We start from the raw sequence: 141,275 nt of genomic DNA, 5'->3' as shown, positions 1-141,275 counted from the left end.
GGGATGAAGCCATCCAAGCATTCCAGCTTCACTTGCTCTGGCTAAACTCAAGCACCAGTGACTGAATCCTGCACAGCACACAAAGGCTCAGAGCTCATTCAGTGTTAGCAACAGCTGCTATATCTGGAAGACTGTTTCAAGGGAAGCTGGAGCTCTCCAAGGCAGAGAAAGAAAACAAATCCTTCACATACATTCTGCAGGTCAGCGCTGCCCTCCTAAACATCCTTGGCTCAGTCTAACAAACCCACGTTTAAAAGTCCCTGCTAAAAGCAACAAACTGCAGCTCACCAGTTCTGCACCCCGAATGCTGTCCACCTGCTGGAAAACCTCACGTCACATCCCAACACCAACACACAGCCTCAGATCTCTGAGAGCAAGAAAACTGCCTGTAAAGCACTGCACCCTGCTCACCAGGGAAAGGCAGCTTGGCAGCACGGGAGTGGAGTGGCCAGACCCAAACCACACTCGCTGCAGGCACCAACAAAGGAAGAAAAACATCACGGCAGCTCAGCACAGCCTTCTGCAGTGTTTTTAGTGCGAGCTGCAGGGCCTTCTGTAGTATTTTTAGGGCGGCTTGGCAGAGAGCAGGGCTCTCAGAGCCTTGCCCACAGAGGGCTGCTCATGCCTGACACGAGCCCACCCAGCTGCAGCCAGACTCAGCAGGGCCAGGACACGGTCCCATGGCCATCAGTCATCAGCCCCGTTTTACCAACGACACAAAGTCAGCAAAGAAGCTGCTAAGAGGAAGCCAGCAAAGCCTGAAATCGGGGAAGGATGCATTCTTGCCTTCAGGGAGCATAGCAAGATAATGAGACACAGACCTCGGGAAGGATTCGATGCAACAGCTCACAGCACTGACTCACCTCCCCGTCCTGCGCAGCCGTCCCTGTCCCCACGCTCTGGCTGGAGGGAACAAAGCAGGACACTGCTACAGCTGGAAGAAGACAAGAGGTAACCGATCACATCAGAAAAAATAAGGCCCTGGTGCTTGAACCTTCGACAAACGTGGTTCCGTCCCCAGCCAAAGCAAAGGGATTCGCACACAACCCTGCTGGAGCTGGGTAATGATGCAGGAGCTGCCCTGGTTCAGAGCACTGCCAGCACTCTGGTTTGTTTTTTTTTCCCCTCCTCAAGGTCCCAGCTGTTAAATACATGACTGCAGGATCTCTTGGTCTTTCTGAAAAAAGCACATCTACCATTTCATCCATCACTTGAACAGGAAAAAGCCCCAAAGCCTGCTCCACAAAGACTCCAGGCACACAAAACCTCTCCCTACTGACATTTTCAAGTCTTAATATATTGCCTTTGAACAGTTTCTAAATGGTTCGGGTTTGGCAGAACTGGCTTTCAGCCTCCCAAGAGTCATCTCTAAGTGCCCTGAAGTGAGAGAACTCTGCTTGGCCTCAGCCCAGCACCCCAAAGCCATTGGTGTTGCCACTCACATCCCTAGAGCCACCTGCCTCAAAACACACCAAGCCACCGTTCCCAACCAAACCCGAGCTCCCAGCATCAGACAGAGCCTGGGTTTTCATTATAACTTACAGCCCAATGAAGTGTGAACACAGAAACAAGGGCCAAAGCCGTGACACTCGTGCTTCAGCCACTGCAGACCCGAGTTCCTCAACTTTGCCAGTGACACACCACAAATCCACACCCGCAGCCTCCAGGATGCTGGACTTCATTGCTCTAAACATCTAGAAACAATGCTGCAGAGCTCCAAAACGCTTCTGTCAAGTCAGAGCAGCCCCAGACAGAACAGAGCACCACGCACAGACCCAAAACTGGGCACCATCCCCATCCCAGAGAGCTTCTTGCCAATGCAAGACACAGCCAAACAGTGTCATGAACTGCTGGAAAAGGCACCTCATGTGCACTTGCACTCCACCTCCTCCCTCCTGCCATGATGCCCAGGACAAGATTACACACCTGCACGGATTGGCCCTAACATTTCCACATGTCCTTACACAAACTACACATCAGAAAGGCCTGCTCTTGCCAGCTCTAACCCCATCACCTTCCCACATGCCCACGTCTTGAATGCTTTCAGCCTTGCTGCAAAAACTTTTGCTGCCATTTTCGCTCTCGCACTTCCTGCTCACATCAGGCAGCCAAGCAGGAAGGACTGAAATCCTCAAAGCACACCAGGAAGCACCAGAAATCTGCTGTGATGTTCTGAGCGAAATGCTCTGCAGACACCTGGGCAGAGGCTTCCCAAAGCAAACAGCTTTGTAAGGAGCTGAGACCATTCTCTAGGCTAAAAACAAGGCGAAAATCACAGCACAGCCCAAGTCCTCAGGGAATTTGCTCCCAGAAGTGACAACTCTTCCCTCCTGCATGCAGCCAAGCATCCCCCTACTATGTCTGCAGGAGCCTCCAAACCCGGATAATGCTTTTATCATGGAAAAAAGGTGTGGGAAGCTCTGCTTTTTTGGAGCATGGGAACCACCAGCAAAGACCAAGCACAGGATAACCTGCAGGTCTGCAGGCTGCAGCAGGCACAGACTGCACAGCTGGGATACTCCATGCATCAACACCGCTTTTCTAGAGCAGCTGTTCCCATCCTTTCTGAGCAACTCCGAGAGAAAACAAGGACGCAACTTCATTAAACGCGACACAAACCGACGGAGCCGCCGCTCCCATCCCTTACGGCCCAACCAGCAGCAGAGAAAAGGACCGGGACCGAACGAACCCCTCCACCAGAACCCAAACCCCGCACTAAACACAGAACAACCCATCTCACACCGCACAGAGCCGCGCTCGCACCCCTTAAACCCCCCCCGCCCCCCACCTCCGGCCACGAGCATCCTCAGTAGAGCAGAACCGGGGGGTTGTGGTGGGGAGGGAGGGAAAATACCCCAAAGCGGACCCCCAGGACGCTGCCAACCCCGGACCCCCCTCACCTCGGGCGGGGCCGTGCAGGGATAAATGCGAAGCCGGGAGGTCGGCGAGGCGTAGAGGCCGTTTTGAGGCTGTTGGCGACGGGGATCCATGGCTCGGAGCTCCCGGGCTCCACCTGCAACGCCGCAACGGAACGGGGAGGAGACGGGAAGCCCGGACCCGGTCCGGCCCACCGCGCTTTGTCTGCGGGCGGCACCGCCCCGAAGCCGCGCTGCAGCCAATGGAACCGCCCGCATCGCCGGGCCGGGCCGGGGGACTTCGGGGTGGGGATGGAGCTGAGCCGCCCCCGAGGGTTCGAAGGGCTCCTGGAAGCGGGGACCGAACGGGGCGTGGGGGGGGGGGTGAGGAAGGGGGAGGAGGGGTTCAAAAAGGAGATCCGGCTCTTTTGGCGTGGTTTCGTATTGAAATGAGGTTCGTGGCGCTGTGCGGTCTGGTGTGGGTGAAGCCCACCCTGTGCCACCCTATGGTATCCACTGCACCTCCTGCAGCACCTCCTGAATCTCCTGCAGCACCTCCTGCACCTCCTGCAGCACCTGCTGCTTATTCTGCAGCACTTATTGCACCTCCTGTAGCACATATTCCACCTCCTGCACCACCTATTGCATCTCCTGCAGCACCTATTGCTCCTCCTGAAGCACATATTGCATCTCCTGCAGCACAAACAGCTCACACACAAACACAGAGCTGGTGCCCAACAATCAGAAAAGCGTCGTCTTCTCAATGGTTGGACTTGCTGATCTTGATGGCTATTTCCATATGGGATGCAATGCAGGGCCCCAGCCATAGCAGGGAATATGAATCCCCAGAAGTGTTTGCAGCAGGCAGCTGGAGGGGCTGCTCTTTGGGAGCACAGTGCTGAGCTGAGTGTTGTTTGGCCACGTGTTTGGTCCCAGCAAGAGATCCCCTCCCATCAGCAATGTGACAGCAGAGAAATCCCAGAGAGAGAAAATAGAAGGGTCAGGTTGGTTAAATGCAGCAACTGGGGAAACTTGCCTCCTGCAGCACGAGCTCTCTGCTGTCACTGCAGCTTTTTACCTCTTTTCCCAAACCTGCAGGACCCTGCTTCGTGCTGGTACAACCCACAGGCCAATGTAAGGAGGAAAAACTAGGAACTGCACGTTGAAAATCTCTCGCAGCTGCACCCTGACTGACTCTGAAGCTCTGGAAAAGACCCTTTGCCATGGATTTACTTTGAAAATCTGAAATCCAGCAACGCCTTCAGCGAGCAGCAGCAGCACAGGGCTGGCTGCTGGTGATTGCTGCCATTTCCTGCCCTCTCCCTCAGGACTCGCTCCCCACCGCTGCCTCCACTGATTGGATGCAAAGCATCCGCCTGCTAAAAGCAAAGGTTGCTCCGGAGTGATACAGGATGTGCAAGCAGGAAAGAGCTGTGCAGCTCACAAGCCTTTTCTTTGCTATTTGTCTTGCTGCCTGAAGCATATTCACTTTGAAAATGGAATGGTACCAATCCAGAATATTATGCAGGTCCATGGTCTGCCATTAATTCAAGGAGCGTAGCAGCTCTATTATTACAAATTGAGTCAGATACTCTTTTCATAGCAGTATTCTCATCTTTAAGGTCCCTTCCAACCATTCGATGATTCTATGAGATATGTAAGTTGTCAAGCAGTCAGCATGGATCATCCTGGCCACCATGGTGACCACGAGCCATTAAGGGTGCTCTCATGGACAAGAAGACCAACGGTGTCCTGGTTGATCAATGGTTGACCAACAGTTGACCAAAGATTGACCATGAGCCAGCAGTGTGCTCTAGTAGCCAAGAAGACCAATGGGATGCTGGGCTGCAGTGTGCAGAGCGTGGCCACCAAGGCAGGGAAGTTCTCCTCCCTTCTGCTCTGCCCTGGGGTGGCCACAACTGGAGCACTGTGCAGAAGGCAGGGGAAGCATCCCCACATCTCAAAGCAAGAAAGAGGAAAAACAAAGAAAGAAAAAAGCCACATGTAGACCCAAGGAGGTGGTCCTCAGGGGCTTCAAATCACCCCCAAAGTTATCCCACAGATTTCCCTGCTGACAGCCAGGAGCATCCTGCAGGCGGGGGTCACTTGGCTCAGCTCTCCTGCCAGAGGACAGCAGCATTTCCAGGAAATCCGAAGCGGGGGGGATTCTCTGACCACCGAATCACACTTCTCTTTTCCAAAGAAGAAATCACTTCAGATGCAGAGCAGAGCCCTGCATCATCCCAGAGCAAGGAGACCTGCGCTGGGCTGCGGCTCAGCCATGGGGCTGCACACCTCCAGAGGTCAAGCAGTGCAGATGCAGTGAGATAAACACCGAAACACGAGTGGGCAGCAGCTGGGCTTTTGCTGAGCTATTTTGTTCGCTTTTACACGACCAGAACAGAATATGGGAAGTTACACATCGAGCATGCATGCGTGCACGCAGGCTGGCACCCGATGTGAGCTATTTTCGGTGCTCTCTGAAGCTGGCTCAAGCTGCAGCTGCTCACATTGAGTCCCACCTTTGGGGTTTTCCCTTTCCCTTTCATCGATGCTTTTTTCCTGGATCGGCTTTTCCTTCCCATTCATTTTCGAATCTCATTTATCTCCAGGTTCATCTGGAATGTTTGGCTTAAGCCCCTCTGAGACGATGCTCGAGCAGCACCTGATGGTGCCCTGAGCTTTGAGCCCACCCTGACCTCACCCCACGCAGAGCAGAGCACATCAAGGTGCCCCCCGAGCTCCAAACGATGCCAAAATTGCCACTGTTTTGATGACAGACAGCTCATTCTGAGAACGCCCAATAACTTGACAGTGAAAGTCCCAGCAGTGCCCACTCTGTATATTTGCATATCACTCAGTGACACCAATCCAAGATGCAATTCGTTGGGATCTTTCTCCACGCTTTAAGTCTGGCAGCAGCAGGAGAAAGGGATTTATTCTCCCTTTTTAGCCCTTTTTTCCTGCTCAGAGCCCTAAATTCCCCTCAATCCATCCTTCCAAAGGATGGGGAATGCAGCCAGGGGTTGGGCTTCCCGAGCTGGATCCATCCCTTCAGCCCTGCTCCTGGCTCCACGTGGAACCCAAGGGCAAGCTGCTGTTTTTCTCTTCCAAAACAAAAGCCCAGTCAGAAAGGAGAGGTTTGAGGCTGGCTGCCAAAGGAAGAATCGTAGTGATCTTTGAAATTTGTGATCATCCTTGCAAAACCTGCCTCCAACTGCAAAAGTGTCCCACTGAGACCTCCCTCCATCCAGGTGTGGGAGAAGGCCAAAGCTCAGATGGAGACATGAGAGCACTGAACCAGCTGGCAGCTCCGCACCGCAGGGTTGACGCCAATCATTCACCAGCGATTATTTTGGAAGCACAGGCAGTATTTTTAGCCAGGAAAGCAGGCACCACTTCCCTTTCTGCCATCTCTCCTCCCTCTGCCAATGAGCCAGGCCTCTTTGCTGTGGCCGGGTGGGGGGATGCACCCAGAACCCGCTGCTGGTTGTGAAAGAACTGTGCTGCTATTTTGATCAGAGGAGCTGAACACGCTTCACCCCCATGAGTTTTGCAATCCTCGTGCCGACAAAGGAGGAGCAGCCACCACAGGCTGCCTGGGTTCACCCCAATCCCTCCCTGATGCCCACAGCATCCTGCAGCCAGGAGAGGGTCCACGGGGAGGGTGGGCAGTGATGGCAGCACCTCATTCTGTGCTGCTCTGCATCCTCCTCCTTCTGCTTCTCATCCCCATCTTCTTCCACCCATCCCATCTCCTTCCTCCTTCCTGTCCTCCAGCCCCAAAACTCCACACTCATTGGGCCCATTCCAGGTCTGCACCCCCCACCTCATCTCTGGACCTCACAAACTATGAACAATCAGAAGTTTCTCCTGCTTTCCAGGAGAGAATGGAGCTGTTCTTGCTTTTCCAATGGAGCTGTGCTTGCTTTTCCATCTCCTTCTATTTTTCTCCCATAGATCCCCTGCTTCGGGTTGAATTTGGGATGCTGGAAGCTGATCTGCTGAGCCTGCCAGCCACGGCTGACCCAGCAGGCAGGCAGGAGGTGGGCGAGTTGCTGACTCGGGCACAAGAAAGCTTGATGCTTTTTATTTGCTGATGTATGAAAGATAGGGGAGCAGAAACTCACACCCTGAATTGGGCAACACTGTGCTGGGCACAGGAGGAGGCTGCGAGTGGAGCTTTAGGGAACTGCAGCGGTGGAGCGATCAGGATGCATCCTGGGTGCAGACCTTGGTGCTTTGTAGTTCGGGGTCTCCGTTTGTCAAAGAGAAGGCAGCAGAGGCTGAGCAGGGGATGAGGAGGTCACCCAACCCAGCATCAGCCTGCTGCTGGCGCAGCTCTGTCCCCAGCTGCCTCCTGAACACACAGGGCAGAACTGATGCAGCCCTGCAGAGAGCAGCTGATGATCACAGCGCTCTGCTGTGAGTTCTCTGCTTCCATTCAGCAAATGGAAAACTATTCACATTTCAAAGCAAAACACCGAGAGCAGCACACAGAGCTGGCTGCCTGCTTAATAGCCTCCCTCCCCCGCAAACCTTCGCCTTGCATCACCACTGCAGGATCTGACCCTCCTCTTTGGAGACCCTCAGAGGTTCCCCAGCACCCGAAGACCCCCAGCACGGCAGGGCAGTGCCCAGCCCGCATCCCACCACCCCCATCCTCCGCTGTTCTTATAACCAAACAACCGCGCTCACCCATCAGCCTGGAGGTCTGTTTTAAATAGACACTCCTTCAATAAGACCTACAAAAATACCTTTGGTCGTCCTTCTGCTCAGCATGAAACCACAGCGCGGCAAAGAGGAACCAGCGACTCAAAGCAGGGCACGCTGCAGCCCGGCCGTTCCACCCTCCCGTTGCTGTTTGCGCAAAGCAAAGGGCAATTATTGGAGATGGAAGATGCGTGCTTCACCCGCCCGCTTCCCCCCGCCGCTCTTGTGGGTCTTTCGGACGGCCCCAGGGGAGAGAAAAACATTTGTTTTAAAAACAGGAAAATGTGATTGTAAAACCACAACAATGGGCCGGGGAAGGAGCCGGAGCAGCTCTCAATTTAGCTTTCGAAACAGCCTTCCAGTTGACTAAATGTTTCTGTAACAAACAGCCGCCGCTCCGCGCGCCCTCTCCTGACTCCGGCAGTGCGTGCAGCGAGCGCTGCTTTGCTGCCTTGGCCACATCTGCACCGCCCACTGCAAAACCCCTTCCTTGTGCGAGCACTGGGACAACCCACTGCAAAACCCCTTCCTTGTGCGAGCACTGGGACAGCCCACTGCAAACCCCTTCCTTGTGCGAGCACCCGCTGCGCTCCCCGTTTCACGTCCCCTGCGCTTCCCAATTGATGCAGCATTTTCTGTACACCTTTGGCTTTTTCTTTCTAAAAGCAGCTCCGGCGTGGCAATCACGTGAAAACCCACTGCATGGATACGCAGACCTCTACCTGCTCGTCCTCATCCTTGCCTTTTTCCATCAGAGAAAAGCCAAACGTTTTCACATAAAGGGGCTGCGTGAGGTTGCGGCACAGTTTGCGCACATCACCGCCACCTGAGCGGCTGGAAATTGTTTATTTCCTTTCCAAATGCCCAGAGGGTTTGTATCCAGATAAAGAAATAATAGCTGGCAAAACTCTGTTTTCCAAAACACAAAGAGAATGCACTGCAGGCAGACCAGGCTCCTGGGGCTGCTCCTGGGACTGGGAAGCCAAAAGCCAAAGGAGCCATTTGGAGGTTTTCCCTTTTTTTCCCACCTTTCCAGCTTGTGCCATGTTCAGTTCTTGCTTCATAGCGTGACTGACCTGTACTGAGCACAGCCTTGAAGGGTGGGAAGCATCACAGCAGCTCAGCAAAGGTCCACTGACTGCCCATCCTGTTCAACGAGGGGCTGAATGGAGAGCCCAATGCACCCCATGGGGAGGCTGTGGGGTGAGATCTGCGACTGCGGGCGTCTGCATGGGACCACAGTTCTCTATGCAGAAAGGCCCAACAGCAGAGCAAGATCCAAAGTGAAATCATCCCATTTCAGTGAGAAATAAGGAAGATGTAAGGGGTGCTATGGCCCAGACATGGACACGGTACTTTCCACAGAGATGTCACAACTTGAATCCACTCCCGTTCTCCTATTAATAACAGTGCAGACCTTGCTCTAGCAGCCCAGTCTTGACACAAAGAGCACTGTGACGCCCTTTGGGTTGGGCTAGAGAGGAAGGACCTATCTTTTTAGCAGCTTTGTGATGGCACACAGTCTACCTGGATGGCCAGAGCCAGCTGCAGACAGAGCAAAGTGGTCGCACGAGCAGACGAGGCGGGTCTGCAGGGGAAGGTAGATTCTTTCCTCCCAAAAAGGCTCAGAAAATACATCAGGAATGGCAACGCTAGTAAGTCTTTCCACCCAGCAAGCCATGACCTCAGCTCCCAGCCCTCCTGCAAGAAGCTGGAGGCGATGCTCAGCTCCTCGGTGCCGGTGTGCAGTGAAGGAGTGACGTGGAATAGACTGTGAGAGACCAAAACCTCTCAGCTCTCTGATGCTCAGATTTTTAGCATCAATTCATTTTTATCTTGCAGCCTTCCTAAGCTGGGACAGCACTCGCTCGTGAGCATTGCTGCTGTGCTGAGCATTCAGAGCCACCACGTCGGGTGCGTGCAGATTACTTTGCTTTAAGGGCCTTGCTGCTTTACAGGTGTCGGCTCTCCCAGTCTGCACCTTTGTTTTTGAAACACCCTGAGCACATGCTCAGCCTTCTCTACAGCCCAGAGAAATGAAGCAAGATGGAAATTCCCATGCTGGGCCGTAGGAGCGTTGCACCACTCTCAGCACTTTTGAAGCAGGGCGAAACTCAAGAATCCTTCCATCGCAGCTTCCCTCCCCCTCCCCGTGGGCTCACAATGCACACCAGTCTATCTCAGTGCCATTTCCCAAGCTCTTCACCAAGAGAAAATGAAAGAACAGGGAAGTACCAAGGGTTGACCAGAGAAGAGGGGAGAGCTGCCCTACTTTGTGACAAACGGAACAGGGAGATGCTGCCCCGTCCCTTGGTCCAGGCAGGGCGAGGGCTGGCAGGCTGAGGAGCTGCTGCAATGTGAGCAGAGTGCAGCTGTGTATCCTTATGGTTTAGCAGCACAAAGGCACGGCCGGGTGAGCAGGAATCAGATAAAGCCACCCGTGCTGTGGGATGTACAGCAACGCTGTGCCTGCAGTGCTGTGCACGAAGACGGGTTTGTGGGGCAGCAAAGAGAACTTTGTGCTTTGAAGGTGAGAAGCTGAAGCTGAGCATCTGGGCCACAAACTGGTGAGAGCACAGGTGACCCAAGAGAGCCTTTTAGTGCTAAGTGAAAAAGGAAAAACTCAAACCCAGAGCGCTGCTGCTTGGAGGAGGGGAGCGGTGCCTACCTGTGGGGAGGTTTTCCTGCTCTGCGTGGCCCACATGCATGGAACGTGATCGAGAGCCGCTGCCCTGTGTGCCCTTCCCCTCCCAGCTGGTGGCTGCCAGGAGCAAGGAAACGAGCCCTGTGAGATGGCTCAGTCCAGAGCAGCCCCGCAGCGACGGAGGGGGATATATCAGAGCACAGTGCCAGCATGGATCAACCAGAGCAGAAATCCCAGGCAGAATGCACCAGGGTGAGGCCGGAGCAGAAATCCTGTGTACTCCTGGGAAGGCTGCAGCAGAGCAATGCCCGGGGCTGCAGTGCACACCAACATTTGCTGATGGTTCTCCCCACACTCCTGCATACACGAGAAGCTCCAAGAGCCACCTGCAGCCTCCTCTTTTTGCCACCCTCTGCCCTGCGCTTCCCGGGGCAGTGGACAGCCAAAACCCCACACATAGGAGGACAGAGGAACACCACGGAGATGTTCAGCAAAGAGCACAGTGTTAAGAAAGCCCAGAGGGAGACACGTTAAGCCCAGAAGATGGTTTGGAGGAGTACCTTTGTTGTCAGTGCTCATCTGCCCGGCCCGCGTGCGGAGCTGCCTGCTGCCCTTTAGCTTTGTCTCTCTTTCCCCCCAGTGCATTGTGACAGTCCCCAGGGCAGAGCAGCTCTTTAGTGTGGTCTGCACCGTGTGTGGTGAGGAGCCCTGCTCTCTAGCTTTTTTCTCAGTGCAGTTTCCATGCTTGGTTTCAGAATGACGACCTCTGATGTCGCGCTGCCGCGGGCAGCAGCTCTCTCTCGCGCACAAGTGGGTTTATCTTGCATCCTTTCATTTTACTCTCACACCCAGCTGGTGGGCTGACGGCTTTCAAAATAAAATCAAGCTGCCAGGAGGCTCCTGGGGCTCTACCAACCTTTTGCAAAGGCTTTGTTAAAAATGGCCCTTTTCCATCAGTACTCCCATTGGTATAATTGGTCACCTGGGGATTCCCGGACAATGGGTACCCCAGGAGCAGATGCAGCGTGGTGCCCAGCTTTATATCTGCTGGGTGGTGCAGAAAGACTAAAATTGGAGCTGCTTCGAAGCCACCCACGCTCACCCAGGAAGACAAAAGTCCCTCCCTTGGAGCACGAACAGCCCAAACCTCAGCTTTCCAAATGGCACCCAAGCGATCGAAGGGCTGATCCCAATTAATGGCACCAAAAGACAAAGGTGCCAACCCCCTCCTCATGCTGCAAGCGATGCCCGAGTAGCAGGGGCAATCAGGGGATCTGTAACATAGGCAGAAATTGCCCCAGCTCTGCACTCAGCATCTCAGAGCACTGGAATTGACCTCTCCATCCTCGGCAGCGCATCCCCCCTGTGCAACGTTTGCTCTGCGCTCGCTGCTCCCAGCACCATCCCTGCAGCAGATGGAGCAGCTCTGAGCAAACAGAGCTTTTTTGCATCTCGATGGGAAGGCCAGGAGGTTTCACTTGCTGCCGGAGCAGAGAGACTCCGAGGGGGCTGAGAACAAGAGAGCTCACAGAACACCATCATGCGAAATAGCCGTGGGCAGAGAACCTGGGCCGGTTGTTCTGCTGGAAGGACACCACAGCTCACACAATGCAGCACTGTCTTTTCCCCGCTACGCTGGGGGAAATTGGTTTTTCCTCCTTTTAATTGTCCTTCTGTTTGCAAATTGCTCGTGTGTGCTTTTAGTCTCAGTCGCTTCTATTTTAGGAGCGAGGCAAATGGCAAACAAGGAGAGAGAGCAAGTGAAGTTTCCATGAGACTTCTGCCTCCACTGCTGCGATGTGGGACAATCCCTCAGGGCCGACACGAAGCGACACAGCCCCAAATCACCCCCAGCAGCCCACACCCCATGCACAGAGCGTGCTCTGCTCGGATTTATTGCTTCAGAGCAAAAGCCAACAGTTGGAACTCAGTGCACGCCGGGAGCACGCGCAGCATCCGCAGCGCCCATTGCAGCGGGGAAATGCCAGCAGGGACCATTCCCTGCAGAGCCAAGGAAGGAAAACCCCAATGCTGGTCCTCCATGTGATAAAGGGCAGCAATTCCTGGCTGTAACCACTGTGATTTTGAGGGGACACAACTGACAGGACAAAGGCACACGGGTTCCTCTGAGCTGTTGCCATCCTCCTCTTCACCCCACCAAAATAATGGGTCCGCGAACGTCGGAGAAAAGATATCCCCCAACAGGAAAAAAAAAAAAAAGAAAGGGAAAAAAAAAAGCTCTTAAGAAATAGAAGGTCAAATTTTCTTCTTATGCAACTCCCTCGCAACTTGTAAAACCTAAAGCTGCAGGACATAAATCAACCACTAACTGCCTGGGGTTACAGAGACACTTCCTCTAATAGCACCCGATTGCGTAAGTGCCTTTTAACGGGAGTTTGGCTGTGCTGAAATCTCTGTTAGGGAGAGGCTGAGCAGCCCCTGCTGGGCTGAGGCTTTGTGCAACTTTTTTGCCCCGCTCCCCTTCTTGGGGATACCCAGGGATCCCCTCTCTCAGCCCCTTTCACACCTGGAGAAAGGTTGGAAGAATCTCTAAGCTCAAACACCGTTTTTCTCCACGGCTGCAATTGGGAGAGAGCAGTGCGATCCCACCCTTCTTCCCATTGCAATGCCAGCTACGGGGTCCTCTGCCCACAGCACATCAGTTCCAGCTGGAAACAGCTTTATTTATATGTTAGTGCCTCCTTTGTTCCCCCCCCCCTTCATCCCCCCCATCCCCCATCCAAAAACAAAGACAGAAACCGAGAGAAATCACTGCGCGCCGCTGCTGCTTCGGAGCATCGCGTTGTTATGGCCAAAAAACACAACAGGGGAAGGAAAGGCCATCGTGTGTCCCCCGTCCCCCCCCCACCCCCCAGTCCATGGGACAGAGCCCTGCACCCAACGCAGCCGTGCTGTTTGTTTGGTGACTGTTCTGCTACGGTTATTTTTAGCTGGTGACGCCTGGGGTATTTCGCTTCAGGATGTCCGGTCTGAGCCTCTTTCTGGGAATCCCATGTTCTCTAATTGTAAACAGCCCCACTCAGTTGCTGCAAGCACCGAGAGGCCCAGACTCATACAGCAGGGCTGTCAGGTGTGAGTCAAACAGGAAGCTGCCGCCGCTTCCACAAGCAAAGTGTCGGGTGTGAAAAAGTGCTCCATTCACACAGCCCCACAGCCCAGCCCAGATCCCACAGCATGGGATGACCCTGGAGCGGGACCAGCTCCGTCCCTCCTCCAAAATGTTGTCCCTAGGAGAAAAAGGGTTCCTGAGGGCCTCGTGTGTGGATGTTGCTGCAGTGGTGCAAAGGGAGAGGGGATGGGACGGGGATGAGGATGCTAAAGGAATGAGATGGGGATGAGGATGCTGAGGGAATGGGTTGGGGATCAGTGGGGACAAGGATGCTGGAGGAATGGGATGGGAATAAGGATACTGAGGGAATGGGATGGAATGGGGAGGGCACAAGGATGCTGAAGGAAAGAAGTCGGGGTACTGATGAGGATAGGATGGTGATGCCAATGCAGGAGGTGTGGAGGCACAAGAGGGGACAGGGAGAAGTTATAGCCCTATTTCCCACCCCATGGGGCTGAGCTGAAGCAGATGCCAACCCGAGCTCAGAAACTGCCAGGGAGCGGTTTGGTCCTCTGCTAACAGCAGCACACTGCTCCCCCTGTGCACAAAACCAGCTTGGGGTGACCCAAATGCACATGCCTTGTGCCACAGGAGATGGGCATCCAGGTCTGCATCACCCCAGGGTCCAATCACTGTGCAAAGGGATGGAATGTAAGGGCATGGGATGCTAAGACAGCACTGTCAGGACAGGACCTGCCACAGCGACCACAATTTCTGCAGCACACAGGATAGGAAGGCACCAAAACGCGTGTCCTAATTTCACTGTGGCCACAAAGAGCTGCAGCAGCACCAGCAGCCCTTTGCACCCCATCATTTGAGCCCTCAGTTTCCAGCAAGTAGCAGCGATGGCACCACTTGGGGACCCAGCAACAATGCTCACAGCTCAGATGCTCTAAAGGTCCCAAATGTTAGCAATGCAACAACAGAGACAGCAAAATCCTCCCTTGTGTTTCTCTGAAGTCGCAGCATCACGGAGACCTCTGCATTGGAAGCAGTTTGTTTTGCATAGGGTAGGAAGGTCAGAGCCAACATCTGCAGCACTGTTACAGGAGTCTGATGCTGCTCCAGCCTCCCCAGTGCCAGGAACCCGGTGCACCTTGCAGCCTTTTGGGACTCTTTTGGACATCACATTCTTCAGCCATCCCCCTGCCCATCCCTGCCCTGTGCATGGGCTAAAAGCCCAGCGAGGAACTGAGCCAGCTGAGCAGCCCAAGGGAGCTTTCATGGCTGAGGAAGGGCAGAGCACAATGCTTACAGAAGGGTAAGGATGGGCAGGATGCTAGAAAGCATCCTGTAGGAACCCATCCACACCAAACATCCCCACAGACCTCAGCACTGAGCTCCCCAGGAGGAGCCATGCATGGAGCGCAGTTGTACCCATCCTTTATCTGACTCATTTCAGCATCTCAGGGGAAACCCTGGCATCGATAAACAGCGCTCTGCTCTCTGCCTCCACATTCACCAACCGAAATCTGGAGTCTATTTTTAACTCTCTGCCACCCACAGCCAGGAGGGAGCCAGCAGCTCCCCGCACTCGTGCTGTTGTTTACCGGGTGGGTGAAGTGACTGCAGCGCTGGTGAGGTATCGAGCAAAGTGAGACCAAAACAAGAGTGCTGATGTGTCATGCTACCACTTTCCATGCTCGGCGCCTGCACTGTGCCCCCGGATGGGGTATGCAAAACCAGAAAGCTCCCATGTTTTATTTTCCAGCACATCCCCAGATGAGTGCGTTGCTCAGCTTGCTCGTGGGCCACTGCTTGCTGAGGGGCTGGGCTGCATGCATGGCCATGAATGAAGGGGGAAAAGAACACAACGAGGAGATGGATTCATTCTGCAGCACGGACATGGCACGAAGGCTGCCTGAATCCAGCAGGGCGGGCAGAGCTGCCACTGCTTGGAGCCTTCATGGAGCTTTTTGCACACTGCTTGTGCACGGGGGAGCGGATGCAGCCTTTGTGGTCAGGGCAGGACGCGGCGTGCTTCCTCCAGTGCTGGAGGATCCAAGAGCACAACTTCCAGCTTTCCCTTGGGGAAACACCTCCACTCTGACCACTGCGGGAGAGAGGTCTGCTTGTAATTCCTGCCCGAACAAAGGCTGCCTTGAACAGCAGTGTCCCAACCCCACCTCAGCACAACACCTGATGCTTCCTTCCCAAAGCCTCCACGCTCCCTGCAAGGCTTTTGGCGACCACTGATTCCAGGATGGTTTTAGGAAAATTGCTGGCTGGCTCCTGGCACCATGACTGGGAGCTCTTTTTGCTCTGCTCTCTGTCCATCGCATCACCCTGGGCTCCTTATCCAGCCAGCAGCCAAAGGGCAACACAACGTCACCCAGGAGACATTCTCTCTTTGGGTTTCATGATGGAAACCAACTGCTGTTGCGTTGCTCAAAGCTTCACTCAGACTTTTTGCCCTCTCTCTGGGCACCAACTTAAAAGCACCACGTTGCCTCCCCAGCAGCCCAGAAATAACTCAGAAGATGCAAATCCATTTGGTAGCCCCAGTTGGTCTCCATTTCCTCATTGGAGATGGGGGCAGAGCCATGTGCCTGTTCCCAAGCTGCTCGTCCCTCTCTGGTTTTTCCTGCTCCACTGCAGCGTTGTGCTGTAAAACCTTCATTTCCTGACACGCATGGGATGAGGCCAAGGGGTCGTGTTTTGGACAACTTGCCTTTTCCATGGCAACTGGCAATGATGTCAGCAACGTGCAATGATGGGAAGGGGCCAGGGGAATGGTGAGCTCTCCAGGAACCGGGCAGGAGGGGCTGCTGTGCTGGTGCCCTGGGTTGGGAGAGCCCTGAAGGCATCTGCCCTCCTCCCAGCCACATCCCTCCATCCATCCCTGTGATGCTCTGTTCACCACCACTGCACAAAACGAAGCATCCAATGCTCTCCCCTGCATGGGTGTCTGCAGGACGTGTCTGTGCTGTGGCTGTGGGTTCTCCATTCCCTCTGGTCCTCCAGCTGCTCTGCTCCCCATCACAAACCCTCTCCCTCCAGTAGAGCCCCTTTACAACAGCAAAGTAATTAAGAGCTCCAGCAGATGAGCGTGCGGGGCACTGATGGCCAGCACCAGCTTGAATGCTCCCACATCGCCGTGTCTGTCTGTCTGTCCACCTGTCCGGGATTCCTGTGGCTGGAGGCATCTGCCACCACAGCTCTGAGCACACTGCTACAGCAAAGTCCTGTCTGGGTCAGCTCTGAGATACCAACAAAAACTTCCTATGCATAGAGTTGCCAAGGGATCCCCATCCCAGCTGCCTTTGACACAACTGGAAATCCTATGGAACTCTTTTCCACCCCAGAAGCACCTTTCCAGGTGGGAAGTATCATCACTTCTGCCCCCATTCCTTATGTTTTACAGACTGACTGACCTGGGCATGCAGCTGCAGCCAGAAGGGAGCAAAGCCAGAGGAGCATTGCAGAGATGAGAAGCAAGCTGCTGGGAAGCACAAGCCATGCACCCACAGCAGAGCTCTCACACAAATTTAATGGGTCATCAGTAATAATATTTACCTGCTGCATTCCCACAGGGCAGTTATCTGCCTAAAGATCCCAGCAAGAAAAGAAGCAAACAGGGCAGGCTTGGTCCAGCTCCCTGCTTTAACTCTGTCCATGACGGCAAGTTGTTCAGGTGACCTGGTTCAAATGTACCTTCCAAATTGCATCTGGAACAACCCATAGACATAAACAGAACAGCAGGGAGAGACAAACTGGGTGACTGCAGGCATGGATCTGCACCAAATAGGTCTGTGAAAGCAGAGGGATGCGCTCGTGCTGTTGGTGGTAGCACAAAACTGATGGCAAACGCCATCCAAACAGTGGCAAACCTCATCCAAACAGTGGCAAACACCGTCACAACAGTGACAAACACCATCGAAGCAGTGATGCTGCCTTCCCTGCATTTTGGATCTCACTGGGAGATTTCAACCAAATGTGGGGAAATGGCCCCCCACCAGAGCTCAGCCCCTCTGGGAACCCAACAGCACCGTAATGGGGAAAGGGAAAACAAAACAACCCCACGAGAGGACTTCCAAAAACGCTGCACGAAAAGTGAACACTCAGCAGAGCGAGGTTTCCTGCGCAGTGAGAGTTGGCCGCCAAGCGAACAGGAAATCACTGCTTCCTGCATGCAGAGGAAGTGCCTATCTAATGCCTGTGATCAAAAACAAACAGCGCTTCGATTAAACAAACAAAGGGCCTAAAAACTTCAGCAGCTCGCAGCTGGGGTCAGCTCCAGCAGTGGGGGGAAAGTGGCCAAAAATAAGAAGCTTTTCACCTTCAGAAGGGCCCTCGTCCCCTTCCCTGTGTGGCACTGTGGTTGCACTGTGTGCAGGAGGCAGTGGGGGCTGGCGAGGCACATCTGTGTCCCCAAATCTGTTCTCACCCCACAGCATGGAGGGGACAGGGGTGGGCACCAGCAATGGCCTCAGTGCTCGGGTTTGGTAAAGCGTTGATCAGATGCCCCCTCAACCTTCTCCAAGCAAACAGCACTGGGGCTCTCAGCATTTGCCCATCAGGAGATTCCAGATCCCCACCAGCTCTGCACCCTCCATGAGGTTCTCTCCAACAGTTCCCAGTCTGCCTGGAAGTGGGGAGCACAGCACTGGGCTCCAATCAACCTTTGGTCAACCTTGGTCAATTGTTGGCCAAACAGGATACTGTCAGCCTTCTGGCCATAGGGCACACTGCTGGCTCGTGGTTTCTGTGCCTGCTCTTGGATTTGTTTTGAGATTTAATTTCATCTCTAGAAATATTTCCCTTCCAAAGCACTGCAGAGATTCTTTTTGTTCAAATGCAGAATCCCTTATTTCAGTATAATGAATTCAGGCTACAGGGATAGGAATACTTTCTTATTCCAGAGAAGGACTTACAGAACCCAGGCTATAAATCATCCCTGGAAGCAACACGATCGTGAGGCTCTGCTCATCTCAGGGCTGGAGGACACTGCAGGTTGTGCAGTGCCCAGGAACCTCATGCTGTTATTCCAGCTTGCTGCAAACCTTTTGTTTTTGGACAAATCCCAGCTGGGAGATTGATGCGAGGAGGCAGCAGGATCCAGGTGCTGCCCGGCCCCAAGCACAGCGCCAGCCATGCTGGGGGAATGGATCTGTGCAGCCTTCATCCCCTGAATTATGGGCTCTGGGTGTCACCGAATGCTGCACACGTGCTGTTCCCCAAATTTAAAGCACAGCTACAGAGAGCTGGAGGAGGTGGTTTTGCTTCAAGCCCAAAGCAAAGAGTGGGGGTTTTTCCAGCCCTGGCTGAGCCCGAAGCTCCAGCATCATTCATTCTGCACACGTCTGATGCTCCAAACTGTCCTGGCTGGAAAAACCCTGCTCTCCCAGCACGAAGCTGAGCACACTAAAAAGAAACAAAGAGGCCGGGGCTGACGCAGGATGGCGTGTTTGAAAGGCAGCACTCCTCTGCATGGCTCCCAGCAAGACGAGATGAGAAATATGGTTCAGGAACAAAGGAGGGCAGGCAGCAAACAGGGCTGACCCACGAGGACAGGGAAAGGACACGAGGACAGCGCTGTGCACGCCATCTCCTTGCATCCCCCACCACTTTGCATCTCCAACCACTTTGCATCCCCCACCACTTTGCATCCCCCACCACCTTGCTTGGCCCTCGCCTTGCTGTGGGTTTGCACCAGCACTGCAAAGCTCATGATGGGTTTTGCAGACCCACACACATCCGCCAGGCCGCGGCGCAGGGCAGGACGCAGCAGCTTTTCCCCTCTGTGCATTCTGCACTCAGAAGATGCCAATGCAGAGAGCAGTAGATCCAACCACAAGCTGATGGAAAAATGATTCCAGCACCACCGATAGCCCCGCAACGGACAGCAAGTATGAAGGGTAGGGGAATGTGCACTGGGGCCTTCCTGTGTGGCCACCACACAAAATCTATTACTGAGCAGTTTGTCCAGTGATATTAAAACCATCAGGTGCAGCCAGCACGAATTTGCTAAGTGCTCACAGCATTGAGGCTTTTTGCCTGGTGCACCTGGTTTGTTAAAAAAATAATTACAGTTTTCCCATTTCCTGCTGTGGAAAGAAAACTTCCTAACTAATCACAGCCAGTTAATATGCATTTAAAGTGCATTCTCCTATGCAACAACGTAACACAAGGTTGTTCCTGTGCAGGAGGATCAGCCTATGGATGCTCCTTTAAATGCTGTCTGCTCCTTCCTAATGCAGAGCTGCAGTCCCATGCTGGCGGATTGAAGGGTTGCTGAGGCTGTTCCATCCCTGGCTGGAAAATCCATGCAACATCCCTGGAAAGTTGATGGCTGCTGTGGAAGCGTTGGCCAATTTCCTCATTGTGCAAGTGCCAAGAACAGAGATGAACTCCTGGAGGCTGCGCTGGAGGGGGCTGTGGGCACTGAGCTGGGGAAGATGGCAGAAGGACTTTGAGCTTTGGGGGCAGGAGCAGCAGCGAAGTTCTCAGTTTCTCCTAATGATGCCTCAGAGCCTTCATCTCCATTTATATAAGCACATCAGCTCCTGCTGGCAGCACAGCTGTCCCAGGCAGCACAGTGGTTCGGGGGGGGGTCCTCCTGCTGCAGGACCTGGTCGGTGTCACAGCTGATGTTGCTCATTCCATCTCCATCTTTACTTTTGACTTGTGAAGCCCAATGTTATCCCTCAATGGGATTCAGCTGAGTGAGGCAGTTTTCTTTTAGCTGAAGGATTCTGATCCTCCCTGGAATGGAGCAGCCCTTCCACAATCACCCAACCCCAAACCCCTCCCCCTACAGCTCCCATCCCATATCCAGACACCCCATAGCATTGCCCAGAGCTGCTGCATCCAGCAGAGCTCCCTATGAGCAAATGCCACAAACACAGATGGGATGGGAGGAAAACATCCAGGGTTGCATTGGACCAAGAAATGTGATTTTAAGGAGGAAAAAAAAGCTCAGCACACATCCAGGCTGCTCTGACACAGCGCTCTGAATGAATTTTGCACAACAGGTGCTGCTCTTTCATACCTTGCATGATAATTCCCTGGCTGTAACACCCAGAATCACACTCAATACCAGGAGGTTTCTCCTTTCATAGCCTCCCATTGCCTGCTCAGGGCACAAAACCCATCTCCTCAGCCTTGCATCTACAGCTGATGGCACAGGTTTTTCTGTTTCTTCCTCCAAAGAATTCAGCTCCCATGAGATTAAAGCACATTGAAGGCTCAGCACTGCCCAGGCACCCCACTGGTGGCCAAAGCCTGCCCAGAGCTGCTTTCCTACAGCAGTCACACCACTCAGCATCTGACCTACTTTTCCTGTTCTCAGCTGCACTCTTCCAGTGCTTTTTAACATGAAATCCCATTGCTTGCACATGCCCAGGTTTACCCTGTTAACCTACATTTCTCTCTGTCAGTGCCTTTTCCCTGTTTTCCATCAGCTGCTCCTAAAGCCCCCACCAGGAGGATTCCATTCATCCAGATTAGAAGCACAATCAAATATTCCTATTGCTTGGGCTGAGTGGTTGCCAGAAGAGCCTCCTCCTCCTCCACATCTTCGTCCTCTTCCTCCAGCCACCACCAGGTTTGTCCCCTTCACCTGGATGGATTCCTGCTAACATGGAATCCATCCTTACTGTGGTTATCCCACACCTCCCCTCTATGTTCCAGAGCAGGAGGCAGCAATGTGAGAAGCTCACCTGTAATAAAACTTTGAGGCTTTCTTATCTGGTTTTGGCACAGAGGATTATGACAGGCTTTAGGGGCTGCTCTTTTCCATGCCCAGTCCCAAAGACCTCAGGCACCCCATGGCATTTCCCAGACTGAGATCCTATTTCCTACGAATCAGATTTCAGCACAGACAGCAGATCCTGGAGACAGAGGGAGACAAGGAGGAAAATCCCCACGTGAAAGCTGAGACATCGATTGCAGCGTCTGGGCTGGACTGGGCTGCTCAGTCCTTTGCAGGGTCTGTAACACATCTGGCACTGCTGTTCTCTCCCTCTGTACCACAGGGCTGCACAGCCCACGTGCATCACCTGTACTTATTCTGCATGTTGCATTTCTCCCCATTCCCCAAAGTAAGGTGAAGGTAAGGAATGCGAGTCATTCAGAGAACAGAGGAGCAGACACAAGCAGGACAGGGGCTGCTCTGACCTCAACATCCTTTGGAATTACAGCCCCTGCTCTTTTGTTCCCATTGTCACCTGGGCACTGAGAGCAAAACAGCAGATGAAAAGTGCACAGCAGCACAGGCAAAGAGGGAGTGCCTGGTGAGTGAGCACACGAAGTGCACGCAGAACCCAGAGAGAGCAAGCACCTTAAAGGAGATTGCTGTGAGACCAGAGTGATAGCTGATAGCCAGGGGGAGAAGGGGAAAGGCACCAGGAATGGGGAACAGAGCCCTTCTGGTGCACATCAAACACAGCACATGTCCTGGGCAGCTCAGGCCAGGGGAGCTGCTCTGGAGGAGCTGGCAGGTCTGCACTGTGCTTCCTTGCAGCGTGCAATCCCTTGTGTTGACCTGGATTAGGCCTGAGTGTCTGTCATGGTGAATTGCTTGGGCTTTCCTGGGAGGTGAGACTGGGATCTGTATTGCAGGCAAGCCAGCAACCCCAGTGCTTGCCCTGAACTCCCTTAACTAACAAAACCTGCATCCTTGGTTTTGCCTCCTGTTCTCTGTGCAGGAAACAGTGCTGCAGCCCCAGCCTGCGCTGCTCCCCGCGGCCCCACGTCACCAATCCCTGCACGGCGGAGCTCCCTGTTGCTCCAGCCCATCTCTTGCTTTGCTGCTTAAAACAGGAAAAGGCAGAAAGCAGAGGAGGGGTGCAGCCCCCACACTGTGCAGCCCCCACCTCCAAAACCACACACCTGGCATCACAGCACAGCCCTCCTGCAGCGCAGCTCCTGGGAAACACGGTTGCATCACGTTTGTTTTTGCTTTGCTTTGCTTTGGAGAGGAGGATTCCTCCCACCATGCTGAGCAGCCGGTGTCATACAGCTGGCCCAGGTGACACAGGTGACAATGCCACCCACAGATGGGACAGTGCAGTGGGGATGTGGGGAGAGCACAATGGGGACAGCACGACGGGGACGGCGCAATGGGGATGTTACAGTGGGGACATGGGGACAGTGCAGTGGGGATGGTACAGTGGGGACATAGGGGCGCAATGGGGATGGCACAATGGGGATATAGGGACGGTACGAAGGGGACAACATTGGCACCAGCTCAGCTTGGGTTGGGTTGGAGCAGTTGGGGCACTTTGCAGCATCACGCGCGTGGGACCCCCGGTACTCACCGTGGCTTTGTCCTTGCATCCAGAGGAGTTAAAGCCCTTGGAGATGCGGTCGCATTGTCCGAGATGTGCTGGGGGGGGGGGGAGGCAGCTGCTTTCTTTATATCTCAAGATTCACTGAAGTTCAGGAAGAGAGAGAGAGAAAAGAGAAGGGAAGGCGAAAGGGGAGGGACTGAGCAAAGGGCCCAGAGGCCGTATAGAATGACAATGGAAGGAAATGCTTTATCAAACCTAGAAAGCCAACCCTGTCCTGGGAACACAGAGGGAGAAAAAAAAAAAAAAACAACTTGCCGAAGAAAAGCGAGTTCAGCTGCCTCGGTTCCTCCCTTGGCAGCAGCCCTCCTCCCCCATCCCCTCACTGCAAACACAATGCGAGCCGAAAGCGTCCGGCTCCAACACTTTTTTTTTTCATTAAACAGAGAAAAGTTTCAGTTCTTTAAGAAAAAAAAAAAAAAAAGAAATCCAACAACCAAACCCTGCCCGGGAATGGGAATGTGACGCTCTTCCCCCTCCCCCGGCTGCAGCCTTCCAAGTTTCTATGAGTCAAACGTTTGCAATGTGTTACCGAAATGTTACCAAGCTGGAATGCGGCATCCGAGAGGGTTTGGCCAATAAAACTTTTGTTTGTTGGTTGGGAGAAAGCGTCACCAGCACAGAACGCCGCTCCTCTTCCTTTTGCTCTGCCCATCCGGGTGCTGTGTTAGAGGTGCTCGTCGAGGGGCCATCGATGCTCCCAATGGGAAATGGTGCTGCGAAGGGAGATGCTGAGGGGAATGGTGAATCTGATGCTGCAGGTGGGGAATCGGAGGGAGATGTGAAATGGTGGGGCTGTCCTGAGGCACGGTGAGGGCAGGCCCAAAGCTGAGCACCCAAAGCGCTGCAGGAAGATTTTGGATCAGCAGAATGCTATTCCTCACCCCACAGCTCCTGGGTACATCATAGCTTCATGGGATGGCTTGGGTTGGAAGGGACCTCCATCCCAAAATGTGGGACAACTGAGCACCATCTTCATAGCATTTTCCAGAAGCATCTGCTATTGGTTTGCATGCATCAGCATCTCAATTTCTTTCCTCCAGAACCCAGCAGCATAACAATGAATGCTTTCTTGTGATGTTAACCACCATAAGCAACACCCTCCTTTGGCTGTGCTTAGCTCCTGGAAATGGATCACTGCTATGCATTTTATGCCTTTCAAATCTAGGAAACCCAATACTTCCCAGTGTCCCTAAACACACAGCAGGTGGGAATTAGACGGTCTTTAAGGTCCCTTCCAACCCAACCATCCCATGGTTCTATGATGATGGGATGTGATAGCACTGGATTTTGATTTTTGGGTTGGAGAACCATCACTGACCTGTCCAGCCCATGCATGTTTTCTCCTTTGATGCCTCAAAATGGCAGGAGCAACAACATTGACATTCAACAGAATGGAACTGGGAAGATCTATCAGACTTCTGTGTCTTTCTCCCCACATATAGAGGTGCTCCAGGCAGCTCTGTCCTGAAGGAGCCCTACAGTTCCCAGGTCCAATCGTTCTGCACACAGAATTGTCCTGGAATTGTGTTTTTGGCACCGGGTGAGTTTTACCACACCTGCAACAGCTGCAAAACCTATTGAGACTAAATAAAAATATATATATCAGGCTAGAAACTGTTGTTGGGATTTTTTCTGACTGGCTCAGTTCTCAGGTGAAAGAATCCGATGTGGCTGAAGAGAAAAAAAATAGGGAGAAAATAAAGAGGATGGGGAAAGAGGAGATGGCGACGGTGAGGATGCACTGAGAGGCTGGGAAGGAGCCATGCAGACCATGTCCCCATACGAGGTCACTGCTGCTCTGCTTGGAGCCAATCCCGAGTTGCAAACTTTTCCCCAGTTGGATATTTGCTCTGTGTGCACATTGAGGTGCGTGGAGTCCTTTCACACAGCAAACTGCCAAAAGCAGAGCTGTCCAAATCCAGAGATAAGGGACAGGGCCTTACTTGAACAAAGAGACATTTCCATATCTGAGGAAGTGAGGCAATTCTGCCTCATTAAGAAGGCTGACAAAAGTCTCCTAGGAGGAAGAAAGACAGCAAAAGATTAAAATCTGTGCATTACAGAGGAGAGCAGCCAGGAACGCTCAGGTCCCATCAACTGCAGAGTCAGAAAGAGGCTGCATGGCACCTCCAGCGCTGGGGCTGACAGTGGTGGTGGAGCTCAGGGGGTGCCTGGAGGGAATGGAGAGACCCAGAGATGGAGCAGGCAGTGAGCAGAGCCCTCAGAACTGCACTGGGACCCATCCAGGGAGGGAAAGCCAACGCTTTGCTGCTTTGAACTCAGCCATCATTGTGCAAACGTTGAGCCCCAGTGCTCTAATCCGTGCTGGCATGTTCCAGGAGCACTTCTGCAAGGCTTTATCGTGAAAAAAGCAAACCACTACACATTCCAGCAGGCTCCTGGTATCCCTGGCTATGCACACAATGCTCTCCAAGGGAAATCTTCACGTGGCCTGCACGTGTTATTTGCCATTCGCACGGCTGCTCCGTGAGCACGCCCTGCTGCACTGAAGGGTGCACGTGGAGAGAAAGGATTCCAGAGTTTCTGCTAATTCAGAGGGAAGTGTAAGATAGCAAAGGGGAATGCAAAGCCATCCATGCAGAGTGCTCACACTGTGCAGATTGCTCTGCATCCAGCAACGAAACGGCTCCGGATGGGTTGCACTGGCCTCATTCTGGCTCTCTCTATTGAAGATGATGCCTTTCCAAGGTGCATTCCCAATGCTGACAGCCCCTTCCCAAGCTCAGCCCACCAGACCTGGTGGTCCAGCATGGACCAACCTGCGCAGTGCCTCTTCAAGGTAAGATTTCCCTTTCACCACCCCAAAATGCCTAGCAGAGAAGCCCCAGTATCACCATCAGTGGGAGATCTGGGGGCACAGCAGAAAACCCAAGCATCTCTAGGGGCAATTTGGCTGCAGATGCCACAAGCATTTCCAGCACAGCAGCACATAGGTACCCTCAAAGCACAGCACGTCAGCATCAGTAGTTCATTTGGGGACGGGAGAGCAGAGGCAGCATGGGGAAGAGGGGAAAGGCTCCATGCACAGGATTGATACGCCAGGTATGTTGGCCAGAGAGCTCTCAGAGGATGAATAACATTCCCTGCATACACTGAAAAATGTCAGGCTGCTCTATCTGTAATGGTATGGCCTGTAATGGTTGGAGATGGTGCTTAGGAGTAGAAAGGTGCAGATGATTTTGAAAAGTCTTCAGGCAACAAACCTGTAGAAGCTCTGCTGGAAATCCTGCTGGGTGCCCATATCTATTTCTACACACTGAGCACAACCTCAGGGTCCCTCCTGGCCCTACATGGAGCTCCCAGCACTGCTGCTTCTCCCAGGGGCTCCAGCTGGGTTGGATGAAGCCCACCTGCCCTGGAACACCGTAGAGCTCTGCTTCTGCCTTCAGGCAGCTCTCACAGTGTGGAAGGTGAGCAGAGCAGAGCACAGCCCCCAGGCACAGAGCAGTGCCTTCAGAGCTGCAGGAGCAGCAGCGTGGGCACAGGGGGAGGAGGAGGAGAGCTGCCTGCAGCTGCCATAGAAGGCAGAAGAGAAGCAGGTTTGTTTCTGCAGGGGGAGAAGAGTTATGTCTGCAATTCATAGCAGCTAAAAATACTCCCTGCATGGAGGACCGGTGTGTACGAGAGATGCTCAGCGTTCCCAATGGGCAGCACTGAGGTGCCCAAGACCCAAAAACTTGTGCATGCTTCCATGCACTTTGGCTCACTTCACACTGCAAAGCAGACACAGTAGCCTGGGCTGGCCTGCTTCTTACTAATTAGTGCACAAAGTAATCGAAGACCCAGCTCTGCTCCGCAGATTCTTTATGTCAACGGCGTGACTGCAAGGAGCGGAGATCAGAGCCCAGCAAACAGATCCCTGGGGGGACTGATGCCTCTGTAGTGTACAGAGCAACACAACTGCATTCTGCATGGGCTATGGCCAGCAGTGACTGCTCATGCACTGCAAACCCAGCACAGACTGGGGGCAGGACCAGTTCACCCCTTACCCAAGCTCCCATGGGTGCAGAGTTACGCACATAGCTCCCTTCTGCATCACACCAGCACCTCCCAGGGGACCCCATCCAACAGCAGGCCTGCCCGAATCATTTTGCATCTTCTCCAGTTTCAGCTGACAAAAAAAAAGAAACACAGAAAAAGGCATCTCCAATCATTTTTCCCCTTTTGAAGAGGCTCATCCCCTGCGGACGGCTCACAGCAAGGGCGTGAGGAGGAACTCAGCTGGCCCCAGTCCCAGTAAATCACGGCTCAGAGACAGACGAACTCCATTTTGTGATTATTAACCCCAGCCCTGCTCCATTTGTTTGGCCTGTCTGAGGCTAAATATAGTGAGGGGAGCAGGCATGGCTGGGGAGAATTGTGTGCAGCTGTTAAGTACAGCCCCCCACTCCACAACCTCTCCCTAATAACAATTAAAAAATAAAAATAATAAAGAGTTCCAGCAAAACAGAAAGACGACGGCTGGGAAATGAGAAGCAGCTGTGAAGAGGAGGGATGAGTTGTCCTGCAGGGAGGCCTGACTTCAAAACTTGCAGGAAATGTAAGAGAAATTCCACAGGCGCTTTTCCAATCCATCATCCCATCCATGTCCGGGGTGGCCGAGCAAAGAACATCTCCAGGGGAGCTCAGAGAGCCCCATGAAGAGCTGCTGGCTCTCCTGCTCCATCACCAATCCCCTGCTGTGCCTCTGGGACACGTCCTGGTCGCTGCAGATGGAGGGAACATCAGCAGCAAGCAGGGGAAATGAAGAAGACCCCCAGTACCATTTTCTGCACACCAGGCAGGATGTTGCTACACCAGCACTCTGCACACAGAAGCTTTCCTTTGCCTGAAAACCACACTACCCAATGTATTTAAACTGATTGCTTTCCCTTCTAGGCTTTCTCTGAGCAGACAGTTCCACAGCCAAGCTTATCTCACTGCATAACGGCATTTATCTGACTCAGATTTCCCTGGGCAGATACTCCTGTCCTCTTTCCCTCGTGGCAAAGCCAGACCCTGCCTGTTGTGCTGACAAATTGCAACGGGGAAGCCTTCACTTGAGCCTGAGCCCCTTCACTGGGGCAGTGTTGGGTTGACCTTCCCTCCCAGCTGTGCTCCTGGAGGTGAAAGGAGCAGCACCTTACCCAGACACCGGGCATCCTCCAGGACTTGATGAGCACAGGGAAGCTCACTGCTGACCCCTAACCACCAGTTTTGCTCCATCTACCAGCAGCTCTGGCAATGGCCGCTCACACCTAAGCTGCTTCTCAGGCAGCTGCAGCAGCAGTTTAAATTTTCTCCCCCAGGCAAAGCTCAGAAAAGGGAATGGAAGCACTCAGCCCGCCCTTAGGTTTGGATATGGGTGTCAGTGTACCAGCTGGCCAGGTAAAGCCAGGTGCATGCGTTTAGCTGCAATGCATTTATTTCACTTCACTGGAAGTGGTGTCTGGGGTGTGTTCCCATGTGTCCACATTTAGAGTATGGCTTTGGTTGGACAGGTCCTTAAAGATCATAGAGCCGTTGAATGATGGAATGGGTTGGGCTGGAGAACCGCAGAATGGTTTTGGTTGGAAGGGACCTTAAGATCACAGACTGATAGAATAATAGAAAGGGTTGGGCTGGAAGAGACTTTAAAGGTCACAGAGCCATAGGATGGTTGGCTTGGAAGTGTCTTCAATGCCCCCCAAGTCCCAACCCCTGCCCTGGGCTTCTCCCACCCCTCCATCAGCCCCCCAGGTCCCCATCCACATCCATGAGCACCACCAGGGATGGGGCACCCACACTTCTCCAGGCAGCAGTGCTGGGGCCTCACAGCCCCGCAATAAGTCACTCTCCCTCCTGATTACGAACTCTCCCACCCCTGCTCGTAGCTTCCTGTTTGCCAGGGCAGCTCAGGGTGAGCACAGCCTTGTTTTCGCGCAGCTCAGCCTTCCCGCAGGCTGCGGTTTTGGCAGCTGACAGCACAGGGCACCCCACAGCCAGGTGTGACCACACTGGGTCGGTTCGGAGCGAAGGAGAAGAGCGAGGAGCTGAGATCAAGGTGTGCATCTGCAAGAGAAGGAGCTCCCCAGCTCAGCCCCTCCTGGGGCTTCAAACCCCACCGAGCTCTCTGGTCCTACACCTGCAGGGCTGCTCACCCGGTCCAGGGGTTCTTTATTCAGTGAAGCCCATGCAGTGCTCTGGAACACACATGGGAAGTTCGTGTTTTCCTTTGGAATGTGTCTGATATATTTGATATTTGATATTTTTTTACTCTTCCAGAACAAGGAGAACAATTCCCTGCGGAAGGTGCTGTGGCTCCTGGCTGCACCCAGCCCAAGGTCCTGCAGCATCTCCACGTTTCTCTCCTACAGAGGAAGGGGTGAGCAGAGCACAAGCAATGCACACTTTGTTCTATTCCCTCCATCATCTCTTCATGCACTGCTCCAGCACAGCAGAGTGGTCCATTCAAAACCAACCCACAGAGAAAACAATTCAGGCCTAAAATCTACCAGAAATTCCCCCAAATCACCCCCTTCGTACTCACTTTTGCCCCTGGCTTTGCTGTGCCCATTTAAGACAAGTGCTGGGTCCCATCAGAGCTGCTCAGAACGATGCTCTCCCTGCTGCCTTTCAACCAATGGCCCCAGCTCCCTCCAAACAGCCACTCCAACCCCACCATAAACTGCTCCAAAAATGATAAATTCCTCCCATGAAAACAGGAGGATGGAGATGCCTCCAAGCAGCTCCATCCTGAGTGCAGGCAGGGGAGGGAGAACACAGAGCGAGCATCTCATGGTGCAAATCCCTCACCAGGAGAAGCTTGATTTATTTACTGGGGCCAGGGGTACTAAAAAGCTTGGACAGGAATTTGCACTAAACCTTTGACACACAAGACATTTCCCTTTCTGGCCAAGACAAACAAAGGAAGGAAGTGTCTGGGACATTTAAAGCGACCTGGTGGAGACAGGTAAGGGCAGATAAGGGCTGAAGGAAGAGCGGGCTGGGCAAGGGAAGCATCTCGTTCTAAAGATTTGTTGGATTCCTTCAACTCTGCAGATAGGGTTGGGGGAGGCAAAACTGCCTGGGGGGAACTGCTTGCAATGGGAGAAACAGTGCTGCAGTGCTCAGCAGCAGATTTCTCCTTGCCCATCCTTTTTCTGCATGCCCAGCGCTTATCCTAATAGCCCACGGGACTTTGATGCCCATGAGCTGACCACCATCCATCTCCTGAAAAATTATGCTGTGCGGGTGCCTGGGTGATGCTTGCTCTTCCCATGCCAGCAGCATCCCATGAGTTCCCAGCTTTATGGCTTGGTACAAAAGACTCCTTGCCTCTTTCCAGCACTTGTTCCCATCTTCTAATAAAGACAGCAGAGAAAATCCTTCTGGAGCGCACTTATGACGTGCATATTTTCAGCTGAACACTGCAAGAGTATTTGCCTTCAATTAGAAAAGTGTTTTATTGCTTTCAGGGGTACAAATGCTGTGTTAGGGTGCGTTACTGGCTCTGCCAGCTTCTCCTCTCCCAGCTCAAGACTTTGCATTTGCCATGGCTGCACGTGGCTGCTTCATTGCAGCTTTTAGCGTTCCCCTGCCTGCAGGACAGAGCGCATTTCCCATCCTTGGGGCACAATGCTGTGGCTCCAAGCTGCCATCAGCTCACAATGGATTTCAATGGCAGCCTCCAGAGCTAGAGGCCAGCGAGACAAGCCAAGCTCCAGCTCCAATGCTTCCTAAAAGGGTTAACCTTGTCTGCACGGGTTGATTTTCCTCTCTGGGTTTGTTTCTCGTTGAAGCCAACCCCATGCTTCCCACACATATCCCTCCCTTACCACCTTGCTCTTTGACCTCAACCCTTCCCCTTCTCCACAAAATTCCCCTCATTTCTTTTTAATGTTTTCCTCACCCACGATGTGACACAGCAGCAGCACGGAGCTCACGGGGAGGCAGCTGAAAGCACGTCCACTCGGAGATCACGAAAACAAGGCTGCTGCCTTCTGGGTTATTTATAAATCAAGCTGGACAAATAAACGTTTCCTACCCAGAATGGTCAAGGTTAAGAACCCATAGTTCTCCTTCCCTACGGGGATGTCGCTGGTGACTCATTCCTGGCAGCACTCGGGGGCTTCCAGCACAGGGTGGGCAGAGGCAGCCAAGGGCTCCCTGCAAGGGGCCATACTCATTTGTTGCTATTTAGCACCAAAAAAGCTGTCTGTAATACATGTAAATCCTTATAAAATAAAAATTAAAACTGGCCGGAGCACCATCTTGAGGCAGATGCTGGAAGTGGTGGAAGAGCATCTTGTAGCATCTTCCAGAGGAGGGAATCACTCTTGGACAAAGTCTCTGGTGCTGAGTATTCATCATAGAATCGTTGCCATGGAATGGTGGGGCTGTAAGGGTCCTTAAGTCATGGGACCATAAGATGATTAGTTTGGAAGGGTCCTTAAAGATCATAGAATCATAGGATGGTTGGGTTGGAAGGGTCCTCAAGGGTCCCTTTGGATGGCATCCCTTCCTCCTGTCATATCAGCTGCAGCACTCAGACCTCAAACTTGCTTTGTGCACTTCCAGCCTCACGGTCTCAGTCTGGTATTTCTCCTACAGTAGGATGGATTTTGCTCCTTCAACCCCTGCCTAGAGGTTCAGGGATATGAAAGACACGGGAAGCTCAACTGCCAGCAAACCCCCAGGTCCTTCCCCTATTCTGTACCCAAAACTCTTCCATGCAGAAAGACCAGGCAGTGGGTGAATGCTTGGCTGCTGGGCCCCACCAACACCAAACCAACTCTCAGCACTCCCAGCCTCACCACACAGAGAACCCTCCGGGCTTATCACAGCATCAGAGCAGTTAGGAGACAGTTGAGTGTCTCTCAAGGGGCTGATAGGAGGGAAAGCTTTGCTCCTGCAGATAAGAAGTCCTCCCTGAGGAGCCAGGGGAGTCCGTTGGTATCTGAGCGTCTTCCAGAGCCTGGCAGATGAACCCTCTGAGCACACGAGATGCTCATGGAGGCTGCAGATGCTGTATTTTTGAGGTCAGCTAACCGAATCCCTCGCTATCATCTATTTTCTTTTCTCTCCAATTATTTTGCTCTTGTTGATGAAGCCTCTGTGGTGACCTCATGGGCTCATCAAGCTGTAAACAGATGTCTGGATCCTTGCGTTTTTAGAGATTAACAGAGGGAAGATGAGCACTTCGGGGCAGCAGTTCAGGCTAACATTTTGAAATACTTAACAGCTCCCTTCACCTGAATGCTTGGGAAGCTGCCCAGCCCTTGCTGCAGGTTATAAGAAACTAAAAGACGGGAGATTCGAGTTAGGAGGAAACTTTTTACTTGGATGAGGACAGGCTGCCCTGAGCTGTGGATGCTCCAGCCCTAGAGGTGCCCAAGGCCATAGAGGGGTGAGAACAGCCCAGAGCATGGGGGGCTTGAAGGACCCTTCCAACCTAACCAGCACTTGGTTCTTTGATCTTTAAGATCCCACCCAACCCAAGCCAGGCTGTGATTCTACAGCTCTATGAAGATGCAGGTTTGTAAGCATCTCTTGCCTGGTTTGGGTGGATCAGCTGTATCTGGAATACAACCATTCACTGCCACATCCACTGCTCCCCCCACAAGCCCACAGCAGCAAATCCAGCTTCTGCTGCTCGTGTGCCATCTGCTGCTCACACACCAAGAAAGGAAAAAACCCAGGACTCCTTTATCCAGAATTCAACAGGCCTACATCTCCAGTATCAGGTAAAACTGGAGGAACGAGGGCAGGCAAAGAGTTGTTCTGTTGTAAAGTCAACATATATGTGAAAACAAATATTTCTGCATATACAACATTGCTCTCACAACTTTTGTACACTTTATATTTAAAAAAAAAAATACATCTTTCTTCCCTTTTCATTTTAAACCTGCTGCCCCACTGTGTTCCTTTGGCCCTTCTTACCTCCTGCTTCTGCTTTTCTTTTTTCCCTCTCCACAACCAAGGGAAGCCTCCACATTTCCAAATATGTTTTTTTACCTCCAAACAGAGGAGAAAGATGGAACAGTGTTCAAAACAACATGATTTTGCTGTGAAGTAGAAATTTAAAAGCAGTGGCCACGGGGGCACCCCAGCCTATAGCCCCAGCTCAGTGATGGGAGCCCTGTGCCATCTGCTGGCCCAACCCCTGCTGCAAGGTCTGCAGGGAGAAGGGAATCCCCATCACGCAGCCTAGCAGAAAATAGGCTTTTTAACTTTAAGTCTATCAGCCATTTTTCAGCTGAAAGGTTGCACTGACCCCACAGCAGCTGTGCAGAACGCTCCATGCCTCCTCAACTGCTGAGCAGGTGGGGAATGCAGGCACTGAATAAGCACAGTTCTTGGCCAGGGCTGTGCAATGACCAGCACAACCATATGCACCAAACAGCACATAGCAGATGCCGAGGCACTCGCAGAACTCTGCCATTGCCCCCCTCCTTTCCCTGGAGGAGAGTTCAGACCAATGCAGTAGCAGCAAGCAGCACAGCAGCATAGCACAGAGGAGTAGATTCCATAGGATCCATAAAAGCACAGCAAAAACTGAAAGTGCCCTATTGCTATGCACCTCACAGAAGCTTCACCTGCACTCCCACACCAACAAGAAAAGTAATTGCAATTAACAGGAGAAAGGTTTCGAGCATCCAGCCAGGACTCAGATATGGTTCAGTTCACGCATGTTCAGTTTTCACCTTAGCTACTCAGGTTCAGCCCTTGAAATGTCCCCACCCTCAGGCACTGCTTGCAGCATTTCCAAGCTCTGCGTTTCCTGGTGGTGCTGCTCAGCACTTCGGGGGTTCAGAGTCCCCTTTGTAGCCTGAGTCTCCTTGGACACAAGTCCAGACCTTTGTACTGCCTTTCCACGTGTGATGAAGGACCCAGAGCCTGCTGCCTGCCTGCTTTTTTGAGACAGTACCTCTGGTCATACAGAGGTTATTTCTTCCTGCAGACCATGCTGTACCTCCCATAGGTTACTGCAATGACAAAAACTAGCAAAAATGAAGATGAAGGCCAGGGCTCAGAAGCAGAGGATTGCCAATAGCAGCAGCAGACTGCTGAGTGCAAAGGAAGAGAGGCAGAAAAAGCAGCTCCCTGGGGTAGGGGCACTGTGTGTGCCCTGCTGCAAGCCCCTCCCAGCCCTGCACGGGCACTTGAAGGCTTTAAAGTGTTTTTTCAAACTCGGGAAACGTCTGGGCCAATAAACCAGGATTTCCTTTCCATCAGCTCCGAGCATTTGATCACCATTCTTCCATTGAACACCACCATTGCCAGCCAAGGACCGTTTCCAAGCGCTCTCCAAAGCTCTGTGCGTTTTTCATCTCTGCATCTCACTGCAGCTCTTTTGCTTTTCCTTCCCACTGTTTATCTCTCGCAGCACTGAGCCTTGCTTGGACTTCCTGTTTGGTTCTGTGGCTCGTAGCTTTCTCGTTTGCTGTTATTTTTGACTTCCATCCAAGCTTTGTATGATATTAATAGCCACTTCACAGAGTCATTGCCATCCTCAAACCAGCCCTAATATTAGCAAAAGAGCCAAGAAGCAGAGTCCCTGAGGGATTCCAGCTCCCATTTTCTCCTCCATGGCATCACTGCTGCCCACAGCTCAGCCCCCAGCCCAGGGAGCCAAAAGCAATAAACGAATCCATCACCCAACCCCCAGAGCCACACAGTGGGGCTGTGGGAGCAGCGGTGTGGAGTTGGCCACACAAGAGGTGGAGGATGAGCTGCGGCTCAGGTTTATCCAGGCTGAGAAGTGATGCAGTCCTGAATGCAGCAAGAGACGGAGAAACGCCTTGTGAGAGAGAAATGATTCTATGGAAGTGCTTGGAAAGAACGTGCTCACATGATGATTCAGGAATTAGAACTTACTGAGTGTCCACCTGGTGCCTCAACAGCCTCGTCAAGATCATCACTTACCACCAGTCTGGTTACAGCAGTGATAACAGTATCCAAACTTCTCCTTTTCTATTAAGGGCTGCAAAGAACAGGAAAAACAATCTGCCCCTTTCCTCTGATGAATTCTCCTCCCTTCCTTTGCATTGCTACAGTGACTCATCAGCATCCTGAGGTCTTTTGAGGGAGAAAATAAGAAGCTGATGATGGTTTTTGGCTCCTTTGTGCCAAGAGGAACACGATGCCAAGGTTCATGATTTCTCCCTTCTCATTTTAGGGTTTAACTGGGGCTCTATTTACGTACTTTTAATGCCTTCCATACTCGATTCCTTCTGCACACAGCTGCAATCCCACATTACGTTCACTATACATCACGTTTTTCCTTTTCTGTTTGTTTTGACCACTAAGACCAATTTTTGTCACTTGCCCAAGCTGTTATTTAATGAGTGGTAACAAATCATCAGCAAGCTGCAAGCAGCCCTGGGCCATCCTCTGCACACTGCCCACAGACCACAGTACCTGCTCCTTCAGGGAACACACCACATTTATCACAGGCACAGTCACCATACCCCACAGTTAAATAAAACCACACAAATTCAGCTGCTGAAATGCATTAGGTAACAGCCACCCAGCTGCTAAGCAGTTGTGGTTTGAGACAAACAAGCTAAACAAACTAGAGCAAAGTTTCAGGCAGGTCTGAACAGCCCCAGCCACAAACCAGCCTGATCAGCCCAGCACCAAGGGCTCAGAGTCTGTGGCCCCTTTTAATGATAACAGCAGTGTCACTCATGGCAGGATACAGGACTGCAGGATGTATTCCTCTTCTGTCACCTCAGCCCTGTTGCTTTCTAAAAGCTGTAATGCTAACAAAGTCACCTCCTGGGAGGAATCCAGGGTGAGTCCCAATCCTGCTGCTCTGAGCACAGGGTTTTCTTCAGCGTTTATTCAGACCCCAGACCTACTTTGAGAAGGGAAGGCAGCAGAGTCAAGGCGAGCAGAGCAGGATGCTTTATTCTGGTTTAAGCTGCACCTCAGCATTGCCAGAGCAACGCAGCACAAGAACCTTCTGTAACACTGCCCAGGCAATAGCTAAAATGCCACAGTACAGCTGAAGTGTTCAACAGAGTACAGAATCACAGCTCACAAGGAATATTGCAATTTACTCCGCTGCTGTGTGGGTTAAGATAGTTTTCCAGAGCTCTGTAAAATCACATTTCATTAACTTCTGTACATTCACCCTAAGTTGCTTCCTGCGCAGTACTGTGCAAGTTCATTGCTCTCTGTTTGGAGAAACAGGTACTCCTAAAATCAAGGGTGTTTTAAAATCATCCTTTAACGTTATCTAGAGAAAGTCCTCTGCAAAAGTCTCCCCTGGTGAATCCAAGACAAATGCAGCACTGCCACCCTGAGGATGAGAGGCTGCACCACCACAATGCTTCAGGCATCAGGCAGAGAACAACGTGCTGCTGAGAAGCAGCGGGGAGTTCAATAATCTATATTAATACTTGGAATAGGACTTGTATTTATTTTCTTCACCAATGCTAAAAGCAGGTAGTAAAAATCCAGCACTGTGCAATATATTAATAACAATCCCATTGAAAGTCTTACTTAGGCTGAAAGAGAAAAGGAAAATGAGATTATTTCACAAGCTGCCGAGGAGAGGAGCTGCTGCACTCGTGTATATTGGTGTGCAAATCCTAGGAGGACATCTACTCCCAGGTCCATTTCATTTCAGCACGGGAGAGGCAAAGAATCTGCCTTGACGCCTCAGCTGGGTTGCTGACTTGCTTTTGTTCACAGATCTGGTTCAAGAGAAGTTGAGAAGGTGAGGTTTGAGTTTCGGATACAGACATCCAACAGCCTCCCTTTCCCAGGAAACTTCACTCAAGTTCTACCCACCTCCCAGGGAAAAAAAAAGAACAACCAAAAAGCCCACTTCCACACCTTCACCCTTCCATAAGACAATGCTCATTAACCATTATGCAGCTTGCACTGTTACTACACCACTGATTAAGGCAAATAGATCCAGTAGTAAATCCAAGCTGCTCCCAGAATTGTGTCCAAAAGTCTATTTTACTTCCTCTTGAACACCCAAACCACCTGCAGCCATCAAAACATTTCCATATGGCACCCAGAGGAACTTACCTGGGGGTCATGCTGAAGGTGGAGAGGACCTTTTGGCACAGGGAGCTGGAGGACAGCCTCCTGTACATCTGCCTCTCTGGAGTAGTGAGGGGTTCAAATATGCACTCTATAATAAAAAAAAAAAAAAAAAGAGGCAGTGAAGTGAGCAGCATGAGGACAGCTGAGTTTTCATTGCTATGCAAGCAACATCTGACATTTCCCAGCGTCTGTCAGAGATACCAGATTTGTCTAGTATTTTCTGGCATGCATTCTTTCCCTCTCCCTCCCTGCAGCATGCAGGAATGGCTAATTCCAACACTCTCACAAGCAGCTTTGATTGAGGATCATTGTTTTCCATACAGAAGCCGCACAGCCAGTAGAGCAGCATCCAGCTATTACCTTTAACATCTGGTGTCTGTGGAGTGGAGTAGGCATTGGTGTTCTCAATTACATGTGCTGGGTCCACGTTTTCTTGCTCCACCATCATCAGCTGGCTCCAGTATTCCATAGGCAGCAGCAGAAGCCGCTCCATTACCTACAGAAACACCAGAAACACCGTGAGCATCCAACATCAGGAACTGCACGCAGCCCTGACATGCAGACACTGGGCAGGCATCGCCTCAGCTCCCAAGGCAGGATTCTTTAATGCAGTCCATTTACCCACAGCAGCTCTTCCTGCTCACCTACCTTGGGCTGCCGCTTTGTGTCCTGCAGGAGCGTCATCGGGTCAGGATCAGGCACTGCATGAGCAACTATCGTGGGGCCAAAGACTTTGGCCAGGTTGGTGATGTCCATTTTGGTGTCAGGGCTCTGAGCCACTCTGTTTTTAAAACAAAGAAAAGGAGTTTCTCCCTTTATCTCTTACTTAATGCTCCTGGCCCAAGACTTTTCACTCACAGGCAGCAACAGGAGACTATCAGAGAACACACCAGTGGCAATAAGCTCCTTCCTGAACTATCACTCCTTCTGAACATACCTCTGCAGATGAACCATGAGAAAAGCCAGGGTGTCCCTATTGGCCCGAGGAAGCTCCCCAACTGCTTGGTACATAGCAGCCACACTGTTGTCCTCATCTGAGATTTCTGAGGGGAAAAAAAATTAAAGAACAAAAGTTTACATCTCAGAAAGCAGTTCTAGAGACACAGCTGTAGTATTCCCCTCACAGTAAGAGCTAGCCTGAGAAAAACCAGGAACCCTAAGCATTCCAGTAGTTCTATATCCTGGTCAAGCACTAGAATGTAACAGAATCATCATAGAATGCCTTAGATTGCCACCCCCTAAATCAGCCCCACCCAGCCTGGCGCTGAGCACCTCCAGGGATGCAGCACTCACACTTCTCCAGGCAGCACCTTCTGAATTAAGAATTCTCTCCTCACATCTCACCTAAACCTCCCTTCTTAGTTTAAAACCACCCCCCTCTTGTCTTACCGCTATCTGACCGTAAAAAGTTGCTCTCCCTCCTAGTTAAAAGGTCCCCTCCTGTTTTGGAAAGAACTTGAATTTCTTTCCTCTTTTGCTGTGCTATTTTGGAATTTCTCCCCAGCAGCCTGAGTATCCGCAGCAGAGCTGCAGTAGGAGCAGCAAGGTCTGCCAGCTCACGTGTGAGATAAACCTGTCATTAAGCCTTTGAAAAATGTGGGTGTCACTTTCTGTCTCCTTACCTGCAGCTTCCATAAAAGTCTTGTTTAATCTAAAAGTGAGAAGGGGTTCTTTCAGGTTGCGCAGAAAGTCTTTCAGGAGGCCGCAGATGGCGTGGATATCATCCACATGACTGAGCAAGGGGATATTTTTTGATCTGAGAAACTTCTCTTTCAGTTCTCTCACTGTCTTGTCACAGCCAGATATCCGGTAAAGGCCCTTCTGTCAGCAGAAAGCATTGCATAGAGGCAGAATATCAGTGCACAAAGCCTGCCTTCTTCTGTTCCCACTTCTTCCCCACACCTGAGCACTCAGCACAGCCACGGCTGCTCAGTCTCCCACTGAGCAGTGCTGCACACACCATTAACAAGAGACATTTGGGGTGACTGTCTGCTTCCCCAGCATCCCAAACCCATTTCACCAGCACTCTCTCACCCCTCATTTTTACCTCATGGAGGCCTCTCTGCTCGATCTCGTTAACACAGTGCACTATGATGGAAGGGATCATTGGAGGAGCAGAAGGGACAAAGTCCATTAACGTACCCTAAAGGACAGAAGAGCAGCAACAGAAAAAAGTACTCAAGTCTTCATGACACAGAAAATATTTTCCCAAGGAATTCACAGCAAGATTTAGGCTCAAGAACAAGCCTTGTTTCTTGTTCACCAGCCCTGAGCAGCACTACACCCATCAGCACACTGCTGCAAGATCGCCCACGCTGAGCTGCTACACACACACACACACAACATAACACCACTGCAACAAGACATCCCCACCAACCAGCCCTGGTTACTGAACAGAACTTCAGCAAGTTGGTTTGTTTTTTTTATGATGCAGCTCTGAGCAATGGGAGCTCTTCTGCAGCAAGGCAGACTTGTTGGAGCTTAAGCACATCCCAGCTCCAGCCAAGCATTTACCCGTTTGGGTCAGCAGCCATGCATTGCCCCAGACTTACCTCCCCAATTTTGACAGGAGGTCCTGTCAAGGTGGGGATGCAGGGAAGAGGACAGCGATCCCGACACTCTGGATGACTGACCACATGGCAGTCTCTGCACTTCAGAGAGATTTTTCCAAATTTCACTCTTTTTCCACAAGGAACACATGACTCTGGCTTGATAACCTAATGATTCAGAGCATACAGACAGGAAGAAATTAGTGCCTTGTAGTAACTCAGCTTAAACTGGATAACCAGGCAGATAACAGGCACGGTGAATACTGACTTGGGATGCAATGGCTGGTTGTTTCTTATCAATTAGCTTGCTATTAGACACATTTAATGAAAGTAGATACTTTCCAAGTTCCTGCCTGCAAACCTACCGTCTTTGAGACAAAGTCATGCAGCCTCACTCCCCCGCTGCTCTGTGGGGTGCCAGAACCATTACTCTCTGGTTTGAATTCCACCTGCTTAGAGCCTAAGCTTGTTTCACTGCTCCAAGGCTGCAAAGGACCTAGAAAACAGAAGAGGAGTGTCGACTAGATGGGAACTGTTCCCTTGTGCATCCCTTGCTAGAGAAAACATGCTACAAATCAGAGGCAGCAGCTTAAGTTGTGGAGTGTAGGAAACTGCAATGACAGGACATCCTCCAGCTAAGCAGTGATTTAGGACAACAGGCTGACACCTACCACTCTTCCTCTGGCTTCTCAGGCCGTAAGGCACAGTCTGGATGGTAGAGATGGCTTCGATAGGACCACCATCACCAGGAACCATGAGAGTCGTCTTTGCCACTATGGATTCATTTCCCTGTAGCAAGAAGGATGTTGTTAGTGACAGCAGTGCTGACGGGACAAGGATTTAAGTCTGCTGGCCTTGGAAACAGGTATGCACTGTGGCCAACTGCTATAAGCACACACGAAGCCAGCTGGGACCACCATACCTGGTCTGCTGTGGAGCCAATCGATCGGATTTTCTTCTCAGGAGCTGGTGGGCCTTCAGCAAACTGCCTGGAAGAGCGCTGAAAAGACACAGTAATTTAGTCTAAAAGGCAGGTAACACTATTAACTTAGTGATATAGAAGTTCAGCACAACTAGAGAAGCAGAACAGCCGACTGCACACACTGCAGCAGCATTAAGTTCTCCATGGTATCAGCTGCCCATCAGAAAGTAGAAGAGTATCAGGAGGCCTCAACATACAGCTCCTTCAAATAGTTCCCCTGGCCAGCTCTATACTCCACCATTATCAATCTAGAGTGGAAATTTTCTCCTGTGTAGAACGGAAAGATTAACTTCCAACAGGAAGCTTCCCTGCACTGTTAGCTGCTCATAATTCCTAAATACTCTCTTACAAACTCAAGTTCATAACAAGATAGCTGAAACTCCACTCATTGTGCCCTGTGGAAAAACAGCATCAGAAATAACTTTCACACCAATTCTACACAGTAAGTCTGAGTTATATTAGAATCACACCCATCAGGATTTGTGACTAGCAGCTACCCGTCACAGGTGGCTGTGAGATGACAGGTGGTGCCAGTTAATGCTAACAATGGGACCTGCCTGAAGGGAAAAAATTGAACATACCCTCTTCTCTCTCCTCTTCAGTCTGACAGCTTTCACCGCAGAGGAATCCCAGTCCTGTGGAAAACAGTCAGCACTGGTCAGCTCGGTGTAAACACCGCGCCTCCTCTGGTCCCCACTTTCATTAAGTTTTACCCAATAGCACACCAGAGAAATGCAGATCAGCTCTACCAGTTTAATACCGTAGTAATCTAAACACAAGAGGTCTCTGGAGATCACCCCACAGGTTTAAGATTTCATAGTTTAGAACTTGGAATTACATTACCAGTGAATCATCAGTCTTGTCAAAGCTGATGTCTGACAGAATTGAGCCAGATTCATCTATTGTAGACAGTCTAAAAACCAAGAATTAGAAGAAGCATGCATCAGTTCAGCTTGCAGGCAGCTGTGGTTGCTCCCAAAGCAGCCTTACACAAAAGAGCTCAATTTCAAACTGGAATAAAAGTGAAACTGTTGATATGGATGCAGCATGTATTAAAGACACACACAGCTAGACCAATACCTGTCACGCCGTTCAGACAAAACCATTTTGCCTACCTCTTGTTGCCTGAACCTCCGACAGAAACCTGTGGTCTGTTAAGAAAGGCAAGGGCAGACTTCTGTTCTTCACTTAGCTGAATGCTCCCAGATGCATCACACATGAGCAGCTCTCGAATCAGTTGTATTTGCCTCTCCTGAAAAGAGAGAGAATATCAGAAGCCATTTAACTACATGAACCAATCTCAGCTATTTGAGACACCACAGATAGGCTCTCAGAAGTTGCTAAGAGCAAGTCCAGCACTTAGGCTGTTGATGCCTGCAAAGCCCAGACTCTGCCAGGCAATAGCAGCTCAACTCCAAACAGCAGCCCTTTGCCTTCCAGGCCAAAGCAGAAAGCCATCACAAGGAAACAAACCTCCTTCTCAGCAATTTTTTATTCCCCCTCATTTTGTTTGTTTTTTTTTTCCCCCTCCAGTCCTTATTTCCCATGGATAATTGCAGCTTAACCACCTTCTCTCCACATTAACTGGAGCTAACCAGTAACAAAAGAAACACTCACCAGCTTCTCACAGTCTGCTTCAGCTTTTTGCCTGCGTTTGATCTCTACATCCACTTGATTGCGAGCGTGTTTCAGCTTCACATCCAAAGCACTACGCTCAGCTTCACTTTTCATCACAAGGTCTTTGTACCTACCAAGCTCCTGCTCAGTTTTCTGCCACTTTCTTCGAAAGTCTTCAAAGTTCTTTGCCAACTGAATGAATTCTGGAGAAAAGGCACATACATCACTCAGACTAAGAGAGGAGATGCAGCAGCTCTCCTATCACTGAGAGCAGGTTTCTGTTAATTAAATAAAATCTCTATTAACTGAAGCGTGGAGAGGCTGGCCTTGCAGCAAACCCTGCTATACTCCAGATGTTCCCAAGATCTCACACCCTTTTCAGACCAAATCCCAGTATCAGCATCAAGCAGAAGATAGCTCATGTGAGACCATGGCAAAGCCAGCTTGCTTTCATCCTGCAACTTTCTATTTCTCAACAATAGGAAAAGAAATAACCCTCAAATCTGATTGCCTGTAAGAGTGTTGTTACCCAAAGCCTCATCAAAGGATCCTTCAATAACAGCTAATGATGTTTGCAGCAAGAATATAAACACACAGATGCTGCTCGCTGACACCAAACTTACGGTATTCGTTTCCTTCACTTAAAACTTCAGCCTGGCGTATGAGCTGGTCACACAAATTCCACAGATTCCTCATCGTGGTATCCATCCTCCTGCCAAGAAAACAGAACTAAATGAACACCTCCAGGTGAAAAATGCATTAGCAGCCCAAAGAAGAGAGAATCCCATACAGATTTCTCTTTTCTTTTGGCAAGATGTAAAAGCTGCCCCAAAAAAAGGCTTATGCTTTATGAAAAGACCTGCATCTAAACTCTTAAGAAGCAAAGACACTCAGCCTTCCAGAACTCAGCATTAGAGCAGCACAGCTCTTCAAACAGCCTGCAGGGCATTACAGAGGAGGCAAAAGAAGGAATCACAAACCATTTCCTTTCTGCAAGGCTGCAGGACGTGGCTCGGGCCCACTTTGGTGCTATGTAGGCCACCAGAATTCTGTAAGCATTCAGAGCTTCACGAGGTAAAAATAGAAGCAGCGTTCTGAGGAATTTCAATACCGTGTTAAATTTAGCCGCATTTTAAGTTACAGCTCCTGCTGCAAACGGCCTTGGAAACGCAGGCAGTCAGGAAAATTCCTTCAAACAGCAAAAACAACGGCATAAACAGGAGCAGTGAAGAGGAAAGTCTCGAACTCAGCAGCACAGAACGCAGTTCCTTAATAGAGAAAGGGCACTCGGGACAGCCTTGGTTAATGAATGAGCAGGGTGGCTGGGAGAAGAGCCAACAGGGGCAGAAGGCCCAGTTACAGACCCACAGCCAGGGGTTTTCAGCTCGGAAAAGTGAAGCTTCTACAGTGCAAAGGGCGCTTCCATAACCCAGCAGCACCGCAACGTGCCCGCAGCTCCACACGGAGCCTCACAGCCGCCTCCCGGGGCACAGAGAGCCGGAAAGCCCTGAGGTAAAGGGCGGGAAAGCCCTGAGGTAACGCTGCACGTACCGGGAAGCGACCCGACTTTCCCTCCGCCCGGCACTAAGGCCCCACCGAGCCTCCTCCGTCAGAAAACGGAGCCCCGCGGACCCCCCCCCTCAGCCCAAGACCCTGCCGATCCCCCCAGTCCGACACCAGAACCCCGCGGACCCCAACCCCGGCCCGGTTTCCCCCATTCACTCACGGCGCTCGAGCTCCCACTCCAACAGCCGGCCTCAACCGCCCCGCGATTCGGTTTGAATCCCCGCCGCCAGCCAATCCCAGGAAGCTCTCCACCCTCCCGGTTTCTGATTGGTTCTTCTCGTTGTGAGTCTGAAGTCAAGCCGGCGCCATGTTTGTTAAGGGCAAGGCTGTTCCGCGCGGCTGATTGCGGGGCTGCCGGGTGATGAAGCCGACCAGGCGCCATCGTTACTATTGGCAGCTGCTTCTAGCCTGCGCTGCTTAGCAACAGAGCAGGCGGGGGATGGCGGCGGGGACTGAACCCCCAACCCTTGGGCTGCTCCTTCTGCAGCGACCCCGAGCGCAGCCATTGGCAGCAGAGGGGTATTTTGGAGGAAAAAAAAAATCTGTTCTCAGGCCAAACCCCGTGACTGTGACTTTATGCTACACCAATGGCACAAAGCATGGCAGGGCTCCGAGCCCACGGTGCATTTGTTTTGCAGAGTGACATCAGACGCTCAATGAGCCCCAGAGCTGTTTCTGAGAACTGAAGCTTTCCAGGAGGCCGTTTGCCCCTTGAGAAGAATGATGGCCTTTTGTCTTCCATCTGAGCCAACCGCCCCACGGGCCAAAAGGCAAAGCCCCATTTCGTGCCTCCTCCATTTACAGAACTTTAACGCAAATAAAACGCAAACCAAAACCCAACAATTACAAGAAATGGAATCACATCATTGTAAAATAACAGTGCACTTTAATCTTTGAAACCTGAAACAAAACAGCGGGTAATTGAAGAATGGATATTAGCAATTAGAAAGCGGAACTAAATGCTTGAAATTGCTAAGTGGGAAAGCAAGTTCATAAAGCAGATTGCTCTCAAAGATCCAGATGCTTCGTCAGGACTGTGTTATTTGGGCTATATAGTCTGCTTTAACTTAATAATTAATTCATAATAGGTTTCAAAAAGCTTTAAGGTTCCCTGAAGAGTAAACAGCAAGGAGGTATCGAGAGGAACAGTGGTCAGAATTATCCACATTTACGGAAGAACTGAGGCCTGGAGGAGAAATGCCTCATCCTCTGCGCCAATGGCAAAGCAAAACGAAGATGCCAGCCTTGATATTTCATCTTGTGGCACAAAGCAAATCATCCAGAACCCCAATTTGCCCCAGTCTAGAAAACAAATCCAGGGTTGGTTGTTAGGGCTGGACCTGCTGAGAGCCTCTGGTACACCCACAAAGCATTTTGTACCCCCATTTCTGGGGAGATTTAGTGATTTCAGCTGCAGCCCTGGGCCTCCTGCAGCTCCTGCCCATAATTAAATCTTCTAAGCTAAGACATCTCTGTTGGCTGAATGTATTTATAGGTAGGTGAGTTGTTTTAGTGTCATTCTGAAGAGCTGAAGTGGCTTTTGCTCATAAGCAAATTCTCCCTCTTCTCAGTAGTCACCTGCAGTCTGATACAGGCTGGTTTGTTTAGCAATAGGGACCAGTGCATTCGTTTAAGGAGCAATATATTGGTTTAGCAAAAGGAATCAATGAGTGCTAAATCCAAAATTTTCCATTTCCAATTTGCTTGGTGTGTGAACAGCTTTGTTTTCTCTTAATTCTGCCTCTCAGAGCACTAGAGTCATAATAAACTGCTGATCTTTGTACTTCACCAGGGGTAAGGACATTTTCCTTGGATTTCACACGTTATTGTTTTGGAAGTTGCTCATCATGGCCTAACGAGCGTGAGAAATTGGCCAAATTGGGGAAAAACAGCTCAAGGTCAGCCAAAAAGGCTCAGTGATGAAACTGATGGTGGAAAAATGGGGAGAAAGCAAGTGGGTGTATGACCACCCTAGGTAGTAGAATACGTATGCCAATGGCATACATAGGTATGTCCTAACTGTTAAAATGTAGAACCTGAGCTCTGAGAGATTTGGTTGTCAGGTCATCCGGTCCATATGGTGAGGAATAAAGGAATGTCGCTTTCTAACACCGTATCGCATCTGGAGTTTTCTTCCCAGATTTTGGATGACAAGCCTTTTGCCAATAAAAAGGCGTATCATTTTATGTAATGGCCCACATGGCACTTGTAGTGAGCTGCCACATTAGGCAGTGTGTTTTTCAGCCTGATGCACATTCCATTTCCTCCATGCAATTTCAGACATCGTGTCTCCAACTCTTCCTCTAAAACCAGTGAGGGTCTGAAGGACATTGGGAACTGAATCCCCCATAGGAGCTCCTCCAGGAATCTCTTTGTGAACAACGATGCTCTGCTGTGGCCAACAGGACAGACAAGCAGGTTGTGGGGAGCTCAGTAAGATTTCCCTTTCCTCTTCCATGGCAAATCTATGGTGAGAGCAGGCAGGCCAGATGCACCCTTCCCATCTCACTTTATTTCAAAGCAGAAGACAAGGCACGAGGATTGAGGGCCTTTATTGCAAAGCAATTATACTCTCTTTTGTTTGTGTCAAGTATGGGGGGAGAAGCCTTGAAACGTCTCATCTGGGAAACCGTTAATAGAATTTATGCTAATTTGATGATTCCGGCGATTACTGGCGGAAGCACTCCACATTTTCAGGCAGCTGAAATTCTCCTCGAGCTCCTCCTGCAATCTCACTCGGTTTGGTTGCTCGCCCGTTCTCATCCAGATACTGGATTCTTGCTTGCTGGGAGATGCCTGGGATGTTTGGGCACAGAAGTGCCTCCATCCTTCGGGTGCAGGATGCAGAGGGAGTTGCCCCAGCACAGCACCATGTTAGCAAGCAGCCCTGCAGCAACAAACCTTCCCCACCAGCCTCGACTTCTGGTGGAGCTTCGCACAAATCTCTCTGCCTGGCTCCTGCCTAATTAACTCCGGAATTGCAAACCCATTTGTGCAGCTTTGTGCTTAGGGGAAGCCTTTATTAAGTTCTTCTTAATCCAAAACCAGTTAGAGCGCGCTGGTCTTCATGAGCAGTCATCCAAAGAAAGAAAAACCACCCCAAAAAAAGCAGAGCTTGAAACTTTCAGCCAGCAATCTTTCTCTAGGGGAAAACAAAAAGCGGAACAAATTATCTTAGGTGCATTTCTCTTGATTCAGCACTGATGTCAGAATTCGGGCATTCAGTGGCATTCGGAGAACACCCGGCAGGCTGAGCAGGGAGGGCAGCCTGGGTTCAGCTGGAGGCAGCCGGACATTTTTGGGTATGGATTCCTAATTTTTCACAGCTTGCCCGAGCCGCAGGCCGGCAGATGGCATCACGCTCATGTTGTTGGGTGATAGCAGGCTTTGCCACCACTCAGCTGTGCAAAATATTGCTCGGCGCTTTGCCCGTGCAGCCTGCAAGGAGCGTGCCAAAGGAGCAGAGCTTGCACCATGAAGCCAAAGCAGCCAGGCTTGCTTGTGGTCGTCCGCCTGTGCAATTCCTCCAGCAGTGACCAGCAATGGGGTAAAGAGCACTTGGATGAGATCAGAACAATCTGGTGCCTGCAGCAGCACGCAGCCCATCCCTTCTGCAATGGTGCATCGATGGCGGTGGAGGAGGCACGGCCTAATCTTGAACTCGTTAAAAAACAATGGGAGTCTTTTTATTGCCTTCATCTGGCTTTTAATGAATGACCTCTTGTCGCCAGGAGCTACGTGTGATGACAAAGGGTCTTTGTGGGCCGATATTTATGATTTCATTTAAGCCGGGGAGTAAGCTAAAGGGAGAGGGCTGGGAAATAAGAGCTGAGCTGATGCTTCCTGCTTTAAACTCAAGGGATCTTTATCTGGAGTTTTTGTATTAATCCAGTTGTCATCTCTTAAATATTTGAGCAACTCACAGCCACGAATTGGCAGAACACAAAGGTCACGGCTCGGTGACACAGCAGGGAAGGACTCTCCCAGTCCCCACACATTTCTTCAGTCCTTAGGTTAAGATGGGAGGAAGGATTTGCGTTTTCCTAGCCTCCCCCGCCCCCGAATTGCATACACATGGAGCACGCCAAGCCCTGCTGTGAGTGTGCAACCCACTGGTGTGCAGCCCCAGGCTCAGCACAGCCACCGGGTCCCAACCTCCTCGCACCGCTACTCTCCAGCGCTGATAAACGTGCGCCTTTTCCCTGGACGGGGTTCAGCGATGGATTAAGCAGCTGGGAGTCTGGAGGAGAGCGCGGCCCCTCTCTTTTGCCATGCAAACAGAGAAAATTAATCTTCCAGCTTCCTCTGATATTTGGGCTAAATTACAAGCTGGGAGCGGAGATAAAGGACGGGCGAAAGGAAGGCACAGGTACAGCGGAGAGCCAGGCTGCTTGGCACAGGCCCTTGTCCGTGCAGATAACAGCTCTCCTCCCTGTGTCATGCATAATTCACCAGCACTGCCTCCCTCTGTCCTGGTCATCCCTTTCTGTTTTCTCTCCTCCAGAAACCGGCAGCTTCCCTGTCCACGTAAACGCGTGCATCTCATCCAGGCTACGTGTGGATGCAGGAAGGAGAGTAAGCACAGGTGTGTGCCCAGAAACACAGCAGCGACGTGCAGACCTCAGCTGTAGCAGCACAATGCTCTGCTGGTTTGGGAGACACCGACACCAACACAGCCAAACCATCACAGCACATCAGCTTCTGCAGGAGGCTAAAGGGGGATTTCATCTGCCCATCACGTTTCAGCTCTGGTAACCGAGCTATTTCCCTAAATCGCTCTGATGTTATAGTTGAGTAGAGGTTACTTCCTTTGGGATACCACCCCCAGCATTAACAGGCACCAACTGCATTCATTTGGTCGATCATCCGGCGGCTGCTCTGTACCTTTTTTTTTTTGTTTGACAGAATTGTGCCACACAGAGCAGGAAAGCCATGGAGATTTTCCATTGCCTCCGATAGCTTCTTTCCCAGAACAAAGCAGAAATAACCCTGGTCACTCCCAGCCAAACAGCCAGCATAGACACCTGCTTAATTATTTTTGCTTTGTAAATGAAAGCAGTGCCATGAGTTTAATAACTACTGCTTAGGAATAATTGGGGCGATTATTGTATGGCCCAGGGGGAAAATTGCAGCTTGTTATCTCCGGGGAGTAGCATTAGGATCCAGAAGATAATCAGAGGGTTATTTGTTGCACTTTAGATGGTATTTCTTATGGAGTTAGGAGTGACAAAGCTCACATTATTAGAGCACCTCCGAAGTAGGGAACCCAGACACCTGTAAGCTCACCAGCATCCAAAGCTGTCCCTGCAGCAGGACAGCAGGCACTCACATCAGGGAAGCCACACTGGAGCTCAAACACCTCCAGATCTGTGTCACTCACCTCTTTTATTCTGTAATTTATTTTCTTAAAGCAGACAACACTTGGAATAGCAGCACGTCAGGCTGCTGAAGAGGATGCAGAAAGGGGAAGATGCTACCAAGTAGATCTGTGCGCAGCCACAAGCTTCCTTGGGACTTTCCCCACCCACCCCAGTTGATGGCATTTGCCTGTCCTCTCACCTACAGCAATAAATCTGGGTTCAGCAGCAATGCTCACACAGCACCACAGCACCAGGACTGGTGCTTGCATAGCTCCAGCACTGTGGATCCTTCCTTATGAACACCAGGATTGCTCCCCACTGCACAACCCAGCACCTCTCATTGGTGTCAGACATTTTGTGCATCGCCAGGGAGCAGCTTTTAGCTCTGAAATCACCTGGAGGGTTACAGGAATGGGGGGAGAGTTCCAGCAAACCCATATGCAGCAGGAGGGCAAAACGCAGCTCCTGGTGATGCCTCCCAACATCAGTCCTTCTCTTGGCATCCAAACTGCATTCATCCAGGCTGGCTGCAGCTGTGCAAAGAGGATTTTTAGCAAGGCTGAGCCCAGCCAAAGCGCTCAGAGCTCTATTCTCTAGGTTTGCTGCACAGGAGCATCCCCACATTCTGCATGACACTGGTGAACAGGATCCTGCCAGCCTCAGGAGAGCAGTGAGCCACAGCTCTGCTATCGATCCCCCGATCAATGACAATTCAAGGCCTGGAAATGACAGTCCTCAATTCCCACCCAAGGCTGTGCAAGGAGAGGAGGGAGCTCCATCGGAGTCTGAGCGCTAACCTGAAGCTGGAGTGGAGATGGGAAGAGGCTCTCTTGCGGCAGGTGGGTTGTTTAACAAATTGGACACATAACAAGACAAAAGGCACCGAGGAAGGAGATCTGTCGGGACCGGACCTTTATCTCCGGCACGCTGGCAGCCAAATCTTTGTGCAATATTTATCAAGGGTAAGCGGGCAGGAGAGCTGGCAGCTGATACAGAAGTGAGGAATTAAAGCCTCTCATTGCCATCCTTATCTGTGGGGCAGACATGCCAAGGGAGGGGTATGTGGGAGCTGCGAGGCAGCCCAGGGCAATCAAGCTGGAAACCATTTGTGGACTTAACCTTATTTGCTCAGCTGATGGGAGCAGAGTGGAAGCACTGAGGGCAAATCAACATGGCTGTATCCCCGGGAGGCACTCGTGGCATTGCACAGCTGGAGGGGGACGTGGCAAATCTGCCCCAAACGCATCTGTGCGATTCCGATTAAAATTCACTTTTAAACCAGGGAGTTTGGGAGCTGCTCTTCTTTCTCTCCCAGCTTTGTTCAGCAGTAAGACAAAAGCAAAAGATGCTGTGCCCTCGGGTGTGCTCGCATCTCCAAAGTCAGAGGCAGGAGTGCCTTGTGAGTGGCAGACACTGCATGGCACTCTGCAGCTGCCCCATGAATGCACCAGGAAAGCTGCAGGGGAAGTGACAGATCCCTCAATCCCTGCAGAGCTCTAAGACTGAGTTTCTGCACACCCGGTTCCCCCAGCTCCTGTGGCCACGGATGGCAAGCAGAGGGCTGCTTCATCTCCTGGGAATCCCCAGCTCTCACATAACACGGTGGTAATTAACTCACTTATTGGCTTTGCTTCTGCTGAGCTTGCATGTTCAAGATGGGCTCCATCTGCTCCATGCACAGGCTTGGTGGTCAGGGGCTGGGTAGCAAACAGCCCCCCCCTCCATTTAAAACAAGAGAAGAAAACAGTGTCATCTCCAGAAGCAGGGGACAATGACAGGCCATGGCAGGGACCAGCAGCTGCCCTCCAGGTGCCATGAACCAACCTTGTGCCAAGCAGTGTCCTCACTGGAGCCACCACCACCATTGCATCATTTTAGGGGATTTGCATCTCTCCATTTAGTTTGTCTTCAAGGCAAATATGAGCACAAGAAGCCAAATGGGAGCTCATTTCTGAAGATGCTGAACAGCTGCTTGGAAGCCAACGAGCTGATCCATAAACCTGGGGGATACAGACCCACACCCCCTCCCTGCACAACCCATTTCCTCCCAGAGCAATGGTTTTGGGGCACTGTGCTGAGCAGCAGCAGCAGCAGCAGCAGCAGCAGCAGAAAGCTGTCAGCCGCAGCCCTTCCCTGCAGGCTCCCACAAACCCTCCCCAGGTCGCTCCGGAGCTGTAAGCAGCAAATCTCAGCTCCGCCGCCGGCAAAGCGGCTCACGGGCACGTGGTGCTCCCTGGTCCCCCTGCACCCATTGCACCGCCTTTGTGTCCTCAGCCTTTGAGCAGTGCAAAGAAAAACGCTCGTAGCAACATCACTTTCATTTGTTTGCCAGCATTCGGGGAGCGGAGGAGCTCTGCTCCCATCGGTGCTGTTTGGAGGATGCTGGCGTGCCGGCAGCGTTAACTCTTCAGTTCCTGTGCAATCTATTGGAGCGTGGTGCTTGCCTTCTCCATCACAGCTCTGTGCTGCTGGCGTGCAGCAGTTGGGGGGTCCATCTCCCCTCCCATCTACCCTCAGCATTTCCTTAACGAGATGAGTTTTGTTGTGGCTGCAACCGGTGTCAGGGAGAATAAGGGAAGATGTGATCTGCACGGGCACTGTGGCAGTCACAAGGGCATGGGGACAAAGAGCCACTAGCAAAGCTGTGGACAAGTGGTATTGGAAAAGCAGGGCAGCACTGGAGGAAGCAGGCTGGGTCTGCACCCAGGGAGGAGCTGGGGGGTCCCACTATCCTGCACACACCCCATGTTTCACCTCTGTGCACACACACAGCTACTGCTGGTACCCACTTGTGGTCTGGGGCTGCAGTGATGTCCTGAGCACATCCACAGGAGTTATGGCATGGCTGCTGACAGTATGGGGTGTTCCTACTTGTGTTGCTCCAGAACAGCTTTTGATGGGGAAATCATAGCAACAAAGAGGGTGAGGAGCCGGGAGGGACAGCCTCAAGCAGTGCTGCAGGACTGCAGGCAACCACACATCCCCTGTTCAACACGGAACCATACAAAATGAGATCAATGGGCCTCAGTCTCATGTTTCCAGATGCGGATCCATTCTGAGCATGTTCAGAGCCTCTGGTCCAGGGGAACAGCCCCCATACTGTACATATCCCAGAGGAAGAGGCCTCTCTGGACATAGAATAAAACAAGTGAGGATGATAGGAGGTAGCCAAGGTGGAGATGGTGCACAGGGAAAGCGTTCCAGGACGGTCCTTGCACAGTGGTTTTGCATCACCTCACACTAATTGTTCAGGTGAATGAGGCTGCACGTTCAGCTCAGCAACTTTGCACAGCGTTTCCATCCTCTTCCAGCCTGCAACGTGTCGGCCACAGCTCTGGAAAGCTGCAGCTGATCGATCACAAGATATCCAGAATGGCAGAAAAGCAGTGAGAGCCTTGAAGGGATCAGAAGAAAAACACAGCAAAGCCAGAGCAGGCAAAGGGCACCCGGATCTGAGGGCAATGAGCAGCAAAATGAGGGGGGAATCCCAAATGTGATTTTTTACATACCCCAGGTATGTGATGCAGGTGCAATACAGATGCAGGTGCATGGCTCGTCCCGAGGTTGCCAGCAAAGGCTTCACGTGCAGAAGATGGCCCTGGGGAGTTATACTCTACCCTTTGGGGTCAGATCCCACAGTCCCAGGCACAGCCCCAAGCACCTCCAGGTCCCTGTGCTGGTTGTTAAGCGACTCAGCCTCCTTATCCCAAGGGCGGTGCTGAAGGTTTAAATAGGAAGATATCAAAATATAAGATAATTGTTGAGAAAGATGAATAGGGGGGAGGGGAAGAAAAAAAAAACCATCAGCATGGAGGAACTCTTGTCTAATTTCTCACCCACGCAGAGCACAGCGATATTAGTGCCTTCAACTCTGGTACGTAAAAGCTTTCATGGCTTTATTACCGGCTCCCCGAACAGCTTGTCCTTTTAATAAGCCAAGGCCTCCAGATAGCAGCTCTGCCTATGGGAGATCCCATCAGGACGTAGTTAATCCAGGCAGAAATAGCACAGAGCATCGCTGCGCTCGCCGGGCTGAGGAAGTCCTCACCTGGGGGGAGGACAGGGTTAAAATCCACCCTTAAATCCAAGCAGGAGAGAGGAGGGAGCGCAGGGGAGCTGCCACCATTCACCAACACTGCTGGGTGTCCTCGCTTTCCCCTCCAGCCCTGCTGCCAGCTTTGGCCACGGAGGCCTTTAATTATCCAAACTGCTGCCCCTCACCGAATTAAATGCCGCTGAGGATGACTCAGTGTTTAATGGACTGGCTGCTCCTCGCGCCGAGAGAGCCAAGCGGGTGCGAGCAGGAGCACGGCATGGCATAAATCAACACTGCACAGGGGTGAATGACCCCAGCTGGGAGCTGCCTGCGGGGATTGCATCTTCCTCAGGGTAACCCCAGCACAGCTCTGCAAGCAGCAGCTCCAGGTGTGCACCCCGACCCTTTTCAGCTGTGCTGCTCAGGCAATGGGGACGCGCTGAATTCGGGCATCCCTCAGCATCACCGAACAGTGCATGCTTGGGCCTCATTTCTGAGGATTTAGATGTGGGTATTTCCGATGGAAAGGTCTCTGAAATGGGCAGATGTGGTTGAAATAACAGGAGCAATTGAGTGCCAAGAGAAGAAATGTGAGGTTTATCCCTGCTGCCATCTGCCCAAGCCATGATGGCAACACCAGAGGTCGACAAGGAGCAGCTCTGCTCACATCCTTGTTAGTCCCTCTGAAGCTTTGCCTTTCAGTAGATAATTAACAGTGTGCTCAGCAATTAGGAAGCCCTGGAGCTCCACCAAGACCTCTGTGCAGGCACAGATGCTGCTAGTGGTTCAAAGGTGGAACAAAGCAATGCCAACCAATCCCAATGAGGATGGGGAGAAGTGGTGCCCATCCCCATGCAGATGGAACAGCCCCAAGGCTTGGAGCAGTGGCAGAGCATGGAGCAAGCAATGGCATCATCTCACTGCAGAGCAGTCAACGCCACAGCGCTGCTTCCAATGCCTTGGAGCAAGGTCTCCATGGCAAGCCATATTTTAAATCAAACTCCCACTTTAAATACATGGAGATTGAAGGGCTGGTCACCCCAAGGGTGTTTCCACCCCAGGAAAGCAAGCAGCAGCATCCAGCTTCTCCAGCTCACGTGGTGTTTAATAGACTGCTAGGAATTAAATTGCCTCCCATGGCACAGCTGGGTGGCAGGTGTAGATAAAGAAGCAATTTGCCTGATCCAAGGGAGCAATAGAAGGGAGCAGCCCGGTCCTATGGGGAGGGAGAGCATCGCTTACCCAGCTTTGCCCTGGGAGAGATTTTGCCCTGGGGATGCTCTTCCAAGAAACAGAATGGAAGTTTTTTTCCGTAACAAAGATCTGCATGGTGGAATGGAGACAAGCATTGCTTGGAAGTGGAAAAAAACCTACGAGGTTGGAGCCAGCCCTCAGCCCCAGTTCACAAGGTGTACTCCAGACACCCCCGCTGGAAGCTGCGCTGGGAGGCTCAGCAGTGCAGCACCTTCCCTTGATTACATTTTTCCTGCTAATTAGATCAGTGAGCACAGCTGACGCACAGCCAGCCGAGGGGAGCTCAGCATCCACAAGAGCTGAGCAGCCCCTACAAAAGGATGCAGCCACAGCAGCTTTCCCCCTTCACGCCCACTGTGCTCAGCTCCCAGCCCCGACCTCCTTCAAGCCTTCGTGTCTGCTGTCTTGCTGCTATCAATTAACGCCTGGGGCTAATCGTTAACTCCTCACCAGTCCCACAGCCCTGGGTCGGCCTCCCTGCCTCTCTCAGCAGGAAACCAACTCAGTCGTCACGTGGCTCTCCCAAAAAATAACACGGAAATGCTCGTGCTCCCCACGCTCCACTCCTCTCCAAGGATGCAGCTGCATCCTTCCTGGCTGGGGGCCAGCGGTGAGGAAGTTTCCTCCCGCTGTTCACCTCCTCCCCAGCTCCTGCAGGAGGTGGCCCTGGAACATTTGGGGGCCCCGTCAGCCCCCCCAGGAAATGCAATTTCCATTTGGAGGTGCAGAGCAGCTTTGCTGGGGTTTCTGACATGGTGGAAAGCAAAGGTTTGCAAGAGCATCTACGTGTGGTGCGCCTGCTCCAACCTGAAACCCCATCGCTGCCACTGCCGGTGCATTTACTGTCAATAAAACCACTGCAGAGAATGAGCTGTCATCTGGAAAAAAAAAAAAAAACAGGGTGTGGGAGAAACAACCCCTTTGTAAAGGTTCTGATCCCTTAGACAAGGGGCTCATCCTTCACCGGGTTTCCACTGGCAGCCCCAGTGGAGAGGAGGCTGTCAGGAGGAGGTGTTGGCCTCATAGCTCACTAACAGGGCAAGTAAGGGGGGCACAGACTCAACCCAACCCATTTCTGTCCCTGTAGGGGTGATGTCCCTATAGGGACCCACAGCAAAGCAGCAGATTTCTGCTCCAGCAAGGGAAGGGTGAGGTCCAAGACTGGGACAATGTGTTCCAGAGTAGGATCAAACCAAGCATGTCCAAGACATGAGATCTGGGGACAGGGTGCATGTGCCTGACCTCGCTGTACCCTGAATTCCCCGCATTCCCATGAGGCGCAGGGCAAACAGTGAGGACGTGCTGGGGGGGCACCTTTGGTCCAGGTGACACTTTTGGCCCAGGCTGTCCTCCCAACATCACACTGGAACGTTGAAGTGCTCTCTTCCATCTGACTGCAGCCACCTTCCTGGGCACGGCAGACAGGTGCTTGCTGCATGCCTGGGGCTGAATGGGGGTCCCCCAGCTTCATGGTGGGGAGAAAGAGGGGAAGGGGCTCAGGGATGCTGCAGTGCTGGGAGAATCCTGAGCCCTACTGCACTGATCTGGGGAGGAGGAGAACACCCAGCACCCTGCAGGGAAGCACCCAGGGGACAACAACACCATTCTGACAGCTTCAGAAACAGCCAAAGGTGCACAGACACGAGAGGGGAAGGGACAGCAGGCTGCAGGGTCAGGTCCCCACTGCAGCGAGCATCATGCCGGGGTCGTGTCCAAAAGTGAGTGCCACACTGCTGCTCCAAAGCAGACGGAGCCATCAGGTGGGATCGGGCTGCCCGCGGGTGAAACCCAGAGGGCAGCAGAGGCCGAGGCCCGAGCAGAGCAGGGTCAGGGCGGTGTGGGGGGCGCAGGGGGAACCGGGGGGGTGCGGGGAGCTGCAGCCCTGCTGCGAGGCGCTGGGGGATGGGAGCGGCACACGCATGCACGCGCACACACACATCCCCACACGCACACGGCAGCAGCACCAACAGCCCCTGCCAGCAGCCTGCAATCACTGGAGCTCCCGGCTCCTCCGCCTCTCCCTCCTCCTCCTTCTCCTCCTCCTCCTCCTCCTTCTCCTCCTCGCTGCCCACCGGCCTGCGGCACCCCTCGGCGGCCTCCGGCCCCACCAGCGCACAGACAATGACTTCATGCGGATTATGCATCTGAAGAAATCACCAGCTCCCAGATAGCCACAGGGGGAGGCATCCATCCATCCATCCATCCATCCATTCCTCCATCCCTCCATCCATCGCTCCATGTGGTTGGCAGGGCAGCAGCCTCCCGCTCGCCTCCCGCTCCTCTCCTGGCACCCATCAGTCGCCTTCTCTCCGGCAATGGTCGCCTCCGGTCCCCCTGAGCGGCGCTGAGCGAGGCCCCGACGCATCCCCGCTCCCACGCTTGCACCAAAGGTACCGCCGAGGCTATTTTTATTCCCCCCCCCCTCCTTTTCTTTTCCGGTTCGCCCGCCGCTGCCGGGCTCGGTGCCGCTCGCACCCTCCATCCCCGCTCCCGGCTTCATCTTCCCACCCCGGCGGAGGGAGGTCGGCCCCATCCCCGGCACCCGCGTCGCAGCGGCCCTGACTCCAGGTTTGCATCCTCCCCTCCTTCGTCTCTTTGTCGATGCGTTGGTGCCATTGGGGGGAGGCGGAGGGGACGTGTGCTGCGGGGGTGCTGGGGGGACACAACACCTCAGTCGTGCTGTGGGATGGGGAGGGCAGTGAGGAGGTGGAAGAGGGGGAGATGCAAGATGCTGCACTCCAATAAATGCAGAGATAGAATAGAGAGGGTGCGGGGGGAGAGAGGGGCACAGCAAAGCGCTGCCCCATGCCAGAGTGCACCCCCAGCAGTGGGGATGGCAGTGCTCAGAGGTGCACCCCAGCATTCCCTCACCGGAACGCATCAGGCAGCGGTGACCCCCAGGAGGTGGCACTGGGCACCCAGGGGTCCCTTTCCCCACAGAGTGGCCCCCTCGGGCTGCCGGCGCGGACCATGATGGACCTGAAGGTGGATGAGGAGGAGGTGGACAGCGGGCAGCCGGTGAGCATCCAGGCCTTCGCCAGCAGCTCCACCCTGCACGGGATCTCACACATCTTTTCCTACGAGCGGCTGTCGCTGAAGCGCGTGGTCTGGGCGCTCTGCTTCATGGGTTCACTGGCGCTGCTCGCCCTCGTCTGCACCAACCGCATCCAGTACTACTTCCTCTACCCTCATGTCACCAAGCTGGATGAGGTGGCTGCCACCAGGCTCACCTTCCCCGCTGTCACCTTCTGTAACCTCAACGAATTCCGCTTCAGCCGGGTGACCAAGAACGACCTGTACCACGCCGGTGAGCTTCTCGCCCTGCTCAATAACAGGTGGGTGTCCTGAAGTGGCCCCTGCTGACACCTCTGTCCCCAGCTCAGCGTGTCACCATGTGCCCTGCTGCACTGCTGTGCGATGCCTTCATCTCTGCAAGGAAGTGCATCCTGAGGCAGCTTGGCTTTGCACCTGGGTGCAAGCATGCACAGCCCTACATGGAGGGCGTCCTCCAGATCCTGCACCTGCTCCTGGGCATGGAGTTGTCCCTGGGGGTCCAGAACACCCTGTTCCAGCCCCAGTGCATGTATCTCAGCACACCCTGTTCTAGCCCCAGTGCATGGATCCCAGCACACGTGGTTCCAGTCCCTGTGCTTGGACCCAACACATGTGATTCCAGCCTCAGAACATGGCTCCATGCTGTAAGGCCAGCAGGTGAAGCTCCTGCATGCTACCATTACACTGCAGCCATCCCTTGGGGTGCAGGACCCCATGGTGCTGTATCCAGAGTGACACCCCTCACCCACCCTACCCAGCTCATCTCCATGCCTGTAGCAGCTCTTTAGTGCTGCCGAGCCACCCTCATGTTCCTGTCCAAGCAGCAGTCTCTGCCTGTGTGTATTTCGGTACATAGGGCATGTGCCAGGCTGCCCTGAGCTGGGACATCTGCAGGTCTGATTGTGGAGCGGTTGGTCTGGGTTTGGTGCTGTCTAAGGGGCTGTGGTGACCCTTTAGGAAGATGCTGATGGCTGAATGCATGGGACACCTCTTTGCCCATCCAAGCTGTGTTGCTGAGAGCCCTAAAGATGCCATGTGCTTTTGCCCCTTGGGTTGGGATAAGAGCAGCTCATGTGAAGCCACCACAGCCAGGCCTAAGCCTCTGCCTTCTCTTTCCCCTAAGGTACGAGATCCCGGACACGCAGACAGCTGATGAGAAGCAGCTGGAAATCCTGCAGGATAAGGCAAACTTCCGAAACTTCAAGCCCAAACCTTTCAATATGTTGGAATTTTATGACCGTGCCGGCCACGACATCCGGGAGATGCTGCTCTCCTGCTTCTTCCGCGGGGAGCAGTGCAGCCCCGAAGACTTCAAAGTGGTGAGTGCTCCCAGGCTGTGAATTCCATGCAAGGAGGGCGTTGGTCTGCCTACCACCATTCCTCCCTCCTTTTGGATCCCAAAGAAGGGGCAGCAGCATTGCTGAGGGGGTTCCAGGGGCTGCTGCTGGGGCTTAGCACTCCGGGTTATGCAGGGTTGTGCGTGCTGGGCTGGATATTTGAGCTGGAAACCAATGCACACGGAGTGATGGATGGAGGGATGGATGGAGGGATGGATGGATGCCTCTCACAGTGGCTATCTGGAAGCTGGTGATTTCTTCACATGTGTTGGTAGCACAGCAGGGAGAGGCCTGGCGATGGCCAGCAGGGAGCAGGGGAAGCCCTGTGAGCCCTTGGGGACAGCGGGTCCCAGCAGTGCAGCACAGAGGCTGCATTTCACACTGACGCGTGGCTCCAGTGCACAATAACGCCTTTGTGCCCCATGGCTGCCTCTCCCCATCAGCTGCCTTGTCTGTTTGGCTCTGGTGTAGAGCACACAGCTCTGGGGTCCCCATCCTTGTCCCCATTGTGGCCTTGGGGACATCCTGCTCACCTCCCACGACAAAGCTGCAGCACGTGCCCAGGCACCGGCTGGGTGTCCCCAGGGCTGCTGCACACATCCCAGTGCTATATGAGGGATTTTAATCTCCAGCACAAAATTCCCTTGGCAGGCTCTTGGGATAGAGAGCTCCTCTGTTGTTTGGTTGTTAAATGGAGGCGAGGGGGCTGGATCCTGCTCAGCAGGGTCAGGTCCCAGCCCACGTGTGCCACCACCAGCTTTGATGCTTGATGCTCCCCAGTGTTTTCTGCACCGGAGCATCCTCAGGGACCCTCCTGCTGTGTCCTTACATCCGCCGTTAGGATCTAAGCACCCTCCTTCCCCCTCTGCTCGAAGCGGGAGAAGCAAAATAGATGTGCAGCTGGTTTATTATTACTGCCTGGATTATTCTTTGCAAGCAGGTTTGGATGATTTAATGGATTTGATTAGAAAAAGCTGGCTCAGTGCTGTATTTATGTTGCTCGCTGGATTCCCCTTGCAGTCGTGCGCCGGTGGAGCTGTGTGTGCTGGGGATGGGGATGGTGTTGTTTGGGAAACCTTGGCCCTGTCCCCTTGTGAGTTTGGCAGCAGCTTTTGGTTTGACCCAAAGGTTCATTCCTTCCTCTTCACCACTCCCTCCTGCGTCTGTCCATGCTGAGCTCCTCTGTGCTGCTCTGGGTCCAGAGGCACTAACTGCAACCAATGGGTGCCAGGGCAGCAGTGGGACCATCCCTGAGCAATGCTCTGCATCCCCACATCATGTTCTACATCCCCATGTGATGTCCCATTGTCCCCATGTAATGTTCCATTACCCGTGTGATGCTCCATGTCCTTATGCAATGCTCCACATCTCTATGTGTTGCTCCATCACCCCTATGCAATGTTCTATGTCCCTGTGTGATGCTCCATGTGCCCGTATAATGTTCTATCACCTCTGTGCAATGCTCTGTGTCCCCAGGCAATGATCCATGTCCCTTTGTGATGCTCCACGTTTCAATGTGATGCTCCATGTCCCTCCTTGATGCTCCACATCCCTACATGATGCACCACATCCCCCAGCCTGCATTGCCTCACTACTGGTCCCACTGCCCTGTGCTCCCCTCTGCGTTCTGGGGCCCCTAACACAGTTCAGGCAGGAGGGATGCCTTGGCAGACACTATCACAGACAGCACTGCCCCCTCCTCTGACTGATACAGAGGAGATGCTGTATCCAGGAGCACTGTCAGGGGGATTTTAGGGCTGCCCAGGCTCCATGTGCTGGAAGGAAGCTGCCTGTGTACAGGTGGGGACGGAGATTGGTCCCTTCTGCCTCCATCACTTTTGCAACAATCTAACTTTGGTCCTGTTTAGAGCACCAAAGCCTTTAAAGAGATCTGGGGATGTAGCATGGGGGCACCAATCCCTCCCCTGGCTCTTCACAGCCTCTCCAGCACCAGGTGGGTGCCTGTGGTCCATGAAGCTCCAACCCCCCACAGCATTCTGGGCTGGGGATGTGTAGGGAGCTGCAACCACCTCCTCCCCCAGCCCCAAAATCCCAGCATAGCCTTTGGGCAGCCATAAAGTGTGGAACAAATCCTGTTCTCTCGTGGACCCTAGTCCTGTGGAACATGGGGTGAGGGCATCCTCATCACCAGGGCTGTGCCCATAGCCAACACATTGTTCCTTATGTGATGCTTCATGTGCCCATGTGATGCTTTATCATCCCTATTTGGTGCTCCAAGGGCTCCTTTATGGGAACAGGGGATTCTCCCTCCCCACTGCCTCTATTCTGGGGCTGTACTCACTAGCAGCAGAAATCAGTTTCTTGCCTGCTGCCTCATAACGTGTAAGTTGGAACTCCCCTGTGTGGCCCCATTGGATCCTTGCTTGCGTTTCCACTCTCTTCCCACACCACAGCCCCAGGAACCTCACTCACACCCCATGGATCCGCTCCTCACCCAGCAAGAGAAAGGCCCAGGAGTCCCATCTCTAAGCAGGGCTCCAGAGCCCATTAATTTTCTTTGCATCCCAAGGAAAAGGAGGAGAAACATCCTTTGCACCCTGGGATTTGGGATGGGAAGTGGGGCTGTGCCATGCAAACCGCTCTTAAAGCTGGGGGCAATGCTGTGTGCTTGGCTCTGCAAAGTCCCTTTTGGGCACAGTGCTGCTGAGATGATGCTGCCATGTCCATTATGATACGTTTGCAGTTTTCCTTCTTGCATCTCTGCAGCCCGTCCTGAGGGAGAGCCATGTCCACATGTCCCCATCCCCGCTGTGCTTTGGGGCTCAGCAGCCTCTGGGCAGCACATGGGGGCACCGTGGATCACTGCAGAGGGTTGAGACCTCTGGAACACTCCCATCAGGCTCCAGGGCTGAGCTGGCACTGGAGAGAATTGAGTCTGATGCAGGGATCATGGCACTGCCTCGTGTGTCTTCTGCCCTGGAAGCAAAGAGCTCAGGGAGGATGAGAAGGGAGGGAGCAGGAAGGCTCTGGTGTGAACCCACACCACGCTCCTCCTTTTCTTCCTCCCATCTCTGGAGCTGCTGTAACGGAGAACGGATCAGGAACGCTTTGCTGTCCCTCCAGCCCCTCTGAGCCCCCCAGCACCCACTGATGGACACCGGCATCGTGAGCCCAGAGCCCTGCAGTGAGCTCAGTGTGCCCACAGCAAAGTGCCCACGGATAACCACAGAGTGTGGAGCATCTCCGACACAGCCGAGAGTGCCTGGAGTTCCTAAACAAAAACCACACGGCTCCATTCACACTCTGCAAAACCAACCTGGGGACCTGACGGATGAGCCCTGCAGAGCACCACGTTTACAAATGGTGTAAAACACGCGAGCGACGCACATAAATGGCTCCTAAAAGCAGGCTCCTAAATAACTCATCAGCGCTTGAAACCGTTTGCGTGTCGCTATGATCTCCATGCTGTGTTGCACCTCCGGCGGTTGTCCCCCCCCCCCAGCAGCACTGCCAGGCCTGGCTGCCCCCACAGTTATTCTGTTGAGCTGTGGTTCCATTGACCCCGGAGCTTGCAGCATTTTCCAAGCGAATCGCATGGGATCCGACTGCGCTGCGTGGAGTAATTGGAGGTGATGGAGCAGAGGAGCGGCCGCAGGTGGGTTGGGAACAACCCGACTCTGCCCGCTTAGAGGATTTCTGCATGTTGGTGTTTTGCTCAAAGCAAAGAAGCCGTTGAGCCATGCAGCCCTTGGGCACAGAGCAGAGGCACCGGGAGCTCTGCTCCGTGTCTCCTTGGCTTTGCTGGGGCTTTTCCAGTGGGTGCCCTCAGGGCACGGAGTTTGGGATCCCTCAGCCATGCACAGCTCTGCTCATCCTGTGCCGTTTGCTCGAAGCCTGTTGCATTTCACCTGTTTTCACCATTCCTATTCCTGCATGGGAGCAATGCCACTGAACCCAGAGGGATTTTGGCAGAGCCAAAAGCAACAGAGGAGCATCAGGAGCACCAGCACTGGGCACAGCACAGTGGGGGTTCATATGTGTTTGCACCCTGCAGCTGCTTCACCAGCAGCTCTGTCATGGAGAAGCGGCATCACTTAGCACCTGGAAGCTGCGGGCATGGAGCAGCACCATCCCACCAGGAGGGAGGAGGCAGAGAGGAGGACAAGCAGCAGCAGCAGGAGCAGCACAGGGCACTGAGTCCCCATCCTGGTGATGCAGCCCACCCCAACAGCACGCCTGGAGCTGCTGCACACGTGTGTGCACTGTGCAAGTGTGGCAACAATGCACACCCAGAGGTGTCGTGCTCAACCAAAGCATTTTGCTCACCCCAATGCATTGTGAACTCTAAGTACTTTTGCTCACCCGGAGATGTCAAATCCACCCAAAGCACTTTGTGTATTCCAGTGCATTTTGTACACACAAAATTCGTTACACACCCGGAGGTGTTGGTGCACACTCCAAGCACTTTGCACACACAGAGGTGTTTGTACACCTAAAGCACTTTGCACGCCCAGAGATGTCTTGCATAGCCACTGAGGCATGCACAACTGTGCACACTCAGAGGTGTTGTGCTCACCTCATGCACTCTGCACACCCCAACTCACCATGCACACCTGCAGGTACCGTGCACACCCAAAATACATGCTTTGCACACCCCAAAAAGCCTTGTAGGACTAATGCACTTTGCACACTCCAATGCATTGTGCACACCTGCAGGTGCTGTGCACATCCAACACACTGCACACCTTCATGCATCTCGTACACCTAACGCACTTTGCATACTCAGTGCACACCCGTGGGTGTTGTACACATCCAAAGCTCTTTGCACACCCCAATCCACCGTGCACACCCAGAGGTGGCAGGCATGCCCCAAAAGCTTTGCACACCCAAAAGCACATTGCACACCCAGAGGTGTTGTGCCAAGAGCTCAGAGCACCTCAGATGCACGCTGGGGCCCTGCAGGGCTGTTACTGTTCCTCTTGAGATGCTTTTGCACACAAAACCATTAACAAATGAATTATTAATTATTATTAATAAGGTTAAGTGGTATCTTCAGCTGCTGAAAGAGATGAGGAGGGTGTGCAGATGGAGGTGAGGAGTCCACAACCACAGAGCTTTGGGCACCGGCTCCAGGGGAAGCTGCAGGCTAGGAATGCAGCACCGAAACACCACCAGGAAATGGGAATTCGTGCAAAGGAATTCCCCTTCATCTCCTTTCCATGTTGATCAGAGACCCCATTGGAGCAGCAGCACCGGCACATGGCGTGATGGGCAACAGCAGCAATTTGGAAGAAATGCACAATTGGTGCAATTCCCCCTTCGGTCCCCCAGCACTGAGCCAGGAGCCGGGGCAGAGGGGCCCACTGAGCATGCAGAGGGAGAGAAAAGAACCACCCCACAGCCCTTCACCTCAGGTTTAATTTCTCTGCCTTTTTGTAGCTGCCACTGTTTTATCATCTGCAGAGAGTTTGGTCAGAGCCCTCCGAGCTGCACTGCAACTCCTGAAACAGCCGTGACTCGAGATGCTCCTCACCATCTCAGGCTCAGGCTTTCTGTACATATACTGGCCTTCACAAACGGATGTTACAATTCTTGGTTTTAAATTACCATTATTATTCCCAATCATTTGTTTTTCTTCCCCGCTGCATCCAGGCAGTCTCCCTAAGGACCGAGCCAGGGCAGAGCCCCCCATCCCTTTGCTTTGTGGGGGTTGCAGCACCTGGAGCAGCTGCAGAGCGAGGCCATGCAAGCAATCCACCTTGCTTGGATTAGATTAGATGTGAAAACCACCCAGCACACAGCAAGGGAGCCGGATGGGAATACAATTTCCGCCCCATTCCCCCACCAATAAAACCGTCAGTTTGGATTGGTTTGCACCAAGCATCGAAGCAATTGTGAAGGATGTCAGAAAGAAATCACAACTCAGCTTACAGGCAACTTGCAAGCAGCAGGAGCTATAGAAAGGCTTTTGGACAAGCATCTGCATGGATTAAGGCTGGAATTCACAGCACCCCCTGCACCTCAGCACTGACCCCCACAATGCAAAACCAGTGCTGCACATGGAGAAAAAGTCACACAAATATCTCAGTATTACAGATGCTTTTGGGCACAGGAGGAGAAATCGGTGCTCAGATCTTTGGGTACGGCAGTGGGTGCATGAAGGAGCACAGCTATGGGGGCTTGCTCACAGACCCTCCTCAGCAGTGGGGCTGCAGAGCCCTGCAGTGCTGCCAGCGCCTGCACCAGGCTGGGAAGCACCGAGACGAGGAGGTTTTGAAAGATTAATGGAGTTTAAATGGGAACGTTTGGAGAGAAGATAAGGCTCGTCTGATAGGAAATCACACGGAACAGCCAGGGAGGCCCCAGGTCTGTAATGAAGTCCACTTAGTGCGTTACTCACTATAATGTGTTTCTTATTAAAGTCCTGTGCTGTGGACGTGGGTCTGCAGCCAACAGCCCCGGGGGGGGGTGGCATGGGGCCATTGGGACAGACTGCCATCCCCACAGCAGCCTTTTGTCCCCATCCTTTGTCCCCTGAGTCTGGAGCAGCGATCCCACATCACCCACCAGCTCCATTCCCCACAGCCGCACCCACGGGGACAAAAGACAGCAGTGGGGAACCATACAGATGGACAAAAACTTTTTTTTTTTTTTTTTTAAATTTCATTTAAATAACCGTTTTTTTCTGCATTAGAATGTGACATGCTAATCCACTGTGAAGCGTCTAATCTGGGGGATAAAGGGGCGGATAACACCAGTACACCCAGCTTGGCCGGTGGAGCGAGCAGAGGCAAGGTGGTAGCATCTGATAAAGGCGGTGGGATTAGTGCCGCAGGATCCCCGCATCCCACCCCACTCCTCCACCTCTGAGAAACGGAGATTTCCCCCATCTCCGCCTCGTGGTGGGGCAGAGCCACCCCGGGCAACGGGGCGCGTCGCAAAGCTGCTTTTCTCCCCCTTGCTGCGTAATGCAGGTGCAGGGCAGCCCTTCTGCCCCACCAAATATCCCCTCCCTCCCCTGCTCCCGGCAGCTACGGGGTTGCAATGCGTCCCATCGAACCCCAGCGCCTGGATACGGAACCAGGCGAACCCGCGGCACCTCCTGGGGCCAGGCTGCGGTTTGCATGCCTGGGATAACAGAGCTCACAATGTTGTTTTCTCCTCGCCTCCTCGGGGATTGGTTTATCTCTATGAATAACTCCATCCCGGCTTTGATCTCCTCTGCCATTAAAGCGTGACAGGCTGTGAAATGCGCTGCTGCCGCTGCTGTCAAATCCCCCATCCGCCTCCCTTCTTCCCCGCCGCCTCCGTGCTCCCTTGCTCCGGGGAACCTCGGTGCTCCCGGCCCGTGCCGGCGCTGCGGGATCGGACAGAGGGCAGAAACCGCGATGGAGCCAGGAAACACCGCTCTGCTGCCACGGTCCCACTGCTGTGGGGGACACAATGGCACCGAGCATCCCCGTTCCCCAGGTTGGGGGCACAGTGGTGGCATCCCGGCGCATGCTGCCTCGGGGGCTGATGTCACAGTTAATTATAGCATCCCTCATCCTCCTCCCCCGCAAAAGCGTTACCTGGAAGAGGGTAAAAAATATCTCCTGCTGAAGGAGGAGCTGGAGAGAACCCAAGGGCTCCTCCAACATCTCCAAAATCCACAGAAATTGGGACGGTGACCCCATGTCCCCAACTTGGGGACACAGCCATAAACTGTCCCCAGCCACAGGGTCAGGATGGGTTCCTCTGAGTTCTGCTATGCTTCTGGCTCTGACCACCCCTGGTCACCTTCATCCCTTTGAGCATTCACCCCCAGGCATCATTTGTCCTTCCCAGGAACAGCCCCAGAGTTCCGCCCCAGGTTTCAGCCAAGTGAGACAATGATGGAGTGCTTTCATTACAGCACCTCCCTCACCCTACTGCAATTGCTCCTGAAAAGCACAATGAAAGTCCCCTCCCACCACCCCCCGTACCATTAGACTGCATTAACAGCTTGCTCACACCAGAACCAGGGAGCAGAAGAAAACCCACCCTGACCTCAGCCAGCTCACACCTGCTCATCCACCAGGGCTGGCTCCTGTACCACATCCCAAACCCCCACCTCCCAAAACTGAACAGCCCAACATCCCCAAGCCTTCTCCCAGCTGATGCCTTTTAAAGCCTGGCCCTGCCCATGGTGCAGCTGTAGCTCATCTCCATCCAAATACCAAAGGGCTGTGACTGGTCCCTGTGACTGGCCCCTGTGGCTTGCTGGTTTCCAGCTCCTCGGTCCCAGCTGTATTCTCAGGATTTTTCCAGCTGAGACTCTCCAGGTTGCTCCCCAAAGACACAACCTTGCTCTCAGCCCTATGAAATTTCATCCTGTGGCTCTGGCACTTGTCCCCAAGGTCACCCCACGCTTGCTTGCTTTCCCTGGCTTTGTGTCTGGTTCTTCTGCTTTGTCCCCTTTATACAAAGGGCCCTTTGGGGGAATATTGAGTGTGGGGACACCTAGGGTGGACCCTCAGGTAACACGGTGCTGTCCCATCATTGTCCCAATGGCATTTGTCTTCCTGGCTGAGCCTTGGTGGCAGTCCCCTGTGCACGCCCCACACATTTCATCTCTTGCTCTGGCAGAGCTGATAACTTCACACAGGGATCAGAGCCGTTCTTCAGTGGTTTTCTGATTTCATTTGTTCACCTGCTTTGGGAATACCTGTGACCATGAGCTCAGAGGTGCACAGGGACCAGCAGCCATATGGGGAAGGATGCACAGCTGATGCAGGGGCTGGGGTGTGTGCTTGTTGCACCCATGCATCAGCGAAACCCCCAAGCCCGGCTCCTGTGCATGGAAGTGGTGCCACATGCAGAAGCTCCCCTCCCCTCAGGCTGCCGATGGCGGCTGCGGTGCTGGGATGGGGTTGGAGATTGCTCTGTGGTCACACTGGATGCTTTTACAAAGTGCTGAGCACAGGAAAAAAGCAAACCGCAAGAAGGGGCTGTGCTGCCGCAGGGCTGCAGGGAGTGGGGGGTGATGCTTTTGCTCCTGGATTCACCCAGCTCCAGCCCCACGCCTTCCCAAGGCTGCCTCCCAAATCTCATTCTGCACACCTGAACGCCGACCCTGGGGGTTCCCTGTGCCCCACATGGAACAGAACATGGGGCGATGCACTGCGTGGCTCTCCAGGAGGAGGCATCGCCCAAAACATGACAATGCCCAAATCCTGCAAAAAGCAGCGTGGGCTTGGAAGACACCCAACCTCAGGCATCACCTACGCTCACATCGCTGTCCCACTGTGCGGGGAGATGAGCCCATGGGGATGAGTGAGACCAGGATGAGCAACACAGAGCACTTGGGGACACCACAGCATCCTTACTGGCACCACCCAGATGGGCATGACGGCAGGACAGTGACACGGAGCTTTGGGCAATCTCTGGCTGCCACGTGAAGAGCTTGGAGACCCCGGTGAGCCGAGCAGATGGAGGCTGCGGAAACAGCCTGGCACGCGGCAGGACAGCATGGATGGAACCTCTGATCAGGCTGCCGGGGATGGAGGATGCAGCATACCAGGTGCCTGCACGCACAACATCCACGTAAACCCATCCATGCACCCCCTATCTGTGCACACCCGTCCATGCACAGCTGTGCACCCTGGATCTAGCAGCCCTTCAACTCCCAGCACAGCAGCGCATCCCAGAGCCAGCAACGTCTTCACTCCGTCCTACCAGCCGCAGCCGGGCTGCTCCCGTGGGAGCAGGAAGCCCGCAGAACCGCCCCTCGCTCCTCCCCAGCTCCTCATATCCCCTCCTCTCCAACCACCCCCCCCCCCCCAACCCGAGCAGCCCTCTGCTCTTCTTCTGCTCCTCTCCCCTTGCTCTGCGCATCACTGCACACCTCTCACTCCTTTTCCCTTCTCTTTCTCTGCTCCCAACTTTTCCCTTTCCTCCAACCCAGCCCCTCTCACCCACTCTATGAGGCACTGATTCACCACTGGAGACCCCCAACCTGCAGCAGGATCAGGACCCCCACCCCACACCTGGGACCCCCATTCTGCATAATGCCCCTCCAGATATTCTGCACCATCTCCTTCTCCAGCGAGGAAGCACCAAGAGATGCCACAGCAGCTGGGAGAGGAGAGAACGGAGCCGATGAGTTCCTGTACGGGCAGGAGGAGGAAGAAGAGGAGGAAGAGGAGGACACAGGGGCAGCCACAGACTTCGTGGCCTTTGCCAGCAGCTGCACACTGCACGGGCTGAGCCACATCTTCGTGGAGGGCAGCCTGGGTGCCCGGCAGGTGCTCTGGGCGCTGGCTTTCCTCCTGTCCCTCTCCGTCTTCCTCTATCAGGTGGCTGACCGCATTGTGTACTACCTGGAGTACCATCACGTCACACTGCTCAGTGAGGAGGACAGCCCCGAGATGACTTTCCCCGCCGTCACCTTCTGCAACATCAACCGGGTGCGGGTCTCACAGCTCAGCCACGAGGACCTGCTCTACCTCGCGCCCCTGGTTGATTACGAGCCCGGGATGGAGCTGGGCTTTGTCCCAGCCCCGTTCAGCTCTTGGGATGAGGATGAACCCCTAAATTTGCATGGGTTTTTTAACCGCACTTGCCACCAGCTGGAGGACATGCTGCTGAGCTGCAGCTACCGGGGCGAGCAGTGTGGCCCCGGAGACTTCGTGGCGGTGAGTATCCCTGTCCCACTGCTCTGGGGACCAGATGGTGGCACAGTTCTTTTGCCTGGCACTGTCATCTCCTGGCTCCTGTTGCCCCTTACCTGTCCTACAATCGCACCTTCTCCTCTCCCCTTTCCATTACCTGGGACTGCTCAGTATGACGAGCGCCGCGTTCGCAGCTTGGGATGGGGAAAAGCAAAGCCCTGGGCATGGAACAGGCTCCTGGAGGATTCCTGCTGCCTGTCTCCTGGCCCCATAAGGAGAGGAAAGGAACCAGGGAGCAGCTCCCACCAGCATCGTGTCAGATCAGCCACAACGGGTGATGCTGTCCATGCTTGGGGACAGGCACCCAGGCATCCTGGTGGTGTTGGTGTTGATGAGACACCTCCATCCTCATATCCCCACCACACCTTGGGATCTGGGCTTGGCACTGTGCAGCCTGCAGCCTGCTGGCCCCAAATGATCCCTTTGCCAGCGGCAGCTCAGCAGCATGGAGCTGTGCTGGCAGCTAGAGGTGAGAGCTGGAATGGGTAAGAGGAGAGGTGGGGGGGGTGTTGAGGATCTTATCCAGCCCCCATCTGTGGGACTGGAGGTGATGGGGCAGATACTGGTGAGGGCACAGGGCTGAGTGCTGCAGTCCTGGTGCTGCGGGATCAGAGTGCTGCAAATCTGCAAAGCATCTTCACTGACCTGCACCCACCGCCTTGGTGGGGATCTTGTCCTTCTATCAGGGCAAAGGCAGCTCCGATGCTAAGAGACCCCATGGGGCAGGGGTCTGGGTCTGGCTGTTCCCCAGGCTGAGCATGGCCGCATTCTGGGGTGGGTTCTGGCTCCATATCGTAGTGCCAGTGGCAGTCTGGGGCCAGCAGAGGGGCCCCAGCCTCAGCCTTGTATCCCCTCCCACAGGTGTTCACACGCTATGGGAAGTGCTACACCTTCAATGCAGGGCAGGACGGCAAACCCCGGCTCATCACCATGAAAGGGGGCACTGGCAACGGCCTGGAGATCATGCTGGACATCCAGCAGGACGAGTACCTCCCAGTGTGGGGGGAAACAGGTAACCCAGCAGCTTCTGGGCTGCTTTCCAGCAGCCTCCCAGTTCCACACCCCACAGGACCACATCCCCAAGGCTCCTTCCTTCTGTTTCTCACCACTTCAGGTCTTTGGCTTTCTTTTTTCCTCCTTGTCTATGCTATTTGCCATGGCAACTCCCTGTCGCTTTAGACAAGCAGCCATCACTTGTTTATAAATAGAGCCAGGCACTTTCCACACTGTTCTTTCCAAGCTCTGGACCACAGGGCTGGAGGGGACAAGGACACAGAGTGGATGGATGGATGGATGCATGGACATGTGAAGGAGTGAATTCACCAAAGGGAAGGGTGGGAGACAGGAAGAGTTTTCTACCTTCTTGCACCAGGGCTCAGCTCCTCTCTGCTCCTCTCTGCTACAGATGAGACCTCATTTGAAGCCGGGATCAAGGTGCAGATCCACAGCCAGGATGAGCCTCCACTCATCGACCAGCTGGGCTTCGGTGTGGCACCCGGCTTCCAGACCTTTGTGTCCTGCCAGGAGCAGCGGGTAGGGGCTGTGGGCCCTGCTCAATCCCTCCCACCCCCCCGAGGGCTGAGCCTCTGCACTCCCTGTCTCCTGCCCCAGCCTGGGATGGAAATGGGGTGCGGTGCACAAGGCTCCATCCCCTCACCATGCTGTGGGCAGCAGGGACATGTGCTTCTCTCCTTATCCCTGGCTTCCCTCTCAGCTCATCTACTTGCCACCTCCCTGGGGCGACTGTAAGGCCACAACGGGTGACTCGGAGTTCTACGACACTTACAGCATCACGGCCTGCCGCATCGACTGCGAGACCCGCTACCTGGTGGAGAACTGCAACTGCCGCATGGTGCACATGCCAGGTGAGCTATGCATCACTATGTCCCATCCCAAATCCAGTGGATGTGGTCCTATAGGAAACCTGTTCTGTCGCCCGCAGGTGATGCCCCTTATTGCACCCCAGAGCAGTACAAGGAGTGCGCAGATCCAGCCTTAGGTGAGGCTGCCCGGTCCCACGGGACTGAACGGATGGCATCAGGGTTTCCCACATCCGCATCTAAATCTCTCTTCCTGTCCAGATTTCCTGGTGGAGAAGGACAATGAGTACTGTGTCTGTGAGATGCCCTGCAACGTCACCCGCTATGGCAAAGAGCTCTCCATGGTGAAGATCCCCAGCAAAGCCTCCGCCAAGTACCTGGCCAAGAAGTACAACAAGTCGGAGCAGTACATCGGGTAACGCACCACAGGTATGGGGCGGCAGTGCATCTCTCCAGCACCACGACCTGACGCCGCTTTCTGCCCACGCAGGGAGAACATCCTGGTGCTGGACATCTTCTTTGAAGCCCTGAACTATGAGACGATCGAGCAGAAGAAGGCGTATGAGGTGGCTGGATTGCTGGGTGAGCACTGTGGGCTGGTGGCTGTGCTGAGGGCTCAGGTTGGCACCCTTCAGTGCGGCCCCATGTGCTGTCACCCCAGTCCTGGGGCACCATGGTGTGCACACAGCGTGGGTGCAGAGCAGAGCAGAGCAACCCCCAGGGTCACAGCAGCGATGAGTTCTGCCCTTTCTCTGCTCCATCCGCCACCAGTGCCCTGCTGACAGCTTTCCTCTCCCCCCCCAGGTGACATCGGAGGACAGATGGGGCTGTTTATCGGGGCCAGCATCCTCACCGTGCTGGAGCTGTTTGACTACGCCTATGAGGTGAGCCCCAAAACACTGTGCCTAATTCCTGTGGGGTCGACACAGCCCCCTCGGCACCACATCCCCCTGTCGGCTGGGGCAGCCCCCCATGGTGGGGTCCATCTTGGAGCTGAGAGCCATCTCCTGCAGGTGATCAAGCACCGGCTGTGCCGGCGGGGCAAGTGCCGCAAGAACCACAAGAGGAACAACACGGACAAGGGCGTTGCGCTGAGCATGGATGACGTGAAACGCCACGTGAGTGCCGGGCCGAGGGTCTCGTTGGGGGCACTGTCAGCATCTGGGGGAGAAGTGGCAGCAGGCACTGGTGCTCTAAGCAGATAGGGCTCGGTTCTGGGTGAAACCTGTGACCACAGCATCCCACCTCTGCCCCTGCAGAATCCCTGTGAGAGCCTACGGGGTCACCCGGCCGGCATGACGTACGCAGCGAACATCCTACCTCACCACCCGGCCCGGGGCACCTTTGAGGACTTCACCTGCTAACCGACGTCTGGATGTACAACAACCCGAGCTACCAAAGCCCTCCGGAGAGCTGCCCTTCTCCCAGAGGAGAGACACAGCCAGGGGACCTCGCTCAAAGCCACGGCGGGATGCGGACAAGAGCGGTGGCCTCAGATTTTGGGGCAGGCGGCCGGGCCGGGCCGCGCTGGCTCAGAGACTCGAGGAGGCTGCAGCCCAGCCGTGGAGCCACGCACAGCGGGCCGGGGCGCGGGCCTGCCCCGTCTCCTCCCCCTCGGCTCCCCTCGGCCTTTTTAACTAGAAACCCAGAAGCCAAGAAGAAGCAGCCTTCGGGCCGCAGAGTCTCCATCCACAGCCCTGTTCGTCTGTCCGTCCGTCCGTCCGTCCGTCGTCTCCATGCTCATTCTGCTCCCCAGGCTTCAGCCTGCGCCTGTCCCCGTGCCTGGCATCATCTCAGAGCCCCAGCAGAGCCCCCTGGGCCGTCTCTCACCACGACAGCCCTGCCTGGGCGCCCGCAGCCGCTCCATGTGCACAAAACGGAGCGGCTCCACCTCTCCAAAATGTCTTCCTCGGCCTCCGCCCCGGGGTTGGCAACGTTGGGCCACTGGGTGGAGGGCTGTGCCTTGGGGAACCGCAGAGGGCCTGCAGCCTGGTTATGGTGTAGGGCTCCGTTATGGCTTGGGGCCCCATCGTGGTGTATGGCCTTGTCACGGTGTGAGGCCCCGTTATGGTGTGAAGCTCCATCATGGTGTGGGGCCCTGTCACAGTGTGGGGCCTCATTGCCCTGTCACAGCGTGGCCTCTCTACCCCGCAGTCCCCAGGAAATCTGGGGTTCCCCCATGCAGCCCTCAAAACAACTGTCCTCGGGGAGAAAAGCCTAAGGAAATCTCCAGCTCCCCTTGGTACTGAGTTGGCTGGGCAGCCATAGGAGCCCCAGCATCAACAAGGGGACAGATTTAAGGGACACCCTCTGGCACACTGGCCACAGGGCTGCAGGCTCCCACCCCACTCCCAACCCCCAACAACGGCCACCCCTGGGGGCCATGAGCCCTGGGCACCATCGAAGCTCACGGCCCGGGCCCCCCAGTTCTCCCCATCGCTGCCCCCTCCCAGCAGTGGGGCCATTGGCCACCCTCAGCCCCCACACCAAGCAAGAGCCTTCCTGGGGCTGAAGTGCTTCTTCTCTTTAAGAGCTTTTGCAATAAGTCTTTTTAGTAGTTATTATTTCTAGACTTTTTTTCCCCCTTTCTTTTTTTTTTCCCCATTATTATCCTCATTATTATTATTTGCTTCCTGACCAAAATTAGGAACTGGGGGTCAGTCCTTTGTTATCCAGCAATCACCCAAAGACAAAAGGTTGGCCGCATCCATAAATTTTCTTATGGATTCTTCCTAATGTTTCACTGCATTTCATGTATTTATTTTCTTCCTTTTTCGCCCGTTAAAGCTTTTAAAGATGGGGCTGGGATGTGACCTTGAGGCTCGCCTGTTGGAACATACAACTTTTGGTTTGTTTCTATTATGCCATCTGCATTTTATATTTCTTATATATAATATATATGACTATATATATATGTGTACATATATATATATATATCTATACATGCATCATATCAGTGTAGATATCCATTCCGTAGCATCTAGGCCTTGTTCTTGTGCCATTTTTTTTTCTGTTACTGATCTCTGAATGCCTTCAAGTGTATAAAGTGTTGAATTCTCTCTGGTATCTGTACTATGTACACACATTTTCATAGGAAGCACAATAAGATGACAGATGCATTGTACATCAATACCTGCTACTCTTAACGACGATATAAAGAATGATAAAATTGATGAGCACCGAGCCTGTCTGTGCTGTGGGAAATGCTCCTCACTGAGCCCTGGTGCTCAGGTGGGCTCCAGCCCCACATCCCTGGTCCTGTTCCACCATGAGCACACCCAGTAGATGCTTTGGGGCTGGAGGATGGGAATCGACTTCTGCTCCCAAGCAGAGGGAGGAGGATTCACATCTGTGCAGATGCTGATCTTCAGCAGCTCCAACGCTTCCGTTTTGGGACAGATCCCTGAGGTCAGCAGAAATGCGTCACCAGCTCAAATATTACCTGGTTTTATTTTAACCAAGTTAGTAGCAGCTGTAGTACAAGCCATTTGTAAACAGTTTCTGTCCTTCAGATTTCTAGCTGCAAAGAACAAAAGTAGCATGCCAAATCCAGCACTGGGCATCCAAAAAAGCCCTAGGGACCCCATGGAGATTGAATAATAGCAAACGGGCAGTGGGCAGGGTATGCTGAAATGCCAAACTTGCTCCTGGAAATAGCAGATGGGTGGTGTGCATTCAAACTAGAAGAGACTTGCTGCTATTCCAGTCCTCCTCTGCCAGAGCTGGTGCTGCAAAGGCCACAGGGTGGGCTTTGAATAGGAACAGGATGATATAGCTAAGCCCAGAAGGGAGTTAATGAACCTAAATTAATTGCAGGCAGACACTGTGAAGCCAGAGCAGCTCACTATGCTCACTACCTCTGCAGTGGCACTCAGCAGCTCCTGCTGCAGGGGCAGGCAGCAGCTCAGCTCCACAGTCTCTTCCCCAGCTGCCCAAGAACGTGCTGGGTTCCATCCACTGCAACCTCACATCGCATCCTCAGCCTCAGCCTGAGGTCTTTGCTGCGGATGGAAGCAGCGTGCAAGTCACAGCCTGGAACAGCCTCGTAGAGGGGTGCAGGGACCCCAAAAGCAGCACAGACAGAGCAATTCCCAGCCCTGGAGCCTGAAATAGGTGAGGGATGGGTGCATGGACAAAAGCCAGACAGGACCCAACGAGAGCAGTGGACAAGTTGTACATTTTCTGACTCCAGGCTCCGATGTGCACACCATCCATACACCAGCAGAGCAAGGAACAAGGATCATTGCATTGCTCAGGATTACAGGGATGGGCTGCAAACAGCTGGCGTGCTGCAAGATGTGTGATGCGTGTAGAGTGTGCATCCAAGGCTGTTGGTGCACACTGCGCACGAGACAAGGAGTTAATTACACTCCCCAGGAAGCACCACTGACAATGCACGCGAGGACAAGGTGCTGCACGCCTCAGCCTGAGGTTGCTGGGAAGCACCTGCTTGCACACCGTTGATTGTGTGGCTGCTGAAACCCTACAGAGCAAGGATTAATCACGCACCATGCAGATAGTGGCAGCACAGATAGCATCACCTCCTCTCCTCCACAGCAATAACTCCTGGTTACCACTTGCTCTCTGCTAACGTTGCCAGCAGAAACAGGCGCTGGGCTATAATTACACAGCCCTGGATGCTGCTCGGCTGCCTGGAGCCAGAGCCACGCGGGCTGGGGAAGGTTTCAGCAGAGCTGCCTCATGCCAGCAGGTGCAGGAAACGAAGGTGCACGGGTAGCATTTCACTGAGCAGTGAACCAAGCAAACCCTCAGGCAGAGAGAAGGAGAAAGGACAAGTGTAAGGAGACACTGGGTTATTTTCCCCCCCGTTTCTTATGAAACACAGCTAATGACAGGGGACAAGGAGAACTGGCAACAGAACATCCCTGGAGAGAGGGAGCTGGGGCAACGCTACGCTCAGCTCAGGGATCTCTTAGGATCCTGCATTTTGTAAGTGTGGGTTACAGGAGTGGACAAGGGCTGAGCTTCTAGAAAGGAGCTCTGCAGAAAAGGACATGGGTCTTCTGGTGGCCAACAGGGTAACCATGAGCCAGGAGTGTGTCCTGCTGGCCAAGAAGGCCAATGATTCCATGGGGTGCACTGCACAGCAGGCTGAGAGAGAGAGGTGCATCTCCCCCCTACTCTGCCCTGGAGAGGCCACAACTGGAGCACTGGGTGCAGTGCTGGGCTCCCAAATTCCAGGCAGACAGAGAACTGCTACTGGAGAGAGTTCATCTCTCAGCTCAGCCCTTCCTTTCTCTCCCTCCCTTTGTCCCTCCCAGGCACTTCCCAGCCTGCCCAAAGGCTCCTGCCGGGTTTTAAGCCTCACTTGAAGTTGCTGCATCTGAACAATACGGAGCAGATAAGTTCCACCGCTTCTCCTCCCCATGAATATTTCATCAGGCAGCCAGGCGCCAAGGCTGTCGGAGGTGGCATTACATTAACTGCATGGACACACGGATGCTGAGACAACAGCTAATGGCTGTGCTCACAGCATCATCCTGTTTTCCATCGAGGTCAGGAAACACTGAATTTGGTGGAAAAGGTGCCAGCATCTCCCCACTTCTCTCCTCAGTCAACAATGCCACGCACTGTACAGGACAGCCTCCTAAATGGCCCATGATCGTCATTAATTGCTTAATTAATACTTGCGGTGTGACTGCTCTCTTAGTTTTTATTCATGTATTAATGCAGGCTGGATGCAGGTCCCTCTGGTCTATGAACAACCACATGGATGAGTGCCCTGGGGACAGGGAAAGTAATGCTAATACTTGCAAAAAGCGGCCTTTAATTCAGCGCTGTGCCTTGTGCAGCAGCTGCTGAGGGAGGAATCCCCCTCCGAGCATCCCCCAACCCTGAGCGAAGCAGTCCCAGACAGAGGAACCTGTGAGAATGGGGGACCCAGGGCACCCACACCCCCACTCAGTCACAGCATCGAGGCTCGATGCCATGAACACTGTCTCCCAGGACCCTGCACCCTCATATGCACCTCCCCATGGTCAGTGCACCCCCCTCCCAGGACACTGCCCCTTCCCACACCTTCTGCATCCCCCCCACAAATACCCCGTGGTCTCTGAAACCCCCAAACCCAACACCCTCCCATAGCCCTCTCCAAGTCCTCCGCCCCTCCCCCCCACGGCCCCTCCCCCTCCCACTGCCCTCCCCACTGCCTGTGCACCCCCCCAGCACCCTGCCATACCCCCAAGCACTCTCCTCTAGGACTCTATTCCCCCACAGTAGTGATCTTTGAAGCCCCCTAGGATCCCTGCAGCCCCCAGGACCCTTCACGCTCCCATACTCCCCCCCAGGATCCCCCGCACCCCCCAGGACCCCGTCCCTTCCCCCTCTCCAGGCCCAACTTCTCCTACCCCCCACCCCCCGCTCCCCATCACCAGCAGCTCCTCCCGCCGGCAGGGGGCGCTCTCTGCAGGAGGTGCCGCTCTAGGGCGGTGTCCGCGCGCACTCTATGTCAGAGCTCCGGTTCCGGTCCGCTCCCCTTTGTGCTGGAGAAGATGGCGGCGCGGGCGGGCTTCCAGTCGGTGACTCCCAGCGGTGGCGGCGGCGGGGCCGCTGCCGGGGCCGGAGCGCTGGGCCCGGGCACGCCGGGCGGGCCGGTGCGCATGGGCCCGGCCCCGGGACAGGGCCTGTACCGCTCGCCGCTGCCGGGGGCCGCCTACCCGGTGAGGCAGGGGAGGGGCCGGTGGGGGCGTGCGGGCCGCTGCGGGGCGGGGCGGGGCGGGAGGGAGCGGGGGCGGCGGGGACGAGGACGGGGCCGGCCCCCCCCCGGTGGGCACTGGAGCGGTTTTCTTTTTCCCCCCGCAGCGCCCCGGAATGTTACCGGGCAGCCGCCTGGCGCCGCAGGGCCCCTCCATGGGGCCGCCCGGGTACGGCGGGAGCCCGGCGGTGCGGCCCGGCATGGCGCAGGCCGGCCTGGACCAGGCCCGCAAGAGGCCCGCGCCGCAGCAGCTGCAGCAGGTGCAGCCCCAGGCGGTGCCCAACCGCAACCACAAGTAAGGACCGGGGGCAGCGGAGGGCTCCGGGAGTCGCTGGGGCAGCGGCGGGGGGTGGGAGCTCCGGACATGCCTGGGACAATCCTGGGGCAGCCAGGCTCGTGGGGCATCCTCGGGTGCCCCTTTGGCAGCGGGGGTTCTTGGGGCAATGGGTGTCCACTGGATGCTGCCAGGTGTCCCCAGGGCAGTGAGGGGTGTAGGATATCCTTGGGCATTCCTGAAATAGGAAGGGTCCCTGGAGCCATGGGAGCTCTCAGGTCTTCCCTGTGCTCCTCCAGGGCGGTGGAGGTCTCAGAACATCCTTGGGCATCCTCAGAGCAGCAGGGATCCTGAGGACATCCCTGGAACAGCAGAGGAGTCTTGGGTGCATTCTTGGCCATTCCTATGGTAGCAGGGTTCCTTAGGACAATCCCAAGGGCAAGGAGGAATCTCAGGGCATCCTAGGTCCAGGGGGTCTTCAGAGCATTCTCTGTGCATCCCCAGGGCAGTGAGGGTGCTCACGGCATCCCCAGGTGGGCGCAGACATGTTACTTCTCTCCCCACAAAGCCGTATGGGACAAGATCTGTGTTTCAGGGTGTGGGCAGGCACTGACATCAGAGCGAGTTGAGAGTCCTCTCTGAAGGGGCAGGCGCTGACTTGGTGTCATCTGCTGGCTGCTTATAGCAGCACAAAGCTTTTCTGTGTGCAGGGCCAGGCCTGGGGCTCTCATTGCTGCTTTTTGTTGGGTGGCTGAAAGAGACTTTGATGTTCTTGTGCAGCTTCTTCTCTGGGAGAAGGGAGATTCCAGCAGATAAAAGAGTAATGTGCAGCTGCTGGACAAGAGCAAGTTTACATTCGGTTTCTGGCAGTACAGTGTGATGCCTTGGTAATACTGGTAATGCTGAGTCTCCTAGAAAAGTCTGTCTAAAGCAAATTGAGCCATAAGCCCCTTTGGTTGCTCTGTCAGTGCTTCCTTTTCAGTGATGCAGCCCTGCTTTCAGTGCTTTCCTTGGGGATGTATTGTGATCAGCTGCTGTAGGGCTGAGAGCATTGCTGGTGCCATGGTCCTAAACCAGACAAACCTCATCTCCTTTTTTGAGGGTCCACTCTTAATTAGTACAGTGGTTGTCATTTTAATGTGTTCCTTACTTCACAGTGCTAAAAAGAAGAAGATGGCAGACAAAATTCTACCTCAGAGGGTGAGTGGCATGTGCATTTGACAGCCTCTGTTATGAGATGTGGGGGAATTGATGGAGATTAGCATTTTTGATTGGCTTGTGCTCTGCTGTAGATTCGTGAACTTGTGCCTGAGTCTCAAGCTTATATGGACCTGCTGGCCTTCGAAAGGAAATTGGACCAGACGATCATGAGGAAACGCTTGGATATCCAGGAGGCTTTGAAACGGCCCATTAAGGTAGGCAGGGGATGTTTAGAGATTCTTACTGTAATCAGGAGAGTAGGAGGGCTCTGAAGGTTGTGTCATATCCCTGTAAGCATATAAAGAACCGTAATGCTCGAGACTTAAGTGGGGGGTGGAACCAAGACCGCCTCTCTCTATGCTGTTTGTCCTGAGAGAGTGGATATATGAGGAAAAGAAGAAAATTAAGCTTTGTTTTAACAAAACATAAGCGAGATTCTCATCCCTTTCCTTCAGAATGAATACTGAGCTGATGCTTTTTCCTGCAGCAAAAGCGAAAGCTACGTATTTTTATCTCCAATACCTTCAATCCTGCCAAGTCGGATGCTGAGGATGGTGAAGGAACAGTGGCTTCCTGGGAGCTTCGAGTGGAAGGACGGCTGCTAGAAGATGTGAGTGAGACACCCAACCACAGAGTTGATTTTATGGATCTGGAATTGGCAATTGAACCAGTTTCCTAGTGTCTGGGAGTGTAGCTAAGGGCTTGATATCCTCCTTCATCTCTGTTTTCCAAGGAGTCTGATGGTGACGAGACCGAGAGCCCAACTCGGAGACCGATGGGTATCCCCATGGCAGAACATGAGTTATACAAAGTTCTTATAGCTATAAGAATTAATGGTGAGAGCCTATCAGTGGCACTTGTGTACCCTGGCTCTTAGAAGCAGGGCACTCGCATTTTATGTAATTGCTGAGTAAGTTAATTCCTCCAAGCTCGTCTTTATCTCCAGTCTTTCACCATTTTTGACTTGGAACTTGATTTTCGAGCATGTATTGATGAATGTAAGTGTTCACAACTTAAAGGAACACTGTCGTACGCCTTGCCTGTGCTTGAGTCCTGGAACGTGCTCTCCTGACTCTCTTCCTTCCTGTGTTGCTTGCAGTCTGCTTTGTCCAAATATGATGCCACCAAACAGAAAAGAAAGTTCTCATCCTTCTTTAAATCTCTGGTTATTGAACTTGATAAAGACCTCTATGGCCCTGACAATCACCTGGTAGAGGTGAGCTTGCTTCTTTTTGCTGTATTATCTCTACAGATGGGTTGCTGTTCCAGCAGACTGAATTTGTATGTAATTAGTAACTTGTGAAGTGGGGTATTTAAGGCTTTAACAAGTGGCTGGGAGCCAGGGCTGAATTCTCTTGAATTCTTAGCTTTTCCACTGACTTGCCTGGGCTCTGAATAAATGCATTAACTCTTGTTTCCAACTATAAATGGGAATAAGATGAATCTTCTGTTGTGGGTGAGGTTGGGTGGCAAGCAGCAGGAGCAAAAGGAGTCGAGCGTGTGGGTGCAGCTAAATCCCCCTCCTGTTGCCCATATTCCAGTGGCACAGAACTGCTACAACTCAGGAGACAGATGGCTTCCAGGTGAAGAGGCCAGGAGACGTCAACGTGCGCTGCACTGTCCTTCTGATGCTCGATTACCAGGTGAGATGTTGGATAGCAGCGCTGGGCATACATAGCATTTGCTTTGCTGTCTCTGTGGCCATAAGTCCCATCTCACCTCTCCTTGCTTTTTCTTTCAGCCTCCCCAGTTCAAACTGGATCCCCGCTTGGCTCGTCTCCTGGGGATCCACACTCAGACTCGCCCAGTGATCATCCAGGCTTTGTGGCAATATATCAAGACCCACAAGCTGCAGGACCCTCACGAGCGGGAGTACGTCATTTGTGACAAATACCTCCAGCAGGTAACGGGATTTGTGGTGGGAATGAGCAACTGCTTCAGCTTTCTCTGGTCGGCTGGCAGCGGTCTCTGGCACAGCTTGCGCTCCTTGCCTTAGCCCTGTGTTTCTGTCACAGATATTTGAATCCCAGCGGATGAAGTTCTCTGAAATTCCACAAAGGCTTCATGCGCTGCTTATGCCTCCAGAACCGATCATCATTAATCATGTGATCAGGTGAGGCTTCTTGTTTCTAGAAAGAGGAGAGGAAAGGATGGATGAGTCTGGCACAGGAAGATGATGGGATGTGCTCTGACTTTTCCGTAGTAGTTTCCCTGCATTGCCTGCTGTTATTTCTTTACACAGAACTTTGACACTGTGTCCCTCTTTCACATTCACATTTCACTCATACTGCCTTTCATTACACGTGTGTGGGTAGAAATTTGCTTGGAGCAATCACTTAGTCCATATGCAGCAAAGACATCAATAAAGCCTTGCTGTTTGCTGTTAGAGCTGAAGCTGACACTGGCTTGACTTACCCCTTCTGGCAGTCCTTGTGCTGCATCAGAACAGTCACAATTTGATGTGATGGCTTCTTGAACTACTCACTCTTTCTGGTTCCTTTCTTGTGGATGCCCCCAGTGTTGATCCTAATGACCAGAAGAAAACAGCCTGCTATGACATCGATGTGGAGGTGGATGACACCTTGAAGACTCAGATGAATTCATTCCTGCTGTCAACTGCCAGTCAACAGGAAATTGCTGCTCTGGATAACAAGGTAAGAGCAGCTCCTTCAGATCTGCCATCCTCATTACCAGATTACCAGATAGGAGTGTATCTGTGGAGCAAGATGAGCTCTGAATGTGACAGTTCAGCTTTGCTCTGTTGGGCATTTGGAAGCTGGAGTAGGGCAACAGTGTTCAGATAGGTGGATTTACCCGAAGCAGAGTTTTAAAGCAAATGGTCAGTGGAAAAACCCTTGCAGCAGGAACCTGGGAGCTGTGAATCCTATCTGACAAACCAACCAGAGTATAAGAATTCACTTTCTCATCTTGGATCTCTTTATGTTTCTCTGACACTTTTCCCTATTCAGCAGTCCCAATGCTGTGCTTATCTCCTTCAGATCCATGAAACAATAGAGACAATTAACCAGCTGAAGACCCAGCGTGAGTTCATGCTGAGCTTTGCCCGAGATCCTCAGGGCTTCATCAATGACTGGCTCCAGTCCCAGTGCCGGGACTTGAAGGTAAAAGCTTTTCTTGTGTGGAAGGTGGATCCAGTCACATGCTTCCCTCATTATAACTAGCTCCCACAGAGAGAGAAAGGCAATTTCCTGCTCAGAAAGCAAGACTTGAACTGAAATCAAACATAAGGACTTGACCTGACTGAACTGAAGTGTCTTTGAGGCAAAGGGGGTGTAGTTTTGTTCAGCACAGAGCTTTCGTACTCCCTGAACTGCTTTGTCCTTTGTGCTTTCAGACGATGACTGATGTTGTTGGGAATCCTGAAGAGGAGCGTAGAGCCGAGTTCTACTTCCAGCCATGGGCTCAGGAAGCTGTGTGCAGATACTTCTATTCCAAGGTGAGTGTCCCCAGGCAGGGGTCCCTTCCAGACCCAGTGGCTTGGTGTAACTGCCACTTCTTGGGGCTCATGCCCTGGTGAAAAGGGGCAGTGTTAAGCCTCGCTTTCAGACACTGCTAGTGCATTATGATCCCCAGTTTGCTTTCAGCCCCATCCAGATGGGCCCTGTGGTACTTGAACACTGCGCTGCTGTCTGTGTTAATGCTGCAACTCTTCTCTTCCAGGTTCAGCAAAGACGGCAGGAGCTGGAGCAGGCCCTGGGAATCCGCAACACATAGGTCCTCATCTCCTCCCCATCCAGAAGGCATCAGAGCTGCTTGTGGAGACAGGGTGCTGCAGAGCACGCAGTTAAGGCTCACGTAACCACGCTGTGGTGCCAAGGCCTGCACCGTCATCCATCCTGGCATTGTCTGCTGGGGCAGCTCTACGACACCTGGGGTCTTCTGGGGTGTGGCAAGCAGACAGGCTCCAACAAGTACACACTTCTACCTGGTTTTCTTCCTGACTGTTGCCTTGTCAGTCCCAAGGCTTCCAAGAGCCTCCCCTAGACTCCGTGCTGCCTGTAGTGTCCCCAGTAGCCAGTTTGAATGCTGACTTTGAGCTCCTCTCAAGTTCAGAAACTCTTCCTCTTCCCGTTCCTCTTCAACTAGCATCTAGTTGTGGCACACATGAGACCTGACTGGGAAGTCAGGATCTGCTCAAAGGGCAGAGTTCTGTGGCTAGTCTGGTCTCTGCCTCAGTTAGTAGCAAGGTACCAGGAGATGGAGTGGGCAGGATGCTGACATACCTCCAGCCCTCCCCTCCCTCACTCGGAGGGGGCTGCTGCACTGGGCTGCCTCACAGGTCACTCTCCTCCTTGAGGAAGTTACTGGACTGCATAGAGAATTGTTTCTTCCCTTGTCCCTTTTTCCTTGTCCTGCTCCCTTCACGTTCATGAAAGACTGCCTTGAGCTGGGAATCACAGGGGAGATGAAGCATCGTCTCACTGCACAGATGTGGAAGTGCTGGAGAGCTGAGAAAAAGCCTCGGCTTATGGTTCCAGCAAGCCAGCTGGCTGCTTGCTTTCCCTGTAGAGGGAGGGAATGCAGCAGCTGCCCAGTGCAATTGTGCAGGGGCAGAGTACTGTATGCTCATTCCTTTGGGACTGTTATCACATGTCATTTGCTGTGGGGACCAGAGGCTCCTTCCTGTGGGTCTGGGAGTACGGATCCATCCCTTGGGAGTGGAGGAAGCCCCAAGCATGTATTGAGTTAGCAGATGTTTCCATGCTGAAACTCCTGTGTTTTTGAGTCAAGTTATGGATCAGGAATGTACAAGTAGACTTTTTTTTTTACCATGGGGAGTAGCAGCTCTTATGCCTCTTCATGGAATTATTTACTAGTGAACCAGGGGTCAGGTGTAAGAGAAGGACCTCTCTCAGCCTAGATCTCAGTACTTCTGCTTGGAACTGTAATGCAAATGGACTGTAAAGCAAAGTTGGTCGCGTTCTCTTGGAACAGCTGCGAAACCATGTTACTGACAGCCCTCCCCATCCCTGCACCCTGCTGTGGTGTGGTTGGGAAGGTTGCTGTGATTTTGGGAGCCCTACCCGTGTCTGTGTTCCCACATGTCTGTGAGTAATAGACCCTCCCCTTCTCCTTTGCCCCCTTTTGAAACTGCTCCTCTGTGGTACTGGGGTGAAGGTCTTGGTGCTGATGAAGCAGCCCAGTGACTCCTCAGGGTAGTTGCACATGAAGGATGCTGAACACTGCGTAGGCAAACATAGCTGTTGCAGAATAACTGCTTTTCTTAACTATTACGTTGGTTGGGTTTTTTTTTTTCCCATGGACCAAAACTTTTTTTTTTTTTTTTTGTACTGTATCCTTGTAGATGTCACCCAATTTTAATAAAAGCCTGTGAAAGAAGCTGTCCTCCTTCAGTGCTGACAGTACGCTTTCTCTCAGCAGCTGCCTTGGTGGATGACAACTCGTGTATTTGCCTGGGAAGGAAGAGGATTAATTTCACTTTTTAAACAAAGCCAGCTGGTTTAAGGAACTGCAGAGAAAATGTTCTTCCCACTTCAGCCTTTTGCACAGTGCCTTTCTTGAAAGGATCTCTGGCTGATGGAGTCCACTGAGCCTTGCCAGGGTGCTTTTGTGGTAAAAGAGCAAAGGATTTTGAGCAAAAAGGGAAATCCAGTGGCCAAGCTGCTGCTGAATGCTAGCCAGCCTAGTGCCCACACCGCAAAATTTGGAGAAAAAGGTTACCTGGATGTGTTAAGAGCTGTGCAGAAGGGACTTTGCCCTTAGGTAACGCTTTGCACAAAGCTTGAGGACGCTCATGAGATCCTGAGCACAGAAGCAAGGGCAGCTCCTAAGGTCAAGTAGTCAGGGCTGCTGCTTGCCGCTGAGGTTAAGGCTGGGTTGCGTTCTGGGTCTGCAGTCAGACGGTTCAAATTTCCTACTGGGGGGGGGAGGTGGAGGCAGGGGGGAAAGGCACTTATCGGGAGGAAAGAAAAGGCTTTGTACCGGCGGCTGCGAGCGACCTGAGCCGCTCCTCCTCTGCTCCGGGGTAGCGAGCACCGCGGCCGAGCCGGTGCCCGGTTCGGCGGGGCGGATCGGGGCGGGCGGGGGGCGGGCCGGGCCGGCCCCACCAGGCACAACCTTCAAATAGCGCCCTTGGGCTCCGTGCTGCGCAGCGCCCTGCGTCTCTGAGCCATGGGTGGCAAGAAGGTTTGCATCGTGGGCTCCGGCAATTGGTGAGCGCCCGCCTGGTCCCCAAATCCCAGCTGCCCTCCCGGGGCACTGCATCATTCCCGGTGCCTTGGGATCCCCCCGGTGCCGGCAACCCCGGTGCCCCCCGCCCATGGCTCCTTTCCTTCCCCCCCACCCCCTCCCCTACCACACAGGGGCTCGGCCATCGCCAAGATCGTGGGCAGCAATGCGGCACGGCTGGGTACCTTCGAGAACACGGTGAACATGTGGGTGCTGGAGGAGGAGGTGGGCGGCCGGCGGCTCACCGAGATCATAAACACCGAACACGAGAACGTCAAGTACCTGCCGGGGCACAAACTGCCCCACAACGTGGTGAGTGCCTGCTGGTGGCCTTTTGTGCACGAGGGTCGTGTTTTATCACCTTGATGACAGGTAATAAAAGCTGCTGTGCTGTCACAGCCCCATGTGCCAGCAGCGTGAAAGAAGGGGTGCGACGGGGCTCCTGCATTCCCGGTGATCTCGTGGCACACTTTGGGATGAGCTGCTGTCCTGGTTGTTCTCCCTGCCCACCTTTGCCCCTGCTCTGCCATCTCGCTGCTCTCAAGGCCAAGTGTTGCTGCCTCCAAGCTGGTGCGCAGGGAGCCAGGCTGAGCCTTTCGCTCTGCGGTTCTCCAGTCCCTCTAGAAGGGGAGCGTGGGGCAGTTTGTCCCCAAAACCCCCTGCTCCTCTTGCTGTGGGTTAGGGCAGGCCCCCCTCTACAAAGCCTTGGGGACAAGTTCCTGATGGCAGCTGTGTTGTGCAGGTGGCAGAGCCCGACCTGGTGAAAGCTTGCTCCGGGGCTGACATCCTCCTGTTCGTGGTGCCCCATCAGTTCATCGGCAAAGTCTGCGACCAGATCAAGGCCCACGTGAAGAAAGGTGCTATTGGGATGTCACTCATCAAGGTGTGAGCAGAAGCATGGCCAGGAGGGTGATGAGCTTTTCGAGGAGAAATTGGAGTCTTAGAATCTTAACATCATAGGATTTTTTGAGTTGGGAGGGGGGACCTTTAATGGTCATCTACTCCCCTGCAATTAACAGGTTTTGGGTTTAGAGCGGTGTACGTGGGGAATAGGGCACTGCCTTGCAGGGATTTGGAGGTATTATGGGGTAGGAATGGGTGAGGGCCCATGGGTGAAGAGTGGGGTGCAGCTGAGCATGGGGGGCTGCTGGGATGGCAGCATTGGGGTGAATGGGGCCAGGACTCCCAGGCCACAAGCTCATCTCTGTCCCTGGTTGTCTCCCAGGGGGTGGATGAAGGACCAGATGGGCTGAGGTTGATCTCAGACATCATCCACGAGAAACTGGGAATTGAGATGAGTGTCCTCATGGGGGCCAACATTGCCAGTGAAGTGGCAGATGAGAAGTTCTGCGAAACAACCATCGGTAAGGAGCCAACATCTGGATGCTCCTGACAGCGCTGACTTTGAACATCTGGCAGTCAGCCTGGCTCAAATGAATGGGGTGGCCACAGGGGAGACCCTTTAGGAAATAGTTCACTTACTTTCATTTCATTGGACTTCAAAGGACACTCACCTGGGCTTGTGTTGCTGCTAGCCAGGGCTGCTTCAAAGTTCACCTGGTGGCAGTTCCTGACATCCTCCACACTGTTTGTGAATCGCACACAGCAGCCAAAACCAACAGAACTGTTCTCTGGGTTAGAAGTTACAAGATTCAAAGTGCCTGTATTTAAAACAAAGCAAACAAGCCATGCAGGAGGCTGGAGAGGAGTAAGCAGAGCATGCTGTCACTGTGAACACGCAGGGACGCTCTGGTGCAGGGCACTGCAGGGAGAACAGCAGCCTCCAAACCTAAATTTTGCAATCTCTGAAGATGCCTTTAAAAGCGGACGTGCCAATTCTGTGGTAGGGATCATCCCTGTCTTCTGGGAATTCCAAGTTTGAACCTTGGTTATCTGCCAGGCAATGTGTGCTTGGCACTCTGTGGGCCTGCAAATGTTTAGCCATGTCCATCATTTGGGCAACGGATTCCTCTCGCTGCACTGAATGCAGCAAGACCACGTGGGTGGGTTGGAATGCAGTTCTCCTTTAGGGTCTGCTCCATTATCTTGTCCCTTCTCTCTCATTAGGCTGTAAGAATGTACAGTATGGGCAGATCCTGAAGGAGCTGATGCAGACACCGAACTTTCGGGTCACAGTGGTGCAGGAAGCTGACACTGTAGAGATCTGTGGTGCTCTGAAGGTGGGTGAGCTGCTCACTGTGGTTTGCAGGGCTTGAGCTCTGCAGGGAGCACGGAGTGATCTCTGGATATCACACTCCAGCTTGCAGAGACAGCTGTGCAGAAGGCCTGGCTTTGGAGGGAGCTCTGTGCATGTCCTGCTCAGCTGCTTGGAGAGTGGTGGTGACCAGACAGGCAGGGGCAGGCAGCAGTCTGTTGATGGCATCACCACTGGCACCTGTGGATACAGCAGTGCCCTGGGCTTTGCTGGGAACACATTGCTCTGTGCTGTTGTTTTCTAGAACGTTGTGGCTGTAGGGGCTGGTTTCTGCGATGGTCTTGGCTTTGGAGACAATACAAAGGCTGCTGTTATCCGTCTGGGGCTGATGGAGATGATTAACTTCGCCAAGATCTTCTGCAAGGGCCCCGTCACCCCTTCCACCTTCCTGGAGAGCTGTGGGGTCGCTGATCTCATCACCACCTGCTACGGTGGTCGCAACCGAAAAGTGGCCGAGGCTTTTGCCAAGACTGGGAAGGTGAGCAGAGCAGGGAGCAGCAGCAAGGGGAGCCTGAAACCTGCAACAACGCAGGGCCAGATAGCACCAGGGTATTGGCCTTCACTTGCCCAGTGCTATAACCCAGCTCCAGAGAGTGAACATGGGGTACTGGATGACATGGCAGTGTCCAACTCCCTCTCTGTTGGGTTGTTGTAGTCTATTGAGCAGCTGGAGAAGGAGATGTTGAATGGGCAGAAGCTGCAAGGTCCCCAGACGTCTGCTGAGCTGAATCGCATCCTTAAAACCAAGAACATGGTGGATAAGTGAGTGATCTCATCTCCCTTGTTTGCTTTTTTGAGGCTAGGTTGGGGGTGGAATTCCCCCCCATCTCCCTCACTGTCTGCACTGCTCTGGTGAGCACTGCACTGCCTGCACCCAATGAGCTGCTGCTGCCCAGTGCACGAGGTGCTGTGACTCTGCTCTGAGAGATTGCATTGGTCTGCCCGTAGGTTCCCCCTCTTCACAGCTGTCTATCAGATCTGCTATGAGGGCAAACCTGTTTCTGACATCATCAAGTGTCTCCAGAACCACCCTGAGCACATGTAAATGGGCTCTGCCTGCACAACCACGAATCCTGTTGAGAGGAGGGATGAGCTCCCACCTACACCACCTTGCTGCTGCTACAGCTTTGCGAGGAGTCCAGACTTCTGGGAGCCTTTGCAGATCACTGCAAAGGCAGAGGTTCCCCTGTCTGAGCCTGGCATCTGCACGGAGGTACCTGCTGATCTCCTTTTTTCTCTGAAGGGCTCGTTTAGCTTCTGTTGCTGCCTAGCTCCTGCCTTGAGTGGGGCTGAGCGTCTTCCTCCTTTCCCTTTCTTTTGCTTTGGTGGATTCAGTTCTCAGAGAGACTGTTAGGTCGTCGTGATCGATCCAGGCTATGCAGGAGGCACTGCCTGGCAGGTCAAGCTTTGCTATTAGCCCCGTGGGGCCTCTTGGCATGACACTAGCTCTTCCCTGCTTGCTGCTGTTGCTTTTGTCTTAACTGTCTCACAGAGGGGCTGCGTCAGTTCCTTCCAGGATCCACAAGAGACTGAAGCTCCCGAGGACTTTCAAAGGAGCTGATCATCACTCTTCTAAGAACCAGCATATAAAATAGCTCTTTGCCCCCTGCCATGTGCAGCTTCCTCAGTCACCACCAGCTGCTTTTGCTGCACAGCACAGCCGGCATTTTGCCTGTGTGAGGGCAGCTCCAGAGAGAGCCCTTGGAGTTCAATGATTTCACTTTTTGTTCTCACAGCTGACCCTGGCCTCTGACTCCTTTTGTCACTGATCTGCCTGTGCTAATTCTGTGCCTGCTGGCTGTCCCTGGCCAGCTCTCCTCCCTCGTATCAACTTGTTCTCTGGCTGGCTTTGGCAATGCAGGGACCAACTGCCCCGAAGTCTTTCTGAGCAGCTGGCAGGCTGCGTAGCCCTTGGCAGTGTACCTGATAAAGCAGTTGGGCTGTTGCTCTTAGAGGAATGATCCACAGCAGCTTTTTGCCTTCTCTCTGGCTTGTTCCACTATCTGCCTTAGGCTGGCCTCTGCTTCTCTGTGTGCGTTTACAAGAGCTGAGAAAGCAGGTTCCACGCTTTCCCTGCTCTTCTGAGACTGCCCACGGGCAGGACAAGGGGCAGCAAAGGACGTGATCCACAACAGGTACAGAGAGCCCTCCCGCAGCACAGCAGGGGACAGAGGTCTCATGCCTTGTGCTGTGCTTTTGAAACTTGCCCCTTGTCCAGCTGGCTGCTAGATGCCCCTCAGACACTGACTCTGGCTTGCTGCTGCTGTCGCTCAGGGCACCGTGTCCAGTGGCTGGCTGTTCCCATCCGGGGCAGGCTAGAGCTGCTGCAGGTCTTGCTGAATGCCCTCAGGCCAGGTCCGAGTGCTGCAGGTTCTCTGATTGGCAATGAACTTCATGAATGTGTAAAATTATAATAAATTTGGAGAGGGAAGGGGAGGCCGTTCACTCTGTGGTTCTGGTGCATCATTATCTTTGGGTTGGTGCCTGCTGCTCTTGCTAACGGTGCAGATGAGGGCAGTGTCAGTTCGTTCCTGGGGATGCAGCTTTGTGTGCTGTTCCAGAAGTGAGTAATAACACACGGCAGGACAGTACTGGGTGAGAACACAGTGCAGCATCCCACTTGATTTTTTTCAGCAGCAGTTCCAGCACTAAGTCTTAGCTGAGGGCTGCAGAGTGTTGAGATTGCACTGCTGAGCAGGGTACAGAATCCCAATCCCACCTGGGGCCTGCAGGAACCAGGTCAGGATTCCGCTGTGCTACCCCAGCCCTCCCCTTCTCTGCTGTTTCAGTTCCTTGGGACATTCTGTGCAGTTTTATTCATTTCTCCCCTGCCTAGTCACTGTCTTTCTTTGAAATGCATCTCACACTGAGTGACCTTTCCAGGCGTGCTAGCTCTCCGCTCACCCTCTTGCTAGGGGAATTTAATCTGCTGGCACTGCAGTTGTTTCTGTGCCTTTTATTAGACGTGCGTTCTTGGTGGCACCCTACGACCTTTAAATTCAACTGAGCTGAAAAGCACACAAAGTAGCCAGCTCTGGCTTTCTCTGATGAGGAACTTTTTTAGCAAGGTTGGAGGGAGGATAAAGGAAGCCCAGTGTCTCCTTGCAGGGCTGGCACGACATCTGCTCCCCTTTGTCTTGATGGGCTTCAGGAATCCCACTTGAGGCTCGTGCAGTGTGGCTGAGCTCTCCTTCCTTGAAACATTGCAGCTTCTCACCTCAGTTTGCTGTTGCCAGCACCTGCAGCAGGATGCAGAGCTTTGTTCTGGACTGGAATTCAGCTGTTAACCCATCTGCTGTGGAGGTGCATCACTCCGAGCAGTTATTTCTCTACTACTGTGCCATTCCTGCAGGCCTTGAAGGCCCCAGCTCTCACCTGGGGGTGCTCCGTGTCCCCTGCTCTCCAGCAGCCCACGCCTCACACCAGTGTTGGAGTTCACAAGCTATAAAAAGTCTTCCCTTTGCCATTTGGAGTTATGTTCTGCAGTCTCAGCACATCTGCGTGCTGCAGATCCTGCATGGCTCAGGGCTCTGCAGCCTGAAGAGAGAGCAGGGCTTGGGACAGGGCACAGGGACAACTCTTATCGTCCTTCTGGAGAAACTCCTCAGGTTGGGAGCCCTCGAGGGGGAGAGGCCCAGTGCCCCCCTCAGTGGGGACTCCTTAAGCTGAAAGCCATCTCCTCCAGGCCGCTGGTCCTCAGCCTCGCACAGGGCCGCTTTCCGCTTTTAGTGAGCAGAGGCACCTCAGGGTGCTGAGGATGGTGAGGAGAGCCGCGGGGAGCCGCAAAGCAGGGCAGCGCAGGCCCCGGTGAGCGGCGGCCGGGATGCAGCGCGGGGAGCTGAGCGCCTGCGGCTCCGTGGAGGTGAAGGAGCGGCCCCGCGAGGGGGCGCTGTGATGCCCCCTCCCGCCTCGGCGTACTGCATCTCCCAGCAGGCGGTGCGGCTTGACGTCACCCTCTCACGTGACGCTGGGGGCGGGGCGTCGGGCGGAAGCGCGGCCCTGAGGCAGGCGCGGCGGCGGAAGCGGAGCCGACGGGCTGTGGTAAGCAGCGGGACGGGGCGGGCGGACGGAGCGCTGCCGTGTGTGAGCGCCGCGCTGTGTTGCAGGAGAGGCCATGGTGTCCGGCAAGCAGCTGGCTGATTTCGGCTACAAGGCCTTCTCCGGTTCCATGATGCTGCTGACGATGTACGGCGGGTACCTGTGCGGCGTCCGGGCCTACCGCTTGCTGCAGAACCGCCGCGCCCGGCAGGCCTCGGCCGGCCCCGAGAGCTGAGGGCGGAGGGCTCGGTGCCGCCGCGGCGCCGAGCTGCGCTCTCGGAAGGGCCCGGAGCGCAATAAAACCACGTGGAAACGCCCGAGTGTGGTTGTGCGGCTGTCTGCGGGGGGAACGGAGAACGGGGATCTCAGGTCAGCACCCGCTGAGTACCGCGGGGAAGGGACTGACGGTCACAGCCGTAGGGGTTGAAGGGCCCTCTGAGCCCAAACCCCTCCGGCAGGTTGCAGAGGAAGCATTCCGGTGGGTTTGGGTCTCTCCAGAGGAGCCCCCCGACCTCTCTAGGCATTGTGCGCCCGGGTTTCCTCAAGGAAGTTTTTCCTTCTGTTCAGGTGGAATTTCTCTGATTCCTGTTGGTGCCCGGTGGCCCTTGGTCCTGAAAAGAGCCTGGCCCCGTGCTCCTGCCCCCCACCCTTCAGACGTTGCTGAGAGTCGATCTGATCCCCTGTTGGCCCTCTCCCCCACCTGAACAACCCTGGGGCTCTCACAGCCTGTCCCCACTAGCTCTGCAACCCCCGCAGGGCTCTCCCAGCAGTTCCCAGTCTGCCCAGAACTGGGCCCAGTGCTCCAGCTGCATCCTCCTCAGTGCAGAGGAGTGGGAGAATCTCCATTACCCTGCTGGTCCAGCACTGTGCAGTGACTCTACCATCCCATTGGCCACCAGGGCACACTGCTGGTTCACAATCATCCTACTGACCACCAGGACAAAGTCACTGATTTCATTTTTTTTAAATTAACAAAGTGAAACATAGTTCTGAAGTGCTTTGTTGGTTTTGTTTGTTTGTTTTTGTTTTGTTTTTTAATCGAGATAAGAGTAAACAACAGTATAAAACGGTAACAACTCAAGAAGTTCCCAAAATTCTGCTCGTGACTGACATGCAGGTCCTCCATTGCCCCCAAGTACCATCGAGTAAAAAAAGAAGCATAACCCACAGTGTGGCTGCTTTTCCAGCCCAGTGATTTCCTCCACAAAAATTGCAGAATGAGAGCAGCACCATTCTAACTTCTGTCCTAAAACACAGTTGAGCAGGACCGAAACCCCTCATTATGTGGAAAGCTAAGAACAGCCCCCAGCATTGGTCTGCCCTCAAGTTCCTCGCTCAGCCAACTGCATCCAGTAGATCTAGAAATGTCTTCAAAACCACAACTTGCAAAAGAAAAAAAAGATTTAAAAGGTACATATTGTGATACTTGTCTTTGGGGCAATAATGAATCCCCTCCCCTGTTTCAGATGGCTGTCACTGAGGCTTCAGAGGGGCTTTCAGCACCAGAAGAGGCAGCAAATGCTGGCCTGGTCCCTCTTGAGAGCAGAGTTAACAAGCTATAGCCTCCTTAACACAGAGCACCCCAGAGAAGCTGGAGCAACTTTTCTGTTGTAGCACAATGCAACGCAGAGCTTAGCTGTAGCACAAAGGGATGAGTCTGCTGCAGCCTGTATGTGGGCAGCAAAAACCAGGCACTCCCCCTGCTCTGAGCTGCTTACGGAGTGCCTCAAGGAGACGATGCTGACCCTGCGTTCAATGAGCCGTCATCGCTGGCAGTGCATTCACCAACCGTGGCCAGTTGAGCCCAAACTCATTCCACCTTGAGTTGATCCCAGTACAAACCAGTTTGTCAAATACAAAGATACCTCTGCAAACGTCGATGGGGCTAAGATTGAAGTACAAAATGGCTTAAAGTGAAATCTGCAGCTTGCTCTTTGCCCTAGTAATTGGCTTTCTCCCTTCTGTCATGCCAAGCCTTGGACTGGTCTGGATTGTGCCCGTTTCAGATTTGCTGGAGGTTTCTGGGGAAGGGGTATCTTGATTAAAAAATCACTTGGGAATGCAGAGTTCAACACATCTAAATATGTAGAGACAAGTTCGTGTTTGCTCAAGGCCAACCCAGGGCCTTATTCCTCCTCTGTCCACTGCCCGCCGGCCATGTGGCCGTTAATGCGGTTGGAGCCATTGCTCGAAGTGCTGAAAACTCCTTTTGTGCTGTTGGACGTCACATCCTCCTCCTCAGAGCTGCTTTCTACATCGCTGCGGTCATCTTTGGATACCTGAACAATGCAAGTGAGATTTGGTAGTGGAAAGGGGAGAAGTTGGTAAATTCACAGAAAGTTACAGCAGTAGAAGGTTGCACGGAAGGGATTAATCAGCCCCAGTGACAACTGCCTTCTGCACTCCACCCTTATTAACTTAAAAGCTTGAAGAGCCTGTCATCACATGCAGAACACAAGACAGACGTAGAAAAAGACAGCTGGGAATGAGAAGCTCTGCTTTCTGAACACTGTACACTGTGAGGCACCACGCTTCACGCTCATCACATCAGAGGATGTTAGAGATCTTGGCTTCCAAGAGTTGCATTCTAGACTGGTTAAAGGTTGCTTTTCCAGATAAATTTGTTTTTAATAATAATAATAGTAAATCTTCTCACACCATAACAATCAGCAAATACAATGACAAAATACATATCTATCAGTTCTAGAAAGAACACTTTGTCCTACAGGGACTGCCTTTGATATTTTAAAAATTAACCAGCTATATTTATCACATTGCTGTTTGCACAAAGTGCCTCCCATTTTCACTGCTTGTCGTTCATCTGTGAGAAGTCATTTATGAGGAGGAGCACAGTTGGGCAGCAGGCTGCAGAACAGAGACGACAACGTAACACCAGCCCAGGAGCTGAATTCCCCTCAGCCTATCGGGAACTGCCCTATGGTTATGGCTTTGGCTGCAAGGTGACTACACAGTCAGCCAATACATTTTTATGTGGGGCTTTGAACCTTTGGAACAACCCTCAGGCACAGCTCTGCTTCACATCGCTGCTACCTGCTGTGGGAGTGCCATGGAAATGCAGTGCACCAGGACACAAAAGAAGGGACCATAAGCCAGGCCCCAACTGCAAATAAGCACCTTGGTCGCTGGCTGGGCTCCAGAGCTGTAAACTCACCATTGCCACCTGGATGCACAAATGGCTCCTGCTTTACATCCCCTAGGGCAGGCTCTCCACACTTCTGCCTGCAACTAACAGCCCTCATTCACCTCACGTGCAAGCACTTTGTGGGGAGATTGCTTTCAGGTGCTTCAGAAATTGATCCTGCTCTGCCTGTTCTGTGCCTGGGTTCTGGCTTTCAAACAGCACCTGGTGGGAAGGTTTCAGCTCCAAGGAAGATGTGGCAGAAAGCCAGATAATGATCTCCAGGATAGGTTTTGATGGGCCTGTTGGGTGTATTTGCTTTTGTCTGTAGCCAAAACTTCTGGTACCTCCTCCTGTACTGGAAGTTCAAAGGGTCACTGGAAGGAAGCAGAGGTCTCACTCTACTTCCCACAACTGCTTTCACAAAAAAGACTGCTTTTCTGCTGTCCTCTTTCACTCAGCAGTGTGTTAATGAGCACTACAGACATAGACATCAGAGTCTTTGTGAGCCTACAAATCATACAAGTGAGGACATCAGAACAAGCCACAAAACACTGCTCAGACCTTTGGAGAACCTGCATTTTAAAACTGGATCAGGGCCAGCACTGCATCAGCCAGGGAAACAAATGTTTTAAGGGAAGACATCACCCAGCTGAAGCCCCAAGACCAGAGCTTTGTGTTCCCCTCAGCCTAGAAACAGGGTAGAAACAGAAGTACAGATCACACTTACATGCAAAGGATGAAACTGTCCAGCTCCAATCTGGCACAGCAGAGGAAAAGGAGTGAGAAAAGAGTGAAGAAGACAAAGCTCAGAGTCCCTTCTCTGGCTAGGTCACCTGGACAGGAGAAAAGCAAGGAAAGGGAAAAGACACAGACCTGAGCTGTAGGAACAGCTGCATAGAAAATAAGAGCCTCGCAGTAGCAGCTGTGGGGAACAGATGACAAACTCCTGTGCATGCTCTAAAATACATTTTCCCCTGACAAACACTGTCATAAACAGATATGTATTTCAAGGTTACATTTCATGTGTGGGCAGCTAAGAAGTCAAACACAAAGTATAGCTGTAAGAGAAACTCAGATCAAGATATCAGATAGATGACAAAAAAGGCATTTGTGCTAGCAAACCATCTGTTGCGCTCTGGTAGATGCAAAGGAAGTGGCTTCTGATGGGCTGGCTGGGTGTCAAACAGTTCCTAGGCTGCTTGCCCTGTCTCATGCCTCCAGTTGAAGTGCAACTTTTAAGCCTGGCAACTTAGGCTACAGCCCAACATCAGCACTGTTGGCTCTTAGGATAACATCTGCCACTTACCAGCTGCTGGAATCTCAACCCTCCCCCTTCCCAACACTCCCCTCCTCCCTCCCCCAGCTAAAATTGGAATACTTGGAACTGGAGCTAGACTGCACCCCATTAGCCCAGTGACAACCAGCTTGCTCTCCAGTACTTCTGAGAGTACTGGAAACTTTGCCTCTGCACCTCAATGCCTGGCTCCCACCGGCAACCAAAAGCCATTCACTGCTAAAAGGGAAGATGCATAATTCTCAGTGCAACCCAAGAATCAGCAGATGTTGGAAAGCTAGGAGCTGAAAGACATTCTAAATGATTATTTTAAAAAGAGCTTTCTACCACCTTTAACTCCAAACAAAGCAACAAGCAGTCATCATATCTCAGTGCACTGGAAAATGGTGGTGTTTCCTTGCATGAACAGAACAGAGAGGAAAGCATCCCTGCCTCTGTATGTATTTGGCAGCTCTGGTCTGCAGAGCAACCAGGGTTAAAAAAAAGAAACCAACTGCTCTACAAAGCAATCATTATGTAATTACCTTGAGAACTAGCACCAGCCCTTGCTAATGGCTCCATTTCTCTTAATTCCTTCACAGAGCTTGTAGAAAAGGGGACCCAAACCAGCCCCCAACACCTTACCTTTCCCCGCACGAGGGCCTTGTAGGCAGTGCGAACGATGAGATAGGACCAGATGACATGCAGGATCTGCAGGGTTACCAAAAGGCCATTGAACAGCCACCAGGAAGGATAAGGACCAATCAGTTCCCAGCTTTCGAATAGCGTTGTATTCAAAATCCTAAGAGATCCAGAAACACATTACAGATCGGCTGTGCTGGTAGTATGGCTTCCAGCTCTCCATTCAGATGACTGGCCAGATGCACAGCAGTGTGCATCTCACTTAAGCATCTGTTGCTTTGCTCCTGTCAGAGCGGTGATGCATCTGATCTCTGGCCAGAGTTAGGAGACAGACTAAATCCAATTAGAAACACTGGAACTGAGCAACAAACAGGAGAAGACGTGAATGTTATGCTGTTTGGTTACGCATACGGATCTGCTGCCAATTTCCTTCTCAACAGAGTTTATAATAACTTTACAGGAAGTGATGTCAAACTGCTCTGGTCACTAAAACAACTGTTAACACATTCATCCTTCACCCATTTTTAAAAACCATGCAGATTTTATTCCTAGTTGGCCTCTCTCCCTTCCCTCCTAGTTTTAGATTCCTCCTGCCAAGCTGGAAGACAACAAACTGCTTCACAGACAAAGCATTTTGGTTTCTTTCAGGACTGTTTTGCTGTTCTCATCGCTGGAAGTTCTTGCCAGCACTTAAGTGATGTATTAAACAATTTAGATTTCGTGAAGTAGAGATGCGTGGAGAGACCTTTAAAGGCACCATTAGTTTTGCATAGCTTTTAACATTTCACAGGAAAAGAGAAACAAGCCTGTCAAAGAAGAACCCAAGGCCCCAAAGTGCAGCTACAGGAACAGCTAATTTGTGGCCAGCTTATTAGTGAACTGTATGCAGCTCCAGAGGTCTTGCAGTGCTTTACACTGCTAAACAGGGAAGTGAATATACGTGAGCTGAACTAGTATAAGGTCTGCAATACCACAGCAAGCTTGTCAGATTTCTCTGTAAAGATGAGGAGTTACATTACAGCCAGTGGAAAACACATTAAAGATTCACAGGGCTGCTGAGTAATAGCATGATGCAAGAGCATCACCTCACAACAGACTACAGCAAGGAGAACAATGACAACAATCTCATCTATCAAGGGAAAGAAACTCTGCAGACTTGAGTACCAAAACCCTTCCTTATCTTGATTCCCTTGATGCATTCGCTGGGAAACAAGAGCTTTAATTGCAATTCTGATACCAAGACAAATTTTCTGTGCACTCTTTCAACAGGAAGAAGGTGGAGAACGTAACCATGACCACCCTCACTGAGCCTGACCTACTGGGTCAGCAGAGAACTTCATTATAGAACAATTAGCTATAATCTGTTTAGGGCTGCACCTCACATAGAAGAATCTTCAGACCTATTTCAGGCTCTAAACAGTCACGACTCAAGGGCAGGACGCAAGAAATCAAAAGCAGCACTGATGACTAAGCCAGATACTCAGAAATTAAATTTTCTTCAAGAAATTATGCCTCTTCTGTAACCATTTCCAAAACTTCTCAAGTCAAGAGAAGCAAACAGTGTTCTGAGCTATTCAGATAGCAGCTGATTGTGCTCCACTAATGAGCACTGTCATCACTTTACAGCAAGAGAAAGAGAGGCCAGCTGTGTGTTAAGATTCCAGTCACTTCTCACACTCTCTCTTACTGACTGCTGAGAGGTTTCTTCATACTCCTGTTTAAAAGCACTGCTCCACACAGCACTTGGATTGTCTGCAACCTCAGGCTGCCGTAAGGGACATTCTGCACTGCTTGCAAGAGGTACAAATGCTTTTCTTAAAGGACTGAAAAAACAAGACCTTACAGTTCAAGGTGCTTACCAGAATGGATAAATGCCCAAACGTGTAACAATGAACACAACACCAAAGAGCATGAAGAAGGCATCACAGAGACGCTGGTACTTGGCATAATTGGCTAACTTTGCAGCCTAGAAGAAATGAGAAGCATGAGAATATTACTCCCTTTGTGCACTCATGTAATTACCAGGCTATAGAACTCCAAAATCCTCAAGACATCATGCTTGTAAGGAGTTAGGAATACTTAGGGATTATTCTCAGCACGACAGCAGTTATGAGGAAAAGCTGACAAAGCAGGATCAGCAACGCAGATATTACAGCATGTTTAATGCTGCTCAGCAAAAATGGGGAAGTCTGCTTGCTTCCCTGAGAGCACCCCAGCAGTAGGTACAGAAAGACTGAAAAGGAAACTTACCTCTAAGAGAAAATCAGATGCATCATGGAGACACAGCACCAGTGTTCCAACACGCACCATATTATTCATGTAAGAGAACGTAATGAGCCCAATTGTAGCCAAATGATGGACGAACATGATCAGGAAGTCCTGGAAACAGAAAGATGAATTAAGATCCTTTGGCTGTCAAATACATATGCCTGGAGCAGAGCCACAAAACTGACCAACTGAAGTCACAGGATGACTTCAGTTCAGACTCTGACTCCACACAAAGCACAGCTCATCACACATCAGCCACCATCACTGGAAGCTCCAGAAAAGTCTCTCCCAGCATGCGTGCTTCTGTGAAGTTGTAACTGCATGCACAGGCACAGCACAGTCTCTGGCACAAACGCTCAAGACAAAGACAAGTATGGCTGCAGAATCCTCTGAAAGGATTGACAGGACAACATACGGCCCTTATTTCTGGTTCCCTTTGGCTTTACAGTCACACTGCTGGTCTTTTCAGCCCTTGGCACAAATTATAAGTACGCTGCTGTTACCGTTGTCAGCATGCAAAAGCCTGCCAGAGCATAGCAGCCACAGAACAGAACATAATCCAACAGCAAGAGCTGGGCTGCTCCATTCAAAAACTTTTTTCAATGCAGTTCAGGGCTGTTTTCTAGTTCAGTCCCCTGGGTACAATGCTTACATTTTACATCAGTGCACCTTACCGTGGGGAGTGTAACAGAGGATATAGAATTAAATATTGTAAACAGTATCACAGATGCTGTTATTCACTTCTTTTCTGCAGCTCCAAGTTATTTTGCATCTTGGAGCTAATATTTCAGTACAGAAAAAAAACAATCACTTTTTTTTTTCCCCCAACAGCTGATGCAAGAATGGGAATACTCTGTTACTTTGCAGTTTGTACAGCAGAAGCAATAAGCCACGATTTACTATGAACTGTAGTTCAACAGTTCCAACAGCAACAATGAACCAAATCCTAGAATGCAGCACAACAGAATTAGATTCCAGCAATCATGACCAGTCATCATTCTGACACAAGACAAAAAGTTATTTTCAAAAAGCACGTATTATTGCTTCCGCGTTTGCCATTTTCTCATCCTGCTCAGCAAGCCAATGCTTGGAGTGTTTTATTTTCCTGTCCTTTTGAAAGCCTTAAAGTCAAAATCTCTTTTTTTTTTTTTTTTCCCCCCAACAATTTGCTAACTGTTTATTAGGAGGCATTGAGTGATTCTGTTCTTTCCCCTGGAAAACGAAAGAGCCTCTCAAGGATACACCAGGTCACACAGCAACTCATTCCTCCCTTCCTCCAGGATTGTAATGAGTAGAGAAGGAGCTACAGAGAGGTGTGAATGAGGAAAATTCTGTTATTACTACGTTTCAGCTTTACTGGCCACGCACACTGACAGTTTTTGTTAGCCTGGTCTATTCAGCAAAGCAGTTAGTGCAATTCTGGTTAACCTCACCTTCCGTTTAATGTCTGTAAACTGAGAAAACATGAGAGACCAGTAGAAGGCCAGCTCCAAGATATAGTAATAATAAAGCCTGGATGTTAGAGGCTGGAAAACAAACAAAGACAGCACAGTTAGAAGACAAACTACTTCAAAATTTACATTACAATCTACTTTTTCCTTCCTTTCTCTCCTGCTGTGTTCCCTTCAGAATGATGAGGCATGAGTTAAAAGATCCAGAATTAAGGCTTAGTTAACACAAGCTTAAGCAACAGCTGCCTTCCTACAGGCTCAGTCACACAAGCAACCTTGCGTGTTTGACAGGAGAATCTCAGGTTTTGAATAAAGCTCAGCGTTTACAAATTGCACTGCAGCCTCCTGGATTAGGAAAAACAAACTGAGCCACACTGGTTGGCCTCTCCACAATCACACTTGATGCATAATTAAAACAACACTGTGAGTAAGCTACTTTTTCTAATCTCAGCAGGAAGAAAACACAAAACAAATACGAGTTGAGTCTATTCTCTCTGAAGAAACACCATTGTTGACAAACCTACATAACCAGAACTGGAACACACAAAACACTGTTATCTTTGTGCCTTCAAAACGGGATGGCTCTTCACTACTTGGGAAGCTTACCAGGCCTGGGTAGCATCCACAGAATGAGAAAGAGTTGAGACTACCCAATTACAACTTGCTGTCATTAACAGAAATAAGAAATTGCACAGGAGATTTGAATCTACTAAGTTTTTATCTCCTACCTGAAAGGGGTAGCTGTACCAGCACTGTCGTGTGTCCCAAAACCAGGGTGCCTGAAGGGAAAAGTCAAGTTTATTATTCTGCTGGTCTTTTTAATTCCCTATTATCTAGGCATCAACCAATACAGTTCCAGTTCACTGAAATTTTACCTTCGTTCCAAGCTAAATTTACTGTAAGACAAAATAATGATTTGAAATAATCATTCTGCACCCAAAGGCAAACTGTAACGCAACCGAAATTCAAAGAAGCAAGCAGCTCTAATAATAAAGACCCAGAGATAAATGTGTATCCGTATGGGAAGAAAGCAAAACCTCTCCACACCAAGAAGTCAGGTCTGTCCTATTCTGGTGTAAAGTAACAAATAAACTTCCAGTATTTCCATAATGACAGATTTGTTTAGAAGCTTTCTCATATTGTCAGAGTGGCCTTTACATAGAAACTCCAGGATCTCAAATAAGGGCACACAGAGATGACTTATTACCAAACTCCTCTTCTTTGAAGCTAGGTGCAAGCACAGAAGGGACACTGTAGTCAAAGGCCTGAAATTTCAGCACTGCAGTGCGAACCCAGTGGCACAACACACAGAAAAACCAGGTGGGAGGGTGAGGAGGGGTGTGCCAGATCAACTCACCGTCCAGAGAAACCTGATTCCATAAAGAAATATACTTAAATAGAAGGTAAATCTCCACCTGGAAAAAAAAAAAAAAAAAAGCAAAATACAAAACATGAACCAGAAATAGTTTCTGTTTAATATTTGTAACAAAACCTGAAACAACTGTGAAAAAAGCAATTCTGACACCTGAAAAGTATTCACCCACTAATTGTTAATCCTTCATTTGTAAACGTTGTGTGAGGATAAACCCATTTGAGAGCTTTCACACCACACTTGTTTGCATTGACAGCCAAGTTCAGAGTGAGCATGCAGCATTCATACGCTTTAATATACAATGTCAGGATAACAAGAAAAGTAGCTGTTATTCAGAAGATATCCTAATACATGTAATTATCCTTCTTACCTTGCGGCTTTAAGTAGGCAAAATCATACTGGGGGAAGAATTAATATGAAGAAAATTACTGGAAAGGAAAGAAACCAGCACAGAAGAAAACAAGTCAGGACAGAAGCACTCAGATGCTACTGCACTAACAGGGGAACTACAAGCACTCAGAAAGAAACAAAGAACAAAGGAACGAACTGAAGGGAAAAGCAGAGAAATCCAGGATGTGTCCATAGAAGTACATACATCACTGTAAGCCATAAGGTCACCGTGCCTGGGAAAAATGCTACAGCATAACTGTGCAGACAGCCAACTTGTCTTCAGTGTAATTACTGAATTGTGCACATGCAGATGTGTACACACACACACTGAAGTGTCACTGCCCGCCTTATGGCCATGGCTCACTCTCACAAGCTGTACATCACGGACAAGAGTAACTCCTGTGCAAGTGTTCTGGGCTTTCATGTACATATATCAAACATAGCTGAATGCTATGAAGCTCTCCTCACTTCTTCCACTTGCCTACAGGAGAATTTCCCTCCTGCCAGCCAACCCCCAGGCACCAGTTTAAGTTAACAGCTGACCACAACTTCAGTGAGAAGAGAGAACAAAGAGCTGGAGCTCTGAGATGGAGGCACATCCCAGCCTCTGCACGAACATACATGCTCTCACAAAATTTAGTGATGGTGGTGGGTTTGTCCTGATTCCTCCGATGCCGAAACCAGCGTTGGATCTTTCGAACATCCCAGTCTAGCTGCTTTGACAAGCCTTCTAACCTTTTTCCATCTGGAGACTGAAGGAAAATGAAACAAACGTCAGTTCTCCTCCTTCTCAACCTGCTTTCAGTTTGACATCCTCTGTACACTACAGTAGGACCCATGCACAGATGGCAAAACCCACGATGAAGGCACTGCGTACATTTTTAACCCTGACACTAGCACTATTCCAGAAGCAGGAACCTGCTGCCATACTCATTCATATTTAACTTTCAAAAGCCACTAATTACTTAAGTACTCGGAATGCTTGTGGTTTAACATTTCCTCACCTATTTCATCATTTGACAGCACATCACTACAGAGAATGTAGTTCTGTTTCTTAGTTTGGGAGGAGGAGAGGAGGGGCTTTTAAAATGCCCTGTCCTACCTGTTAAAACCTGCAGATCAACTCAGGCTGTCTGGAACTCAAGAACATGACAGCTGAATACACTTAAGGGACAGGATTCACTGTGAAGTTTATGGAAACTTTAAAGTAAGAATTCGGTTTTAACACATCTGATGTTTATAGATTCAAAAAAGGCATCAGAGAGATGGCGTCATTTCCATTACCACTTTTAGAGTGCATGGATACAATTAAACTTGAAAACGGAAATAGTTGCACAATAAAGAATGCATCCCTGTTCTCTCACTGGAAACTCTACTGGCAGTTTGTTTGAACAACGACAGTGGATTTACAGGAGCAGAAAGAGTGAACAAAACCTGATAACTACCTCTACAATGGCCCATGGTGAGATAAGCCACGCTAGTTTCAGACCAGTGTCCTTTTAACAAGCTCTGCCAGGGAGCTCTTACAACTGAAAGACGATAAACACATTTTACCACTTAAGTTACAAACAAACCCAGAAAGCTATGTAGAATGCTCATGTCATACAGAGTCACCAGATTGCTGAACTGAAAAACAAGATAATCTGTCATCTGATTTGCAGTACTGAAACCAGGACTTTCTCACTGCAGATAATAATGAAATCTCTTCCCTCTGCATCAGAGCCACCCTACATTTCCATTCTCCAAATCTGACAGCACACGAGCATACTGGCATAGTTAAACAAAGCTCTGTTTTTCATAGAAGCTAGATAAGGACTGCACAGCACGCAACCCCGTGGGTTTCCTCAACATTAATTTCAAGGGCATCCCCTGCATTAAAGCCCTCCCAGTAAATGGCATCAAATCACAGGGGCCTTCCTGTTCATGTCTCATCCCAAGTGCTCCTGAACCTCACTGTTCCCATGAGGTGAGTTCTGCTGAGGCTTTTATAGAATTTCCCCTCCTTCACTAAGTGCTTTTTCTGCTCCACTCAAAATGGAGTTCAGCATCACCAAACGAGAACATAAAGCCTTCCATTTCAATATCTTTAATGAAAATCTATCCCACCACCTGTGCTGATTTAACTGTCAATATCCAAAAGCACAGACAGCACGCAGCTCTGTCATTCTAAAGTGAAGGAGCACTGCCAGCTCAAGCAAGAGAAAAGCCATGAAATGTAGAATAAAAGCAATACCTGCTGCCAACATTAAGCATCCCACCACTCGTCAGGGCGCACTTCCATGGACAGAATGCTTTTACTTGAGCAAGTGACTTCCACTTGGCACAGGAAGAGGAAAGCATTCCCCCAGATGGCCAATGAAAGCAGAGAAGCAGATCACAACAGAGCAGTGCTTTTCCAATAGGAAGTGAAAGATGCCAGGCAATTTTTTTGTAAACCAACAATTACTGCCCATTACAGCAGTAACAGCTGGGACAAAAGCAGGGAACGAAGGGAAGAAAACTTTTATTTTAAAAGAGGACAATTTTGATTCAGAAAAGATTCTTCTGTGTGCAAAAGCACAGATCAGCCATAAAGAGAATTTACTTTCCTACAAGATGGACATGTCAGAGGCAATGGAAAATAAAGAACACGTGGATGAATGCACTGTGGATGGAACACATTTCTTAAACCAAAGAAGTGGGAGACAGAAACCCACACCCTCACCTTTGCAGGTCTCTGTTCCTAGCAGTGAAACTCACCTTCGTGATGGATGTAAACACTTTCTCTAAAATCGCATTGGGCTGGGCTCTGTGAGCTCCACTGTCTTGTATGCCGAGGTTTATGGCACACGGCTTGGCAATAAACCTGAAACACAAAGAGATGGATTAAAACAAGGCACGTTTTCCTTGCCCAAGTCACAGCCCCAGCCTCTCACAGACTGCAAAACCTCTCCAAAATGCTTCTGAAGATCTTCACTGTTGCTCTAAGGAACATGTACCTTTAGGTAACCAACTGGTAACTGCAGGCAGCACATATTGTAACACATTTAATGTGAAAACTTCAGTTCAAATGCCCTGGCCTTGCAGGATCAGGACACGTTTCCCCACATGACTTGCACCACTCAAAAATAAATAATAATCACTGACATGAGCCCTCTGCAAAGGGCTGCTAGAGCCCCTGCGGCACCACAGATCAAACACCTCATTTCCAGAATGCTTCTTGGTGTCACATAGCTCAGAAGAAAAAAAAAAAAAAAAAAAAGGAAGTTCGAGTCACAAAGTTCACAAAATAGACAGAACCACAGATTTCTTTTCCCCTAAGAGGGAGAAGCGTAAGTGGCTTGCTTCTCTAGGCAAGGTAGGGAAGAAATCCCAAGTCAGGCTGAAACCCACACCTCAGCATCTCACACTGCATGCAGCACGTTCTCCAAAAGCTGACTGAGCACTTGGTGAATTTTATGGCACTCTGAAAACAAACCTGGTTTTGCAACTGACGCATATACATGCTCATTCAAAACCAATTGTGTTTTGCTGTACCTTTGCACCAAACTGGCCAAGAGACAAAACACACACAGTACTGAATGCCTGAATTGTGTTCTCTCCTGTTGGTGAGCAACAGCTTTCAAGGACAGCAAATTAAAAAAATATATATTAATTAATTAATTAGAGAGCATGCAAAAACCTGTTTCTCAAAAACGACTTTGAAAAGGACCCAACACTGGCATCATTACATCTACTTTGCTTCAAAATACAGAGTGTTCCAGAGACAACTTCATTATACATATGTATTCCATTTACAAGACTCAGAGTGTGATTAAGCAGAAAATGCTGCTTTTTCCAACCATCTCATTTGCTGCCATTTCCCTTTGTGTTTAAAAGATGAGATTCAAATTCAACAGAATCATTATTATAAGCATTCCAGCTGCAGCCATGCTTGGGAGCACATCCTCAGTGCTTCTGTTAGGAATAGCTACAAGTGCACTGCAGAACAGACACAGGTTGTAGGGTTTTCCCTTGAGAAATTATGGATCAGCTCACAAGTAATCCTAAATGATCTCTGCTGCTTTTAGAAAATAACCCCCAAGCAATAGCAGCCGTAGCGCTGGGTTCCTGCCCTGTTTCTCACACGTCCTGCTTGCTTCAACAGCCACAGCTAAAGAAGTAAAAAAAAAAAAGCAAAAAGTGATTTCCTTTCAGCCTGGCTCTTCCCTGCTTTGATGGCTCACTGCTTCCTCCACCATCTGGACCATCAGCCAGAAGTGATGTTAATGATGTTATAAGTGCCCATCTCTTTGCTCCTCTTTCCTCCAGGATGCACCAGAACAGCAGCAGAGCAGCTCACATGAGCTCACCGGATGTCAAACAGTTCTGTTTCATTTTCTGGAAGACGGTGCTTACAGCTCCACAAAGAGCTGCTTTTGTTTAAGAGCAGGTAAGGAGGAGAGGAAAATAAGGAAGCACCTATGATCCATAAAAGTGGCATTATTTGGGAATTCAAAACCTGAAGCATCGAGGAAAGAAGAAACAGCATCACCTCAAAAAAAAAAAAAAGACAGAGAAATAAGCAGAACTAATTCACTTCAGGACCCACTGATTACAAAACAAACACAATGAAGATTTGCACAGAATTGCTCCAGACTATAAGCTTCCTCCACTGGGAAAATACAGATGTGTACAGAAGTCAGGAAAGGAAAAAAAATAAAGAGCAAGGCAGGGCTACAGGCAGTGCATGGGACTCAGCCAAGCGTGCAGGTGACCAAAGAGCAAAACAAAAAAAACACACAAACATTTCTTGGTGCATGGAGGCAAGCAGATATCAATGTAAGCAAAGAGGAAAAGTCACAGTCATGGAGATACAGCCACAGAAATAGGATCTCTACACTGTTAAGGAAGTGCAGCCTAGCGTGGTAATGCTGCTCCTCTCACCCAGCAACGGCTTCAGGCAGCAGGGAGCAAATTCCAGCCAGCCTCCTGCAGGGCCCAAACGCCCTCCCACAGCACTTTCCCCACAACAGGTTGCACAGGAAAGCGTCCAGGTGGGTTTAGATCTCTCCAAAGGACTCTCCCACCTCTCTGACAGCTCTGCACCCTCCATAGCGCTCTCCCAGCAGCTCACAGTCTGCCTGGAGCTGGAGAGCCCAGCACTGGGCCCAGTGCTCCAGGTTGGGGTCTCCCCAGGGCAGAGCAGAGCAGAGGAGAAGGGAATCTTCCTTGCCTGCTGGCCACGCTCTCTGCAGCACGCCCCAGGGTCCCACTGACCACCTGAAAATGCCACCTTAATTGTAGAATCCCCTCTCCCTCCAGAATCCCCATTCTTGGGGATGTTCACAACTGGATATCACCACAAGCAATTCAAGCTGATTCCAAGGCCGGTCCTGCCCTAAGGAAGGGACTGGACAAGGTGACCCAGAGGCCGTTTCCTACCTAATTATTTTATGATGCCACACAAATCTGCTGTAGGAGCTATTCCCAAGGTCGAGATCGTGCCGCGCCCTCCCAGCACGGAGTTTTCATCGTGTAAATGCTTTTATTGCTATTTTGTGAACCCATATGTGTTTATAGGCCTAAGTCACACCTACCCAGCTACATTTTCACCCCAGTTATTAAGACATTGAAACCAGCATCAGTTTTTAAACACAGAGACTAGCATCTAACAAGCACTTTCCAGTCACACTGCACCTCATGAACCCTCCGTTCTGGAAGGTTCAGGTTCTCTGCTAACTCCTTCCTACAGCTCTGAAAAGAAGAACAATTCCCTAAGTTCAAGATTTACAGAGTAAGCACATTCTGGAGTCAACATACCCAAAGAGAGAGTTCATCTCTTCACGACCTCTCAGTTTCAGTGCTCACTCCAGCACTGCCTCTAATTCCCAGATAGATTTGACAAAATAACATCTAGGACCCTCTTTTTCTTTTGTTTCTGCACCAGACTTAGCACAAACCACAGATCCTTCCTCAGAGCCAGAGTGACTGTAAGCAAAAAGGAGTTCCAGTGTAATTACAATCACCTTGTACAAGTAACAGACTCCAGGTCTTCCCCAGCATCTGTGAGGCTTTTTGTGCCTGCAGTGGGATGAAACAACAGCAGTGGGGGGAAAAAAAGAAATAACACACTGACTTGACACATTCGTTAGCAGAAGTCCATCTTTCTTCTGCCTGCCCCAAAACCCACTCCCAGCTCAGCCTGGCCCTTTCTCTGCTCTGCAAGCTCAGTTCTTCATCACACATAATTCCCACACTCACTCAGCCCAATGAGTATTTTACAAACACCGTGATGCAAAGGCTGATTTACAGGAGTATTACCCACAGAAACGTTATGTCAGCGTAACAAAAGCACTTCCTCACACAGAATACCTCCTACAGAGCACAGAGGGAAATGAAGGAAAAAAAGAAAAATAAGAGCAGCAGGAGAGCAGAATTCGAGTTCTGAGTCACTGAGTCTGACTGCCACTTGTGTATCAAGGAAGACTTAATCATCCCCAAGGCCTCAGCTGGGGTATGCACACAAAGGGATGTTATTAGACGAATCTGGACTATCATGACACGTTCAAAGTGGTTGGAGAAAGAGGAGAATATTTCTTGAAACATACGGTCTTTTGAAACAAACATCCCAGGAACAGCCCTGGATTTCGCTCTCACAATGTGCTTTCACTTCAGGGTATCACCAATGAAGCACTGTTAAAGAAAAGGAAGCAACCCGCACAGGAACCAGGCCAGCAGTACAAGTTTCCAGGTTGTACTGCTGCAACATTTAATTCTTCACCTGAATCTTCCCTGAGTTAACACAGCAAAAGAAATTTAATAAGCACAGCATTACAAAGATAAAGTAGCCTCTAGCAGGATGATGTCTTATTAGGTGCAGCAGGATGCACTGTACCTCTCTCTCTCCAGAGAAAACAGTCTTTTGTATTTCCTCCCCCAAACTACCTGAACCAGCCAGGACTGGGGCAGCCAGGAGACTTCCCCTAACCCCCCCCATAACATCCAGGGGCAGCTCTGCCTCCCAGATCCCTTTCCTCATCTGCTGATTGCCATGGATGTCAGGGGTGGGCTTTGGCTGTGCCACGTGTCTGTTACCAGGTCCTCTGCACTGGTATGAGCTGAAAGCAGCATTCTGGAACTGTGGAAAAAGATAAGATTGATAGGGGGAAAAATAAGATGCTCCCACTTCTCTCCTACCCATGTTTTTCTTCACAGTTCTTTCTTTTTGCTCTGCTTAAGTCTCCAATTTTGTTTAAGCTCTGAAAGCTCAAAATAAAAAAAAAAAAAACCACTTCCTATAGAAAACCTTAAAAATGAAACCAACTCAGTCCCTGGCCACTTAAATGCTTTCCACAGAGAAACACATCCACTCATTTCATCCAGAAATGTAGGACTGACTCCGCCTTTAATGAACTATTTGGATAGGTACCTGAGGTGTCTTAATTGGCTTCTAACACCTAAGTGTTCTCTTTAACCAAGGCACTTTTCTAATTAGCATCGCTGTCAGCCGCACAGCCTGCTCCATGTGCTGCAAGAGATATCCATCACAAAGAGCAGAAACTGCTGCCTCAGGGGAGAGGTAACACACGGGTACGGGATGCTGAACCGAGTGAGAAAAGCTGCACCACACCTGTCCGTGGGCAGACAGCATCCAAACCGCACCTCCGGCACTGCAGGGACCCACAGAGCATTGAGGAACACAGCAGGCAGCAGAGCAGGCCCGAACTCCTCAGCCAGGAACTGTCAGGGAGAGCACATCACCGGCAGCGAGCAGCCCAACACCCTCAGACACACACAGGGCTGGCTTCCAGGCAATGGGAAATAAAGGAAGGATTCTCCTGACACCGTGCTGCAACCCCTCAGCATGCAGGGGGCTGCCAGGGCCCACAGCACGGCACAGGGGAGCCCCGAAGCCCCCGAAAAGCACAGGAGGGCCGTACAGAACGGCCGGGAGGGCCGTGCGGGATTCCCCCGCCGTGACACACGCAGCCCTCGGGCCCCAACGACGCTCCCTCCCCGCGCAAAGAGATGAAAGGAGCGCCGGGCGGAGGCCTGAGGCCTACGCGGGACCTGAAAGGAGAACGGGACTCCGAACCGAGCAGGGTCGAGCAGAACCGAGCCGAACCGAAGGGGCACCGAACCGAGCCGGGCCCAGCACCGCGCAGCCCGCCCCGCTCCGCCGCACGTTGCTAAGAGACCCCGGCGGGCTCGCACCGCAACACGGCGCGGAGGGGGCAGCAGCCGTCGCCTGAGGGTCGCTGGGCTCCGGGAGAGCTCCGGCCCCGCGCTCACCTCTCGAACAACAGTCGCACGGCGAAGATACCGAGTGCCAGCGGGAAGGCGGAGAGGACGTGGCTCGCCCGCGGGTACTGCAGCCCGCCGTCCGGCTCGCCGGCCAGGTCGGCCCACGTCACGTTGTGAGGCAGCCAGAAACGCTCGTTCCAGAACCAGGCCCGCACCGCCGCTACCGCGGCTGCCGCCATTTTCCGCCGCCTCCCTCCGCCTCGCCCCCCTCCCGCCCCGGCGGCGGCCACCGACAGCGGGCGGAGCTCCGCGCCTCAGCCCACCCGCTTCCGCCCGCCGCTCAGGGCGCATGCGCAGGCGGCGCTGCGGGGCGGTGCTGCCCTGGCCACGCCCCTTTCGCGGACCGTTAACTCGGAGCATGCGCACAGCGCAGCCCGCGCGACTCGCTCTGCCCGCAGCTCTCACTGAGGAGAACTGGCGGGAATCGCTCGCTGCTGGGGCGTTCCTACGAAAAAAAAAGAAAAAAAGAAAAAAAAAGCGCGCTGATTGTTCTGCTTTAAAAAGTCTCAAGCCCCCGAGCCCCGAGAAGCGGCCTTCAGCTTCACTGCCACAGGGCAGCCGTTCAGCTCTCACATGAGGAGTTCATAGTGAGACAACAAGGGCTCATTTTATTAATGCAGACGTGGTTCTGCGTAGTAATGCAGAAGTGTGGTTTAGCATTTAAGTGCAGAACAGAGAAGTTCACACAGCAAAAACGTTCAGAATGATCCCAGTAGCTTTAAAAGCTTTCAGAAAATTATTTCAACGTGATGGGCTCGGGACTGAGTGTTAACCAAGGAACAAAGGCTGTATTCTGCTTTGTAATTATGTTCTAAAGCTCTCCATAAAGGTACTCAGCACCGGCTTCCCTGTGTGTGGTAGCAGAGATCCATCTGTCCCATAATAGCCCTTCTGGCATCCATCCAGCTGAGAGTAAATTAAATGGCCCATTGAGCACTCAACTACTACAGTAACCAATGGGTACAAGGAGGTGGCAGTTCATAATATCTGCGTTTTTTTCAGTGGAACAAGTTCAGCACTAATTGCCCTGTGAATACGTTCACTGAGTGGTCGGAATCCTTGTATCTCAAGGACTCGCAGGTGGCTGAGATTTAACCAGAACAAATCTCTAAACAGCCACTGTGCAGCTTTAGTATCATGTAAGTGGGGATGCATTGTAAAGCTCGGCTGCATCTCCTGATAAACAAGGAGTTGGAACATCCAATACATCCCATGTCCATGACCAATAGCTTCCAGCCGGAGTTGCTTGGTGATTTGAATTGAAGAGCAAGTAGATGTCGTTAAGAAGAGGTAAGCATTTAGAGGCTAAACAAAAGATGCACTTGTACATCAGCTTCCCTAGCTTTGAGATCTCCCTCTACCTGTACAAGGCTTGGTTCTCTCTTAAAAACAACCAGCCCATAGGTTGTACATGCCATGCCACACAGCTACTAATGCATGCTAGCCCAACAGCAGGCTGCTCCCTTCTCTGTGCCACCAAGGAGCACATTTGCTTTGTTGCTGCAGAGCACTCACTGCTTTTTCACTACACCCAAGCCTCGAACCAAAAGTACCCCAGGTTTGAGTGAGGACAACTCCAACACACAGCAGCTGTAAGAAAGAAACAATTAAACTAAACCAACTCTGGCTTGTCCTCAGCTGCCTGAAAAGCAGCTGAAGCCAGAAACAGAGCGTGAGACACCTGCGAGTCCTTCCTTATTTTGCCCACCCTTTTCTAAGCCCTCTACCTCAGCCTTGCAGTCTGCTTGTGACGACCACAAGTGGACCCACAGTGTCACCTAGTGGCACCAGAAAGTCACTGCCTGGCCTCCAGCTGCAAGTAAACCCCAGGATTTCACCCATCTTTTCCCATCTCCTTTTAAAATGGTGCTTCTTTGTGAAACGAGTATGAATGCAGTCTTCAGACCTTTTTTTTTTTTAATGTAAATGACCAAACTTTATTGAAGTTAGCAGGACTGTTAAGAAAGCAGGATATTTTACACCTCAAATATAGTTAGAGTTAATTCTCATGTAACTACAGTACAAATAAAAGCTAATATAAAGGGATATCTTCCGGCCACCATTCAGATTCCATTATTTGTAAAATAAATGCAGTCAAGTTTTAAAATGTACTAAGCTTCAATGCTAGCAATCAGAAAGTTTCTGGTTCATATGGTTTTATTCCAAAGATTTGCAATGCAGCAGAATTTCGCAGCCATAATGAAAAAAAAAATTATGGCAGCTCGATACAAGTAGGATTTCAAAATTGTCAAAAGGCCTTAAAAACGTTATGTGCAGTTTTAAATGAATTATAATGAACTCTAAGTAAACAAAAAACCATTCAAAATGCATATAAAAATGCAAAAGTAATGCCCTGCAGGCTCCTGCAAAAATGTTGTCTTGCCCTCAAGGAGATAAGCACTAAAATACATTTGTTCCAGCAGTGGGCACACTGTTCCAGTTGCACAGAGAAAAATGGAGGATTCATTGATCATAGGCAGTTTTGAAAGTTACGTCCTGCTCAGTTTGAGATGCTTTAGTTATTGGACTCCAAGCCCCAAAAGTGTTTTTATTATAGTAATTAAAAAGCTGTGCCCTTAACATGTATTAAAGTGCATTTAGTTACCATTTTTAAAGCAGATCAGAAAGTCCCTTTGAAAACTGGTCCCTAAGCACTGCAGTAGCATTTTGTAGTGGTAAAAGTAGTGTATTACAGAAAGCCTGTTCCATACCAGCACAGAGTACAGGTCAGTGAAACAGGTCCTAGAGTTCCAAAAGGGTAAGACAGTAGGAGTTCAGAAGAGCTCTGTTCTCATCCCATGGACAGAGGTCACCTGTCAAAGGCATCCCACAGCCACAGATACTCATCTCCATGCACTCAGACATTCTTTCAGGCTTCCACAGTACTTTTCTGGCTGAGATAATTTGTATATATGATTCCCTTAATGTTGATGTGCAGCATAGCATCGCTTTCATACAGGACAGCTGTTTGTTAAAGCTAAAAACACCAATTAAAAAAGGCCCAGCACCTTGAAGCAAGTTTTATTATAAAAGGCCTATTTATTCTTCATCATCATCTTCATAGTAACGGTTCCTTTTGATCTGTTCTTCCACAGATAGATCTTCCATATCTTCACCCTCCCAGAAACCAACATCTTGGGATTTGCGATTCTGGTCAGGAGAAGATTCCTTTGCAGTTACATTGGATAAGCTGGAATGTTTCGGAGAATTTGGTTCAAGGAATTCTTCATTTGGGGTTTGCTGCTCTTCCACACCATGTTCTTCCTCATCTGTCTCTGCATTCTCCTGGCCATTTTCTACAAAGTTGTGCTCTGCTGTTTTGATACCAGGCAATTCCCGCTCTTCCTCTACATTTTTCTCCTCAGCATTCTGCATGTTCCTATTCTCAATCTTTTCCTTTTGCTTTTTGTCTACCACAACCTCTCTCTCCAGTTCCTCACTTCTTTTTAACATGTCTCTCTCTGCCTTAGAAGGAGAGGATGAATTGTCTGTTTTATGGCCTTTCACAGATACTGTTCTAAACGAGGCTGCTACCGTAAACGGACGACTTCTCTCCTTCAGTGAGGAAGATCTTCTTAACTTTTTGAGATCCAGATCCACATCCTCCAACACATCTGGCTTGGAACTCTCTTCTTCTGGGGGCCATTTGGGTTTTAACACTTTGATGCCCTCATCCAAAGTGCTTCCTTGAGTACTTTGGTCAGATGGAGGCGGCCAGGCAATCCTGAGCTTTTTTGTTTCTGCTGGTTTCTCTTCTCTTTCAGGCACAGCTGAAGCTTTTGCTTCCATAGTTGCTGCCAGAACTCCTACTTTTGCAATGGGGGCATCCTCTACTCCTGGGTTTTGAGGACTCTCCGTTGCATTTACACCATGGAGAGTTTTCTCCAGGGATTCCTCACATTCTGTTTTGCTTGACCATAATTCCTTATGCTGTTTGTGTCCAAAGCCTTCATCATAATTACCTTTAGCTTTGAAGAGCTGATTGAAGTGAGGCTTGCAGTAAATATTCCCACGCAGAGATGCGTACGTCCCAAGACTGTACAGAGAGATACAAAATCAGATGTTAGCATTCTGTTTCTCAGCTGCTGAGACAAGGGTATATTTTAGTTACATTGCTGAAAAAATTAGATTTAAAAAATTAAAGTTTGAAGTTTTAATATGTTTGCATGACCCTCTTTTCAAGTATCAAGAGGTAGACACTGCATTCTTCTGTCATAAAGTGACACTACGAGTTACAAAACACATCAAGTGCAAAAGCAACTGGCAGATCTAGGACTGCATTACCACGCTCCTATTCAATTCACTGGATTACAGTTGTTTTCACTTCTGCTAAGCCTGGACAGCATCTTACTCAGCTTCTGAGAATAGGAAAGCCACACTTCCTCGAAGGCAGCCAAACGGAGCAACGTGTTTACCTGAGTTTACTGTTGCAATAGGAACAGCGGAAGCAGCTGATGTGGAACACCTGCTGGTTGGCCAGGAGCCTTTCCATTGGGTACACTGTCTTCTGACACCCAACACAGGTTTCCTTTGCTGGCAACTGAAACTTCTAGGGGAAGAAGAGAAAGTTTGTTAGCTGGAAAATGAATCAGCTGCTAGGAGACTTGGCTTGGATTCACACACAGCTTCCACAGTGTCAGAAAAATGGCAGTATTTCTGCAACCTCAATGCTGATTCTGATAGAGTGCGTTCTGGTGGGCAATGAGCGAGGAAGAGGCTGCAGCAAGCCCACAGGGATCGGTGTGGTTTGACAGCCACGGTTATGCCCCAGAGAGCTGGGCATCACAAGCTGAGAAGGAACAATGGAAATGCTCGAACCCAGCTGTAACTTTGACAGTTCCCAGAAATCTAGTATGTTCCTGCAATCTCATTTTTTTCTTTTTGGGAAAACAATGAAATATTTAAGTAGATACAGTCATTACAAGACCTCCCAAAACAAAGAAAGTCAGCATAGAAAAAGATCTGAAAACCTCAACATGAAAGGTCGAGGCTGGGGAGAAAAGAGGAACAGTGCAGACTGCCCTCAGCAGTTTGAAGTCCGTTTTTGCTAAATGCTCTACTCTTTTAAAGAGGAGAAAATAGCCTCAGTGCAGATGTGGGCAGCAGGAAATGCTTCTGACTTCATTTGTAAGCAATTCCAGTTCTGCAGCAAAAAAACCATAGTTGGGTTTCAGGACAAACAGCCCTCAAACTTGCTCAAGACTTAAAGCTGAGCAGGGCTTTGAGGTTAAAAAGCTAAAACTGTTTATGTAGTTACCAAGAGAATTTCCTGAGAATTTAGTGCAAGGGTAAACTTAAACACTAAGGAGTCAAGCATCGCTGTCCTGCTATATGGGAACAGTTTCAGACTTTGTTTTCTGAAAGCATCAAGGAAGCAAGCACATTGTCCATGAAAAAGGTCACTTGGTGCCATTCACTTCTCAGAATCTGTTATGGTTGGCCAGCAGGAAAGATACCTCCAAGAAAAAAAAATAATTTGCAGGTGAGAAATGGGCATCCTCAGGCTGCTCACTGACAGCAACTGCTTCAGCAGCAGCACAGGAATGCTGAGCTCCATATCCATGGGCCTGCACACACACATTGATAGTACAGCATTTAAAATCTTTTTTTCTTTTTGGACACAGAATTACCTGCTGCAAACTTATTGAAAAGCTCCAAGGAAAAATACTGTGGCTAAAGAAAAAAAAGCAGGAAGACTGCAGGAAAACATAATTACAGCAATTCATTTATAACAGACGAGAAACAATGGTTAGGCAATGAAAGTTACAATATGCAAGGGACAGATTGCTGAAGACAGAGCCAGCTGAAATCCGTTTGTCACAGCCATAGAATTTGCTGCCAATTTAATTCCAGTTCAGTAGGTATTTCAACTTTTTAAGGCACTGCTTTAAGCTACAGTAGATTGAAGTTCTAATTATGACGACAACTAGACCAACAAAAATTTGGAGCTCATTTTGAAAAGACCCACAATCCCTACATGCTGCCAAGACTGCATATGAACTCTGAATCTCGTGTTGCTAAATGAAATCTCAGAAAATGAGAGTTCACCAGTTCAGATTAAATTCTGACCATCCTCTTTTGCCACAGGAAGCAAGGCAGCAACAATTTACTTGCCCATCAAAAAGTGACCCCAAGAGCTCAGTTTTGCAATGTTACATTAGAGTGCCGGCATGCGCTTCTGCAATGTGCATCTTCATCTAAGAAGAGGAACTTACTTGTATAACAATGAGCCCTGTGTCTGATGGAGAGGTGTTTTGGGGTGTGAAGAGAAAGAAATTCTTTTCCAGGCATACTACAAATAGGAGCTACAGGAGGAAGGTGAGGCCCAATAAGTAAAGAACTTGAGAGAAAGCTGAGAGTTGAGCTCACATTAGGAGGGAAGCAGAAGGCAGGAGCAGAGATTAGGAACCAAGAACAGGAAACAGAAGCTGGAAAAGACAAATAGGAACCTTAAGTGAATAAACAGCATCTAGGTTTCTATCTGAGCAGTGCAGCATCAAAAGCAGCAACAAGGTAGAGGACTAAAATGGCCGTAATAATAGGAAGAGATTGCAAAGGACCAAAATACATAGCTTGCATGTACCTTGTATGCTTTCACAGACAGATTACAAAAACATTACAGGCAGCTCTAATTTCTTATGCCAGCATTTATACCTCTGAACGCTAAGAATCCACATCTCACTGGCCTTGCTTAGATCAGTGCTGCTCCTCTCCAAGATGGGGAAAACAACAAAAGCACACTTGTTTCCTCAGGAGTGAGCCAGGAAGCCTGTGGCAGCCCAGGGAACAGGCATCCTAACTCCAGACAGCACATGTGACAAGTGCAGTGTGATCAAAACGTTCAGAACTGCTGTTTGCATGGCTAATAAGATTAGCAAATACATTCCTGCCCAAGAAGTGCTCCATCTGCTTTAGAGCCCCTGCTAAAGAAAATCTAACATTGGAGATTTGTTATTGAGAATGCCACACTTCTTTGTGGAGTCACTCACCATTCACCCCTGATATTAAATTTCTACCAACTGCTGTTGCTTTGGGAACAGCTGGAAGAGGAGCATGGCAGGTCCTGGCCTACAGGAGGCTCTCAGGTTCAGGACTTCAGTGCCACCATCTAGGAGGCTCTGACTTCACAGGAGGCACAGACAAACCTCAGCAGGATCTGCATCCCTGCTCAAGCCCCTTTTTCCCCATACTGAACAGAAACAGGCTGCGTCTGCACAGGGCAAACCATAGTGACAGCAGCAGCACAGCTCCCAGTACACAGCTCAAGCTTCGTATTTGAAGAAGAGAAGTTTTGAGATGCTTCTCCATTCAGCACTGAAGTTCCCTCACAGTCAGATCAGAGATTAATACAGTTACTTTGCTGACAGATTGGTTGAATGAAGGCTTTTCACTATTAAAGAGAGCAGAAAGTTGTTTCTAACTGTTGCCAGTGTTTGAGAATAAATAGCTCCTTTACCTTCACTGTTTTTGGCAGAGATGCATCCGTCTGGCCAAGTGATTTAGAACCAAAGTTTTGTTGTTTTGTGCTGACAGGTTTCTGAATTTCTGTCTCACTCTCCAGGTTTTGTCCAACTAAGGGAGGAGAAAAGAAGAATGAAAAGATCATTAGAGTGACATGAAAACCACGGAAAGTTTATGCTGATAAGGCCAAATAGCAATCCTACCAGCTAAGGGCTAAAATTTAAAAATGATCAGTCTACTCATGTCAGAATAGGTAAGTTGATACATTACAGAAACTTATATACATATGAGATCAAACACCTAACTGCGCTGTCATTTCTGCAAAGTGCTCTCACCTGGCCCTGAATTCAGGTGTAAATCCAATGAAGCATGAGAAGGACTTAACTGAATGGGAATTGTCTACCTCTGGTCAGTGCCAAAATTATCTGGTAGCTGTCCTGCATTAGCAAGTACACTCAGCCTTGCACAGGACAGACTTTTAGTATGAGAAAAGTGTTTATTAGGGTCAAATTTATCATTTGACAGGAGTGGTCCTAAGCATCCTACCAACAACTGATGGGTAAGAGGGAGCACTCGTCCTCATTCACACCTCATCCTACTCTTGCTGAGGCAGAAAAACGAGTGCTTACCATTGCCATCCTCTGAAAGACTGGAGTGGAAAGATAGGCTGTTCTCACCTACAGAAACCTGCAAGAGAACATTGGGCAATGAGCACCCACAGTCTTCAGAAGTCTGAGAATCAGGCCCAGGTAACACCCAGAGAGACAGCATCAGCACCCCGACAGGAAGAGACTGGCCATACTAACGGACACACAAAGCTACTTTTTTGTTTTGTACGGCCCAAGACAAAGTCCAGCTGACTGTCAAGAACGTTCAGTGCTTGCTATAAGGCAGATATTCTCACAGTTACAGCTCTTGCAACATTCAGATCATCTGCTGGAGTGTTCACACAAACACTATTTTTGTTTTCCCCCCAAATACCTGCAGCCTTTAAGTCTTTATCTCTTAGTCATTAGAAAGCCTCTCTGGTTTTGTTGATGCATTTCCTAGTTCTTACTGAGAAAATCCTTGGCCACCAAGCAGCACATGTTTACTGGAAATCTCATGGCTCCCTCCAACATTTGACAAACCTATGATACTTAAGCATTCAAACACAGTGCTTTCCAAAACAAAAGAAAACCCCAACACCAACAAAAAAATCCCTGAACTTCCACAGTTTTTCTAAGAGGTGGTTATAAATCAGTTTCAGACACTGAACACGTTACAGATAAAGCACTTGGTGTAGAGTTGTTAAATGTGGTACTATTGCTATCAAATAGCTCTAAGTAGCTACACTGAGAAACCAAACTACTGTAGCAAGATTAATGGCAGGTCATCATTAATTCACTTCAATGACTGAATGGTCCATTGCAGGCAGCTGACATTTGCAAATTAAGGAGGTAACAAAGAGGCAAGTTACATAAATTAACAGGCGTTGTTCTCCTGACAAAGTAACAAACACTGGTGTACTGGGAAGGGCATCAGCACCTTCTGCGGGTGTTAGATTGTCACACTTAACTGATTTCTAGATCTGTCATGGATTCAATGTAAAAAATGGCAGAGAAAGTTAGCACGTTTCTTTTGCTCTCTTTCTGCCTACAGGTTCCTATTGCTGACATTCATGCCAGTAGTTTTCATTAGGCTTATTTCCAAACTTCATCATGCCATTTCAAATGGACAATCCTGATTCCCAAATCAATGCCCTCTTCAGGTTCCTTATTACACCTGGACTCCTCTCAACAAGTGACTTAGCCATTCCAGCTGAGTGCGATCACTTGTATTCAAACCTTCCATACAACAGCAGAAAAGTTTTCTGATTTCACAGGTGTTCTTTTAATTAACTCACCTTTTAGCAGAAGCAGCCTCAACCATTAAACACAGAGCTGCTCAGCTGTCAGTAACCAACAGCTGAAAGCAACAATTTGGCTCCTGGCCCAAGGAAGGCTGGAAAGCTTTAAAAGCCCTCCTGGCATTAGGCTGCCACGTGTTCAGAATAGTTTGAATACACAGTACCCCAATTATTATTCAGCTACTTTTATCCTGTCTGCTATCCCAGTTTAGTACGCAAATGGTTGAGTGTGCTTTATTATCTCTGTATTCAGAGAGTAATTTAGCCTCAATTTACAGCTGAAGCTCAAAAATGGGAGCAAACCCAGACTGGCACTCTCTGCTACCTTAACCAAAACGTAGCTGCTAAAGAAGAAATGGTGACAAAGTCTCCTTTACACGCATCGCATCACACACAGCTTTTCATCCTTTACGTTATATAAAGAAAAAAGAACACCAATACCTACTTGAGAATCATTATTTTTGGTAGGAAGTATGACATAAAAGTTTAGGCGACTTCACCATAATCAAATATTAACAGTAAAGTCAAACAAAACCAACCCCAAATCGGAGGTTTCAGTTCTCATCAGCTGCTGCAGCCACTAAAAATAAGTATGATAACCAAGGGTTCTGCCATACTAACGATATGTCATTATTGAGAAGATGGGGGTAATCTGCAAGAGAACTTTAAGACTTATCTCTAGATGTTCTTTACAACTTCAAAAGCCTTCAAATGAGATCTGCTCGCTTATAATGTAGATACAGTCCAAATTTAAAAAATAAAATAAGGAATTCTGCAGGTATAAAGCAACCTGCAGAGATTCAGTTTCTAAATAGCATGGAACAAACATCTCGGCTGAAACTCAGCAATTTGTTCCACTTACAGTGAAGTCCTTGATCTTCACCAGCATGAGCATCTTACCTTCTCCCCATCCTGATAGGAAATGCAGTCCTCAAAACTTGGTGGCATATTCTCCTTCTGCTCAGATTTGTAATTCTTGATTTCATTTTCACTGGCTTGAATCTCATTCTATAGAATAAAGCACTTGAAAGTTGACAGGCACTTTTCTCCTAGGAAAGTACTTGCTATTTTTCTTTGGTTTTGTTTTTGTAAACTGTTTTCCTAGCACATACAGCAATAACTAAGTGAAAGAGCTTAAAAAAAAAATAATCAATACACATTTGCAAAGTGATGGATTTTAACGAGGAAAAGAGATGGGGCTGTGAATTTTATTCTGTGAAGATAATGACAGCCCTTTTCTCTGACTGCAGATTTCCTTTAAGATCAACTCTTCCATTTTTGTCCTTCTCACTCCACATCTTCACTTTCCAGACATGTTAATTTTTCAAGGTAAGCACCATATATAAAGCCCTGATTAATTGATAAATACAACATAAAAGCAAATCCTACTTGTTTCTATACTAGTAAAAAAAGGGGATAAAAACCAACTGTTATTTACCACGATTTCTGTTCTTTACAAACTGTCTTCAGATGTGCACAAAAGAAGCTTTCACACTTTAATAATAATCCAGCAAAACCTCGTGTTTCATTGCCGCAGGATTCAAGATAATTGGGGAAAAGAGTCATGCCATTCACAAGACATCTTCTTTGTGACATGGAAGACAGATAGCCAAATGCCAGCACTGGCAGCTCACTGGATTCTGTAAGCCAATCGAATCTAACAAGTATGTAATTAAGTGCAGATCTCTAAATATGCTGTTCTCCATCTCTCCCTACCCTTTCTGTGTCACCTGTGATGCTATTAAAAGAATTGCTTCTCACTATTCCTCTAACCCACTGCAAAAACATCCACCAGTTTTAATCCAGACCTAATTGTACAACAATGCCCACAGAACAGCTGATCCCAGGAGGGACTGTGTCTCTCTTTTGCAGCATAGATGTGACACGTTTTCAGAGAAGTACAGATACCACACTGCCACATCAAAAGACACTCAGTTCCTTTGGCAGCAAAGAAGGAAAAGTACCAAGACTTACAGATTCTATTCTAAGTATTGCAAACATTAACCTCATCAGCACCTTACTGCTGCCCTTATTGATGTGCCAGGCCAAAACCAAAAGAAATTCTGCTAAATGGGACTTCCTAAGAGCTTGAGGCTGTGCTGATGCTCAAACTGATAGCACTAGGGAATTGCAAACGACAGCCTCAAGAGAAAAGAAAATCTATGGTCAATCTCTTGTCATTAGGACACAGCTTATTGAATCGGTGCTACTCTGAGACATAGACTGGAAGAAATAATCTAGCAAACTGAATAGAAGTGAGAAACAGGGCTCAAATCAGCAATTGGCAGATAACAACGTTTGCTGCACTGGCTGCAGTGCCCTTCCACTCCTGCCTTGAAGGTTACTAGATTTTCCTGCCAAGATGTGCAGAATCAAATCTACACCACAGACAAAACTGAGAGATCATTTCAGTTAGATAGAAACTATTTCCCCTAGCTTAAAGCTAGCGTACATTACAGAAGTGAGGTTTCTGTTTATTTCTAGCATGCAGAGAGCTCCAGACAGGCAGAAAGAAAAAGAACGCCAGTTAAGTTTCAGAAGGACCGCAATCAGGACACCAGCAATTAATTTCCTGGAAAACTTTCAAGATCATTCCAGCAAGATGCAAATACTTGTTACTCCCTGCAGTACAGTCAACTCTTCGTTAAAAATGAGTCCTATGAGCACAAAGATCTCTTCAAAACAAGATGGGATTATCTTCAAAATGTTTGGTTTCTGTAACATCTTCTTTCCAGCCTCAGTTTGGGGCTAAAATCCACTTCTAGTCAAGGCAAAGAGACTTACCGTGGTAACGAGGCCTGTGGAACTGCCCTGCTTGGACACAGCTGCCTGATACTTCGCCAGCCTATCCTTTATTGAAGTTTCTGTTAACCGAGGCATCTCCAGGCTTTTCTTGGTCTCTACCTTATCCGGGCTGAGTGCTGGACTTCCATCTACAAGATGAGAAGAATTACATGAATAAAAAGTAACTTTCATGAACACCAACAGCACACGTGAAAATTACAAACCCCACCCCTTTACCAGAGTGTCAGAAATCCTTCAGTCACGGGCTCTAAGTCCTGTAATCTACCCAGATACTTTCAGAAGTAGCACGTTCATGCAGATTTCAGCCTGCAGTCTCAGAAGCAAACACTACAAACACTGATGGCTGCTGCTGTCAAATGACTGCAGCTGCTACAGCAGCTAAGTGGAAATTCACATCATTGAGGTGGAGGCACAGTTGTTAGTCTTCTAAAGAAGACACAGAACATGAGGAAGAGTTCCATTTGCCACTTCCACCTTCTCCATGAAAATATTTACCAGCTGACGTGTTAAAGATCAGGATTTCAACAACAAACACGTTATAAATTAGTTCAGTTTAGCCTCACTCATCCTTGGAAGCATCTGGATATGGCAGGAGAGACAAGAACTAAAACAAGGAAAACCCATCATCAATTCACTACTTATTTTCTAACTGAGATTGACTATTAAAAGTAGTCACAGGAATGACTACTTTTATTAATTAATGCTAATTATCTCCTGCACCTCAGTTTCTTTGCTTAGGGAGGCGATGCTTTAACATTCTCAGCAAGATTGAGTTAATTAAATGTGATGTTTGCATAGACTTTGCAGATGGGAGATAGTTACACTTCTGTTACTACTTATGAAAGGCAAAATTTAATTCCACTGTGTTGTACACAGCACTTCCCTATTACATAAACTGGGGAAAGCAAACAAACAAACAGTGGGATTACTGACCTGATGCACTGTGACTCTTCTCTCCTTGGCCAACATCAAGGTCCTCTGAAGAGAAGCTGTTTTCAGAAATCCTCCTACCAATTGCTGTCTTCCTCTGGTCTCTAGCAACCTATTAGAGACAGAACCCACCTATCAGCTGCCTGGGCAAACAAAGACTGTTGCATTTAATCCTTTAAGATGCACAGGTGTCACTAGCAAATCTGCTTTACTAGAATAAACAAGTCTAGCAGGTGACATCTTATTTAACCAATATTAAGTTTGATCACAGAACACGTGACCCTTTGTCACCTGGAAAGCACTCTTGTGAAGAGGTTCATAAACGTCCTTCAATAAGGTATCTTGGTTTAAAAAAAAATCAGAAAACCACACAGGTTAAATTCTCAGCCATTTACCTCTGCAAGCACAAAACATCAGTCTAGATTTTTGCATCTCAGACCACTTCTCATGAAATTAACGTTCAAAGTCATTTTGTAAAGACTTAAAATTGAACAGAATGATGAAAGGAGGAAGATAATGCAAATCTGCATTGATTTTCAGCTACAGAAAGGAAAAAAATTACTATGGTAACAAAAGTTATCTAGGGCTATTTGTTTTGATTTGGATCTCTCATGCACTTGGTACCAAATAATTCCCTAATTAGGTCTGATAAGGCTTAAGCTAGGGTGCTAGAGATAAATATTCTCAGATAAACAGGATAATCACTATTTGCAGGGCTGCACTGGTGGGCAGTTTTGTAGTTGCACCCCAAGTGTTGTCATTGGCTCCATCAAACTTTAAGGCTCATTTCTTGAGACCAACTCCCCAAAACCTTGAGCTCAGTAAGAGGAATTGTGAAAAAAAATTCAGAGCAGCTGAATGCTCAGGAAATGCAGTATTTAATTGGACCTCATTGAAACAAGATGTCTTCACAGCTGACAGACAACATTCCAAATACCAGAAGGTGAGAGATCTTCGTTATCTCTCTCCTTAGGAAAGGGTAAATCACAGAGACAGAAATTACTTTCGAGGCTGATGAGACAAGAAGGCAAGGCAGGTTTGGCAAGATGCTACAACCACACATCCTGCACCCCCCCTCCTTCCAACAACTTTCTTGTTTGCTGCTCACCAACCTGAAGGAAATTCCAAAGTTTTATTTTAACAGAACAGCACTGTAAGACAATCACTGTGAAAAATCAGGCTGCCTTGGCATACAAAACAGCACTTTACCAGGGAAGGAAAATGCAGCTGGAAAACTTTTTTTTTTTTTTTTTTTTTTCCATTAGCATGGGAAATATTTCTTATTTCTGTGGTTTAAGGCTTTGTTAACTTTTCTTACTGGAAAAGAGCTTAGCTATGACAAGCCTTTTCCTTCCACTGAGTGCGTTGATAGGTTCAGTTTGGGAGTGCCTGCACACTTGTAAGAACTTGCAGATTCCTTATTCTGAGCAAACTATCCTCAGATGATTCTTCTTCAGTCTATGCCTGCCTTCATGTCACCTTCAGCCCACACATCTGAAGCTCTCACAGCTCAGAAATTGGCCCTTCAAAGGGTCTGGCTTTTCACTAGCATATAGAAAATATAGGCAAAATACACAGAAAGAGAAGATCCTATAAGGATAGAAGAAACAAGCTTATTAGCCCACTTGAAACTCTGAACGAGTGAATTCAGATAAGCTGTGGGTGTTTTTTCATTTGTTATATGGATCACATACGCTCTCTTGCACACAGCAGGGCTGATGAAGCTACAGATGGAACAAAGGTTGTGGTACGGACACACAGGAAGTTGAACTGGTGAGCAGCATTCATGAGGAAGACTCCACTGCTGGGGAACAAAAGTCTTAAGAAATTTGGATCTGGTGTCTGGGATTCCAGCTTCACTGGAAGAAACTATCAGTATCTCACTGGGGAAAAAAACAGTTAGAAATCCAGACTGGGTGAAGCTGATGTTGTGTAGATTTAATATCAATAGTCTCACACCACCGAAGAAAAAAAGCAAAGCAATAAATGAAAAATGTTTACCAAAAGGAAGGTGAGAGACTTTCTCCATTACCACCAACAGCCTGACCACAAGTAATTAGGCTGATTAGGGTGCATGGAAGGTAACACCGTTAGCATGAAGGAATCCCTTACTCCCAGGTTTAGGCTTATCCCACTCAGTTCCCTCTATAATTCTGGGTGGGCCACTATTCCAGCACTGCAAAACTTGTGCTGCTTGCAAAATGAAACAAAATATTCCTCATGGCTGGAAAGCCCCAATGTTCTAAGACAAAAGAAGGAGTGCAGAGGTACCATAGAATTAACAGCATTTCGCCTGGGGCACAAGGAGCTGTTGGGCAAAAGACCAAAAAGAAGTTACACCTATTTCATTATAGACAACTGTGTCAAACGTGACCCTGAGCATCAGGTTAAATATACAAGGCATAATAAGTTTTTGCCTTAAAGGAAGAACACAAACCTACATCGAGATAGCTTTTTAAACGAGCCTTGCAGAACTGCTTGCTCTTTCTTTTCTTCTGATCTTCCTTGGGTACGTTTCTGCTATCACTTACAGGAAGGATTCTTTGAAATTGATAAAAGACCCAATGTTCGGCCTCTGCTTAGCCCTGAAGCAAACTAGACCAATGTGTTCAGAAGTATTTATACTGCGTTTTTGTGGAAGAAAATGATCTGCCTTGTATCGGAGCTGTAGAAGACAGAGCAAAATCTGACAAACAGATGAAAAAACTGAGAGAGTTTTGCCCTGAAAATCAGAATAGGTTTGTGCAGAGTCTGTGAAGTCAGGAAGTCCAGGCAGTAACCTGGATTCTTGCCATGGACTTACCCAGCAACCAGGCGAGTTATTTTATCTTTACTGCCATGAACCTACAGCCATGTTGCCACTTAGCTCTTACAGATGATTTTGTCAGCAAAGCTCTAGCAGTGCTTATACCATAAGGCTGAAGCAAACACCAAGGAAAATTACCATCCTTCAGGTGAAGGAAGCCTTGCTTGCACTTAAGCCAGGAGTTTATCAACCAACAGGGTTCAGGAAGAATACAAATGGAAGAGAGAACTGCAGATCCCGCAGTCGGTTCCTACCTCAGTGAAAAAGATCCGTGTCCCCATAGCGCTGGTCTATCTTCATTGTACGTGACTACATGACATCATCCTCCACTCCCCAGATAAAATCCCAGAACCAGAAACCTTACAATAGAGCTTTCTAATCAGACACCCCTCCCCCCCGACTTAAACTTCAGAGCCCTTCGTGCCTTTTTCCTTCCAAAATTATAAAGTAACCAGATTAACTTGGAATAGGAACAGGATTTGAACCTAACCTGAAGAACTTAATATCTACTGTATGATATTTACTGCATTCACTCAGATTTCAACCACATTCAAATGACTAAGCTGAAGAGAATTATCAGTTCCAGATTCAGTCATCTCCAAAACAATTTTATTCCCCAGGCTAAGATAAAATTACTTCACGTCCATCTGCAGAATGGTACTTTCCTGAGGAATCCTGACCGATTAATCCTACAGCAGGGGTTCAGAGAAGTGCTATCAGGAAATCACCCTCCACCCTGCAAAACAGCCCTGATAGCATGGGCGGCTCTTAGAGAATGGCAAAGACTACAAAATCTAAGCTGTGCAATTATTACAGACCCCAGACTTACGTTACCAAAGAGCTGCCCATCTGAACCTCCTGATACACGTTTTAAAAAACCTTTGTACAAAATCTGCTGGTTTTATTCAATAGTGCAAGAAAAATCACCGCAGTAAAACAAAGCCAGAAGTATAGGAAAGTATGAGAAAACTGGAAACTCCACCAGCCTCGGGACTATGTTGCAAGTCAATGGCATATGCAACTCATTTTCTAGTTAAGCAATTCTCCCCCGGGACACACAGTCTGCAGTCCACATGCAGGATCAGATTTCATGAGCAGTTGTAGGAAAATGCAAGCCCTGTGCATTTGCAAGTCAAAACGAGTGAAGGCAGCAGCTCGCGAGGCGATCTTTGCTGCTTTATCCCTGCGAGGATTTCTTGATAAGAAGCATTTGTTAAGATACAAAGATGAGAGAAGAGACAGGAAAAGACGGAGGTATTTCGCAGCACTTTATACACACAAATCTACATCTGGTCGTGTCACACACACAGATGCACACAAAGCTCTTCGCTCTGGCAGCGCATTCATCTCAACTGCGAAAGCTGGTCCTGCTGAGCTCTCCTCAACTTTTATATACAACCACATCGATTTTGACACAATTCGTGTTTACAGAACTCATCTTCACAGGAGATAAACACTCCCTTCACGCTTTGAAAAAAATTCTTCATAAATTCCACACATATTTTTCTCATCTTAAACAAGCAAATTCATCTTACATCTGCAACGAGCAATGGACAAAGCAGCACTCTACACGTATTCACACAGCTCAAATAAGTTATTAACAGCAGCCACGTTATTTTTCAACTAAAACAATGAACACAATCACTCAATAGCTCTCAGCCACTCCCTCCGGGGTTTTTCCCGATGCCCAGGAGGCAGCACTTTTAGTTTCCCTTAAGATTTGCACAGTCAGATCCTTACCTTAGGCTGGGCTGCTTCACCCTTTTCAAACATCATCTTTAACTTGTTCAGCGGAACGCTGTACTTCTCTATCTTCCCTGAAGACTCTGTGTTTTCACTGGCTTCGGGCTTTTCCACTTCTCTGGACTCTCTCAGATAGTTTTCCATTTTACCACTCTCCTGTGAGTGGCTCTGAGACTTTCCGCTGTCAACACCGGGTCGCTGCAGCTGGCCAGGGGTGCCAGAAGAGGCCTGGACGTGAGATGCTGTGCCGGCTGCCGGGATCTGCTCTGCGTCTGAGCAAAAAGCAAGGCTGCTTCCAACTCCCAGCTCGGGGCTCTCGACCCTGTGCCTACCCTCAGCACAGCTGCTTCGGAGCGTTTCCTTCCGAGACTCCGTTCCCGGCACTGGATTCTCCCACTTTTTCTTTAGTACGCTCAGATTCCCTCTCTTAAAATGAGGGGGAAGATTTTCTGTGCTCTGAAAGAACAAGAAGTCAAATTCCAGTTATGTGCCTGATGAAGTACTTCCTTTCTATGAGAAAGGAAGTTAAAGGCTCAGTACTGAGCTCAGCTCTGCTTTTTCAGACAGCTGTGAATAGTTACAACTGTGCCACATGGAGAAAGCATCCAGGATAGGAAAGGAAGGAGGGGGGAGAAGAGAAAAGTCAGGAGCTAAAGCAGGAAGTGAGCAAACAGGATGGCCTTATAAGGAAAAAGGCAGTCAAGGTCTAATGAGTTAAATGCCACACAAAAGGCTCCAATCCACACATGAAGGGAAGGGGACCCAAATCCACATAACAAGGGTCTCTAGACCTGGAACTAACCAACAGCAGCAGCCACAGAGATGCGTGGTGTGCCAAGAGTTGCAATGTCTTCCAGCTGCTTCAGAAGACAACAATTAATAAAAAGCCACTGATTAGCTTCCAAAAACCAGTACTTTTTGATCTTTTGCATTTGTGCAAGCACTAAACAGAAGCATTCCACTTACAACAGATCTGGCTTCAGCATTTTGTACCATGCAGAGTAAGGCTTAAGCAAGGCACAGACAACATATTTCTGTTTGCTCCCATTCATAAATACCAGATCATATGCTGGACTTTCTCTTCTGTTTCACTCAACACACTGAAACCTCTAGACAGGAAACATTCACACAAAGCACAAGTGCTGCCTTACCACTGTCAGTTATGGTAATACATAGAGAACATTCAAATGCTTTCCATATTAGTTTTGCTCACAAGCAGTTACCTCTCCTCAGAGTAACAGGCCAGCCCATGTTTGATTCATTCAAATCTATTACCTGCCAGCATTGCATTTTTGCTGTCCCTCTCTTATGGAGTCCACTGTGTATCAGACTCATTGCAAGTGGAGCAGGTCTGCAAGGCTTACAGGAATTAAACAGGATTAGCAGCTATATTAGGATTTAAGTCTCTCACCCCATTACTCTTCTGGTCACATTTTGAACACTGCTTTGCAAATTAACTTGAATCCATCTAGGCTTCAAAAAGATCAGCTCACTTGCTAACTGTACTTAAAAGAAAGTACTAAAGTTGTAAGGCAAATGTTGTAGTGTAACAGAAGTACTTGTAACTGCACATACCCATATAACTGGATATGAGACATATTGCTAAGAAGCCCAGGCATACTTTACAGCCCCAGTCATTTTGCTTTGGGACTTGCCTATTCGTGATCATAGAAGCAACGAAGTAAACTTAAGACTGGGGAATAATTTTTAGAATGCTTATTTTATCACTCCTGTATCCCAGAGAGAAGGAAAATGACTTCTGAAGCATTACAGAGATCAAGTAAGCACGCTCCAGCAAAAACATCGCTATATATCCTGTAAATATTGCTGGTCTTTTAAATGAAAATTAAAAGGTCTGCTTGCGAACACGTGGTCTTCCATCAGGGTTTCCTGACCCCATGCCAGTAAGTGCAATGTAGAGGGAGAGCAGGGCTCTAGCAGAACCAAAAATGATGGCTCTCCCACATTCAGGGACAGTCTGAACTCTGTGCAGCATTTCAGAGAAGATCCCTTAACGGATTCTGCAGTTATCAAAGAGATGCGTGCTAGATTTCAGAGAGGCTGGCAGCTTCTTTTTAAGCAGACTTTTAAATTTAGTTAAGAAAGGAAGAGGTACCACATAACTGCCTACAGCTAAGAACAAAGAGGCTGTGGTTAGAAATGACAGCCAACTCCTTCTGCCTTTTGCTTAGGAGTGAACTGGTGATTCAACATATAGCTTTGGGCAAGTCACTTGATTTTCTTTCCTTTCATTCCCAGTCTAAAGAGAGGAGGGAATGGGTCAAAGGCAGACACTGCGTCTGAGTTTTCTGTAGGATGCACAGCAACAGCTTTGGTATTTCCAAAATAAACTGCCACAGGAACATTTCAGGCAGGTGATCCACTCTGGTTGCAGGCTGTTGCTTATTGCCTAGGAAACAGATACTTACATTTCTTTTTTTCTCAGCCGTGGCTTCTTCAGCTGCTTTCTGATACCTTTGGGATATAGGAAGGAGGAAAAAAAAAAACAAAACAACACAACAGTTTTAAACTAGAATATTGAATGATCATGAAGACGGCTGAGATTTCGCTTCTACCTAGGACTCTGTGCACTTAGCAGACCTACCAAATAAGACCGAAGGCTGGACAAAACAGCAGTGAATAGCATCCGAACAATGCGAAATGACAGGCATGTTTTAAGTCATGCGGCTCACTGTAATAACATGCGTTGATAATTTTTATTAGCCAAGCACTCTCATTCTTGAATCTAGGCAGTTTACCTTGGAATAGCTGTATTGTTTCTCCCACCCAGCTGTCTGCTGTGTCCCCTCACAGGAATATTGCCTCAGCTATTTATACAGCAGCTGCTGAACCGTAACAAATTACAGCTTGGCATACACAGAAAATCTACATAAGTGCCAGTTTATCGTACTCCGCTGGGTGGTAAACTGCACCAATTCAGCAGTTGCTTCATGAGCAGCTGAACCACCCCAGCAGTGGAAACGTTAATCACAGCCCTCTGAAGATAAGCTACCCTGGATCATGAATCAAAGTCCTTTAAGAAGCTACAGAAAACTCCCAGCAATCTGCATGCCTCTCTGCTGGGACGGAGCACACCGACCTCACTGATCACTATACTGCACACAGTGACTGCACTTTGCTTTTGAAACGCACAAATTAATCTGATTAGACACATTTTGCCATTTGTAACCAAAGCTGTGCTTTTCAAAGAAAAGAATCACCTCTCAACATGTTTCTGTTTTTCTTACCTGTGGGTCTCTCTTATCTGTGCAATTCTGCTTTTGATAAAACTATGAATATGCTACAGGCCATAAAAATGAGTCACTCATGCTACAAGTCATCAGCTTCAGACTTTAAATAATGGCTGGTATCAAATCAAGAACTAATGTATATCAGGGGCTCTAAGAAAAAAAAAAAGCCCCTTAGAAGGACCAGGTTCTTTCTAAAGAAAAAGAAACTTCCACACAAATACCTGTTTTACAGCTGATGAACCTCAGTGACTTTGATTTCCCTTTGTGAGTTGTGTGCTCCTATGTAGGTTTCTTCTTTCCTCGTGCAGAAGAGCAAACAGACTGCACTCGTTTATTGCTGCTCTGAAAACTGCATTTACTGCACAGACTGAAAGCTGCTGAAGAACCGTAGCTGGCCCTCTTTAATTCACACAAATGAATTAACCTGTGTCTTGTATACTGCAGAGCTTCCAAAATTGGAATGAGACATGGTGGGAAAATAAGTTGATGTAGGAATAGAGATCAATACTACTGGAAAAATCAACAGAGACATGCGGGTGAAAGTGCAAACTGGAAAACACAAACGAGGACTGAAAAGTTTCAGGCAGCGCTCAGTAAGTCAGCCCACCGCAGCGCACTGTTTGAGTTTCTGCTGTTGCAAATTTGCATGTCTCTGACCTGGCAAAACTGATAATTTAAACACTACGGGGATTAAAAAAATATTTCCACGTACAAATATTTAGGTAATGACAATTTAGAAAAAAACACTCCTCTCTGTCAGTGTCAGAGTTGGCAAAGCCAGTAAGCAGCGCCGTGTTTTTGCAAGGAATTGACGCTGCTTACGCAGAGGGACTCCACTGATTAAGGAATAGCAGTTTGGATTACTTCCAATAAGCCCTTTCCAAAGGATTACCAACATTTAGCAAGATGACTAGATTCTGTAATCAAGTTTCAATGAGTGAATAAATTACCTTAACGAGACTGGCCAAAGCAAGCAGCTTCTCCTAGGACAGGGTACTTACAGAGCAACATTCTGTTTGTGTAAAGTCCAGAACGTTATTATCCTTCCTCTGTTGACTCCAGAAAGTTTCTCCCATTCTCAAGATTTAAATAAAACAATGCTATGCTATTAATGCAAGTCTGGATCACTTGGCTGCCCAGCTCCCACGTTAAGTGAGAATCCCATACAGCTCATGAAGCTGCAAAATCCCATTTTTCATGAAGTCCATCAGCAGCAGCTGCCTCCACTCCAGCACTATACCCTCAGAATCTAACGGTAATCACACACTTTCTGACAGCAGAAAGATTATAACTCTGATATTAGAAACAATGTCAGTAACTAAAAGAAGCTTTGCACAGCGTATACCGAACCAGAAATGCAAATGCCCACAGAGCAATACTGTTTTAGAGAAGCAAAGCAACTGTCAGTGAAGCAGTAATTGCTCAGTATCTCAACTTTAACCTCCCCGCACAGACTGTGCTCAGAATCCTCGCAATACTTACCTGGAGAATCTCTCCACAAGAGCTGATGACTTATTTTTGTTGACGAGAGAAAGCTCTTTTGCGGTGATTTTCAAAGACTGAGAAGTCCATTGTCTTCTATTAAACGGGGAAGGCTCCATCTTATCACCACAAACACCTACTGAGGAAGAAAGCACAGTGTCAGTCAGTATGAGTTATATGAGCAGAAAAGTAGCTCCACGGAGTGATTTGATCGCCACCATTTGAACTCAGTTCATGAGATGCTGATCTACTCGTGCCACCAAGTGCTGATCATTCAGAACATGTCCATCGACTGACCAAAAAACACCCCTCAGCATCAGATTAAAGTCATCATTTCCTCTGCAGATGCCACTGAGATGGTGCCCAATAAAACATCGGCCACAATGAATGGGGCAAGAGAGAGATGAGCCAGAACACGAGTAAGAAGCAGGCTGTGACTGAAAGGGATGCTGACACAAATCTCTGGCTTTCCTTTACACACACAGGCTCCAGGAAGCCCTGCTATGCCCTCTCTTGTTCTGCTTTCTGAACCAAATGCTCTGGCATTTATGTAAGAAGGCTTGAGTTATGAAAGCTAAGAGGATGTAATTCCTATGCAAACATTTTTCATTCACTGGCGGTGTTCACCCTTCATGCAGCAGCCGTTTCCTCTGTGAGCCAATATAAGTCTTCTGTTCACAGAGGCAGCTGTAAATCTCTTGTCACAATAGCTAGCAGTTACCTAAAGGAACAGTTTTGATTACTTTCGCCTTGCTGTAAACTGGAAGAAATTTTGTACAGCTTTTCACAACCTAAGTCAACAAGCCAGTATCAGATACGTATATGTTTGTTTATTTATTTATTTTTACATAGTTTTCTTTTGTGGAGGAGGAAAGGAGGGGAGATTAATTTAAAGAGTTCCTTGATAAGACAAAAATACAGCTTGTGAGGCAACGCCTTTCCTTTTTTCCTATTTTCTTTTACCCCAGCCTCGTGTCACACAATGCCTGCAGCAAGTGCACTGCCTGATCCTGCAGCGGTGACATCAGGCAGGCTGATCTCTTTCCCGTTTTTTTCCGTCAGTTTTTTAGCTGACCATTAGGTTACAGAACTCCGGAAGTCTGAGTCTTTAAAAGGCACCTTAGGAACTTGATATAAACATTAAAATGTAGGGATGATCATCTGAAATCCTCACACTCATGTAATGCAATTCCTCAAAAGCATCAAAGACTTGGGGTTCTGCAGCATCTCAGTCCAAAAGAACTCAGCTGCAGCAAATGGAACCTCACTGATCCGATCCGTGGAGTTGAGGCAGAAGAACCTGAACCAATGCTGACAGAGGAGAATGGATCTGCAAAGTGCCGGCTGGAAGCAGAGGAACCACTCCAGTGCTGCACCCTGCTGCTGTGCAGGGATAAAGCACGCAGCTGATGAACACCTCGCTGCCTGGTGGGAACCGTCAGGAAGAATGGGACTTTCTCTGAGATTCCTTTATTCACCTGATGTAATGCAGGCAATGACACACCAAGCCAGCACACGTTTTTCAAGATCGTGATTTAGATGGTGCTTTTAGATGGACAGGTTGAACTATCACGGCAAACCAGAAAAGTTACACTATTTTTGTCGTGGTGTTGAAACACACTGAAACTACTTATCAGCATTACGTTTCCAGTCGCAGCTTGCTGCAGCTTCAGGCTCCCATCTCTCACTGAAGGCAGTCTCCAAAGTGCAGCCATCGCCCCTTCCAACAAGAGAAACTCAGACTGGAGAGTTACTTTTTGAAATTCATGGTTTCCAGAAAATGTTTTGCATCCTTAAACCACCTCTTCTGTTACCCTCAGGAGTTTTGTCAGGACTGAACTAGAATAAGGATGCTCTCTGGTCTCCAGACTTAAAAAAGCTGTTGCTCTTTACCAGCTGCACAAACGATCATCCACAAAGATAATGGTTCTAATTTGAATGTGAGGGGTGCTCAACACCCTCCCTTGTTAACAGGAATACCTTACATGCAAATAAATCAGCATTTCTGCGATGACAAGACAGAGCCCCTGCTATCAATGTAGCAAACACTCAGCACAGAGATTCCATAAAGGCACAAAATACATCCGCAGAGACTGCAGATTAAATTTACTCCTGAAAAATGCATCTGCTGAAAAAGAAAAAAACTCAGAGCCAGCTGTCTAATGCTACAGCTTCAACTTCTGTTTGGTGATTAATCTGGAGCCAAGAGAAGATCATCTGTAGCCCCACTTTGCAGTTTAAATCACCGTTCTCCAAGCAGGAGTCAGTTCTGCACAGGAAACAGTAGCAGGGCATTCATTAGAAGCCTCTCTTGGCAGACAGCAGCTTGCTGACTGACTTGCACCTTACACGGAAGGACAGTTGCAGTAAAACACTGAGAAAACAAAATCTAGTTAAATTGTGCAGAAAATGGGCCTTAATTTGATACCTAAGCAAGGAAGCCTTCAGCAATCACTGTTTGCGGATGAATTTTTCCACCATTGTGTTACTGTTTGGTTTCCTCACCATGTGCTGCCCTACAGCCACAGGTGCACCAGGACAATCAGCACTGTTTTGGCAATCTCTCTGTGCAGAAGCAGCAGCCGCTGCTGCGACATCGCATGGGAAGTTAAGGAGCATTCATTCAGCGTCTCAGCTGCTGTGAGGGACACAAGCAGGACTCTGAGATGCCCAGAAACGTCCTGCATTCCCAGCGCCATTCCATGCTTTCAGCCCCATTCGCTTTCAGTTTCATCTCAGTCAAACACCTTCGCCCTTCTTTTCCTGAAGAATTATTCCAACCCACGTCGGGAAAGAGCTCTTTGTTGTACGATTAAAATTTAAACAAGATCGTGAGCATTCTGCGTGCTGCAACAGTTATGTTAAAGACAGAACGGAGTCCCGAGGAAGAGAATCTCGAGTCCTGCAGGATGCCAGGGAGGGAAGGGCTGCATTGCAGCCCATACAGCAGCACAGCGTGGGACTGAAACCCACCCGTGTGGCAACGGCCCGAAGGAAAACCGCTCCTTAGCGACCACCCCACAGCCCGGAGCAGCACGGAGCAGCGTTCCCGGCACCTGCATCAACCGAGCAGCACCGCACCGCAGCACCTCTTCGTCCCTCACCCATACAGCGCCTTTCTTCCTTACTTTTAACTCTCACTCCCTCTCCGCTCCCCGTGCTGAGTTCCGCGACCACCCGACCCCGCTGCCACCGGCCGGCACCGTGCGGGCACCGCCGGGCTCGAGAAGGGCAGCCCGAGAACAGCCGAACGGCCCGCCGGGCATCGCCGCCCCTCCCCGCCGCCGGACCCCGCAGCCCAGCGCCCGCTTACTGCCCGCTCCCGCGCCCCAAACCCCCGCTGACAGAGCCGCAGCGGGCAGAGCGCCCCCCTCCGGCTCGGCGGTCCGCACCACCCCTCCCTCCTCACGCACCTACGGCAGCCGGAGGCGCTCCCACGCGCACACCTGTCGCGGACGCGGTAACAACTGCACCTCCGCGCCGGCGGCGGCGCCGGACAGCAGCACTGGCCACGCCCCTCACCCCTCCAGGCCACGCCCCTCCGCCACAGACCACGCCCCAGACCACGCGAAAAAAGGGGGGGGGAAATGTGTTTCTTCATTGAGCGCATGCGCAGCTCGGCTCTCCCACGGGTCTTCTCTACGCGTGTGCGTTGTCGCCTCGAAGCGAGGAGGGGGGGGGAGAGGGACTGCGGTGCTGCGGGATCATTGATGGGGGTCGGGGTCGGTACGCACAGCACCCAGCACCGCGGGGCTGCCCTTGGGGCTCAAAGCCCGAAGCCGAGAGGGGCGGGCGGGCGGGTGTTTGTGTGGTGCTGCCGTACCTGGAGAGTGCCGTGCCGGGACGAGGAGCAGCCGTGATGGGGTCCCGCACATCCCGAGTATGTTTAAAGAAAAAAAAAAAAAGTGGTTTTCAGCAGCCCAACTTGATAACCCGCATTCCTGAGATGCTGGGCGTTTATGCATCTTCATTAACGTGACACGAGCCTGAGTCTGCAGCCAGAAAGCAGCTCCTCCAGATGTTTATCTGATCAGTGCACTTCAGGAATTGTTGTAGGTGCCCTTTTATTTGTTTGTTTATTTTTGTTCTTTCTTACACCCTTTCTATCACTCCCACTGTGTAAAGTATGAAATCCTTGAGTTAAAATACTGTGTCCTCACTCCCACAGGCTGAGAGCTCAGTGAGGCTCTCCATCCCCAGCTCTGCCCAAGGCTCAGCACAGCTCTGTGCTGCAGAGCTGCTCACACACCTCCCCACCCACCCCAGTCAAGAAGCAGGAAGCAACGAGTTGGAATTGATAACTGGCATTGCTTGCAGAGCAACCGCAGCCATCAACATGTGAAATGTGCTCTTTCCAGTGAAAAGCACGAGTGTTGGCCTAGAAAATACACACAGCTTAGATGATGTGTTTTGTAACTTCACCAAACGGCGCAGCGATCTGTGCTGGAGGCTCAGAGGTGCGTCCAGGTGGAGCAGATGTGACCTCTGCTAAAGCGTGTCAGATAAACTCCGTGCGGTGCTATGAAAGGCAAGGCTTGCACAGGGAATGACGTGTTTGCTTTGGTGATGTCAGTAGGGCACTGCAGGCATGGCTCAGCTGCTTCTCAGAGCTGCTGCTGCCATTCCAGACACCAGGATGTCCGTGCAGACGTGGGACTGCCGTGGGATTGAGCCCCGCTGGCCTGGCCTCCCTTTCTCTGGTGCTAGGAATGCTGCAGGACACCAGTGACAAATATCATAGGAAACCAGTCAAACTGCACATCTGAGACAGCTTTGAGCCCATGCCACACATGCAGCTTCCCTCTCTGCAGTGGTTTCTGGAGCTGAGCTCAGCAGAGCTCCTGCAGGATTGGAGTCTAAATGAGGCCATGCTGTAATGTGAGGCACAGCAGCAAGGAGGGGCTGAGAGGGAGATGAGTGCAGCAGTTGACTTAATTAGTCACGATGACTTAATTAGTTATGTGCAAGGTTTGGGGGAATTGCATTAGTTGAGCTGGATCTTCTTCCCTCCAGCATTCTGAATGGGTTATAGAGGTTAAAGGGTGCATCGTTGCCTTTTAGCAGCCATTTATGTGCCTGCAGTTGCTCATGACTTTCTGTAAAACCTTTTAAACATGTTTGTAGTCTCCACTTTTTGTAATAGCAGGTTCCAGACTTGTGTCAAAAAGTGCTTTGTCCTCTCAGCTGATCTTACAGTTGTAAAGCGTTCTTCTGTAGGCAAATTTGGTGAATACAAAGTCTGCATTTCCTTGTTCTACCAACCTCACACCTGTAAAAGCCTCACTGACATCCTTCTAAGCCTTCTCTATAAACTGAAGAGTGAATCCCAAGAATTTTGGTAGCTCCTTATGAAGACATCTGCTCCCTGCCCTCCTCTGGACCCTCTGTTCCTCCATCACATTCTTCTGTGCTGCTGGGACCAGAATTGCTCCAGCTGTGAGCAAACTGAGGACTTTTTTATCAGCAGAGATGGGAACTTTGGTCATTCTTGGAAACAGCCAACATCCAGTTGGAGCTTTTGGCTGCTGTTGTATCCTGAGCCGGTGGCTTCAGAGAAGTGTCCATGGCAGTGCTGTGCTCTCCTTCCCAAGCTGCAGCTGGCAGCTCTGAGCCCAGCAGAGACTGAAGAGGACCGGAGTGTTTTCTGGTGTCTTTGTGGTTTAGTAAGAGATTGTAGTGAACTGCAGGGAGAAAGGCTGATGAGTCACTAAGAAACAGTCAACATATTCCAGGAGAATAATCTCAGGTGTAATTATTAACAGGTTTATGTTTTATGGAACAGGTGTTTGGTGTTTTTTGTTAATTTTTTTTTTTTTTTTTTTTTTTTTAAAGGCACAGCATCTTCTCTAGCATTACTCATAGAGCATTATTTATCCTAGAGAGGAGAGTGCAAATAACTTTATTGTGTCTTTTCAGCGCTCTCTTCTTGATGCTCCCCATTCTCTCTCACTGCAGCAGCGCTTCCTGAGGGAATCTGCATCCTCTGCCTGATTTCTCTGATTGCTGGAGCTGCTGAACTTCCTACACAAGAGGCCCAGCAGCAGCAGGTAGGGTGAGGCAGCCGCTGAAGAAACACTCACAGGTATGGACAGTGCTTGAATACCCACGTGGCTTTTTTTTTCCTTTTTCCTCCACCCAACCAATGAACTTCGTGTGACCCCTCCCAGCAGCGCCGCTCATTTGTTTAATCAGCGATTAAACTGGAATTTTACTTCGCTTCCAAACACGCTCTATCAGTCCTTACATTCCCTTCCATTTATTTATTTATTTTTAACTAAAGGGAAGGCGGTAGAAAAATACATCATTAAAGCAGCATGGCATAACTTAAAGGAGAAACCATCACAGATGTGGTGACTGCGGGACTGAGGAGGCTTTAAGCCCTGCAGAAAACTGCTGTTCTAGAAGGACAGAACATAGGACCCAGCATCTGTTAGGTAGAAGTTATGGCACAAGTGCCCTTGTTGGCTCCTGCAGTCCTTTCCAAGCTCTCCTTTAGGCACAGTTAAGACTTACTTTCACACAGCACGTGTCAGCACCACAACAAAGAAAACCAAGCAAACCACACCCAAGTGTGAACCCTGCAGGTAAAGTGCAATAAAAAAATGAGTGCTGGTATCTTGCAAGATCAATGCAGATTTCTTTTCTTCCTTGTTGTGTTTCTTTTTAAAAATACTGCTTGTTTTCATCAGTGAATGCAGAGCTCACCCCATGATTCCATGAGCTCTTTTCTGAGTAGAAAAAGCAAACTTAGACCTCATCATTGTGTAATTACAGCCAAGCTAGCTTTGCCCCTTCATATTTGCATTCATTAGCATTTTGTTTAGCCTGTAGCTTGATTGCCCAGTGGTGTGAGATCCTTTCCTGACTCTTTCCAGACAGTTTGGATGCCCTGAGTAGTTCCACATCCATATCATGAGTAGATTTCTCACTTCACTGTTTACTTCCTTTCCAGCTCACTGGTGACTCTTGTACAATTTGGGCCTCTGCACAGATGCATGCTTTGTTATTGCTCTACACATTAGAGGTTTATAAAACAAGTCTGTAGTTACGGTGTGACTTGGTGTGCCCAGCACAGTGCAGGCCTGCAGAGATTAACTGTTTTTATCCATCTCCTTCCTGGGGCTTATTGGTTGCTGTGAGGCACTTTGGATTTGATTTGCTTGCTGAAAGGTGCAATTGCTGATCTGGCTGCTGAGGAATCATCACCACCACCAGCGCATCTCCTGGCAAAGCAAAGCACCTCCTTTCATAGAAGCTGCTGAGTCTCAGGCGCCTCTCCCTAAACAGGGGATTTTTGGTGGAGTTAAACATTAACACTGTTCACAGTTCCCATCTGTTCAAGGTCCAAGAGAGAAGCCGTGCTGAGTCAGCCCTGGCAGCTGTACTTCCTGCTCCGGTTCTCTCCTTCTGCATGATTCACTCACTCCAACTCCCTGCCAGGAAGCCTTGGTCCTGGGTGAGACAGTAAGAGGCAGAGGGATCTCCTGCTGTCCTGCACCAGGATACTGGAGACCAGCTCCTGTGTGTCCTGGCTGCCCTGCAAGTAATGTTGGTGCTGCAAGGAAAGGAGGGAAACTCACAGTCACCAAAAGACTTGCTTGAGCTATTCAGGAATTTTCTTTGGCTGTTAGCAGTTCTGTGCTCTTGCCACATGGCATTTTTCCTTCCAGGCAGCGCTGGACAATGGCTGTGAATGCATGGGACAGCTTATTGTTTGGCTGCGTATGTTGCTTTCATATGGGCACTTGAACTAAAAGGGTAAATCCTTTGAACTGTGGCGTTTTCAAGAGCGTGGCACATTAGCCGGGAAGGAGGGTGGGCAGATGAGAAGAGCTGTTGTATTTAATATTGCTGCCACAGTAGTACACTCCAGCACTGCCAGGACTTTGGGCGTAGCCAGTCTGACATGGGAAACATTGTTCAGTGCTGTTGCCTGGTTGCCGCTTGGAGCTGCAGCTCTGTGCTGTCTGCTTGGTGCTAAGGGTTGGAGTCAGACCCAGCAACTGCTGCTCATCCACTTGGAGAGGCACCGATCCTACCCCGGTGGGTTTGGTTCTGCCTGGACAGCACTCAGTTTGCTTCAGCACCGGTGGCAGTTTGTGAAATTGCAACTGCAGGATCTGCTGAGCTCAGACCTGCAAACAGAGCCAAGAGTCTCTCTGGCTTTGGATAAAACTTTGCTGTGGTTACATGGATCATGTGATGGCGCAGCTGATCTTTCCAGCATTCGGTGCTCTTGCTTTAGGCTTCCTCAGCTGTGCAAAGAGTTCAAAAATTGTCCCCCTGTATAACTGCTACTTATTGATACTAGGACAACAACTTCCAGGAGTTGTTGAGGAAACTCCTCTGCCTGCATTCCTGTTTATCAGAGACTCCTTCCCCGCATGCCAGCCCATCCACAAAGCCTTCAACATCCTCAGCTGTGGGATTTCTGAACAGATGCAGCTCCTCCCTGCAGCACAGTGGCTCCCTTCCCTGCTCAGGACAGCGTGCCACGTCAGTCAGTTCCTCAAGAGCTTTGGCTCCCAGAATCGAGTGAGTTAAAT

The 141,275-nt window shown here is 50.3% G+C and overlaps 7 protein-coding genes across 10 annotated transcripts; 4 read left to right on the top strand and 3 right to left on the bottom strand.

Moving 5' to 3' along the window:
• Window positions 1–36,244: 36,244 nt before the first annotated feature.
• Window positions 36,245–42,537, bottom strand: RACGAP1 (Rac GTPase activating protein 1; the record flags this gene model as incomplete). Its single annotated transcript, XM_079547940.1, has 16 exons — window positions 36,245–36,320; window positions 36,664–36,769; window positions 37,042–37,177; window positions 37,330–37,462; window positions 37,619–37,724; window positions 38,304–38,502; window positions 38,729–38,824; window positions 39,234–39,398; window positions 39,596–39,726; window positions 39,902–40,019; window positions 40,153–40,230; window positions 40,794–40,847; window positions 41,056–41,125; window positions 41,328–41,464; window positions 41,830–42,032; window positions 42,453–42,537. The coding sequence occupies 16 exons, from the start codon at window positions 42,535–42,537 to the stop codon at window positions 36,245–36,247; spliced, it is 1,893 nt and encodes a 630-aa protein (XP_079404066.1).
• A 14,472-nt stretch (window positions 42,538–57,009) lies between these two features.
• ASIC1 (acid sensing ion channel subunit 1) lies at window positions 57,010–72,272 on the top strand (the record flags this gene model as incomplete). Of its 2 annotated transcripts, XM_079547945.1 has the most annotated exons (11): window positions 57,010–57,380; window positions 58,223–58,418; window positions 69,950–70,100; window positions 70,494–70,621; window positions 70,803–70,953; window positions 71,031–71,087; window positions 71,170–71,323; window positions 71,399–71,490; window positions 71,713–71,792; window positions 71,922–72,026; window positions 72,168–72,272. In XM_079547945.1, 11 exons carry the CDS (start codon window positions 57,016–57,018, stop codon window positions 72,270–72,272), a joined length of 1,584 nt encoding a protein of 527 aa, XP_079404071.1. The 2 variants fall into 2 exon arrangements, with proteins under 2 accessions (XP_079404071.1, XP_079404070.1); XM_079547944.1 differs by lacking the exons at window positions 57,010–57,380; window positions 58,223–58,418 and adding an exon at window positions 68,426–69,052.
• Window positions 72,273–77,420: 5,148 nt separating this feature from the next.
• SMARCD1 (SWI/SNF related BAF chromatin remodeling complex subunit D1) lies at window positions 77,421–82,832 on the top strand (the record flags this gene model as incomplete). Of its 2 annotated transcripts, XM_079547938.1 has the most annotated exons (13): window positions 77,421–77,588; window positions 77,731–77,918; window positions 79,055–79,097; window positions 79,190–79,312; window positions 79,585–79,707; window positions 80,197–80,313; window positions 80,639–80,740; window positions 80,839–81,000; window positions 81,113–81,210; window positions 81,616–81,751; window positions 82,097–82,219; window positions 82,453–82,554; window positions 82,779–82,832. In XM_079547938.1, the coding sequence occupies 13 exons, from the start codon at window positions 77,421–77,423 to the stop codon at window positions 82,830–82,832; spliced, it is 1,539 nt and encodes a 512-aa protein (XP_079404064.1). The 2 variants fall into 2 exon arrangements, with proteins under 2 accessions (XP_079404064.1, XP_079404065.1); XM_079547939.1 differs by lacking the exon at window positions 82,097–82,219.
• A 2,418-nt stretch (window positions 82,833–85,250) lies between these two features.
• On the top strand, window positions 85,251–88,567 carry GPD1 (glycerol-3-phosphate dehydrogenase 1; the record flags this gene model as incomplete). 2 transcript variants are annotated; one of them, XM_079547924.1, is made up of 8 exons in its annotated part: window positions 85,251–85,291; window positions 85,442–85,619; window positions 86,119–86,190; window positions 86,533–86,671; window positions 87,375–87,487; window positions 87,767–88,000; window positions 88,178–88,284; window positions 88,471–88,567. In XM_079547924.1, the coding sequence occupies 8 exons, from the start codon at window positions 85,251–85,253 to the stop codon at window positions 88,565–88,567; spliced, it is 981 nt and encodes a 326-aa protein (XP_079404050.1). The 2 variants fall into 2 exon arrangements, with proteins under 2 accessions (XP_079404050.1, XP_079404049.1); XM_079547923.1 differs by having other exon boundaries at window positions 86,050–86,190.
• Window positions 88,568–91,438: 2,871 nt separating this feature from the next.
• Window positions 91,439–91,840, top strand: COX14 (cytochrome c oxidase assembly factor COX14). The gene has a single exon (XM_079547920.1). The coding sequence runs from the start codon at window positions 91,637–91,639 to the stop codon at window positions 91,793–91,795; it is 159 nt and encodes a 52-aa protein (XP_079404046.1). The 5' UTR covers window positions 91,439–91,636; the 3' UTR covers window positions 91,796–91,840.
• A 1,846-nt stretch (window positions 91,841–93,686) lies between these two features.
• Window positions 93,687–110,654, bottom strand: CERS5 (ceramide synthase 5; the record flags this gene model as incomplete). The annotated part of the gene is given in 11 exon segments (XM_079547912.1): window positions 93,687–93,839; window positions 96,621–96,777; window positions 98,477–98,583; window positions 98,868–98,996; window positions 100,319–100,411; window positions 101,065–101,115; window positions 101,694–101,751; window positions 102,720–102,850; window positions 104,838–104,943; window positions 110,352–110,563; window positions 110,565–110,654. Coding segments are annotated over 11 exon segments (1,287 nt in total).
• A 2,748-nt stretch (window positions 110,655–113,402) lies between these two features.
• On the bottom strand, window positions 113,403–132,848 carry LIMA1 (LIM domain and actin binding 1; the record flags this gene model as incomplete). The annotated part of the gene is made up of 10 exons (XM_079547941.1): window positions 113,403–114,399; window positions 114,779–114,912; window positions 117,820–117,935; window positions 118,454–118,511; window positions 120,613–120,720; window positions 122,497–122,645; window positions 123,451–123,559; window positions 127,994–128,452; window positions 130,426–130,471; window positions 132,730–132,848. The coding sequence occupies 10 exons, from the start codon at window positions 132,846–132,848 to the stop codon at window positions 113,403–113,405; spliced, it is 2,295 nt and encodes a 764-aa protein (XP_079404067.1).
• Window positions 132,849–141,275: the final 8,427 nt, after the last annotated feature.

This window comes from Tetrao urogallus, assembly GCF_951394365.1.
Source record: "Tetrao urogallus genome assembly, chromosome: 35".
NCBI classification, from domain to species: domain Eukaryota; kingdom Metazoa; phylum Chordata; class Aves; order Galliformes; family Phasianidae; genus Tetrao; species Tetrao urogallus.
This window is presented reverse-complemented; position numbering and strand designations above follow the sequence as displayed.

Excerpts from the sequence above, each read along its gene's own strand:
- COX14 (XM_079547920.1), top strand. The coding sequence starts at position 91,637 with ATGGTGTCCGGCAAGCAGCTGGCTGATTTCGGCTACAAGGCCTTCTCC.